Genomic DNA, 144179 nt, shown 5'->3' with positions numbered 1-144179 from the left:
TTACAAAGACCTTACTTTGAGCCACTTTCACGATGCTAGCCCATGCCTTCAGGCTCCACGTTTGACAGAGTAGCTCGCCAGCTCTGGGAGGGATGGTAAGCATGTGGCCAGCATACAGCCTCTGTCCACCCTTCCCAGGACGTGACTTCCAAAGGCTCGTCCACATCCTGTTCCAGGCAGCCACCATTAACTGGTCAGGACCGGCATCCAAATGGAACCTCCTTTGCCTTTGTTCATTTAGAACGTGATGGCCTTCGTAACTATAAAGTGAATTCTCTCCCTCCTTCCCATGTAGCTGTACGTTTGGCTCAAGTCCCCCGATCTGTCAACCAAGCATTTTGACTTGAATCAAAGTACCCTGCCCACGCACATCTTGAACATAGAGTCTCCTCTGACTCAGGTCAAATGTTAATCCATTGAGTGCCTTTCTTTTTATTGTGCTTTTCACATTTTTGAAAGCATTCTAAATTACATCACGATTTCATTCTCAGAAAACTCCCTGTGAGCTAGGTTAGCCAAGTAGTATTATAGCCAAGAGGACTAAGGCCCAGAGAGTTGAAATGAATCATAGAAAATCATCCAGAGAGTTAGAGGGAAAACTGGGTTGGACACTCAGGTTGCCTAGCTGCCACTTCACACCCTTCACACATCACCACACTTCTTATATTCGGCTACATCTCTCAGGGGTATGCTTCCTCCTCTCAGCTTACTCTTGTTCACTTGAACTCTACACACACACATACACACACACACACACACACTCATGCAGTCAGAGATACGTACATGCACACAGAGAAACCTGTGTACAAAAAGAGGTACGTGCACAGAGAGGTACCTCACACAGAAATACATACTTGCCCAGAGACAGACAGACAGACAGACAGACAGATACAGAGGCATACACTCAGAAAGACACACACAGGGACACAAAAAGATACAGACACGTGGACACACAAAGAGACACACACAGCGACCCACACACAGAGACAAACAGACATACAGAGGTAGACGTACACACACACTTTCTAACTTTCATTTCATCAGTCCGGGGTGAAAATCCCATTTTTCTGTGGGACTTTACCAATGTAAGTCGTGGAGAACATCCCAGCCCCCGACTTTGTTCCATAAAGAACAGGTCTCCCTCTGTGAGCTCAGTGATAAAAGCATGTTAGATGGGAGATTATGGTTCTTAGCAGAACGGGCATGTGGTGATCTGTACAGCCATCATCCACTTATTAATCAATCATTTATAACCTAGTTTGTGTTGAGATACTCTCAGAGGCTGTTATGCTTATTATAAGGAATCAGGGATTCATTGTAGCTGTCACATTGGGCTCTGATGACCCCATCTGGGGGCCGAATCCCTATTGTTAACTGTCACATTTGCTTTAAGAACGTGTTATTTCTTCCATTATCTGATTTCTCAAGAACAGAAGCACTTACTCTTGGTACTAAAATTGTAATGGATCTCTGTAGAGAGGTAAGAGGAGAGAAGGACCAAATATAAGAGTGAGAAAGTGTAAGAGTAATAAAGAATTCAAACTGGTCTTTTTTTAGGGTTTTAGGCTATGGAAATAATAAAAGCCATCATTATCTCCTTTCTTCAATACTTCCTAATTAGACCAGACTTTCCGTATGGAAAGTCCGTGCAGACACTGTTGGTCACCTACCCAAATCCATTCTCTCTTGAGGCTGTTTTGTGGTGGCCGAACCCCAAGTTGAAGAGCATTTGCCTATCTCTATGTGGCCTTGTGCTCAAGGAAAGTCATCCTATCTTCAGCCTGAGGCGGGTGTGTCTTGATTAAGCTAAGCTGAGAATTGCTAATTACATTCTTTTGCCAACGATTGTCTTGGAGAAGGGCATATGACCCAATTCTGGTCATGAGATGTGGAGAGAAGCCTGTTGGTACAGCTTCTGGGAAATGTTTTCTTTTTCTAATTCTGGACGTTGATGTGTGAGAGGAGGATTCAGAGCTGTTGCTCTCTTAACAGTCACAAAAAGAGCTAGCTCATGTGTTGAAAGTGGAGTGACAATTTTGTTTTCAATGGCTGACAATTCTTTGACACTCCTCCCACAAGAGATGGTACCTATGGCCTGCCCTGGAATATAGGAGGGCTTTTGAATATGTCAGCCAACATAATATGACAGAAGTGACACCAGGTCATAAACAGTCATGCACCTTCTGCCTGGTTCTCTTTGAACACTCACTCTTGGCATGCTCGTTCTGAGGAAAGCCATCCACCATGTAAGACTTCTGATTACTCTAAGATCACCATGCTGGAGTAGCCAAGGGTAGTTATTCTGGCTGACGGCCTCAGCGAAGCACAGCCCTCTAGCAACCCATGGTTCCAGACATGTGAGTGAAGAAGCCATCTCAGAAGTGGAACTTCCAGACATTGCTGTCCCAATTCCCAGCCATTTGAGTCATCTTCAGTCATTCAAGTCACCCCTGGCTTTTCAAGGCATCCCAGCTGAGGGCCCAGAATCATGAAGCAAAAACAAACCATCCCTGCTACGCCCTGTCAAAAGTCCTGACCCACAGAATCCATGGGTGAAACAAAATGGATTTACATGCCACTTGGTTTTGAAGTAGTTTGTTTAGGCAGCAAAAGTAACTGGAACAAATGGCAAAGTAAAAAGATGGGGAAACCTGGCTCCTTGATGGCAACACCGCGTGGTTAAAATCAACCAACCCAGGAGCTGCCTCATCTCTGGACTTCTGGTTATCGAGCTAATTAGTTCCCCTAGTGTTTATGCCCTTTGGAGACAGTGTACTAGTGTGCTGGGGCTGCCATAACAAAATACCACAGACGGGGTGTCATAAACAACAGGGGTTTATTTCCTCACAGTTCTGGAAGTCCAAGATTAAGGTGTCAGCAGGGTTGGTTTCTTCTGAGGCCTCTCTCCACAGCTCGCCGATGGCCGCCTTCTTGCTGTGTCCTCACAAAGTCCTTTCTCTGTACCCACACAAACCTGATGTTTCTCTGTATATCCAAATTTCCCCTTCTTATAAGTCCACCGGTCAGATTGGATTAGGGCCCACCCTGACGGTCTCATTTTAACTGAATCACCTCTTTAAATGCCCACTCTTCAAATAAAGTCACATTCTATGGTACTGAGGGTTAAGCTTTCAACATACGAATTGCAGGGTGGGGGTGGGGGAGAGACAATTCAGACCATAATAGATGGGTTCCTTGCTGCTGAAATCATGCTTAAAAATACAACGAAAGAAAAAAGAAGTCACGCTAATGTAAGCAAATGCTGGAATAGCTCAAGAATTAAAGAAAAACCAACGTGACAGAGCAACTCCAAGAATGTCAGTGACTCGAACTGAGAGTTCAATGACATAAAAACAAATGTTCACTTCTCTTTCTCACTCTGACATCTCTGATTCTCTCTGGGGTTTGCCTTTATTCTCTTGAGTCATCACAGTAAACATTATCTTGTCACTCTCATACTGAAAAACATCAATCTCTCAGTGAACTATGGGGCTGTTGAGGGAATGAAGCTACAATTGGCAGAGTTCCACACACCTGAGCAGGGAGAGCAGTAAGACTTTTAGTGCTACGTGAAAGGAGTAATCAGCCTTCTTGGCTTCCCAGAGCTGTCTGCCATATGCCTACCCACCTTTTGTCCCAGCCAAAGACGTGCTCTACTTTGTGATACCAAGAGAAAAATGAACCATGAAACTAATCTGGTGAGAGCAAAGGAAAAGGCACTTAAAGAAAAAAACAACAACAACAAAAAATTCCCAGACTGGATGAAACCCAGAGATCCAACAAATTCCATGAACCCCAAACAAGAACGCCAAGACACTTCATGATCAAACTGTCTAAAACCAATGAAAGCGAGAAAACCTTAAAAGAAGCCAGAAAGAAAAAGATAGATTAAGTACAAAAGAAGTAAAATAAGAATGACAGCAGACAGAAAGCCAGAAGACAGTAGAGCAACGTCTTTCAAGCACTGAAAGAAGAAAAGTCAGCCTAGAATTCTGGAGCCAGTGAAGATACCTTTTGAAAACAAAAGCAAAATAAAGATTTCTGGTTAAAAAAAAACTTCATCACGAGCAGTCATACACTACAAAAAATGTAAAAGGAAGTCCATCAGGCAGAAGGAAAATGGTACCAGATGGAAATCATGATGTACCCAAAGGAATGAAAAGACTTGGAAATGGTAAATCTGTGAGTAAACATATATTAATCGGTTCTTGTTTTTAAATCTCTTTAAAATGTTTCAATAATAAAAATAAAGTATGAGGATGCATTTTACTGTAAAAGTATTACATGAATTCCTATATGATGGCAATACAGAAATCCTTTAATGAACAACCAGTTGAAAAGGAATGCTAAAAATCAACTGAATTCAGTAATAGTTTTCAGTGGGTGTATTTTGAACTGTAACCATAATATCATCTACATACAGTTAAAAATAGTCATGCATTGATGTGTAAAGGTATAAATACACTTGTGCATGTTACTTACTCTTCGTGAACATAAGGATTTGTGAACTTCTGGCAACAACCCACTGCCAAGAGTGTTCTACAAGCCATAGACAGAGAATCATCGGACTAAAATTTTTTTTGTAAATCAGACAAGAACTCTATGGCAGTATAAACATTGACACTTTCCCTCTCATTATCACCTTGGTAATAGGCCATTTTACATATTTGGGTTTCCATTATTTTATATATAAAATCTACTTTGTCATCATATCTGCTCTACCATAAAGCAGAGCCACATAACAGGCACTCAGTAAACAGTTGTCCAATAATGCCTGGCCTCTCCAATATCACCAGTATACAGCAACAATTTTCTGATGGCTACCAAAGAAACATAAGTCCTGAGTCACAAGTGTCAGGATCAGTATCTAAACTTGAATTGCTCTTTTCAATTATTTCTGCCTTTCCCACTGCATATCTTCAAGCTCTTCACACCACGTCTCCAACAACTCCAGCCACATTCCCTGAGGATACACGGCATTGGCAGAACCCACCGCAGCAAATCAATCTGCAGAGGTAGACTCAAGGGGATATATTTAAATCACAGAAGAGTGCAGGTTGGAGTTGCAATCATGATCAGTGAAGCAGACCTCAGTATGTTGTGCACAGTTAAAAATGACTGTAGGACTGCTCTGTATATATCAGCTGGAAAAATGTCTCTTTCTATATGAACATTAAAATGAGACATGAGCAGCCTGTTGTGCCTAGGTGAAAATCTGACCTTGAAGTAACTTTACCATTCCCACACCCTGCTAATGAAGAGTACACCTACCTCCTGTTGTCTTTGGCCTTGATAATTTCAAGATGTTAGAAATACTATACTTGTAAACCGCTCAGAAGGGTCAAAGATTGAGGCCTGGTCAGAACTTGGATTGTCAGACCTCCTTAAAACACAAAGGGGATTAAAAAAGAAGATCTTGCTTTTCCTCTGGCACGTTCCCAATACTTACAACAATTTAGAACATACCTGCAATAAACAATGGATTCTTACCCAAGCTTTATCTCATTCACACCTATTTTACTTACTGCCTATCAATTTTCCTCGTCAGTGCCCCACTCATCCCCACCACATGGCTGGAACTGAAGAAATTCTTATATCATTTGCTCAGTCAGCTTCATGGGAACAAGGAAGTATTATCCATACTCTTCCTAAAACATTGGCTTAGGCAGAGTAAGAGCAGTCAGCGAGCCTCGTTTTTTTAATTTCATATTTGATAGAACAATATTAAAAGAATTGTTAAAGTTATGAAACTCCATGCTCATATTAGATTTAAGATGGGGTGGCTAAGTATACATATGAAAAGAGTTATTTCACTTCTTTTCTTAGGGATAACATTTAGCAATCATACTGCTTTTTATCTCCATCACTCTTTACAAACATTAACTGTAACATTTCACTACATTAACTGCAAAGAGGGAGTCAGTCAGAAGTGGTCTTATAGTTCTGTAGTCACTTTGGTAGCATTTCTCAAAATGATATATTACAGCCAAGAGTCTATGTTTTACGCTGGTGTAAGTAGGAAAGTCAGAAAGGAGGGAAGGAGAAAAAAGGTCATATTCTAAAATAACAGAGATCTCAGAAGCCTACCTAGGATTCTAGGGTTATATCCTGTAAATTTAGAACATGGAATTGGAATAGCTAGTGACATGAATGACATAACTAAATTTTGAATAATAGTATTACAATGAGCATATTATAATTTGTATTAAAAAAAAAACAGCAAACATTTCCAAATCCCTCCTGGCAGATAAAAGTTCCTCCAAAATAAAAAAAAAATAAAAAGTTGAATATAGTGAGTAAATGAATTTAACATAAAAGGCATACTATTACTGACATCATTGTTGGTAATAATCGTACAGCTCACTTATCCCTTGAATCATTTTTTTTAACGAAAGACCCTCCAAATAATAAAAATAGCTACCATTTGTTGAATATATACTATGTGCAAGGCACCATGCTAACTGCTTCTAATACACTGATTTGACTCAGTTTCCCCACATGCAAAATGAAGGAATTTGTCTAGAGCAGAGGTCAGCAAACTACAGCCTACAGGCTAAGTCCGAATACTATTTTGTAAATGAGGCTTTCCTGGAATGCAGCCATGTCTGTTCCTTTACACATCGTATTTGACTGCTTCCCCACCACCAGGGCAGAGTCAAGTATTTACAAAAAAACCATATGGCCTGCAAAGCTTAAATATTTACTATCTGTTCTTTTACAGAACAGTTGCCATCCTCTGATCTAGAAATGGCTTCAAAGAACCTTCGAATACTAACATTTTCTTCCTCTGACTTTGTGTTGAGAACTCGCTCCACTTTCTCCACTGTATCACTAGTATCACGAAACAACAAAAACAGTGTGTTGGCCACATATTGGCCCAGGTGCTGTTGTGTAAGCTTCTATATCAGTGTCAGTTCTTTAGGAAAATATTCTTTGTGTTTCTGATTCTGTAATAATTCACCTATTAGCCCCGTGTTGAGAGCTAACAACTTCAGGTAACCCAATCTGAAACTGTATGCTGTTGATAACACCCACATCTACTATCAGTAAGTATAATTATGGGACACTAATAGATTATACCAATTTTAAAAAAAGGAACATCAAATGCTGCCACTTCTTCCCTTACTCTCTCAAGTCATTGCTTCTTCTCCATTTCCTCTGTCATCATCATCGCCTGTTGCCACTTCACCTCACACTTGAATTATTACCTGAGCAACATTCAGCCCAATCATAGGTATGAAGTAGGGTTCTACATACCTGAAATTCAAGACTCACCTTTTGAGAGTATCAGAGCTAGGGATAAGAATTTTTCTTAAATGGTTTCATCTATTTCCACAACCAGAAACAATGAAGGCCTACCCCACTTTTTCACATCCTCTTAGATTCGTAATTTTCACATGAGGTCTAACAGGTGACAATTTGATAGGATGCATGATTGGGATGAGAATTTACAAAAGTTTAAGCATCCTTTCCACCATAGTTGTTGTTTTTAAAATGCCTGGGAATGCCACAAGTTCACAGATAATTTGATTTCCTATAGTAGCTTAGGTTCTACAAAGAAAGATCACGCTCACTAGCCAAAGCCATGGTGAAGAGAGGACATGAGCACACTGTTACAAAGGGCTGCCAAGTTAGTGTCATATTTTTAGCCTCCATAAATATCAGGTGCTGAATTTTTAGCATTATTCGTGTGAAATTCTTTTCCTATTCACCCTAAAATATTAATCATTTCTTCAATGGATTGAATCGCTAACTTTTCCATCCAATTTGTTAATAGCCTTCATTGGGGTCTTCTAAAATACTTTAGCACTGACCTAGTTATCATCTAGATTCAGTTATTCATTGCAGCTTAAGTGTTACAAGAAAAAGAAGTAGAAGTATTATCTTTATCTCCTTGAGTGTAAACTTTCATAGTATCATCAAAATATCAGTGAAATACCACTCTTACCCTCCAAGTAGAAGACTGAACATTAGAGACTATAAAAAATCCAAATTTAGCCCATCTTGAAATCTATACATGGAATTAAAATATTGTATCCTATACTCATTCTTATATTAATTCTATACTAATTATGCTCATGAGTCTCCAGAAGTAGGCAACTCATCTGAAACAGATTGTACTGTTTGTACTCTGTTGTACTGCTCATGCTTTTTTTTTTCTTTCTTGGGAGGTTTTTGATTGTTGATTCAAGCTCCTTACTCATTATTGGTCTATCCATACTTTCTGCTTCTACGTGATTCAGTCTTGGTAGATTGTAAGTTTCTAGAATTTATCCATTTCTTCTAAGTTATCCAATTTGTTGGTATATAATTACTCACAGTATTCTTTGGTCATCCTTGGTATGTCTGTGGTATCAGTTGTAATGTCTTCTGTTCCATTTATAATTTGTTTTTTAGCTTGTTTATTTGAATTTAGCTTGTTTATTTATTGTTTATTTGAAAGGTGGCTTAGCTACTGAGAGGCGTCAAGGATGAAGAGTAAATGGGTGCGTGAGAGATATCTGTCCAAAAGTCAACAGTAAAATCTGCTTTGCCCATTCCCACCTCAATTTCCCATAGTCTTACATATGTTTGATTCTCCCTCATAGCTCTCATAACTCGTCAGGTTTTCATTTCTTTTTGAAAACAATAATTGGGCTCGAGTTACAGAATACTGGAGCTACTTGACAAACAATCACTCAATATGATAGTTATCCTAAGAAAACCAGCAAAACATTTTAAGGATATGCCTGGAGAAGTTTATAGATATTTTCTGTTATAAAGAATGAAGTTTATCTTATGTCTAGGCACATAATATGTCCAGGAGGTAGCAAAGATGCTACTGAACAGTGAGAAAGAACATTATCTCATTTATAATTTTTTTACTTCAGTCCTCTACCTGTTTTTCTTGGTGAGTCTAGCTAAAGGATTGTCAATATTTTTATCTTTTTAAAAAACTAACTCTTAGTTTCACTGATCTTTTCTATTGTTTTTTCTATTCTCTAGTTCATTTATTTCTGTTCTAAGCTCTATAATGTCTTTCCTTATGTTAACTTTGTGCTTAGTTTATTCTTCTTTTCTAGTTTCTTGATATGTAAAGTTAGGTTGTTTATTTGAGATCTTTATTTTTTCTTAATGTAGGCATTTACCACCATAAAATTTCCTCTTAGAACTGTATCTTATACATTTGGGTATCTTGTGTTTCCATTTTCATTTTTACGAAGATACTTTTTGATATCCCTTTTTATTTCCTCTTTGACCAATTGGTTGTTCAGGAGTATGGTATTTAACTTTCACATTTGTGAATTTTTCCATTTTCTTCCTGTTACTGATTTTTAGTTTCAGACCATTTAGTAAGGAAAGATACTGGATATGAATTTTGTCTTCTTGAATTTGTTAACACTTGTTTTACACCTAAAATATGATCTATCCTAAAAGATATTCCATGTGCACTTGAGAAGAATGTGCATTCTGTTGCCATTGGACAAAATGTTCTGTATATGTCTATTAGATCCTTTGGTCTATAGTGTTGCTAAAGACCACTATTTCCTTATTAATGTTCTGTCTGGATGATCTCTCTATTATTAACAATAAGGTCTTAAATTCCCCTACTACAGTCATGTGCCACATAACATCTCAGACCGACTGAGTAGGTATTATAAGAACCTAATAAGAATTTAGGGTTCTTATGTTACTTCAGAACCCTAAAGCTCTCTATTTAAAATGGGTTCTGGAACTAGTGAATACACATATTTTACAAAAAGTAAGTAATCTAGTGATATTTGGCTTTTTTTAATTACCAAAGATCAGAGACAAGCATAGACTACATTTCCCTTGTCCCTTCCTGGTGTGTGTTAGATTTAGGTTCCAGACACTCCAATGACTTGTAACAGAACATATGTGCAGGCCAAACTCACACAGACTGCACCAGCCCACCTTCCTGACACAGGCATTGAGGGATGTGGCAGTGGGAGAAAGAGCACAGCTTCTGGGCCTTTGGTTATACAAAGGAAACTCAAAACCAAGTTTGGAAGCAGGAGCTAGAAAGAACCTAGCTGTTCTGCATAATGCAATGAAAGGAATTGTTTTACTTGCTGGAGAAGTAGTAAAGAAGAAGAGAAAGAGGGGGCTGGAACCACTGTGGACACATGTGGCTTAGGGAATACTCTTAAGGAATAGGAATGTTCAATGTTCACACATAAATCATATGTAATACTGCATCTGATCTGCAGTATTAAGTTTTCCTACCTCCCAATTCTTCAGTAAAGTTAGCTTGACCTCACTAAACCATGAAATCATTTTTCCTTCCTTAGATCTGACTTTCTGTAAGTGAAGAGAAGAGATTGGAAGAAAGGGCAGAAACCGCTTTCTTAATTCTTTCAAAATGGTAGAACTTCCTATTTTATAGGCTAGAAGAAATGCAGGAAGAGGATTAGGACGCTGTCACCTTAAAAGCAAGGAAAGCAAAAAACATTAGAGCACCCTGGCCACCAGTTAAGAAATCTTGCAAATCTATGCTGTTGTTTTTTCATTCCTAAATAAGACGTTACACCTATTTAAAAAAAAAAGAATTTTTTTTAAGTGAAGAAGTGTGTTCTTAGAACTTTCTAGAACCTGACCAGCCAATCCTCAGCTCTGACTCTATACTATCATCTATCTCCCTGAAAGGACTCAGAGAGCAGGGAGCTCAAGTAGTAGACACCAGAGTTAACCTCCAGTGGCCGAACTTTTCAGCCCCCATTTTCCACATGTCCACCCTCTTAATCTGATTCAGCCTCAGCATTCATGCAGAGCTCGATTCTTTTGAACTTATTTACAAGTTGTATCATTATACTTGCCCACATTATGCAAGCAGTTTGCAATCTCCCCTAATTCTCTGACTTTAATTATATAATTGAACAAGCCAAAAACTCATTTTTCCCAGGAAACATTAAACATTACCATCTTAATGAAATTCGTAATGAAAAGGTCCGCTATGCATGCAAATGACCCGTAGTGGCCGGGCCACTAGCTTATCACTGGGCAAGGCAATAAGACCAATGCTCTTTCTTGTGTCAGTCACTGGGAATGTCATTTCTCACCCACACTTTTGGCTGGAATGATAATCCCACAAGACCAGAAGATGCACCTCTGTGAGACACATGGATATAATTAAGATTGGATGAAAAGAGTTTAAATGAAGTAGGAACTGATCTTAACCTATAAAAATCAAATGTTTCAAAGCTGAAAGAACTCACTTAAAATTTTCTTGCCAATTAAAAATAAAAAAGGTACTAACTGTACTTCTTTTCTCCAGAGACTAGAGGTCAGAGAGATTAACAGTTCTCTTCTCAACTTACTTGCCAGGAGTGAACGCAGAAAATAGCCAAAATATAAGAAACTTGGGGGACTTCTAGAATATTCAGCATCATAAATGGATGACTCTTCAAATCTGCTCCTTCCAAACTGTATTTTTCAAGTACCCTTGTTGCATAAACCTCAAATCTTATATGCACTACACACTGTCCTCATGCCAAAGTCACTGCAAGCTAAGACGGAAGGAAAACAGACCTGTTCACACTTTTATCCAAATAGCATGGACAACAATGTCCTGTGCCAAGTAGACACCAAATTAAAGCACTTAATAATAGCTACTATTTATATAACAAACACCCAGTTCCCAAATCTTGCCAAATCTTTGCATTGCCATAAACATGTCAAGATGCCCAAAATATCCATCACAGTACCTTATCCTAAACATTTATAGTACTTTAGAGAAGAGAATGCAATAGCTGCACTTATCATTGTACCCAGCTGAGTAAATATTATTTCCCTTCCTCATAAGTTCCTCCATTTTTCCACAAGACTTACAAGCAAAGGAAATTCATGTTTGTAATTTTAAAGTAATTTAATTATTGGGATATAATTCACATATCATATAATTCACCCATTTCAAGTGCACAATTCAATGGATTAGGGTATATCACATTATTAATTTTTTAATTGTGGAAAAATACCTATATCACAAAATTTGACATTTTTAAGTGTATGGTCCAGTGGCACTAATTACATTCAAAATGTTGTGCAATCATCACTGTTACCTATTTTCCAAAAATTTTTCATCACTCCAAACAGAAACTCCAAAACCATTAAGTAGTAACTCTCCATTCCTCCTCCCCGCTACCCCTAGAAACCTCTAATCTGCTTTCTATCTCCATGAATTTGCCTATTCTAGATGTTTCATATAAAACATTTTATAAGACTTTTCCTTTTGTGTATGGCTCGTGTCAGTTAGAATATTGTCTTCAAGTTTCATCCATGCTGTAGTATGTATCAGGATTTCGTTTCTTTTTATGGCTGAGTAATATTGCATTACATGTATTTACCACATTTTATTTATCCACTCATCTGTTGATTATAGGTTTATTTTTAAAAATACTTTGCATGCAGAGAATTGAGAAATCTCATACCTTAATTCATAGCACACTCTTCATCAATTGCCCCAATAAACTTTTTTTAAAAAAAGACGTGCCCCTCTCTTGGTTTTAGATAATTTCCTCATCCCCAGAAGCCTCTCCTATTTCTCTCCTCCAATAGGCACACATGCTAATGTTTTTGGTGTAGATCCTTAAATATGCATGTAGGTTTGTAAAGTATATAACTGTGTGTTGCTTTAATTTACATAAATGCTTTTAATTTATATAAAGCTCATTCTGTTTCTTACTTTTCCACTCAACTCTATGTTTTTCAGATCTACACATATTACTAAATCTAGCTAACTGTTAATTGTTTAATGTTTAGTCTCTGAAATATGGCATAAAGGGATTAAATGGTCTCATGCTATTATATTTTCTCAACTGAGAAAGACAACTCCCAGAGTAATTTCTGTACTTCTCTGTGAGCAATGGACAAATCTCTTAATCTCTCTAAGTCCTAGTTTCTTCATCTGTATAATGAGGGGGTTACACCAGATCAGAGAGCCTTAATAGGCAGTATTCATTAAATGACCTGGGAAACTTCCAAAATAATGTGCCCAACCCAATAGCAAAATCCAAGGCAGTAAAACCCTGGCATAAATGGAGGGGGGAGGGGAGAGAAAGGGGAGACTTTCCAGATGATTCTGATGTGTATCCCTTGTTAAAACCTCTGCCAAACATGGATCCCTGAAGTCCGTTCACTTTAATATACTAAGATTCTGTGAGTATGGGGGAAGTGCCTTGGCAAAGATCCTATAGCAAACCAAAGGCTAGCACCTGGCAATAAAAACGATGCCTGTGTCCCAGCTCTCTGTTCTCTACATACAAAATCTATTTTTACAGCATTTATGCTCTTTTATTACTCCCTTCTATAAGTGTATTCCAAGGAGTAACTGCTCCCTGGTTAACACACTCATCCATAAACTCCTTGGGACTCAGTCCTCCCTTAGCTTGGATCATGCCCTCTGGTTTTTGTATTTGATAAAAGCTGAAAGAGGCTGGCAACATCTTTCATCTCTATTCCCATCAGAAATTTGTGCAGCTCAATAGGGTCACCTCTGAGTCTTCGCTTTTGCAAGGAATACAGATCTGGTTTCTATAGTCTGGTTTAAAAAGAAAATGCCTGTACCATTCTACACACACGCTGCTGCTTCTCCTTTACCCTCCAGGTCTTGTTCTGAATTTCATAATCAGAACTAACCTGCTGTCTTCTCTTTGCTGCCCCCAAGTCATATTGCTTAAAAACTTGGAAATACAGAAAATAGGAAGTAGAAAATAAAAAATCACTCTAATCCCATTGGGTGAGGTAATTATTTCTCACAAATATGCCCCCAACTTCACTGTCTCAGCCAGCACTGCTATACAAAAGTGCCATGCGCTGGTTGGCTTATTAACAGACACTTATTTTCTCATAGTTCTGGAGGCTGGAAGTCTGAGATCAGGACCCCAGCATGGTTGGGTTCTGGTGAGAGACCTTTTCTGGGCTGCAGACTACTGACTTCTTACTGTCTCCTCACCTGCCAGGGATCAGAGAGAGGAAGCAAGCTTTCTCGTGACTCATATGAAAGCATTAATCTCATCGTGAGGGTTCTACCCTCATGACCTCACCCAATCCAAATCACCTCCCATCACATTGGGGCGTTGGGTTTCAACATGTGAAGTTCAGGGGAAAAAACATTCAGTCCATAACATTCTTTCTGATTTCAGTTAGTGGTACTATATTGGTCCAGTTGCTCAGGCCCCAAACCCAGCAATTATCCTTGGTGCCTCTCTTTTCTTTACTACCTCCAACCCATCAGCCCAACCTCCAAATATAGCCTGAATCCATCCTTGTCTTTCTGTTTCCGTTCCTACCACCGTAGGCCAAACTGCCATCACCTCTCACCCGGGATGCTCGCTTTGCCTCCCTGGTATACTGCAGAAGGAATGAAAAAAGATTGACTTACAGAACAAGGAAACAAAAATATCCAGACGGTCTGGAAGAATCAGGTGAAAACTAAGGAGATTAAATTTAATACAAATAAATGTAAGCTTCTACTTTCCCAAATTCCATGGCACAAGTGAGAAGCTGTATAAATAACTTGGGTGATTTATTTGACTGCGAGCTCAATTAAGAAACAGTGCGATGTACCCAACCAAAGCAGAAGTTCCTACCACTTTGGCTGAGTGAATACAAATGCAGCATCCAGTACAAAGGGCATAGTATAGTCCCTTTGTGCTGGTTATACACAATGTTCCATTCTGGGAATCAGAATAAAATATAAATATATATACAGAGGATGCCAAAAAAATGTATACATATTTCAAGAAAGGAAACAACTGTATTAAAATTGTAATACAATGAATGGCGGTAGCATTCATTTGATTAATGTCATACTACACATTGTTACCGTAATTCAACTCAACTTTGAAAAGTAATACAGAGATAACATCTCTTAAAATGTGTACATTTTTTTGGCACCCCCAGTATATATAGATCCAGAATTGACTGAAAGGGATGCTGAGTGGAGCTAAATTGGGTCACATGAGAAACAGATGCAAGAAGTGGGGATGCGTGTCTGGAGAAAAGAAGACTGAGGGGCTAAAGGGCACACCCACACCTGGAACTCATTAACACTTGCCCATACCAGGAGGGGAAGTCTCCAACAAGGGAGCTCCAGAAAGAGGGGCAGACTTTGGTCCCAAAGAAACGCTCATGTCCTTTTCATTGCTCAGCTGAAATGCCTCCTCCTCAGAGAAGCCTGCCCGGATTACCCAGTCTAACTAAGCCCATCATTCTCCACAACATCACCCTGTTTCGTTTCCTTCCTTGCACTTATCGCCAGCTAGAGTTATACTGGGCTTTGCTTAAGCATATGCTGCTTCCCCAAATTTAGCGCACCACCTATGAGAGCTGGGATCTTGTTTAACCTGTTCATCATAATATTCTGGGACCGAAAAGTGTAAGGTACATAGAGGAAGCTCAATAAATATTCTCTGACTAAAGGAATAAAGGAATAAATGAATGCCTTCCTCCCACAGCAGCTTCCAGCATTAAAGGGTCACGAAGAGCCATTCTCAAGGAGACCTGGTAAAGCATTTGGGGTTCCTGCTGGGGAAAGACTTACAGAGAGTTAAATTCATTATCTCCCGCCTCCTGGGCTCTCCCTTACTCAATATTTTTCATTCTGTGAATCAGTCTGCAGATCCACAACTACAGATCCCTCGGATGTCCTCAGGTCTCAGGTTGCCCTTGAATTAGACCTGACTTCGGGCTCTCGCCAGAATGAGCTCCTGCTCTCCCTCCGGATTCAGCAGAGGCTTTCTAAAGTCCAGGACGTGGGACCTTTGGCCTTCTTCATCCTAGAGCCTAGATAGACCCAGGCTCCAGAGGAAACAAGAGAAGGCTCCCCGGAGCCTAGCACATTCCCTCTTAGAAGGTGAACTGAATCCAGCAAGCAGACTTTGTCTCTAGTCACACCTTCAGAAGGCTGCTTTAAATGGAAAGCCATTCAACTAACGATACATAATCTCTGCCTATAGACATGGAAAACTACCAATGGTATATTTTTTTAATTAAAAAGAAGATTAAAAAAATAATAGCTTGAATATAATCCCATGTTTGTTGGAAAATGAAATACACATAAAAAATCTGGCAGGAAGTACAACAAAAGGTCAGGTGTGTCATCACTGGGCAAGGCGAACACAGGTGTCTTTCCTTTCTTTTTTTAATATAACTTTTTAAAATCTTTTGCAATTATCCAAAAGCAACTTTTTATTTCCATACTTTTTTTTTTTTAATGGTAGTTTGTAGTTAAAAGGTGGTTTGTTTGCTAAAGACGGTTGTTTGACCTCACACTTGAGACTGATTGTGAAGTTGGGGAGAGGAGGGCGGCTGATGTCTGTGGACTGCACTTCTCCTGCTTTCTCTCCTTTAAACCTCACAATCCTCCCCTGAAGTCATAGTCCCATTTTATAGCTTGGGAAACTGAGACTCAAGGAAAGTTAGCAATTTGCTGAAGTCATACTATTTAGTAGCGATGAGATTTGAATCCAGCTGGTTCTTCAACAGTGAAGACACCCTTTCCCCCTAAGCTGGCCAGTCTGTGGGCGGGGGCAAGAGAAGCACCAATTCTTAGGTTTGGGTGGATTTCATGTTAATGAGTCTCAGAGTTTTAGATTCCTCTGTCCACAGTTGACTTTGTTATTCACATAATGGTGCATTGCAACACTGACACCACCTGGAAGGTCGTTAGAAATAAAAAATCGCAGGCACCATCTCAGACCAACTGAATCAGAATCTGCCTCTTAACAAGCAGCCCAGGTGATTCACCTGCACATCACAATTTGAGACGTGTTGCTTTAAAAATATATCCCCAGTCCCACTCCCTACCCAGGTTGCTATGGAAACTGCTATCCCTGGCCTCTGCTCCCAATGTCCGGACTCTTCCCTCACAACAAAGTGCTCTGTCAGACACTCACAGGTGCCTTGGGGCCCAAGAGGAGAAATGCTATCTCCAAAGACACTTAATTAATCAAAATAATGCCTGGCACTTCATAGTTTACATGTGTAAGTCTCAAGGCTAGCTGGACCCGGTCCCTCTACAACGGCCAGAGCAGTGGTGTGTTGGCAAGTGTTTAACAACCAGCTTGGGGTGGAGTCCTGATTTGCAGCACTTGCCAATTGCCATGGAGTAAATACTCCCACCAGGACCAATTCCAAGGCAGCAAGATGATGTCACTGAATGTGGAGCTGGGAAGGCATGCACACAATAGGCTCATAGGAGCAAGCCTGAGCAGGTACCAGCTCCAGCGCACCACTCAGCCAGAGCCTAATTTTTCTGAGTCAAGGTCCTTCGTGTGAGAGGGGAAGCCACAGCATTATTTCAGCTAATGAGGACATAATGTTTTATTGTTGGCTTTCACAGCCATTTAAATTTATCCATCTCTAATTAGTTTTGGAAAACAGAAAATGACTCGCCAAATATACTCTGCAACAGCCTGTCAGACCGTAAAATTGTCTGTGCTGGATTTTGTCTCAGAAAGCAGAGGGAGCCTTGGGTTTGCGGTGGAGAAGCGTTGGGAAGCCTGGGCTCAGCCTCATGAATAAAACATTTTCAGTAGCTTGTAGGTGGCAGGAGAAAGGGGTTCCGGCAAAGCCTGTGTCATGTATTTTCCCCTAACTCTTCCGTGTCTACACTTATCATTCATTTCTCAACAGGGACAAGGTATGGCAGCTGTGCACTTCTGAGTTAGGAAGATAGGAAGTCCAGTTGGGAATCTGAGGAGGTGTTGGATTGCCAAAGAGGAGAGGGGAAATCGCATGGGTGGTGGAAAACTGGGAACAAATCTATAGAGGAAGAAAACGAGAACTATTTGATAAACATTGAATAGGTCCGTTCATTATTGTCGTCATTATTGGCCACCACTTTCTGAGCATTTACCATGTTCCAGGCTCTATACTAAGCAACTTAAGTCAATTATTTCAATGACTCTTCACAGAAATCCTATATCATTATCATCTCCATTTTACGGGGGAGGCAAGTGTGGCTTAAAGTTTAAGATATTTGCTCAACGTTACACAGCTAGTAAGAGGGGGCTGAACTCCAACCCAGGTCTATCAGATCCTAAACACTGCAGTACATCACCTCTAAATGCGTGACAGTGGCAGGGGCATGGCTGGAAAGGGAGGCGTCCTTCCCTTAGACAGGTTCCTCCAAGAAGGTAGAGAGGAAGAAGAAATGGAGAGAAGAGGGACCACTGATTGTTCCCTAGGTTCCCTGAGGGCTGAAAGCAGAGCACTAAGTTCCAACAGTTGTGTCCAGTTCTGGCTACTCCTGAGTGCCATGCTCAGTTCTGGAAATGATATTTTCAGAGGAACACTGACAAGTTAATGCATAAGCAGGAGAGAGGACAAAATGGTAGGAAGATTCCAAAGCCACCCTTGTTGGAAAGGAATCAGGCCAGGAAGGATGAGGCGGAACCAACAAACACATCTATCAGACATTGCTGGCTGGTCACGAAACCTGGTTCCCCTTCTTCTGCGACACAACTGGACCCCATTTTTCTGGTTGTCTTCGCAGTTCACTGTGGCTGGATACTGAGTTCTAGCCAACAGAATATGATGGAGGTGATGTAACACACCTCCAGGAGTGGCCCCTGAAAATCTCCCACGTGTAATTCCTGTGCTTTTCCTCTTCCACAGTGACATGTGGAAGCCGCTTGTAGAAGAAGGAGGCAGAGCCAGAAGATGGAAGGAGCCCGGTGTCTGAATTATTGCTTGGAGAAGAGCCTCCCACCAATCAAAAACACTGAATTGAACTTGATGTGAGCAAGAAACAAACTTGTATGTATTAAGGTTCTCTTTTGAAAAGACACCCTTGCCGAAGCAACCAGCACCACTAGCCGGGAGAAAACTCAAAGGTGGAGAGTGATCGTGATATCCAATTTCCACTATCTGATGGGCCACCATAAGTTAAGAGATTTTTTGATGTTAGTCCAAGAGAACTCAGAGCAGGGGTGGTAACTATAAGGAGGCTGGTCGTGACACAGTGTAAGGAAAAAGATTCCTAAGAATCAGAGATGGCCGAAGATCTGGCTCCGGCCCACTCTGCAATCTCTTCTCCCTTCACTCCCTCCTGGGCTCCCCACCCTTCCTCTCTTCCTTCAGCATCATGAGCTCTTTCTTGCCTCTGGGCCAGGGTGCATGCAGATCCCTCTGCCTCAAACACTCTTCCTAACACTTCACAGTCCTGACTCACATATTCATTCAACAACTGCGTATTATAGCTCCACGCCACTCCATGCCAGGCACTGTTCTGGGGGCTTGGGATACAGCAGAGAACAAAACAGACAGAAATCATGGTCCTCATGGAACTTAAGTCCTAGCCAGAAACAAACACGGCAAGCAATGAACGTAACAAATGAATCAGTGAGGCAGTATGCTAAGTGATAAGTGCTTTGGAATAAAAAGAAAGGTATTCCAGGGCAGGAAGTGGGGGTGGTAATAGATCGGTTGCCATGTAAAATAGGGTGGGCACGGTGATGGTGGCCCCCTTTGATAAGCTGGGGCACGTGAGGAACTCAGTCAGGGAATATGTGGGGGAGAACATTCCAGGCAGAGGGAACAGCTAAAGTCCCTGAAGTGGGGGCCTCCCGGGTGTGTTCACACAACAGCACAAAGGCCATTGTACGGAGTGGAGTGAGCCAGAGGGGGTGCAGTAGGAGAGGGGATGAGACGACCAACGTGGGCACCTTGGGCTTCAGATTAAATGTCACCTCCTCAGGGAGGCCCTGGTGAACCCCCAAATCTGAACTACCTTTCCCTCCCTCAATCCCATTATTTGTCTTTTATGACACTGCATTCGTTCACTAGGGTTGTTACAACAAACTGGGTGGCCTGAACAACAGAAATGCATGAAATGCTTAAACAGTTCTAGAGGCCGGAAGTGTGAGATCAAGGTGTCAGCAGAGTAGGTTCCTTCTGAGGCTGCGAGGGAAGGATCTGCTCAGGGCTCTCTCCTCGGCTTGTAGATGGACACCCTCTCCCTGGGTCTCTTCACATCATCTTCCTTCTAAGCCTGTCTCTGTGTCCAAATGTCCTCTTTTTATAAGGACACCATTCGTAATGGACCAGGGCCCACCCTAAAGACCTCTCTTTAACCTGTTACTCTGCAAAGACCCTATTTCCAAAGCAGGTCACATTCTGAGGTCCTGGGGGTTGGAACCTCAACACAGAAATTTGGGGGGAAACAATTTAACCCATAATAGACATTTTAAGTTGTCATGATTTTACCCACGTAGCTAATTGTTCAGTGTCTATAACCTTCATTGGACTGAGGTGTCACCGAAGCAGCGCAATTCGATTTCAAACATCTCCCTGCACCCAGCACGGAGTTCAGTCCCTGGCAGCTGCTCAGTTGCTATTCAGTGCTTCAGTACTATTTGTTGGCCAAGTGAATGACTGTTGAAATCAGCTGCCTCCAGAGGGAGTGGCTGCCGACCCTGGAGTCACTGGGACAGAGGTCTGGTGGTCATTTGGGGGGGATTCAGGCATCATAGGGCATAGGCAGACAGAGCAACGTAGACACCCTGTTCCCACTCTGAGAGCCTGTGATCCCCGGGCCTTCTTGCAGTAAAGCCCGGCATTCATTTCGTCCTGCTGCAAACAGACAGAGCAGCCTCCTCTTGTCCTTCAGTCCTGAGTTCTTCCTTTCCATGTAAAGTCCTCATCCCTCAGAGCTATCCCTCAAGGCTATGCTGTGTTCTGTTGACAAATTAGAAATTCTACAGGTTTCCAGCTTGATACTGCCCATTGGCCTTTTCAAAGAACAACCAGGTAACAATTCCTGCAGTTCGAAGGAAGCAGGGTTTACGCAACTCTCTTCTCCCCTCCACCCCTCCTTACGATCTCCATAGCACAGACAGTTGGCTGTGAAAGGACACTGTGTAGTGTGTAAGAATAAACCTCTGGACAAAGACTAATAAAGCATCCAACGTTTCACTGGGAGAAACATGCAGCAAAATGGCAAAGAGCAAAGGTGCAGTGTAGACCTTGGTCTCTGTCTTTTATCCAGATGCTGATTTGTGATGGAACTTCAGAGACGTCATTGAACCTCTCCGGGCCTAGGTTTCCTCATCTATAGAATTAGAGAGAATACTAACAGGGTTCGCATCGCACTAGAAGGTTTCCAAGCATTATTCTAATGTGAAATATTTTATTATAACCTAATGATCACCTAGGGATCCAGATTTTTTGTCATCACCCCCAACGCCCTGTAAAATCTGGCCCCTGACTCTCAAAACTGACCTGGAGGTCCTCTCCAGCAAGTTATGGATTCATTCCTTAAACACACAAGTTCTTTGCTGCCCCAGGACCTCTTTCTTCTGCTTGGAGTAGTTTTTTCTCCCAACATTTACCATGATTACATGCTTCTTTCCCTTTAGTTCTCACTTGAAACATTGTTTTCTAAGAGAAGCTTTCCTTTTCTGTCCATGCTGCCTAAAATGGATGCCACCAACACCACCACCATCAGCCTACCAATTTTGCTCACTCCCAGCCTTATCTGATGTCATAGGACTCACTACGTCATTCCATTCATTCCAGTCACTTGCCTATCGGCCTTATCAGATCAAAGGACCATGTCTCCCTCACTTGCGACCCTCACTGCCCAGCACAGTGCGTGTGACCCACAACAGTGGTTCAACAAATATCTGTTGAGCACAGGTATAGATTCCTCTCTGACAGCAGACAATTGAAAACAATACAAAGTCCCAACAAAAGGGGAGGACTAAGGAACTTCTGGTACATTCATGTTAGAACAAAAACCGGTCTTCCCTCCTGAATTTCTGCTTCATTCTCACACTACTACCACGCTCACAACACTTCTGACGCCAGATATGTGAGAGGTTTCCCCACCAAGCAATAATCTGTGACACCCGCTGGGTGTCCTACAATGTACCTCAATTCTGCCACTATCTACCTGGAGCTAGCATCAGATCCCACAGGGTAAGGGCTCCGTCCCATGAGACTACCCCCCACTGCAGATGCCAATCCCAAGCAGTAGGTTCCAGGTTACTCACAACTTCTGTCCGACCTGGCTACAAACCAGAGGTTCCCTGACTCCCGCTTTGGATTTGACTATTTACTGGAGTGGTTCACAGACCTCAGGGAAACACTTAGTTATGTTTACCAGTTTTTTAAGGATCTGATCTTTCCACAGAAAAACAACCAGATAGAGAAACACATGGTGCGAGGTCCAGGAGGATCCCGAGAGCAGGAACTTCTGTCCCACACAGTTGGAAATGACACTTCCAGTATGTGGATGGGTCCGAACCCCATACTCGTGGGATTTTACGGAGGCTTCTTCATGTAGGCATGATCAAATATTTACTCCATTTTCAGCTCCTCTCCTTTCTCTAGAGAATGGGCAACGATGGCTGAAAAGTCCAAGCTTCTAATCATGGTTGGTCTTTCTGGCGACCAGCTCCCCTTCAGGAGCCATCCAGGAGCCCACCCAGAGTCACAGACCGTTCTAACACCCAGGAAAGTCCAAGCATTTAGGAACCCTGTGTCAGGAACTGGGCTGAGAGACCAAATGTAAAACCAAAGATGCTCCTAGTGTTTTTATCACTTAGGAAATGACAAGGGTTTCAGGGGCTGTACGTCAGGAACTAGGGGCAGAAACCTATATTTCTTTTTCTATTATCTCATATTGCACTTAATAAAATGCTTTGGAGCCATTCCAAATTATCACTGAGAAGACTACATAGTGGCATAGGGAAATAGTCGGGACGTATTATTAGGTTAAGAAAATGCTGTTTACACTTTCATTGCAACTATGCTAAAATACAATGCCATATGGTCAAAAACTCAAAGTAAACAAAGGAATGTGAAAACAGTCAAATGACTTGCTAAGGTGATAGTGCTGTCGGTGTTTTTTGGGCTTTTTCTCTTTTCTTTCTGCTTCGGTTGCCATAATGCTGTTTGTTCAACAATTGCAGTTTGCTTTTCATCACTAAACTAGGCACACGGTTGAACTGCCCCAAAAAGGGAGTCAAACATTTGCTCCCAGGTGTATGTGGAATGAACATCTTTTCAGGCATTTCTAGAGCCAGCTAGGAAATGATGGTGGTGGAACAGGATGCAGGAGGGCCTTCTGAGCCCCTGTGAACTTGCCTGGAAGTTATGCATCAGGAGAAAGGACGCACCCAAAATACCTGAAATGAGGAGGTTCCCCAGCGGGGAAGTCAGGGTGTGGCACCGATTAGGAAAGAGAATGCCTGCTGCCTGGCCAAAAATGACACCAAAAGCCACGACATCAGTCAAGATTTTTCAAAGCAACAGCTTAACATGCACACAGCGTCTCTGTTTTTAGGGCCATTTCACATACAGAATCTCATTCAACCCTCAAAACGTCTCTTGTGAGGTCACTGGTTATCACACTCATATTACAGAATACAAACTGACACTTGGAGAGATTACTGTCTTCACTCTTACCTTGCAGACTAGTGAGGCCTCAGTGAAGATGGTGGGATCTGAAGCATAGAACTGTGTTCCTGGGAAGAACACTGCACCAGGACTTGACTGAGCCAAGTCATTAGAGAGGAATTCCTAGGACTATGGAGCGACATGAAGGCTAAACTACTGGGGTACACAAACTGCCTGATCGTGATGTCCAACGCGCTGCTTCAAGAATTCTCAAGCTTGTCCCCATTGAGACACACGAGGGACGACACTCACACGTGTGCTGCACCGCCACGGAATCCTCAGGGTCACGCCCCATTCCCAGTCACTCACTGACATGGCTTTCTCACCTGGCCAGGAAAGCACCCTATGCCCCAAGGAAGCCAGAAGGTGAGCAAGTAAATCGTGAGACTACTTCGATACTTTCAGAATTATTAGCATGAGAAGTTGTGCACAGTGGCTAAGAGCACAGGCTTTAGTGACAGACAGAACATGGCTTCACATATTAGTTCTAATTCTTTCTAGCTATGTGACCCTGAGCAAGTTTATTTACCGCTCTGAGCCTCAGTTTTCGTGAACTGGGGATAATACCCATCTCATAGGGTCCCCGTAAGAATAAATAATACACACAAACCCTCTTTGCAACAGGGTTAGTACAGAGCATGCATTCAGTAAGTGTTGGCTAATTAGAACTTCAGTGGCGCTGCTACAAATTACTTGAAAACTCCTTCCAAAATGACCACAAGACACTAGACAAGCTTTGGCTCTGAGTGACCTTGATCCCAGAGTTTTGCCCACCAAGAGTTGAGAGTTGGACATTTGGTATGATGAAGTTCAGAATGAAGCTGGACCATTCCAGCGGAAATCCTGCCAATCTCTGTGGTGCTCCCTCATAGAAAATAAGACCCCGTGGAGGGTGTGGAAGGAGAAAAGGTCAGAGAACCCATAAAGAGAAACATTGATAAATTAGGGAGAAAAGTTTGGCACACCCAGCAGACATTTACAGGCACAACAACATTCACACAAATCTCTTTGCAAGGCTTCTGAAAGGAGGACAGAGTTGGCTTTGAAGTACAGGTAAGATGTGGGTGGGAGAGGAGAGGCAGGGCAGAGTCAGGTATGTGAGAGGAGGAGGGACGTGCTGCGACGCAGGGAGCTTGTGCCGGAGCTCTGAGCAGAAATCCCCTTGCCCTCTTCTCCTTGTCTCTTCTATCATCCTCTGCCCTTCCCAAAATAACTCAGCCCTTTAGCTAAGCTATCAGGATGTGCCACGTTCGTTCTGCTTGCACTGTTTCCCCAGCTAGCTAATTAAATATAGCACATTTAATTGAATCATAGCAAAGCCGATAGCTGATGTCTCTACACCAGGAGGGAAAACAGTAGAGTATGATGAAAACCAACTGCGTCTTACTAGTGTCAGCTAGAACTCTGCAGATATTTTCAAACCTCAGCATAAAAAGCATGCTATTTGAGGCAATATCATGTATAGATTAGAGTAATCTCCCAAACAAGAGAAGAGAAGATATTCCTTTTATACAACAACAGTTCAGTAAATTGTGTTTAGCTTGCGTAGGATACTGTTAATTACAGTAATTTATCAAAGTGGCATAAGGTGGTATTCACACACACAAAGCGTATTTTCCCACAGTTGAAAATCCTTAGTTTTATATAAGCTGAAGCTAGTACTAATTGAATTTTCACTTGGGTAGATAAAATCTCTAACAACTCCAGAATAACTAAATGCTCTTTGCTCAATGGTGTAGACTGGGATGATTTACAACACCTTTCACACAATCATGCTAATTTTGCTTTCATATGATTAATTAAAACAATATGTTCATTCTTCTTGAAGTGGAATTAGGGCACCCGAGGAGTTGGCTTTTATGACCCACATCCCTATCCAGCAATAAAAGCAACACTCACACATTGTCTTCAAGAAAGTGGTCTGCACATGGGGCCTTGACGGAGAGGCTTCGTCAAGGTCAGCTTTGCTCTCTGGATGGCAATGGAGATGAGTCTGATCGGCAGATAAAGGTTTCTGGAACTTCAGAGCTGAAAAGGACTTTAGAGGCAATCTTGTGAAAACCTCCCATTTCGCAGATGAGAAAAGTGAGGCTTGGCAAGGCCAACAAGTTGTTCCCAACTTATAAGGCTCCATTTGGGGCAGAACTGATATCAGTATCCAGCTACCTTAACACTGAACCCAGTCTTTCAGGGGAAGAGCACTGGATTGGGAGTCAGCAAACCTGGATTTAAGATCCAATTCTGCTGCTGACTCACTGCAGGACCTCATAAGCAGGGAATCAATCTCTCTCTCTCTCTCTCTCTCTCTCTCTCTCTCTCTTTCTCTCTCTCTCTCCCACTTCTCCCTTCAGTAGAATTGTGATGATAAAACTTGCATTGTCAGTCTTCCAAGACAAGATGGCTATGAGATAGGAGCACTTTGTTTGAGGCACTCCTCCACCCCAACCCCTATTTTCTCCTAAATTCCCCAGACCCCTGTCTCAGTGCCTTACACTCTCCGCTCCTTAGAATGCTCAAAAGGGACCTCTTGATTTTACCAGCTGGCGAAGCTGACAGGCTGGGAGACAGCAAGGCCCTCAGCTAACTAGTGGCAAAGTTGGTTTGGAGCCCGTGGTCATTGCCACCTCTCTATGCTCCATCCTCCTGTACCCACTCCCTCAGAGAACTGCCGTCTGCCTTGGGTGATGTGGATGGCAAATCTCTGGGCTGAGGATCCTTAACCCCGAGGGAGCCCGACTCACCCTGAGGCATTAGTGACCTAGCCAGTCCCAAAAAGGAGACCCTTTTGTACCAGGACCTCTGAGATCAGACTCAAATTCTTAAGCAGTTAAAGACAAAAGACTTCAACCACCTACGCTTTACAGACGGGAAAACTGAGGCCCAGGAGGAAAGAAAGTACCATTTACTAAACACCTCTGTTATGCTTTGTCAGGGCATCACACGCAAGGGCAGAAAGAACATAGGACTTGTCCCAGGTTGTCTGGCTGTGAAGGGTTTAATCAAGACTCGCTCAGGATTGTTCTGTTGCACATGAAAATGTCAGCCCTCCCCCCAGCTTCCTCCCAACCACTTACACGGAGCTTAAGTATCCAGGGCTAACTAAGTGCTTTACATGGACTAATTCAGTTTATGCTTCGAACAACCCTCTGGTGGGGGTACTACTCTCACCTCCACCTGAGAGATGAGGAAAAGGAAGCAGAGGTGAAGTCACCTGCCTGAACTCACATGACCAGTGAGACCAAAGGCTGACATTCCAGTCCAGACTGTGTGTCCCCGGAGCCCCCAGTCCAAAGTCTGTGCTCCGTCGACTGTCCCCTCCAACGTGCTGCCTCTCCTTAAACTTCCGTTACGTCTGCAAGGTCTTTGGACCTTAATGGAGCAATGCTCTCTATGCGAGAGTAAAATAAAATTAAGTAGGAGGTGCCAAGGACAGGTGTCACAAGCCTTCAAACTGATAGTGTAAAGGCTTCCAATGGACCTTCCAGAGTTCTTGCTTCTCCCAAGGAGTCACTGAACTCCCAAGTGACTTAGGAGTTATGCCATCGGCATAACAACAACCCTGTTCTCAGCCTCAGCCCCCACGTGGCTGGCACCTGAGTGAGTGGCTGCCTCTCTACCTCCCTCTGCTTCATGCTCCACTGGAAAGTACAGACAGCCAAGTTCATGGACTGTGGAATTCTTAAACACCCACTTGGCCCTTGCGGCCCATTCACCAGAAATACTCATTGATTTCTCTAAGCCGGCCTGACAGTCAAAAGGAGGGAAAGCAACAAAATAAAAATCATGGGCAATATGGGATAATACAGCAGAAAAATGGGTACTTTATCAGGATGAAAACATTCATTCATTCATGCATTAATTCATCATTCATATTATCACAACTTCTCACTTTCCCAAACTCAGTACTTCTATGCAAAGATTCTAGAATCACAGCAAATAATCAAATGTTTCTTCTAGGTCTTTTATAATGAAACAAAAAAAGACAAAGATTTGTATTTCACTTCTGCAAAAGAGAAGGAATCGTACATAGCTCTGAAAAACAGCCACAAATTATTTTGTCATCCTTCGAAGATAATTTCAGGTAGAGAAACAGAAAATGGTAAACACTTCCTGCAAACCGTGATATTAAGACTTGTTCTCATGTGGAGCAGTGCTCAGATTTTGAGGTTGGAGTTGGGCTACCTAAGTATAGGACTTAGTCCTCTCTTACCACTTACAAACTGTGTGACCTGGTTCAGTTACCCATCTCCGCCCAGCTCCTTTCTCTTCCTCTGTAAAGTGCAGATGATGCAATTAAGTATACCAACATGGTGGGGTTGCTACAAGGATTCAGTGAGATTGCACACGTAAAGCTTTCAGTAAATGCTGGTGATTATCAGCATGGGATATTTATTTTTGTTAATAAATATTTGTTACAGTAATGAGAATTCTTCCTATTGGAAGAGACAGAAACCAGCTGAAATTAAACAGCACAGGCGCTCTAAGAAGTATTTGTGGAGCGACCAATAACAGCTCTGGAATCAAATTATGTCACTGTACTATCAGTTGGGATTCATTGGGTTATGCTTCAATTAGAAAACAAATAACCCTCACCAGTGACTTAGCACAAGGTTCTTATGACCTCACACAAAGTGTACTGCGGCACAGACGACTCTCCAGGGCAGCTGTCCTCGGGAGAAACTCAGAGACCAGGTTGGGGGAGGCCCCCCCGCCCTGTAGGCCACCATCTATACCACCAAACCTCCTCAATCAACATGCAGAAGACAGCTCTAGGGGCGTCTTCTACTAGCAATGAAGTCCTTCCCTCCAGGAGGGACCTGTCATTCTGCTCACAGCCCATTGGCTAGACCCAGTGAGCAGCCCCACCTACTGCAAAGAATTGGAAAACGTCATCTTCCACATGCCTGGGAGGAGAGGAGAATCAGACATGTGTGAGCACTAACTGTCTCTACAAAATATACATTAAAATAAAATGACATTCTATAGAAATTATACCCCATTTTCAATTATTCAGATCTAAAGAAAAGAAAATAGCCTCAGACCTATGAATACGGCTTTCCTGCTACTCCATCGCTGAGCCTCAATCCCCACACTTCTGACTAAACCCGTATTACAGCCCAGCAGAGACTAATTCCATTTCCAAGTTCAAAGTTTATTTATTTTGCACACTCTGCTGTTAGACAGAAATGACCTTCAAAGTCCAATTGAGCATACAATCTTCCTAGCGGCAATTGACAGTTCTTTGCAAAAAGCCTTTTAATAAAAAAGTATGCCTACTCTTTGACTCCATAATTCCACTTCTATGGTTTAACCTGAGGAAATAAGCATGGATGTGCCCACAGATTTAGCTACAAGGAGGTTCCTCGAAGCCCATTTGTAACAGGGGAAAGGTAAGAATTAACCAAAATGCCAGCAAGAGGATGCTGATTAAATTAAAGTGTGTCCTCACACCAGAATAATACACAACCATCAGTAATCACACTGTGAAGGTGTATGTATTAAAGTGAAAAGACATTTTGGTACGTTAAGTAGGGGGGGACAGCAGGCTATAAAATGGTACGTACACCGCATACGCCTGGGAAAGAATCTGGAACACAATATATCAAGGAATTAATAATGTTTGTTCCTGCGTGGGTGGGATTATGGGTGTTTTTATTTTCTCTTTTTTTGCGAGATGATTATTTTCTACTATTATACACACTGCCATTGAAATAAGAAAAACAAGGTAGTTTGAATTATAAATAAATAATATCCATGGGCCTATCACACACCCACCGCTCATAACGAGGCTTTTATCTTAGAAATTGACTGGGTGATCAGGTTCTTCTTAGTCTTTACTACTCATAATTACTACTGATGACAATAATAGCAGGTGACAGCCCCAGTTCATAAGCCTTTTCCCGTTTACAAGCCTCCCAAGAACTGTAAGGGACGGTCACATAAGCCTTGCTAGCCCCACTTTACAACGAAGGCTCAAAGCCACCAACTGACTTTCCCACGGGTGGAGACGACATAAAAATCCCGGCCTCTTCCAGACCACTGTACTGTCCAACGCCAGGGAATAGCAGTGTGTTCTAGGGGTGCCATTCCCATAGAATATCATGGGAAAGTGCCCCCTGGAGTTGTGCCGTGTCTAGTCCTGCTCAAACCTTTACTGGCCTGTGTCAACAATGGATTATAGGTAAGGAAGCAAATTAGTACTCAACAGGCATTTACGGAGCATCCTTACAAGTTAGCATGGTTGGGGTACCTGAAACTAGTAAGTTTGGCCTTCGGGCAACAAGGAGAGATTTGAGGGTCCTTTGTATAGAATCATGTGATCGGAGCTGTGTTTTAGAAAGAAAATTCTGGCAGAAATAAGTTAAGAGTCAGTTGAGGTAAGGAAGACCAGAGGAAGTAGGGACACCAGTGAGTTAGAAGGCTGCTGCAATCGTCTGGGCAAGAGAAAATAAATGCCTAAACGAAGACAGAGTGCCTGCCTGATGGACAGCGTTACCATCATCATCGTTTTGATAATATCAGTAATTTACCGGGCACCTACTGTGTGCTATATGCCATGCTAGTGATTTATGTCATGACCCCATTCAATCTTCAAACTAACCCTCTTAGGTAAATACTATTATTGTCCCCATTTCTGAGGTCAGGGTTCAGAAGAGTTCGGTCACTTGCCCAAAGCCACACACTAGTATAAGGCAATGATTCCAAGTAACTGCAAAGCTTGTCCGCTGAGCCACCGTGCTAAGAACTAGTAAAAGACGGTGAATGGCTAAATGGAGGACATGATGAGAAGAGGAGATAATGAGTTCGCTTCCAGAAGTGTGGACTGCCATGGAATTTCCGGATGGACTAATGCAGTAGCCATGGAGAAAGGCTGGGGCTGAAGACGAATCTTTGGAAGTCATCAGCAAGCAGGTGAAAGCTGAAGCCACGAGAATGGACATGTAGAGAAGCTCATGAAGAGAATACACGGAGCAGAGAGCCTTCAATGGAAGCCTGGGAGTCGCCACCGTTCAAGGCTAGGGAAGCTTCTTTTAACAAGCAAGATACAATCGAGGCAGGAGGAAAACTGGGAAAGAATAGGGCCAAGGGAACGAGGAGTGAAAATGGTTCCAAAAAGCATAGGATAAACTTAGCAGTGTCCAATGCTACATGTCCACAGGGGCTAGTATTTTTGAGCGCTGATGAAATGCCAGGCACTATCCTAAGTGCTTTGTGTATATTACTTCATTTAACCCTCACAACAATCCCATGAGGTAGACACCAACGCGGTTGACAAATAAAACTACCCTGTCCTAGGTCCCATGGCTTATCACATCTCATGTTTTCTGAGCACTCAGCACATGCCAGGTGTTGTTCTACACACAGTCACTTAATCCTCGCAACAGCCTTGTTAAGCAGGGACCATTATTATCCCTATTGTACAGATGGGAAAACTGAATCCCAGAGCAGTTGCCCAGGATCACATGGCCAGTAGAACTATCCAGGTACAGTAGACCCACTCGTGAGGAAATTAAAGACTGATATATGAGTACTTGATGGATGAAGGGGAGGAACATGAATCTTAATCAAAGTGAAATGTGGAAATGGAAATGCAGAGTTCGAAGAAAACTAAAGAATGATACAGCTTTGGTATTGGAAGAGGCCGGAGGCGTGCATTAATGCTGTTCACGAAATGCCAAGCACATGGGACCACTGTACTTTCTGGCCATAGGACTGGGTCCATCCAGTGAATTATGAGAGGACATGAAGTAGGTCACTTCCCAGCCAACTGATTGCCAAGAGGAGGCGCTCCAGAGCACTCTTTCCTTCTGTCATAGCCGTCTGCAGCAGTGGAGATGGTAGCTGCTCCATCAACCTGAGACCTGGGCCAAGGGGACATAGAAACAAGCCCCCAGAGGACCCACAGTGGACATGGGGCATGAATGAGAAACCTGGCTGACAGGAAGCCTTAAATGCGATCTGGATGGGGAAACTGAGGAGCCAAAAGGAAAGAGATCTGCCCAACACCACAGAGCTGGCTACCTGGAGGCACCGAAGGGCAAGAATCCCGGTCTCTGGCATCCCAGCTCGTCCTTTCCTCTACAGCACTGTGCATTTCCCACATCTTGCAAGCCACCATGCCTTCTGACCCAAAGCATATTCTGCTTTTGTAAACTAATGCAAAGTCTGAATCACTGCCTAACTTTTACAAACTGATTCCTTGTGCAACACACTCGGAACTCAGTTTTCGCAAGAGGTAGAGGGAGAAGGCACAGGGGTTCGGAAGGGGCAAGGGAGGGTAAGCCTGCTCTATTATTTATAGAATCAGGGCTAATTTAATTAAGTTTTGACAGAAAGTGCTCAATTTCACAGACAGTTGCCACCCGTTCCTGCTGCAGCCTGGGTCTCCTCGTAGTAACTGACTCTGCTCCATCTTCCTTTTTGATGTATGAGGCTATAAAACAGGGAGTAAGCAAGTCACCTTCGAAGAGTCCTTTGTCACTGCAATAACTAGAAGTAATTTATGGGCACCTGGAATTGGGGCTCTCTGTCTCTGACTCAGCAATAGACTGAAACCCAAATCTGGATGCTGGCAGCCAATCCGAAGGTCAAAGTGACTCTGAAAGGTATCAGGGCCTCTACAGGCTAGGATAAGGAAACATGAGTCGCCACATTCAGCCATGAGACCATCAGCAAAGACTTTAGATCCAGGCTGCCTCTTCGTTATTTGGGATTTACCTCACCTTTGGGGTCCCCTGGGATGCCCTCCCCCTGCTCTGACCAGCATCCAAGTCCCTCCCATCCTTCAAGGCCCAGTTTACTTCCTGCCTCTTCTCAGAAGCCCTCCTTGACTGCCCTCACCCATGGTATGTATTGCATATTCTGACCTTACAATTCTTTTGGCACTTGTCACATTCTCCCTTGCTCTTTATGTGTGCACATCTAGACGCCGTAGATGTTTCTTACAGAAATAGATTTCACCTCATGTGCCAACTCTGATCAATTAGTAGTGGTTGCCTACAGTGCTATAGTCTCTGAGGTTGTATCTGGGCTCAGTGGTTAAGAGAGTAATGACTGACTAGCAACGTCTGCAATGGGTGTGGCCAGGTAAAAAAGGAAAATGTACGGTACCTTTTTGCCCTCTGTGCTGTATACAGTAAGTTCTTTAAAGACAGAGTCCATAATGTACACATACTTACTGTATTCCCAGGAACGTTTTGCATAGGCACACAGTGCATGCTCCCAAATTATGTGATACTGAATATTTCCCATTTTAACAATGACCTAACGCGACTGCATTAGTCATGTATTCTAATGATGCTTCTTTCAAACAGCTCTTAACACACATATCTGTATGCCCGACTCCCATCAGAGATTATCCCAAAGCTAGATTTTATATGAGGAATGGCTTTTGACACATCAGCCCCCTACTGTTTCTGTATCTGAAAATATTAACACTTTAATAACTCCTAGTGTCTGTGCAGTTATTAATGATTTTCAAAGTTTTTGTACCTAATCCCGCATTTGATTACCACATGGCTTTAATGAGGTAAAAGGTTATTCCCAGTTACAGGTTTGAAACTTCTTTAGTAGTGTAATGATTAGTCAGAACCAGAGAGGTAACCCAACAAACATTTATCAATCCCCCATCAAGTCAAATAAATACTGAAGATCTAGGCCAGTGTTTCCTATAATTATCTGCCCACAGAACATGAGAGTTTTTGTAGGGCCACTACATGTTTTTCTATGGTCAAATAAGTTTGGGAAACAACAAATTTCCCTTCGGTAGGACTTCTCAGAGCTTTTACTACATGAATGCACTAGGTGAATTGCACAGAGGACCCTCAACGTGAAATATTTCTCACCTTTTGGCCCCCAGAACCCCTTTTGACAAGAAGCACCTGAGTATTACAAAATCTTTCAGGAAATGCTTGCCTGGGCTCATCAAACTCCTGTTCTTACACTTATGTAAAGTTACCAGGAAGGACACGAGAAGAAGAGCAAAGTTAAGAGCCTGGGCTCTAGAACCCACCTGGGTTGAAGTTCTGGTTCCAGCACTTACTGGTTGTGACCTTCCATAAGCCATGGAATCCCTGCCCTCATTTCCCCTCTAGTAACAGGCAGATTCTAACCGGGCCTAACTCATGGGATTGTCATGAGGGCTCAGAGAAACAAGGCAGCTACAGTGCCTAGCTCATGTAAGGACTCAATACATGTTAGCTGATATTATTGCCAATGAGTAAGAAGTCAGAGTTGAATCTGTTTGAAAACAGAACAAAAGGCCACAGGTTGGGCTCCCTAGAAAGCAGACTGCAAGGTGAAATTTGGTGTGCAGGACGTTTCTTGAGGTCAACATTGGTGGAAGGGAAGGGAAGAAAGAAAGTTGAGCTGTGATGCAACCTAATGACAGCCAGCCCCATGGGGAGAGATCTAGAGCTAAAGCAACCCTTCGGGAATGACTCCAGTAGGGCTGAGAAGGCTGGACTCTATAGCCCCACCTGGAGGTCATTGGCTGCAAACCACCCAGGAAGGACTGGCCTTGGGTAAGAGCACTCTTTGCCGCTCAGGCAATCAGTCCCTCAAGGGGCCACCAGCACTGCCAGAAGCCAGGACAAGTCTTCCACCAGACGGGTGTCTGAGCAGTGGACACAATGTCCTGCACATAACGTTCACCATGAAAAAAAAAAAGACAAACAAAGCAAAAGCTTACTCTGACCTACTGGGAAGGAAAAAAGGCAGTCTGCAGACATCAACCAAATCTAGTCATTTATTCATTCATCATTTATTAATGCCTACCATATGCCAAGCCCCGGGGGTTCCAGGCTTATGAATCAGATACTGATTTTATAATAATGATAATAATAATAATAATAATGTTTTCTCTTGACTTCTTAAGGCATGAAAATAAAGTCGGGGAAACAGAGACAGAAGAGATATCAAATCACTTGAAGCCAGGATACATTCTCAGGTTATCAGTCACCTATCAGCCCAGTACGAAAAGGTGTTAATTTGAATGAAGAAAGGGACACAGCCATTTTTTTTCCCCCACAGCAATACATCAAGTTGTTCTCCAGGTGACTTAGCACTTGGCAAAGTGTGTGCACTGCACAAAATTGAATTCCCAGGTTTGGGGAAGCCTGGGCAGCCTTAAGGCACATGAGGATTTATTGCTTTAGGTGCTTAAACTGCCTCCCACTGCATTGGTTGTGACCTTCTCCCCCTGCCCATGGCCCCTGGTTAACCGCAGGGGGGACTGAGCACAGGTTAACAGCACACCTAATCAAACAAAAGCAGCCCCAAGGAGACAGGTCCCTGGTGGCGCGGGAGTAGAGCTAAGTCCTTCGTGTCCCTGGAGGGCATGGAGGGCTCCTCTCTGCCCTGGAGCAGTGCCTACCTCCCCCTCAGGACTCCTCTCATCCTCTGCATTTGGTCACTTAAGGTATTTTCCCTAGTGGCCCCTCAGGCATTGCTCTCCTTTAGCACAAAGTAGCTCCTGCTTTTCCCGCCGACCTTTGCACACAGCTGTTTTCCTCTTGTCTTCTCAAGAAGCCAGCAAGCTACCTTGCAACTAACATTTCACATCTGCAGCCGAGAGCCAGGCTCTGCAGCAACAATCACTGCTCTCCTGGAGATGAGGGTACTGAGGCCCAGACAGACAAAGTGACTTGCCCAAGGTCACAGAGCAAAAAGGCAGGACATGAGCCAAGCCCTCTGTACCGCAAACTAGTCGCACACGCCACCTCGCAGCCACAGGACCCGGCCACACACTGGCAGTGTGTCTTATACTCGGTAGGTACCGGATCCAGGTGATGGACTGGGGGGATTGCCTGGGAATCCACAGCGACAATGAGCAGCCTCCAAGAGGAGGCCCATGCCTACTACTTGTGTGCAGACATACGACCCAACTCGAGCACACCTGAGGAAACCAAAGGTGTTTTGTTTCCTCTTTGTAGTCCTATCAAGCCAAAGCAACAGATTAAAATTTTGGAATAAAATAACAAACTTGCTTCACCTTCACTGTCTTAAGTGAATTTAGGAAATTACAGTCCTTCAAGCTTGAATATTTTTTCTCGTGAGTTAAAGTTCTTGTTTTAAAATTTTCCCTGGCACCCTTCCCAGGTATTCATTCTACATCTTTTCTTTTACTCAACAAATACTCACTGAGCACCTACAGTGACCAGACGCAGTGCTGAGTGCTGGGGATTCAGGTGAGGACCAGGCAGGCGGGTTCCTGCCCTCAGGGGTCTTATAGTCTGCAGCTTAATACAGTTATTAAACAAGGAAGTACAATGCAGAATTTGGAAACTTCGCTCTTAGTCACTCTGTTGGTAGGAGTCTAAAATAGCACCACCTTTAGGAAGGACAATTCCGGCAGCAGCCATGAGAATGTTAAACGTGCATCACTTAGGACCCAGCAGATGCAAAAGGAAATCAAAACAAACTAAAACTTTAGGTGTTAAAGCAAGGGCATAAAGTGATAGGTATGAAAATATTTGTTTCAACATTGTTAATAATAGCAAAAAGAGAAAGAGAGAGAAGGGAGGGAGGGAGGAAGAAATGGAAGGAGGGAGAGAAGGAGGGAGGGAGGGAGGGGGAGCAGAGAGGAGGAGGGAGGAAGGAAAGGAAGGAAGGAAGAGAGAGAGGAGTATGGTTTTAAAAATTATGGTACACTCATACCAGAGAGTGCTATGAGGTCCATAAATACATGAGATAGAGCCTTCTGTACTGACTGGAGAAATATGCTAAGTGAAAACAGCACGTTGGAACACAACGTATGTCTTACACACTGTGTGAGGTTGTGGATATACCTGCATGGGCTCACATGGACATGTGTATCTGTACCCAGTTAAAATCAAAGGTAAAAATCAGAAAGGATACAGACCAAACTCTTACAGGGAATGTCTCAGAGGAATGGAATGGAAAATTGATAAACTTCAGAACTATTTGCAAGGTCACATTACTTCTGTAATTTTGAAAATCCGGTTAAGCAAAATAAGGAGCATCGAGTGCTCTGACGGGGAAAGGAGGGAGTGGTGCTTCTGGGAGCCACGCAGGAGGTAGCCACTCTTCACTTCCTGTCGTTTCAATCTTTATCCCACAAACTCCAACCTGTCCCAGCAAGAGCCCAAGTATCCTGCAATTTATAATCCCACCTTGTGGCCAACACAGGTGAATTTCAGACGCCCAACCTGGGAGTGGGGAAATACATTGTTGATGGATGTCATAGCTAAATGCTGCAAAACAAATGGTGACAAAAAGGGGTCCTTGGGAGCCTCACTTACTTCAGTTTTTTTGTGAGGAGAGAATCCGCCTACGATTCCCAGTTCACACACTTCTGTGCAAGAAGCACGATTTGTTTGTTTTTTTACAACTCAGTTAAACTTCTATTTTGAACTCTTATTCTGCAAGATGGCAGAAACTTATTTTCAGTCAATACAGTACCACCAGCTCTACTCCCACCTCCACTCCCCATACACATGTTTACACACATGTAACACCAGGATTGGGTCAAAGTTCCCGGGGGTGGGATCTCTGGGAGCCAGAGTGCTAGGAGTGGGGGTTTAGGTCCCCACAGGCTGCTATAAGATGCCCCTGGGCCTTCACACTGGGCTCTTTCAGACACAGCAACTCTCCCTGGCTTCTGAGTGGAGAACTCGCTGCACAGCCATCCATGCCTGCCTCCAAGACTGGCCACACCACCTTCGTCGCTTGCTTCTCCCTTCCTGGTGCTGAGCCAGGGGCAGGAAACAGGACATCTCTCTCCCAGGTCCACAGAGGGCACTGCTCTCATCACCCCAGCCTCAGTGCTCCTCTCCACACACAGGGGTCTGGGCCAAGTCTGCACAGGCCTCCAGGGAGTTGTAAACCCCTCTGTCTTCCAACACTCCCAAAGTCAGCTGATGGGAGCACAAAAAGCCCGGAAGCTCTGCACCACCTCACCTGAGGTGGGGAAGCGGGGAGCAGAGCCAAGTACACAGCAAAGCAGGGACAGGGAGAAGAGAAAATGTAGGGAGAAGAGAAATATAAGGGGAACCAAGAAGAGGCTAACGTACCATATGCAAACATTGTAGTATTATAGTTCAAATGTATGGTTATGGGCATGTAATTGCCTGGGCTTGGACCCCCACTCTACCTCTTACTATAACAGAGGTCAAACTATTTCACTTTTCTTCAAGGATAATAGTATCCACCTCAGGGATCATTGTAGGAATTAAGTGAGTTAAAAGGATGCAGACACTAAATCATTCTTGTTCCTTTCTATTCTAATCACAAACAAAGAATGAAATTTGGCATTCATTCATGTGGTTCGATTCAGAGCGCTTTACACAGTACCCTCTGCCTGAACGTGGGACATGTCAGTCGTCCAAGCACGAACCTTACACTGACGTCCCTTACTCTTCCGAGGGATAAAAGGAAAGAGCGCTGTGTCACCTACAACAGAGCCTCTGTAAGGCGTTTCCAGGCCAACATCTCTTCAGGAATTATAACCGTTCCCACGACTGAGAGAAGCCTTAGTGGGAGCCAATGGAAATATCTGCTCAAAGCCTCCTCAGGGCTTACTCTCAAAGCCCTTCCTCAAGAAAGCCTTCACACAACTGTATCCTATGGATCTTGAAGCAAGGGACCAGCCTCACCCTAAATGGATAAGAACAGTGTCTTCCTCAACTTTAACACGATCGGAATCATCATCATCATCATTGGAAAGGCTTCTTGAAACAACATTCTGTAGGTCTGGGGTAGGGACCATGAATTTGCATTTCTGACAAGTTCCCAGGTATTGCTGGTGTGGCTGGTGGGAGACAATTCTCTGAGACTCAGTGGATTAGGGGAAACCACAGCTCAATAGGAAGAGCTAAGAAGAACTCTAAATCAGAGATTTGCACATATAATTCGTTCTCCCTCGGGATAAGCCTACAGATAACTTACAGAGAAGAGTGCAGTGATCTTTGGCGTACCTTGCTCAAGAACGAGGGACTCACATTTATCAGCACTCATTTTTTCCATCAGAATGGAAAAATGTTACATGGCTGGGCTGGTACCTAGGAAATTTCAGACATTAAATAGAAGAGTTCCCCCAAAATGGCCCCAAATACCACTCCAATATAAGCCACCTGGACAGGACAAGTCCTGTAAATTCTACATACACATTTCCTCCCACTCATGCTGTAAAGATGAAGATGACGTCCCCAGCTCACTCTCACCCCTCCTGTGGACTGGCCCCTTCTTCCACAGGCTCAGGAAAGCAAGGCAGCCACTGAACCAGACGTCTGCCAGCTCACTTCTCTAGAAACTTCCCCCTGCCCCATGCGAGGGGATAGGAGCCATGTGACCCTACTCCCTGCCATTTCTGATTAAACCAGGAATGAACAGACTTGACCCAAGATCAGCCAATCAGATTCACTCCTGGTAATTTGAAATTAGGATTCAGAGACATCCAGTCAGTATCTGAAATTGGCAGGACTGATTGTAGAAAGGTGACCAGAATTCACCAGGTAGCCTGACCAGCAAAAGAAATTAATCTACAGAAAAAAAGAACCAAATACCTGAGCACAGGTAGAGAGATAAGAAGCACGTCCGTGTGGCCTTCCTGGGGCCTTCCTTGTCCTCCACTCCCTTGAGTTCCATATGACATTTTATGTCCTCGTCATTACCTTTTCCTTTTTCTACTTTAATTAGCTCTGGTCAGAATCTCTTGTTTCGTCATCGGCTGTTTGTCGAGCACCCACACTGAGCCGGGCACTGTCCTTGGTGCTGGAGAAACCCTGGTAAACCCAACAGACGCATTCAGGATCCTGTGGAGTTTACCTACATCCAGCTCTGTTACCTGCAACCCGGGACACTAGGGAAGGCCCTACCCCTGATACAATATAGACAAAGTCACACACAGAAAGGAAAGCTGTAGGAAAATATACAGTTCATTGAGCAGCTTACTATGTGCCAGGCACCCTGCTAAGTGTTTTACATTCACCTTCTCTCACAACAACCCTGTTATCATCCCCATTTGCTCAAGGACACACAGGATTCACACGTAGGTAGTCTGACTCTTCAGAACTGCTAAGGGACAAGAGAGGGAGAAAGGTCCAGAACAAAGCAGACACCAACGAGAGAGAAAGCGAGCGAGCGAGAGAATGAATGAATGAATGAATGAATGAATGAATGCAGGCCAGCTATATCACCGCAGACTTAGGCATCCTCTTGTTTTTCGTCAGGTGCTGGCCTCTCTGCTTCATCTCCATCGTATAAGGAGACAAGACTCATCCATCCCCTCCCTCTTCAGAAATAACCTTAAGGAGCAATTGGGCTCGGTAATACTTTAATTGGACAAGAGCCTTCCAAATGTGGCCTCCTGAGAACAGCAGGGTTGCATTTCCACCTGCCTTTTAGAGAATGTGCCCGCCTTGGATTGCATCTGAATGCTTTTAGGGAAATGCCAGAGAAGCACTTTAAATGCTTCCCACCTGTGGGTCAGCACTTACCCACTGCAGGCCTCCCCAGCAGCCCCATTCAGCTTCCCTTTCAGTTCCAACACTGTCTGCTCCCTGCCAGGCCCTGGAAAGCAGGCAGCAGCTCTGATCTAGGTGGACATAGGCGAGGATGGTCTCTGCCAACAGCCTCCCCCTCTCAGGGTGAGCAAGCAAAGCACTGGAAAAAAGGCTGGCCGAGGCTTCAAGCCTGCAGAGCATGAGTGGACATAGGATCCTAAGAAGTAATAGAGAATGGAGAAGCAGAGTACAGTCATGCCCTGTGCACCTCAGCTTCCTCTGCTCTAAAGCTGGGACTCTCACATCTGCCCTGCCTAGAAACACATACTCATACCATTTATGGAGCACAGGTACTGTGCTAACCATGTTTGCACATTATTTTAAAGAACCCTAGTAAGTAAAGATAACGGCCCCCATTTTATAAGTGACAAAACTGAGTTTCCAAAAGAGAAAGCTGGTCCACATAGCTAGTCCTGGCTCATGTAACTAGCAAATGGCAGAGTTGTCATTTTCCAAGTTCCATGCTCTTAGCCATTCGCTGTCTTCCCTTGACTCATGTTTGGGAGTACAGAACTGGCAATGAGAAGAGGGAAGGGCAGAGCAACCAGCATGTCTTCATAACTCGCCAGCTGACAGCCTACCCTAGCTGGAACGCTGCTTCCTCTTCTCCCTCACCCCACACCTTATTTATCTCCTAACCCTGCTGCAGACTTCTCAGAACCATTTTCAGGATCCTAAAACAGGAGGCTTAACCCCAGAAGGCCTCAGCTGCCACACAGCCCAGCAAGTTCACAGAGCTCTGAAACAAGCATGCTGACAAATCCATATCCCACCATCACGGCTAGAGATTTCTAAAAACAGAAATCTGAGAATCTGAGATATGCTGAGGGAATTGGGAAGTGGGAAGTGGTATCAGCATTTAGGCCTCAAATGCCTCTCTAAAGAACAATAGGAAATGTGTACCTTAAAGCCTCAGAGAGTGGAGCTTTGTGATAAACTTGGGGAAATCTCTTTGAAACCCTTTCTGTCTCCCCATCCTCTCTGCTGGTAAGGATCACTCACACATTCCATTTAGTATTTTCTGCTTTGCCCTCACACAACTTCAGGATGAGCTCTCTCTCCATTTGTCCTTCCTGAATTCTCAAGGTTCTCAGCAAAAGAAAACTAAAACAGCCAAATATCCAGGTGTCTATGGGAAAAGAAATCCTCATAGACACGTCTCAGAAATAGAAAGATATGTTTTTATCTTATATTAGATCCTGTATGTTTCCAGTTACACAGGAGAACAACGAATATCTCAGAGCTAATTGTGACTCCAATGTTAGCTGGGGTCTCTCTGTCCTTGTAATTGAGAAAAGATAGAATGTAAGCTCTATTGGGTAGGCATGTTTGCCCTTTTTTCCCTACTGTTGTATCTGCAGTGCCTAGAATATGGCATAACACATTATAAGTATTTAATAAATATTTTTTAACTCTTTCAGGCTCCACTCAGAGCTACGAATCAAAACCTCTCTATGTGTGCGTCATAACTAGCCTGCAAGATAATCCTGATGCACACGCAAATTTATAAACCACTGAGCTACGATATGCGTCTGCACTGGTGAATACGGAAACCATAGACACACGTAGCTATTGCTTTTTATTGAGATATAATTGATGTATAACATATTAGTTTCAGGTGTACAGCACATGATTTGATCTAGGTATACAAGTATACTGCAAAATGAGTTTTGCAGTATAAGTTTAGATAAAATTTATCACCACCCTAATAACAAAAATTTCGCACTTCCTAATGAATTATGGATCTGTGCAATAACCTTCTAAAAGGCTGCTAAAATAATTTTAAAAAGAGAGAGACCATACTTACATACCTCCCAACGGAAGAATCCAGTGCCTATGAAGTCATCTTGCAAAAATGAATCAAATATGAACATAATCATGCCTCTTATTCAAAATTCACAGGAAATACAGGGACAGAGGAACACATTAAATGATACCACAGGGAGCAATCAGCAAAATCCAGACTGGATACAGTAAATAATCTCATTTAATCAACAAAAATATTTCAAAGAAAAATCGTGATACTGGAAGAACCCATCAATGAAAAGAAAAGTCAGAAGGAGCTGATGTCAGTGAACACCAGAGTAAGGACCTCCGAAAATGTTCTCATCCATAAAAGCAATGAGAACATTGTCAAAATCAACAGCAAATTAGCCAAAGGCTCACAGCAATCTGGGGAGCATTTATTCAGGATAAATAATTGCCTCTCAGTAAGAACAGCGAGTTTTGTGGTACTTTAACTTGCCCTAGTCCTATCCCCTCTTCCCAGATCAGTGGTGCCTAAAAACCAAGAGCTGTAATTATGATGAAAAGCAGCAACCTAGGAGACACAGAAGAGGGCAGAAGGGGGTGGAGCTCCTTCAAAGGCCCATTCCCAGAGAATTATCATTACTTAACCTACCTTCTGGTCCCCTGGAAGACCCCACTTGAAAGTCTGTCTTTCTTTGACTTGACTTGAATCTTAACCAGTTTGAACAGATTTTTCCCCAAGAGCATCTGCTGAACACAATTGTTGTTTAACATCATAGATGTCTGGGGGGGGGGGGGGGGGAGGAGTAGATAATATTTGGGGTAAACCAAATGGCTGCATTGGTGACTTCTATTGAACATTTAAAGATTTCATGCCAATCCTCAAAATCTTCCTAAAAAACTGAAGAGGAGGGAACACTTCCAAACTCATTTCATGAGGCCAGCATTATCCTGATATCAAAGGCAGACAAAGATACCACAAAAAAAGAAGGAGAAGGAGAAGGAAGGAAGGAAGGAAGGAAGGAAGGAAGGGAGGGAGGGAGGGAGGGAGGGAGGGAGGGAGGGAGGGAGGGAGGGAGGGAGGGAGGGAGGGAGGAAGGAAGGAAAGAAGGAAGGAAGAAAAGAAAGGAAGAAAAAGAAAAAATTACAGGCCAATATCCCTGATGAACATAATACAAAACCCCTTAAAAAAAATACTAGTAAACCAAATCCAACAGCACATTAAAAGGATCATACATCATGACCAAGTGGGATTTATCCCTGGGATGCAAGAATGGTTCAACATACAAAAATCAATGTGATATACATTAACTGAATAAATGATTACAATCACATGATTCCCTCCATAAATGCATTAGAAAAGCATCTGACAAAATTCAACACTCTTTCATGATAAAACTCTCAACAAACTAGGAATAAAAGGACAGTACCTCAACATAATGAAGGCCATATATGATAAGCACCCCACGGCTAACATCACACTTAATGTTGAAAAACTGAAAGCTTTTCCTTAAAGACCAAGAACAAGGCAAGGATGCCCACTCTCACCACTCTTATCCAACTGTTCTTATTGAGAGTCCCAGCCAGTGCAGTTTTAGACAAGAAAATACATAAAGGACATCCAAATTGGAAAGGGAGAAGCAAAATTGTCCGTGTTTGCAGATGACATGATCCTACCCTGTTTCCCCAAAAATAAGACCTAGCTGGACAATCAGCTCTAATGCGTCTTTTGGAGCAAAAATTAACATAAGACCCGGCATTGTATTATATTATATTATATTATATATTTATTATATTTATTATATATATTATATTTATTATATTTATTATATTTATTATATCATATTATATTATATTATATTATATTATATTATACCTGGTCTTATGTCATAGTAAAATAAGACCGGGTCTTATATTAATTGTTGCTCCAAAAGACACATTAGAGCTGACTGTCCGGCTAGGTCTTACTTTCAGGGAAACAGTATATATAGGAAACCCTAAAGATGCCATTAAGAAAAAAAACTGTCACAACCAATAAACAAATTCAGTAAAGTTGTAGGATACAAAAAATAAAATTTGTTGTGTTTCTATATACTAACAAATTATATGAAGAGGAAATTAAGAACATAATCTCATTTACAACAACACCAAAAAGAATAAAATATATAGGAGAAATCTTAACTAAGATTGTAAAAACTTAAACACTAAAATCTACAAAATACTGATGAAAGAAATTAGACACAAACAAATGAAAAGATAGCCAGTATTCCTGAATTAGAAGACTTAATACTGTTAAAATGTCCATATCACCCAAGCAACCTACAGATTCAATGCAATCTCTAACAAAATCCCAATGGCATTCTTTACAGTAATAGAAAAGCAATTCTAAAATTTATATAAAACCACAAAAGCCAGGAATAGCCAAATCAACCTTGAGAAAGAAGAAAAAAGCTAGAGGCATCACAATTCCAGATCTCAAGCTACATTACAAAGCTACAGTAATCAAAAGAGTATGGTACTGGCATAAAGACAGACATATATGAGTAGATCAATAGACCAGAACAGTCAAACGTATAGAATCAAAGATTGAAACAGTGGTTGCCAGGGGCTGGGGAGAGGGAGAGTGGGAAGTTGCTAATCAATGGGCATACGTTTCAGTCAAGCAAGATAAATAACTTCTAGAAATCTGCTGTACAGATTTTGTATCTATAGTCAGCAATACCATATTGTATGCTTAAATTTTGGTAGGAGGGTAGATTCTTAAGTGTTCTTACCACAATAAAATTAAAATTTTTAAATAATTATTATTATTAATTCATAAAACTACGTTTTAAAAGAAAGGAACTTTGGAATCAGAGGTTTCAAATCCCACCCCTGTCACTTACTGGCTGAGGGACGCTGGGTGCGTTTCTTCATATATTTCTCCATCTTACAAACAGGAGAATAGTTCCTACCCCCAGGGAGGCTGGGAGGATTGAACAAGAAATTGCATGTAGAGGTCTCATGAAATGACCTTCAGGCCAACATCATCCTACCACACCCACAGAAATGGCAAAGGCTTCAAGAAGGAAGCATGACTTCTTCAAACCTCCTCCTAAGGTGCTGATGGACCTAAACAGGGGAGTTCTAAGACCCAGATGCTCACAGATGGGTCCCCATCTGGATGGAAGGCATGCATCATCCCATTCAGAGTTCCTACAGGCTTCTTCCCAGCCTCTGCTCAGTTCCAAGTCTGCTCCTTCATTCCCGCCGGTTCCTGCAGCTGCATTCCATTTGGGGCACTCTTTCCTGGTGGCTTGTGTATGAGAAATTTTAGATGCTGCTAATCCCCAGTTTGCATCTGAACAAAGCAAATGCTTTTTGTGCCGACTAAAACCTCTGAAGACACAAGCCAGGGGCAGATGTAGGAGAGCAGCGGGACAGTCAGCACGGGCCCAGTAAAGAGCCTAATCGTATTAGCAGGACTGTAAGAACAATGGGAGGTACCGTAACTCTCCACATGCCAAAAATAAAGCCCTAAACCAGGAGCCTAGATGACAGAAGGTTGGAAAATGCTATCTACAAATCAATCCCATCTTTGTTGTTTTCCAAATCATTTAGCACAGGGACATGTGCTTCCCTGGAACTTCTGATATGAAAGCCACAGCCAAATAGATTTGACAAACCACGAGTGCTATTTATTGTAGTTTATGACCTCAGCAAGGGAAAAGGTTGGAGCTGCTCTTTAAAATCCAATACTTTTTTAAACCTTCCTTCATTTAGCCAATATTTCCTGAACACTCACTGTGTGTCCCGCACTGAGCTACATCCTGCGGCTACAGCCGCAAACATAACAGACATGGTTCCTGTCCTCAGAGAGATTATGTTCTAGTGGCATAGACAGACAAAAGCAAGTAGATAAAGAAATAAAATAATTACTAATTGCAGTAAGTTCTACAAAGGAAACAAATGAGGAGCTGACATGGAAAATAATACTGACGTTTGAGGAAAGAAGAGGTTTAAACTTTAGCTGAGACTAAACAAAGAAGGAAAGCCATTAAGAGAGATGTGGCATTGTATAATCCCATTTATACAGAATGTCCAGAAAGACCAATCTATAGATACAGAAAGTAGATTAGTGGTTGCTTAGGGCTGGGGGTGGGAATGTGGAGTGAATGTAAATGAGCATAAGGTTTCTTTTTTGGGGTGACGGGAATGTCCTAAAATTAGATTGTGGTTGGTGGTTGCACAACACAGTAAATATATTAAAATCATTGAATAGTGTATTTAAAACAGGTGAATTTTATTATATAAAATTATCTCAATAAAGAGAGGGGGGAGGGAGCGAGGATGGGTGACAGACAGATGGACGGACAGACAATGGACAGGAAGGAGGGAAGGGAGAGGGCCAGAGAGGAGGAGGGGGAGACGGAGGGGGAAAGAAAAAGAGAGAGAGAGAGACCCAGGAACAGTCCTTTTTGAGAGTCCTTGACGCTCCCACCAGTTCTCACAGGGCTTCTGCTGGGTTGGAGATTCTTATCCCTGAATTACAGAGACCCTAGAGGAGTGGACAGAGGCTTTTTTTCCTACTTATCTTTGGGGCTGCTTTGATTCAAAACAAAGAACATATCATATATTAATACTAAAAGTGCTACCTCATCTGATCTTATTTGCATTATAACAAATTATAACAAATAACGAGAGAGAGAGAGAGAGAGAGAGAGAGAGAGAGAGAGAGAGAGAGAGAGAGAATCTTCCCCGGTGGCAGGAATAGCATATACAAGGGTTCTCCTGTGGGAAGGCACTTGGTATATGTGAGGAACTGAGAGAAACCACCATTCTGGATGCAGCGAGAGGCAGGAGAAAAGAGTCAGGAGCACGGAGATGAGATCACGTAAGCCCACTGTGTCCATGGTAAGGAGCAAGTGGTCTCCAACTCTACAAAACTGACTCACTCTATTAGTCCCTCCAGCTAGTAATGTTATGGGACAAAACAAAAGGCAGAATCCAGAGAAGTGGTACGTACTTGTTTTATAACGTGCTGCCTCACACTTTCTCCTATTTGCTCTGCCTACCAACGCACTCCGAGAAACTGGTTTCGTTAACCTAAGTCATCATTTGAGGAAACGGACACACAGGAAGTTAAAAGGACTTGTCCAGATTAGCACAGCTATTCACATGGGACCTAGGAATTACTTTTATTTTATGAACAAAGTCTCCCCACTTTTCAAACATCTGGTTTACCAAAATCCAGATGCCAGTCTCCCTGCATCAATTATCTACTGAAGCATAACAAACCTCCCTCAAACTTAGTAGCTTAAAACAACCCATGATATTGCTGAGGAATTGATGGGACAGTTGAGTGATTCTGTAAATCTGAGGATCAGACTCAGCTGATCCTCACCGGGCATGCTCAGGCACCTGCAGTCAGCTGGTTGGTCAGCTGGATCTGGACAACCAGCTCTAATGCGTCTTTTGGAGCAAAAATTAATGTAAGACCGATCTTATTTTACTATAATGTAAGACTAGGTCTAATAATATAAATAATATAACATAACATAACATAACATAATATAAATAATATAATATAATTTCAGGTCTTATATTAATTTTTGCTCCAAAAGACACATTAGAGCTGATTGTCCGGCTAGGTCTTATTTTTGGGGAAACAGGGTAGGATGACTTCACTAACATGTCAGGCAACTGGCTGACTGGTGGTTAGGACAAATGAAGTGGTTGGGCAACATATCCTTTATGCCATCGGTCAACTGAGGTTTTTCACACGGCATCAGTAAGTTTCCCAGAGAGAAAGTGGGAGCACGCAATGTTTCTTGAGGCCTAGGCTTAGAATTGGTACCCACCTCAAGTGACAAGGCCTGCCCAGAATCAAGGGGAAAGAAAACAGATTCTACCTCATGATGAGAAGAGGCACAAAGAACACATTGCAAGGCCATGAATACAGGAAGGAATAAAGGATCATTGCGATTAGTTGAGGTTAAATAGAGAGTGAAAACACTTTGTGTCTCCATCTCTTTGTTTCTTAGAAAATTAAAAACAAAACAAAGTGATTTGCTTCTTATTTCTCCAGCTTTGCTAATACTGCTACACCTACAGAGGGGAGACATACCTAATTGGGGCAGGTTCTAAAAGAGATTGTGTGGATATATTTGATTTATTTGCATGTGATTTTATACATTTACCTACTTATCTAGTTGCTCTGTAACTAAGTTTGCAGGCTAACAGCATAGTAAGATTAAAGAGGCATCAGTGGATAACTGATGTGAGAATATTTTTTAAAAAATATATCTACCCAATGCTCAGCAATCCCATCCTTGGATATTTTCCCATGAGAAATGAACACATATGTCCACAGAAAGACTTATACATATTCATGGCAGCCTTATTCGTAATAGTGTAAAATATAATCCAAGTACTCATCAATAGGAGAATGATAATCAAATTGTTATATATCCCTACACTTGAATACTATTCAGCATATAAAGGATTCAACTACTAGTACACAACAGCAAGGCTGAGTCTCCAAAACATTGTGGAGAGCAAATAACACTACACAAGAATGTAAAGACTGTATGAGTCCATTCATATGAAATTCTAAAACATGGAAAAATAATCTATGGTGCAAGAAATCATAAAATAGTTGCTGAGGGAAAGGGCAGGGGGAGATTAACTAAAAAAGGACACAGGGATACCATTCTGGAGTGATAAAAATGTTTTCTATCCCGTTTTGGGCTTCTAAGGACTTTTCAATTCCTCAAATCTCTGAATTCTAGGAAGAAAAACCAGCTCTGGAATCACAATGCAATCACAAAGTCAATGGGCAGAAATGAGTCTCCCAAGTTCCATTGATTCACATTTCACCTATAGCATAAATCATGAAACATTTGCACACAGCTTTCTTGGACGTTAACTGCAAAGGTCAATGTCTGTATTGTGGCCCCGCGGAGCAGAGGTGGAAGTCAGGGAACTCATTGTAAAGAACAACATGGACTGGAGATGGCTGCTAGCCAGAGGAGATGCGTCATGAGCCCTGCTTTGAAGCCTCAGCTTTATCACTAAGCAGCTGAAGGAACCTAGAAGGAATCCTGAAACCCATCAGGCCAACCTCCTCATTTCAAAGATTAGCACACTGAGTCTCAGATAAGGGGACTGACTGCCTCCAGTTCAAACAACAAGTACGCAGAGGCTGGATCATAACCACGGTTTAATAAACTGAATTGTTGTAAGCTCCGCTGTCTTGTTTCCCCAGGGCCTGTTTTCTACGAATTTCGTCTTCATCCCATTATGCACAGGGCTGTAGTAGGAGTGCTATGTTCCTTCAAAGTAACCCACACTACCCAGCCTAGAGTTCACACATCTAGATGTGAGCACCTGACTCAGGTTATGCCGGCCTGTCATTTCCAGAGAGAGAGAAAGAGAAAGAGGAAAGGGGGGGGCGGAGGGGGAAAGAAGACGAGGGACGGAGGGAGAGAGGAGGAAGAAGAGGAGGAGGGAAGAGCAAAAGATCCCACCTTCTATTAGATGCTATACATCTAAGTTTGTACTATGCATACAAACTGAGGAGCTATTGGCAATGGCCATTATCTGTCCCACCGTCTAGAAAATCCGTTAGTCCAAGGTGCCAAAGGTTAGGGCTGCTAATCATGAACTAACAGGAATTCCTACAAAAAGGAATACCTCTGAAGCTGAGACTCCTTATTCTAAGGAAAGAATGTGTGAGAAGATATGACTGTTCATCATGCAGTCATTTATATTAGCAGAAATTTGAAATCACCTAAATGCCCAAAACAGGAAAAGTGTTCCATTTTGACGTAGCCCTGTTTTAAAATGTTATATAGACATTAAATATCCTGTTTTAGAAGAATATTTAATGAGTTGACCATTGCTTTCAGTATAATGTTAAGTTTAAATAAAAGAATATAAAACTATCTAAAACATAACAATCCCAATTTTGTAAAAACATGGGTACCTATTTATATTTACAAGCATAGGAAAAAGACTGGATGGAGAAAATATGTTAACACATGGCATCTCTCTAGTTAGCCAGATTATGGTTTTATTCCAATCAATCGCTGGTTACCTAACAGAATTAGGGACAGGGAAAACAACTTTCCCCACTTCCATCCAATTCACCCAATTAAATTTAACACACTAAATGTCAGGTTTCTTAAAAATAAAATAGGACTTATTCATAGGTGCTACAGACAAATAAAGAATTGACATCATCCCTGTGTTTTTCCAAATGTTCTACTCTTGGTCCCAGCAGGATGTTTTCAAGATTCTAGCATCACCCTCAAGCTAGTGTAGTTGGGGAGGTAGTGGAAGCTGTTATAGCAACACTCATCATCCCTCCTGACTCCAGTCTGCCTCGCTGCCTGCCGGGTTCCTGCCAAGATGCTTGTTCTGCGAAAACCAAAGTGGTCAAGGTGCCCTCAATGTGCCTACTGATCAAATGGACGTGACTTATGACATCCTAGCCCATGACCTGGGCTTTGTTTTCTCACAGTAATCACCTTGCTCCTTTCATCACCCATCTCCCTCTCACAAAATTGTCTCTACAGAAACAAGAGCATAGTTTTCATTGGTTTTTACGCAGAAGCGGGAGTAATAGTCAAAATAGCTAAGAACCTGATTGGCACATTCGCCATCCAATCAGAAGAGGTGTGGGCAACAGCTTTAGAGGAAGATTCCGGAGGTTTTGCTGTGCTTGCCATTAATCTTGTAGTTGTAGATCAAGGGGAGGTCAGGGAACTTGTCCCTGAGGAGGGCCGGGGCAGTGGGAGCCCTGGGGTGGCATTGTCTGGGTCCCAGAACAGCATCTATTACCAACCGTATGGATGAAATTCAGTATTTTAATAACCAGTATGGTTATACCAGTGTACAGTACCACACACAGATCTGGGCAGGCGGCGGTCCCTGCTCTGGCCCCTACATTTCAGAAGGCCTCACATGTCACAAGAAAATACATACTTATTACAAGTATATTTAGTAAATAAAATATACTTAGTAAATACTAGGCACCTTTATCTGTCAATGTTCGACACTAGCACGCGTGGCCTATTCCCTAAACACCTGATCTCAAGACCAATACCACTCAGGGAAGCAGTTCTGCTCACCTCCTGCCCTGCGTCCTCAAACAAAAGAAGAGTCTGAACGTCACAAAGGTCTGGGGGTTGTACCTCTGCTGACATCAAAGACAGACAGTAATACAGAGTATGAGGTGGGAGTGCTTAGGTTAGAGAAAAGGACAAGTTTGTTAATTTGTCTAATCCTCTCACAAAAATAGCATAAATGTGATAGATTTTTGAATAATGAAGCATCATTTCCCAGGAGTGCTGAGTGTCCCATTTTGCTTCTCTTTGTCCAATATGTTATTCCAGAGGTATGCACAAAATTAACATGGTATTCAGAACTGCAGATGGTGACTAAAGAATAGCTGCCATATTAAACAGTGCGTCTGTATGTACTATCATGGAAAGATGGCCAAAATGTATTAGGTAAAAAAATGAGGTGCTGAACAATATGTACATTATGACCCCATTTTTTTAAGTTCACATAGAGATATACATTTGTACAGTCATGGTAAATTTCTGAAAATTTCTATCTTTCTGGGGATCAAGTGAGAAGGGATCTTACTCTATTTTATGCCCTTCTAAAGTGTTTTAATATTTTTTACTGTTATAGATTCCTTTCTCGATTAAAAAAACTGGCATTTAATTTTAAAAAATAACTTCCTTATACACTGAGTAAATTTCATTTTCTTTTTTATCTGTACTTTCTAACTTTCTATGTTGAACATGTATTACTTAGTAACTTCCAAACAATGCACTTCTAGTGAATTCATAACATTTACAGAAAGTAGTCACCAGTGACTTTCCCTTATTCATTAGCCCAATGTGCTTCTATAGGTTTTCTGTCTCTATAGCTCAGAATATGTGGTCTTCTAGTTATCATGCTGGGAAATGAAGCTACTGTGCAGGGTGTGTGTGTGTGTGTGTGTGTGTGTGTGTGTGTGTGTGTGTGTGAGAGAGAGAGAGAGAGAGAGAGAGAGAGAGAGACAGGCAGATACACAGAGCGACAGAGAATAATCACAACAGCTGCCACAGTCTGCCTGGATGAGTAAACCCAGGAAAGCAGCAAAGAAGACACCGTGAAAATAATGCTTCTTGCTAGGGGGTATCCGGACAACCTTCCAGGCATCACTCGCCCCTGGAAATCATAGGTCCAGGCCCACTTGGGTAGCGTGGAGATTGCTAGCAGGAGCTGAAGCAGAGAAAGAATGCCCCAGCCCTGATGTCAGGTTTGTACCAGCCCTATAGACTGCAAGGCCCCGGCTAATCTTCCCAACACCTAAGCTCCTGGGTTCCCCCATCATTCCAGCACACACTGCCAACCCTCTGGCTTTGCACACATGCTGTCAAAAACTCTGGAACAAAAAGAAATCTCCACAATTTTGAGCTTCATACCTCCAGCTCCAAATCCCTCAGCCTTCACTTTAAAAAATACTTATAAGCTTCATTTCATTTCATCCTAAAATCCACTAATTCATTTGGGGAAACAGGCCTCTTTTGATCTCTGATTGCCTGGCCATTCTTAATTGATAACCTGCCTTGAAAAAAAAGTCACCATTAGCTGTTCCATTTGAAATGTCCCAGAGCTTCAATTCTGGAAGCCCTACTAGTTGAACTGAAATGTATTCCAATGAGGCGAATCATTAAAGGATGGGCGGTAGAGGGGGTTGGGAAAAGCAGGAGAAAGAAAGAGAGAAAAAGATGGAAACAGAGACCAAGAGTCCGAGCAACAAACATGGAGAGGGAGGAGGTAGAGATACAGAGAAAGAATGAATTCTTCAAACCTCCAACAGCCAAGCATCAGCCAGGAATATTTTCAGCACAATTCTGCTTGTTTTCTAAATCCAGACTTGGTAAAATTCCCCAGCCACTTCCTACTGCCTTCACCACAGATAAAAATAGGAAGCGATGCTCCCTTTACCTGACAGTTCCAGACACTCTCAGCATCAGTGACCTTTCCAGCAGGCTTATCCATTATCTTAAAGGCCTCAGCATCCAGCAACCTTCAGAGTGAGCAAAAATGGGGAATCACTACGCCCTTAAGGATGCTTGTTATGAAGGTTTAAATGCAAAGCGGATGAGAATAGGGAAAAGGAAGCAGAGGGTCCGTGGAGTGTGGGGGAGAAACCTGGGAAGAAGCTCAAAGGAAATACACTTTACTACCAAGAACTTTGAAGTAATCAGCTCTTCTTAAAAGAATGCGGTTACTATGTCATTTATAGGTGTCTTGGGTGTAATTTCACGACTCAAGAAATATGGGTACAGTGCTTAATCATGTCAGTTCTGGCGGCAGTGGAACGCTTAAGATATCTGAGTACAAGGCTCTTTTCTGGAATATTCTATTGCAATGAAAAACATTACACACACACACACACACACACACGCTTAGTGACCTGACCCCAAGGTAGTTTCACGGGCACCCAAAAGCCCCAAGAAGGTGATTGGCCATACCAGATCTTATTTACAGAGGCTCAGTAGAGAAGAAAGTTATAATTCAAGTTCCACAAAAGACAGCTTGCAGATCACTGCTGCAGCTCCCAATTAATTCTTACCAATTTGCTTTGAAAAGCCTGACACAGGCATTTTTGAGCCCTAAACAGGAGTGACTGCAGCTCTTCTCAGAAAATTTGATCAGCAAGCTAGTTGCTGAATGCAAAGCCCACATCCCTGAACTCAGAGAAACACGTCTTCAAATGATGACACCACCTGGAAACTGTACAGCACATTCCAAACTCTAAGTGCTGTCACCAGCACAGTTTCATCCGATCTTCTCCCGGGTCTGGCACTGGAGGCAGTGCTACACCCAAGGCTGCACACATGGGAAGCGATAGCCCAACTCTACACTGTGGTTGAGTCAAGGACTAAACCCCGACCCCAGGGATCTTTCTGTGATGCCCAGGAAACTTTGCACGTTGACTGAGCCTCGTGTTGTAAATGTCATTACTCCACTAGCTCCTTAAGCATTCACTCTCATGATCTCCCCATCATGTCTTTACTCCTCCCTCATTCTGGAATGTTCTCCCCCCAGGAATAGCCACTTCTTTCTCATTATTCACATCTCGGCTCAAACGTCACCTCCTCAGAGAAGGTGTTCCCTAACTATGACATCTCTTGCTCTACTGTCCTCATAGACAACGTATAGACTACGTAGCACTCTCCGAAGTTATTTTCCATAGCAGTGATCTCGTTCTGTGCCTATTCCCCCACAAGAGCCATGAGGACAGGAAGCTCACCTAGCTTGTTCGCCACTGTATCACCCGTGCCTAGAACAGTGCCTGGTATACAGCTGGTGCCCCAAAATATTTCTGAACGACTAAACTATTTCATTAATGCTCATAAACAACCTTGTATAACAAACAGGAGAACATTATCATTCCCATTTTACAGATGAGGACACCGAGACCCAGAATGATTAAGTGACTTTCTCAAGATCACACAGCTAGCAAGTGACAGGTAGGAGAAGAACAGGGGTGTTTGACATCAAGTCCAATGGTACCTTCCATTATATAGCTGGTTTTATACCGAAAGTATGAAATATGAGCAAATATCATTAATCAAGAACTACTTTATGTACCAGTCATTCATTCATTCATTCATTCATTCAACAAAAAATTCTGAGCATTTACTAAGTTTAAGTAGTATATTAAACACTATGGTAGAAAAAAGGATATAAACAAGATATACTTCCTGCCTTCAAGAAGCTTACGGTCTCCTAAAGGAGTTAAAATAAGCACACAAATATCAATAAAATAAAATAGAAAGTTTTAAGTGCTATTACGAACTGAACGGTGCCTCCTCTACCAAATTTACATGTTGGGAGCCTGAACCCCCATCGCCTTGGAATGTAACGTTATTTGGAGACAGGGCCTTATAATTAAGATTCAGTGAGGTCGTATGAGTGGGCCCTCATTCACATGACAGTACTTGGAGATAGGGCCTTCAAAGAAAGGGTAAATTAAAAACAAGGCCCTTAGGGTACGGCCCTGATCCAATAGGACTGGTGTCTTTATAAGAGACACCAGTCTCTTTAGAAGAGACTAAGAAGAGACACCAGGGTGTGAGTAGAGAGAAAAAGCCATGTGAGGACACAGCAAGAAGGAGGCCGTCTGCAAGCCAAGGAGAGGTCTCAGGAGAAACCAGATGGGCTGACAGCCTGATCATGGACTTCCAGCCTCCAGAAATGTGAGAAAATACATTTCTGTGTTTGAGCCACCTGGTCTGTGGTGTGTTGTTATGGCAGCCCTAGCAAACTTATACAAACGCCTTGATGGAAATGGAGACAAAAGTTCAGAGGCCATTGAAAACTTCCCACTAAGAAGACATCTAGGAAATTCTTGAAGGAGACTGAATTTGATTTTGGTTTCAAATGGTAAGTCGAATTTCGCTGTATGTAGATGGAGGGCAGGTGGAAGCCAGACTGATCTGCCTTTCAAGGCCATTTTAAAGAACAGGGCCTTACTCTGCTGGCTTGGCTGGGGGGCAGGTAGAAGGGGGAGTTGAAGGATTTTTGCACTGGAGTGTGGCAAGATCAAAACCAAAATGCATAGCAGTAATCTGATGGCACCCAATATAAAATGGGATGGAAAGAGAAGAGGAAAACTTGAAGGGCAGCTAAGATACACCAGTAGTTCAGGCAAGAAGTGCCAGGGGCCTGAAGTGGGGCATTAAAGGTTAGAGTGGACACCGGCAGCCCTCAGCTCTGCAGTTTCCATTCCCCTTTTCTGGGAAATGCTCCTCAAGTTTCTTTTGGAAACCAGCATTGCCTCCCTCATAGCTGGGGCTGTTAGAGTGAAAATGACACATAAAATGGATGCATGCCTCAGGCCTGGCCAGTCACCTTATTCCATTCTCCTGACAAGTGTGGTATATTAGTTTCCTAGGACTGCTGTAAAAAAGGAACACAAACTGGGTGGCTTCAAACAACAGAAATTTATTTTCTCACAGTTCTGGAGACTTGAAGTCTGAAATCAAGGTGTTCACGAGCCACACTCCTTCAGAAGTCTCTGGGGAGGATACGTACTTGCTTGCCTCTTCGGCCCGGGCATTCCTCAGCTTACGGCAACATAACTCCCATCTCTGCCTTGTGGCCATCTTCTCTCTGCACTTCTGTGTCTTCACATGGTGTTCTGCTCTCTGTGTCTCATCTCCTCCTCTTCTTATAAGGATACAGGTCACACTGAATTCATGGCCCACCCTATTCCAGTATGACCTCATCAAAACAACTGATTACAAATACAACACTATTTCCAAATGAGGTCACATTCTGAGATTCTAGAGGTTGGACTTCAACAATTCAACCCATAACAAGTGGCTGATTTAATTTTACCCAGAAAGACTCTTTCTAGAACTTTTTCTGGAAATAATGGGAAAGATAAACCTTATCCACACAAAGCTGGAGGTAAACATTATGTAAACATAGAGCTGCCAGGGCCCATCAGCTCACCATTAGAAAGGGATAGGCAAGAAGCAGAAGAAGAGATGGAACGAATACTGAATCCCTGGATCCAAGCATGCCTGATGCCAAGCTGTCCAGTTATGCCGATTATTACATTCTCTGTGTATTAATCCAATACAATTGGATCACTTAAAACCAATAGTCCTAACTAAGAAAACAGAATCAATACGATCTGACAAGTATATGACAGCAGTAAGAGGAAAGCCAGAACCAGCTCCAAACCTGAGATATTGGGAGGAAGTAGACACAGGAGTGGACAAAGGGAAACGTACAGGAAGAGTAAGTTTTAGAGAGAAAATAATGAGGTTAGTTTTGGATTTCTTGAGCTTAAGATTTTAGGATGACATGAATGGGGCTATACTCTATATGCAATAGGAAACATAAGATCATGGTCCAGGGGAGAAAGATTATGACTTATCATAAGTGTGATTCGTGCTAGCACAGAGCGATGTATGAGAGTTCAGTGCAGGAAGCAGAAGACACTCTAGGTATACCAAGCAGAAAGCGGTTTGATACGGACAATTAAGTACTCCAAAAAAATAGCATTCAAAGTTAGAAGGGGCAGAAGCCAGGGGACCTCCAAGGGACTGTGGAGCTGAAGGACAGGCTACCACAGACACAATCCCAAGGTCAGGCAGCTGCTGCCACCACTGTCCCTTAAAACCCTGGAGGCTGGTGGCTAGTCATTGGAATGCCGAGTCCAGTTTCTACAGCTGCCTCTTAACACATCTCCGCCACCTTGCCTCTCAACAGCACAGCCACAGAGAGATCTCATGCAAGGGCAACTAACTGGTGGAATTCCCCTTGCGTCTGGAATCCTAGCGCCAGGAAACATGGGTTAGCTTTCCAGTCTCTCCAGGCAGAAGGAAGAGGAAATGGTGGTTGGGAAAGGAGAAAACCAAGTCGTGGATTCTACCACAATGAATGTGATGAAAAACCACATAAAGGAGCAATTTGTTGTCAGCGTGATCCCTGTACAGCCTTCATCAAGTGCTTTCACTCGCTGAGCCTCAGTTTCCCCAACTCTAAAATGAGGCAACTGAACCATGTGATCTGTGAGGGACTCTGCAGCCCTGACCCAGAGTTAAACAACTTTCTTGTCAGGAGTAGTATCTTCCCAGCCAACCCCACACACTTGAACGTAATCATTAAACATCTGGCAAGAAATGCCACCCCACACACAGTTGAATCATTCACATTCTATCCAATTACTACAAGTTTCATAAACAAATGCTTATTAGACTACAGTGGTTTCCTCTGAGGGAGCAGCGTTTTCGGAATGGAAATTGCAATGATTATCTCCAAGATTCAGGAATGAATAACATAGTCATGGCTCCTCGCCCCTTGTTTCCCTTCCATGCTGCCTTAGAGGGGAGGCTTGTAGCCAGTAGCGACTAAATGCAGCCACCTCGTCTGGACCCTCTTTTCCCCTCCACCTAGGTCCTGTCTGTCCATCAAAAACGCATCTGTCCTGAGTCCTAGAGGAGCTTGGCGATTTGTTATTACTTATTCATCTCTGACTTACTGTTGCATGTGAAGGTGGAGGGAGTCTGCTGGGGCAACGAGCCGTGAGGTAACTACATGGCTTTGAGCATTTGTGACCTCTTTCAGCGTCTCTGAATCCCTATCTCTAAAACAAGAGGATTGGATTAGACCAGGAATTCTTAATCTTGGGTCCACAGGCAGGTTTTGGGGAATGTAACTCTGAGCCTAAATTACATGCAGTAAGTTGTGTGTGTAACGGACTCTCATGACCGCAGTTTTTATTTGGGGAATAATGTGGCCCCAAGAATATCAGTTCCAAGGCAGAGCAAGTGATCTAGCTCAGGCAATCGGTGCTATTTCCTGGCCGAGGTCTTGGTTCCCTCTGAACCAAGCACGTACCTAAAGCTTCCAATCAGATCAAATCTCACGACCTTTGCTGGGAATGCTGAAACAGAGACACTCTTTAATTCTGGATATAAACAAGTAAAAATGAAGTACCCAGAGCTTCCACCAGACGTCTTGGGAGCCACAGAGGGACAGCCTTGGGACCAAGCCGAGATTGTAGGGGGCAGAGCAGAGAGACAAAAGAAATGAGTGTCTTGGTGAAATTGTTACAGAGCTGGAGCAAGCGTCACCTGACTGACACCCCTGAAGATTGTAGTTGCATGAATCAGTAAATTTCCTCCACTACTTCAGCTGCTCTAAATAGGCCTTTCTGTAACTTGAAACAAACAGCAACTTAAATGATAGTATGTTTATCTGTAAAATGTCCTCAGGAGAGAAGGCATAGTTTCTGTGTTCTCTTCAAAGAGATCTGTGACCCAAAAAAAGATTGAAAATCTTAAAACTAGGAAGATCTCTGAGGTCCCTTGCAGCATTAGCATTCTGTAATCAGATGAATCTATGAAGTTCAAAATTGTTGGTTTGACTGATAATGTGTAACCCTCGCCATTTTAAAATAGTTTTATTTTTTTAATAAAGTTGAGTTTCCACTACAAACGGCGTACCTGCTCATTACAGAAAATTTGTAAACTATAAAACCTAAACAGAAAGACAACCACTGTTACTATTTTGGAAATTTCCTCTTACATTTTTCATTTTTCTATGAATAACCTTAGGGAGGCTTTAATACAGCTGAGTTCACGCTATGTGTGCAATTTTGTATGATGCTTTTTTCCATCTGACATCTTATAATTCCCACATCATTACAAGTCCTTTGTAAACAGCCTTTTACAATGGCTTAACATTCCACTGAATGGATATTCTATAATTTACCAGCCCCCAAATGTTGGATAAAATGAGGCTGTTTCCAGGTTTTGTTTTTGTTTGCTTGCTTAGTTGTTTTGCTGCTATCCTACGTCCTTTTGTAACAAAGGACTCCTTGCTGAACATAAAGGAAGGCAATCCCAGCCCTGGAGGGCCCGTCACCATGTCAGACTGCGTGGGGCAGCGGGTGGGAGCATGCCTGGACCTCAGGGAAGCCCCTCCTCGCCTGGAGACGACCCTTAGGGGCCTACAGGAGCCCGCGTTAAGCCACCCGGACCCTCTCATGGCCTCTTCCCCTTGGAAGGAGCGCCCCTTAGTGGGCTCCTGGCCTCTGTTCACTGGAGGTGGAGTGCCTGCCCTGATCGGTGGGCTCGGGAAGAAGCCCCTTCGCTGAAGGCCAGTGTGCCCCTCTCTGTTCCTTCATGCTGTAAATTTGGCAGGGGCAGGCCCCCATCTGGGCGGCTCTGTGGTGACCCAGCTTTGTCTGTGAAAGGGTGAAAAGTCTCATTGTGGGCTTCAGCGATAAGAAGTCCCATTAATCTTCAGAATCAGTTTGATCTGTATAAAGGTGATATTTTGTTCACCTGACTCCTTAGGTTTTGACTTATTTTTCCTCTGGTTCAGGGCTCAGGCAGGAAGACGGATGCTACTTATCCAACTCCTTCAAAACCACTACTAAGTCAATAATATTCTCTACTGCTGGTGACGCTCTTCTCTCCCTATCCCACACGTAGGCTGTTGGGGTGGGGATTGTTTAGAGGACTTACTGAAGGCAAAACTTCTTGATACCTCTGGGTCCTGGCTACCAGTACTATGCTCAGGCAGATGCCACAGATAACAGAATTATACGCATAACAGCCACTACCATTTACTGCGTGGTCGGTCATAATGTGCTAACCGCTTTAACACTTACTCCGTGCTAACAAAACCCCGATGAGGTAGATAATGTCATGTCCATTTTACCAGGGAGGAAACTGAGGCTCGGAGAGGTTCTATAACATGTGGATTCACACTGGCAGTAGTGGCCAGGTCAGGAGTCACGCTTAGATTAAGGTCCTGAAAGCCTATCCTCTTCTAAGGAGGGGTAAGGAGGGGTAGTCCAGAGGGAGTGAGGACCCCCACACTCCCACACAATGTGGTTTAAAGGGACCTGGGATGGGGCAGGGGCTTTTTTGGCTTCTGTTTTCTGAGGTAAAATTCACATAACATAAAATCGCCATTTTAAACCTTCCAGTCCAGTGGCATTTGGTACAGTCACAGTGTTGTGCAGCCACCACCTTTATCTAGTTCCAGAACATTTTTATCACCCCGAAGGGAAACTCCACTATCACCCCAAAGGGAAACTCCTCTGGCAATCACTAATCTGCTTTCTGTCTCTACAGATTTACCTAGTCTGAATATTGCGTATAAATGGATCACCTCTAGATTTCTCATAGGTGAAAGCAACTCTCACAACTCACTGATTTTGGAGATAAAGGAGTTCTCAAAGGCACAGAGTAAATCGCGTCTCCTCCCAAGCAGATGACCTCGGAAATCCAATATTTCAATCCCTTTTCTCATGGCTCAAGAGGGTCAAGACCAAAATGGCCCTGATTTTGATTAGAGTCCAGTAGTCCGAGTAGTGACTTTTAGCCTCGGCCCAGGGATTCTCGATCAATCACATCATGGAACTATATGTCGCCTCCACTCCCACACCCATTAGCTCCTACCCTGGCGTAGGAGCTCTGATAACTGAAGTGAATTCTAGTACTTGCACTATGGCAGTGAGCAGTGAGACTGCTTTCCCAGTCCTGTCTGGGAATGTTTTCCCTTCTGGTTGGAGATGGCAGAGGAGAATTTCAGAGCTGCTCCAAATGATACCGCCAGGGTGCAGAGTGGGAGAGGCAGAGTAGGCATGACCGACGGGGAGGGAGGGGATAGATGGCTTCGCTACTGAAAAAGGACTTGTACATCTCTTAGGACCATTCTCCAGAAACATGGATAAAGATAGAGACCACCTGGCTGCCTTTGAGAAGCTATACGGACACATGGCGCATCCCTACCAATACTCTCCTGGTTCTCAGCCCAACAAGAAAACTACCTATATTCACATGACAGGGAAGGGGAAAGGAGGGAGACTTAACAGGAAAACTGAGACAAATAAGACACAAGTCTTTGCCCTCTGTCCGACTGTGTCCCCTCCTGTTTTTTTCTGCGTGTACTCTTGGCATTCTGTCACCTTGAATATCCATTCACGATCATAAGGAATCCTGGCTCTCCTCAGTTGTGGTACTCGTGTCCACCACAATCTCCATCACCACACACACACCCTCCAGTATCACAAAGCCAGCAGGCAAATACTCAGGATCTCTTTGGGAGGTTATTACTCAGTGGTTCCAATCATAAATCAGGAAATGGAGGTTCCACAGCTCACAACCCTAACCTTAGATGCTTAACAGAGAGATCAGAACACCCCCCTCCACTGATACCCTCTGTGTTAGTTTCCTAGTTAGCTGCCATGACAAATTACCACAAACTGGCTGGCTTAAAACAACATAACCTTATCATCTCACAGTTCTGGAGGCTAAAATTCCAAAACCAAGGCATTGGCAAGGCCACGCTCCCACCAGGGAGCAGCCAGACATCTTACAGAGTGTGTTTATGCATGATTCCAATAAAGAGGACTTCCCATACCTTTCCCAAATCCTGATACTGGGCTCTGACAGCCTCATCAGGAGCAGTGATCATTTTTATCTGCATGTATGCTTTGGGGAGAACCTAACTGACCCACGGGGAAAGATCAGCTCCACCATCAACAAACATCTTTACAGCACTTGGGAAAAACACTTGCATTTCTCATTTGTTTCTTATCAGCAGTGTGTTACTGGAACTAAGCAAGAACAGCAAGTTTGCAATGTCTTTCATTTGACTTAAATGAATATTTCATAGTCCAATTCTCGAGAACAGGTTAATGGAGGGGCCTCCCATTTCCTGATTCCCTCCTCCTGGCATTTTTCCTCTACGGTCACATTATGTGGGACTCCAGACATCATGAAGCAAGAGAAGCAAGAGAAGGGGGTGGGGAAATGATGAAAAAATTAGCGTCAGTAAAGGAACTGGTGGAAAGATAAAAAACAGTACTAAGAGCAAGTTGGAGCCAAAATGATCCCCAAATCATAAAATGAACCACATTTGTTGGATGCTACTAGTTTCAGGCACATTTTCTCTTGTAATGCTCTCAGCAATTATGTGGAGTAGCTACATTAATGGTCCCACTTTGCAGATGCAAAAACCAAGGCTCAGCTGGTAAATGAGACTCAGGACCAGGTGTGGCTAATTTCAAAGCCGCTTTCCTCTACAACCCAGGGACCCGAGGATGATAAAGAGGATCATAAAAAATAAAACAGGAGGAAGGGGGAAAAGTGGCCTTTTTCATTCTTGATTTTCCTCCCTCTTGCTCCTGCTGCAATGTCAGAATCAAGGGCTGAGTCTCACAAAGATGCAAGACCTTCATCTCCCAAGCTTCACTCCCCACTTCCCCCCTAACAGACTACTCAAGTCAGACAGACCGAGCTTCCAGTCCTGGCTCTATGAGCCTCCCTCATCTGTAAGATGAGGATGACATTAGTACCAACTTCATCTACATCCGGAATCCCACCACTTCTCACTTCCTCCACCCTACGGCCCTCTCCAAGCCCAATCCCCTGCAATAGCCACTAATTCATCTCCCTTCTTCCATTCTTGCTCCCTCTAGTCACATCAGCTACCCAGCAGGCAATGTAATCTATTTAAAATGCAAATTAAGTCACATACCTGTCTTGCTCAAAACCCTTCAGTGGTCTCTCATCATTCCTAAAGTTTAAGAAAACTCTTTTAAAAAAAAAGAAAAAAGAAAACTCTTTGTTGTGGTCTTCAAGGCCCTCCTCTACCTGCTTCCCTTACACTCTCCCCATTGATTCCTCCATGCCAACCATGTCATTGATGTTTTTGCACTAGCTGGTCCTCTGTCTGGCATGGTCTTCCCCAGAGATTCCCTTCCTTCCTCCCTCACTTCATTCAGGTCTCTACTCAAATGTCCTTTCTCCAGAGAAGCATCCCCTAGACTCCCCATTTAAAAAGCATCATCCCTATCAAATTCTAGAGCTTATCGCTTCATTTTTCTTTAGAACATTTATTACTACTTGAAATTCGACATGTGTACAAATTGTTACTATCTATCTCTTCCCGCAAAATATAAGCCCTATAGGTGCAAGTTTTGTCTAACTTGTTTATCCAATACTTGTCATATGCATATAGTAGGTGATTAATAAATATTAGTAAAATGAATAAATGAGTGAATGAGACCATGTAAGTTTTGGCAAAGACTGTTAGTTGTTCTCCATATCCATTCTTCCCTCTTTCCATCCTTCCCTCTTTCATAATTAAAACCCAAGGTTATACTTGGACACATTATTACCCACCTAGTGGCTATGTTTTCCAGACTCTCTTGCAGCTAGATGTGCCCATGTGACTAGGTTCTAGCCAGTTAGGGTTGCCAGATAAAATACAGGCTGCCCAGTTGAATTTGAATGTCAGATCAGATAAACAACCAAACATTTTTTAGTACAAGTATATCCCAAATTAAAAGTCCAATAATTGTTTTAGCATAAGTATGCCCCGTTCAGAAAAAAAAAATTGTTGGATTTTTTAATATGCTCAAAGTGAGGCATATTCACAGCATAAAATTAAGCAAAAGGACCAATAAGATTTTTGATTCTGCCAACATTGATTCCTAGCTGCCTGGGGATGCTTCTATAGCTGCGTTCTATAACACATAGCTCTGAGCTCTTGAAACACTCACCTGTATGGAAATTCAGTGAAAAGAGAAGGAACCCAAAGTCCTGCACTGGGGCTACCCTTGGCTCAGCCACAGGGCAAGGAGGAGCCTCTGTGGTCTCTGTGGGAAGTTCTTCCTCCACACCTGCCTCTCCTACTGCCTGGAGCATGCTTCTCCACACCTTCAAGAGGCTGGCCCTTTCCCATTCTTTAGGGGGAACATCATCTCTTTATAGAGGCTCCAACATCATCTCTTTATAGAGGCTTTCCCTGACCACTCCATCTAAAAGAGAAAACCCTGTAACCTTCCATCTCCTGGCCTGGCATTGTTGTTTTTAACAGCACCTATTACTTCCTACTTGTTATTACACATGTACTGGTTTATTTTCTGCCTTCTCCACTGAAAGGCGAGCTCCAGGAGGGCAAGGAAATTTGTCTGTCTTATTCACTGCTGTATCCCCAGCATCTCAAACAGTGCCCAGCAATGAGAAGGAGCTGGATAAATATTTTTGAATAAACAAATAGTAGATATGGACATGGATATAGATATGGATATACAGATATATTGGTGTCACCAACGAGTCAGACAGACCTTACCAATGCCTTCCCTCCATAAAGTGACAAGAAAAGTGACAGAACATACATGTGCATGATGATGTTGTTTTGCTAGAGAAAACTCAGCTTTTTAGCAGAAGGCCTGCCTTCCTAATGACATGGAAACCTCTGCTAGGTAGAAGTATGTTTCCACAGAATGTTAGGACCAAAGGGATCTGAAATGCAAGCCCCTGATGGGAAAACAAAGCCCAGGGAGGAGATGGGGCCGTGCTAATAATAGGAACTGATAATTGCATAGCATGTTTTAGTGTAGGAAGCATCTTTTTCTCTCATTCTCTTTTCTCATTTGATTTTCACAACAATTTTACTGGACAAGTGGTGGTAATATCTGTAGAATTATATAAAAACATAATTTATTAGCCTCCTGAACTGTGCACTTAAAAATGGTTAAGATGGGGTGGCCTGATGGCTCAGTTGGTTAGAGTGCAAGATCTGAACAACAAGGTTGCCAGTTCAATTCTCACATGGGCCAGTGAGCTGCACCCTTCACAACTAGATTGGAGACAACGAACTGCTGCTGAGCTTCCAGAGGGGCGGACGGATGGCTCAGTTGGTTACAGCACGAGCTCTCAACAACAAGATTGCTGGTTCAATTCCTGTATGGGATGGTGGGCTGCACCCCCTGCAACTAAGATTGAAAACAGTGACTAGACTTGGAGCTGAGCTGCGCCCTCCACAACTAGACTAAAGGACAACAACTTGGAGCTGACAGGCCCTAGAGAAACATACTGTTCCCCCACATTCCCCAATAAAATCTTTAAAAAAAAATGGTTAAGATGGTAAATTTTATGTTATGTGTATTTTACTACAATTAAAAATTAAAATTTTATATATATGCATGTATATATACCTACATATAAATATTAGCCACAACTCTATTTTGCACATGAACCAAATAAAGCTCAGAGGGGCTATGACTTATAAAAGTCACATAGCTAGGGACTGGAGAAGCTAGCCTCAACAATGAGACTCCTGAGTCCAGCTCTGGACCTCCTCCACAAAGGAGAGGGGAAACTCCACTCCACAAACATGCCAAAAACCAACCTGAAGTTAGAGATCAGTGCTCGGAGTTTTCCAAGCAGCCTTGTAATATGTTTCATCCAGCACAGCTGCTCATGCAACTGTGCTGAAGGGGCCTGCCTCTTCCCTGATACCATGTGGACCCAACAGACAACAACTCAATATAGACCATGTGTCATTTACTCTCTTTTTGTGACAATTAATTTGCTTGGGGACCAAGAGTGTTCAGTGGTTAGATAAACATGCAAAGAAAAATTAAACATTTATGTGTCCTTTATCACTTCGTTTCTCGACAGATAAATCCTATCAGTCTCTCCTAAAGATATTGTTGACAGCGTTTAATCTGTTCCACTTGACTCCAAATTACACTTGAGAAACGAGAACACACCACAGCATTTTTATACAGAAGTGGTGACCACAGGGAGCCAGATATTAAAGAAAAAAATTCTAGCCTGAGATTCTAGTACATCAACTCAGTGCAATACGACAAAAAGAACGAGACCAAAACAGGTCAGAACTCCATACGGCCTTCATGGAAAAACCCATCTGGGGTCCCTGTTTAATAGGCGGCATTGTGCTAGGGATTGTGGACCCTGAGAAAGAAGATACGTACCAAGAAGGACTCCTCACTGGGCTAAATTTAAAAAATAGACCCTAGCGGCAGTTTCTACACAGGGACCTCTCTTACAAACTGCACTTCAGGGAGAAGGTTGCACTGAACTGCCAGCCTCCTGCATTGAACTGCCTGCCTACACTGTGTTCCTGCCATCAGAACCAGCTCTTATAGAGTTCCTGGAATTGTATTTCAACCAATAGGTCTGAGGCTTTCCCCCTCCAGTCAGTGCTGTGCAGCTATATCCCCATCAGCATCTTCATCAACCAATCAGAGTGGGTGCATTCTGACCAATCAGGACAGTCAGTGCTTTTTGGAACAAACAGACTAAGGATTTGGAATCCTTATTTGCATTAGGATGGGTCAATCAAGGACCACGGCAGGGACTACTCTCTATATAAGTCAGCTCCCTTGTATCTCTGGAGAGCATACTTTCCTTTTCCACTGAAGACTGTGTTTCCCCAGCTGGAGCTAAAGAACCAAAGATGAAACGCCAAAGACATCTCGCTGGATCAGAGCAAAGCAGAACAGGCAGAGCAGAGCTGTCTCGCCAGAGAGGGGACTCACCCCGGGGCCACTTCGCAGCCGTGCTGTTCCACAGCCATGCTCTATCACCATTGAGCTGTTTGCACCGAATAAACTTTCTCTCTTCACCACACTCCAAATCGTGGAGTCCTATTGGCACTGAATTGGTGCCAACGACCATCAGTTGACAGGAGGCAGAAATTTCATCTCATTAGCCCCATCATTTACCACTTGTATCATCTTGGGAAGTTACCTAATATCAACAATCTTGTTTCCTCATCTCAGAAAAAGGGGATAATAATATCACCCACCTCATAAGACTATTGTGTGAATTAAAGGAGATAATATGTTCAAAGCACCTAGTGTGGCAACTCGTTCCTGGTGGCAACGAGGGTTCATTAAATGCGCTATTAATAGATGTCCTACAATGCCTAGCACGGTGGTAGTCACACAGCACTCTCATAAGTATGAGGGGTTATCTCAGGGTGATGACAATGAGTGATCTTTTAGTTGTTTTTTTACTGTAGTTTATTAAATAGTAGGTAGTATTTATTGAGCACAAATTATGTGCTAGGCCCTGCTGCAAGTGTTTCATGTGTCTTAACTCATCTAATCCTTACAGTCCAATCATTCCATGGGTGGGGGAGCAGGAACGTGCTCCCCAGCAATCTGGCTCCAGCCCTGCCCACTTAACCACCATCCTCACTGCCTCTGCCAAGGAGCAGACGTTACTTTTTTATAATCAGAAAAACAAAATATTATTTTTAAAATGATTTAAGATGTTAAATACACATGTGTTGAATGACTGTCAACTCGCATCTGAATCTGTGAGAACCTAAGATTGACTGAAATCTCTTTTAATTCAGACTAAAATTTTTACTGGGCAGGGTATTAGGCACTGGGATAGACACTAAGGAAAACATAATAGAAGAAATGATGTCTTCCATTCAGCGTCTTGCAGATGTGGAAGGTGAATTACTATTGCTAATAGCTCACATTCATTTAGTGTGTATGTACCATGTGCCCACCCATTGTGCTAAAAGCTTCGTCTACATTATCCCACTTAATCCTCATAACCACTCGATGAGATAGGTGCAATTAATAACTCATTCTGCAAATGAGGAAACCAACATCTTCAAATGTTAATACCTTGCTCAGGGTTCCAAGAAGAAATACCCAGATAGGCTAACTGTCATGTGACCGTCATAGGCAATGATTTCTGTCCATTTTTCTTTGCCCCACCGTGTCTTCAAAAGCAGGCCACCTAACAAGTGCCTGAAACATTCCTGGCAAGGTGCATACCAACTTTTTAATACACTCCCATCACTAAATATCAGTGCATTTACCAGACATTAAACTTTACATGCACACACTTACAGAGCTGGTGAGTTCTAAAGAATTCCACTCTCTGAGTTTATGGACCTCTTCTAACATCCTCCCACCAGCACCTCTTCTCCCACCTTCAGCATTTGGAGATAGCCTGAAATAGAAAAGACATTGCTGTCTCCTGCTCTAGCTTACTAATTCTCAATTTCAAGGTGTTCTATTACACCTTATTTATGGCCTGACAGGGATCATTCTAGCCCACAACCTTGAGCTTCTAAAATGTACATGGGGCAATTTACTAACAACTGTGTTCAGCTTAATGCACTGTAGGGAATTTTTTAAGTAAAAAAGACCCAAGAAGCAGGGACATTTCAAACAACCAATTATGAATAACAATCAGTGGATGGCCGAATGCAGTTGATCTTCTAGCTCCTTTGCTTTTCATCTAATTAAATCTTTCATTTCCACAGGCAGCCTAATGCAAGCTTGTGTTTGCCTTTGTCAGCAGGAGATAATCAATAGGAGAAATGTGGATGCATTTATTAGCAGCTCAATTGGAAGTTGTTTTATTTTAATAACATCCTTGCCTTCATTCTGCTCAGGGTAAATCGACAGCTTTGATGAATAACAGACGACAGAAAACTGGTTTACATTATCCCATTAAGAGTAAAGAAATCAAAGAATGAAAGGGAGCTGAGAGAAATTGAAAAACACTTTAAAGTTTCATTTTCTTTGTTCCAAAAAAAAGAAAAACAAACAAAAATGCTTTCCTTTCACTCTGAAAGATCATCAAACCTATTTCATTTCAGCTAGATATGCCTTCCAAGACCATGACAATAAATTCCTTCTTTTGGAACCATTCCACACTTCTATTTGCAGCTCATATTTAGTTATTCTTGGTTAATTTCCACTGGAGCTGCAATATGGATTAGAAAGGAGAGAAACAGGTACCAAACGACATTTGTTCATTAGAAGTGAACTGAAATACCGAAATGCTCACATCCTCAAATAGCAGGTACATTGGCAGGAAGGAATAAGGCACTTTGAGAACAAACATGGAAGGTCCACAGTGATGAGGCATTTATAGGAACCCGCAGCGGGGTTCTTGGTCAATGGAATTTAAACGACCTGTGAGCCAGAAGGCCTCTCTTTGGAAATCCTGCCGATAAACTCATAGCCAAGCATTTACTTAACAGTGCCACGTGAATATCTCTCATCTAAAAACCTGAATGTTTTGCCACAGTGAGATACTACTTCACACCCATTAGATGGTAATTATGAAATAAATAAATAACAAGTCTTGGTGAGGATGTAGAAAAACTGGGACCCTTAAGCAGCGTGGGTAGAAATCTAAAATGGTGTCGCCACTGTGCAAAACAGTTTGGTATTTGGTGGTTCCTCAAAAATTAAACAGAAAAGTACCATATAATCCAGCAATTCCACTTCTGGGTATATAAGTGAAAGCAGGGACTCAAATGGATATTTGTACATCCGAGTTCCATAACCACCATTCACAATAGCCAAAAGGTAGAAGGGAAGCAACCCAAATGTCTATTAATGGATGAAAGAATAAATAAAATGTGGTATGTACTTACAATGAAATATTATTGAGCCTTAATGAGGAAATTCTGACACACGCTACAGCATGGGTGAACTTTGAAGATATTATGCTAAGTGAGATAAGCCAGTCAGAAACAAACCACCACGGTACTCTTACAGGAAGTACCGAGAGCAGTCAAATTCATAGAGACAGAGAGTAGAATGGTGGTGGCCAGAGCTGGGGTCGAGGGGAACATGAAGTTAGTGTTTAGTAGGTACGGAGTTTCAGATGGGAAAGATTAAAAAGCTCTGACAATGGATAGTGGTGATGGCGGGACAATAATATGAATGTACTTACTGCCACAGAAGTGTACGTTTTAGAATGGTTAAAATGGTAAATTTTGTTTTATACATACATACCTATATATATAGAGAGAGAGAGAGATTTTTTTTGCCACAATAAAAAAAGTCTGAGTATTTTAACCCCCAAACATAGTCATCCTCTGAAACATCCCACCTGAGCATACACCACAGCCATTCATCCAGTTGCTCAAGCCAGAGATGGGGGAACCAGCCCTGATACCTCCCCACTTCTGACCACCCTCAGTCAACTCCACTGCCTCAAAGAATGCCCAGTCTACTTCCTGTCACGCGCTGCCATCTGCTCTCTTACCCAAATTCTAAACGACCTCCTACCTGGTGCTCCAATATCAGCTCAGGCCCCGCCCCCTCCAGGCCATTCTCCACCAGCAATCCGACTGCGATTTACAGACATGCACTGGGTGGGTCCCGTCTCCTCAGCTCTGAAGCTTCCTGTTGCCCTTAGAATCCCCTCTGGACTCCTCTCCAAACCTACCTGTCCCTGAAGCCGCGCACCCTCTCCAACTGCTTGTGCCGCACTCTCCCTCACTCTGCACTTCCTCTTGTCCCTCAGACTAACTAGGTTCCAGCCTCATGCTGTGACTATGCCTGTGCCACCCCTCAGCCTGGAACATTCTCCCCTCACAGCACGCCTGGCAAACACACCTTTGACTTCAGGTGTCAGCATAAATGTCACTTCCTCAAGAGTCCGTCGCAGATGCCACATTGCAAAAAGCGTCTCTGCTCTCCTCTCAAGCACTCTCTTCTTGGCCTCCATGGCACTTTTTACACTTCTATCTTTGTGTGTTCCTCCCTCCCCAGGAGACTGTCAGATCCCTGAGGTCAGCACCCAAGTCTGCCTTGATCAATATTCTCAGCACTGGGATAGTGGATGGGGGGAGGGGGGTTCACAGTATGAGGGATATAAATGATGAACGTCTAAGTAAAAAAAAAAAAAAAAATATTCTCAGCACTGAGTACAATACCAGGCACAGAGCAGGTACTAAGTTCCAGACGAATGAATAAAGAAAGGAATGCATGTTCTTTTGAGTCACAACGATGAGAAGCCGAAGCCTCCACCTTTTACTTTCTTAGACACCAGGCAGATACGTCGCAGTGGCCTGAACGCTGCTCCACCCACTCTATCCCACAAACCCACTCCTAACCACTTGGCGTTGGACCTACACACTCAAAGGCCCTCTGATGAAGGGGCCTCGCTTTTCCCACAACGGGGATACCAGTGACATTTGTAGAAGACAACGTCCTGTAATTGCTTGAGTTGTTTCCTGAGATGATATCAACCCATTGACAAGTGCCACACAGCTGTTCCTGTTCCTACGTTTAATGGCATGCTGCCTGCTGTATTAGTGAACAAATTCCTTGAAACAACATGAGATCCACAACATAGATGGAATATAAAATTAGGTGTGTAGTTGCCAAGCACCCAGGAGCGGTCCCAGTTCCTTACCTCAGCAATAATAAAGCTGAGGCTCCTTCGCGGTTCTCCCTTCCTTTGGCAAACCACCTTCCCCTAGGTAACACTCCAACGAATAGTAACTTGGCTAATGACCGACGCTACAGTGATTACTATTGTTATTATGGGCTCTACTTTATTCTCACTTAATTAGTCATTGTTTTAAATTACATGGCTGAAGAGCTGCTATGATGGGTGCTTCCTGGCAGTCAGGGGCTACCTCTCCATCAATGCAGAAATATGGGCAATTTTGAGTTCAGCCCTTAGAAGCTGTAGTGATGAATGCCGCTCAGTGCCATATGGTGTAGTCTAAGCCCAGTATCTTTTCACGACAATAGCTTCACTTCCATCACCATTGAAGAGAAATAGGGAAAAACTGATTTCTTTCTCTTGACAGAGCTCCCATGCTGGCAGGCCCTTGAGTATCTGAGAGGAGGAAACCAAACATTATTGCAGCACCGCTGGATGCTAGTGCCTTTCTGTGCGCCCTCAGGGATGCTCAAGTTTCCAGTGAATATTTAATTGGCTATAAAATGCACACATCTTCTGTTGGGGTTGACACCTAAGAAAGCTGGCAACAAACCAGGGTGGAATCTTAAACCCACATGGTTAGCATGGTTAGTGGGTGCACATGAAGCAGCCTGGGTAACGCTTGTTTGTATTTTTAAATTTCCTAGGGGTAGCATTATTTAGGAGCAGTGCTATTTCTACATTTATGTGTAGCCTTAGTTCTACAAGTAAATATGGTCGCTTCAAATCACTGAATCCAGGGAGAAAATAAGATGAGCCTGGACCATCCTTTTGTGTCATAAAATAAGGAAGCGATCAAACAATGATGACGAAATGTCAAAAGGACACAGGAACCAATTTGAAGTGGCTCCCACTGGCCAAATCTGGGAAATTTTGAGCATTAAAATAAATAATGATAGTAACAGATTATAATCCACTGAATGAAGTACCCAGTATCAGGACCCATCCTGATAGAAATAAATGAATAAATAAATGAGAAGAGAAAACTCTCCTTTAGAGTAGAAAGAAAACTAGTAAATGCAGAAGGAATGATGATGGTATTAGAAAATCACCATTTGGTCACCATGATAGTAATAATTCAGTCAAGAAACATCAGTGGAGGTACAATTCTAGTGAACAGTTGATGAGGAAAGAGATATTTACATGGTCTTAAAGTATCCCCTCACAAGATTCTTATAAAGATTCTTACAAAGTCTCACAAAGAGACTTTATAGTAACTTTATAGTAGAGACACCTGGCATGCACCAACATAAGAGATCAAAATTAAAAACACCAGTAATCAAAATGACATCATGTGCCATCCCCTGGGATGTGATGGAGGGAAAAAAAAATTAGCATCTTTAACATTCCCGCCAAAACGAATAACCTCAGTCTAACCATGAGGAAACAGACCAAGACCAACCTGAGGTTCTACAAAATGACTGGCCTGCAATCTTCAACCATGGCCAAGCCACAGAACACAGACTTATCATAGGATCCAGCAGTTCCACTTGTGTGTCAACACTCAACAGAAGTGACTCGAAAAGATATCTGTACACTTGTGTTCATAGCAGCATTATTCACAGTAGCCAAAAAGTAGAAGCAACGCAAGTGTCCACTGATGGCTGAACAGATAAACAAAACGTGGTATTCATACAATGGACTATTTTCAGCCTTAAAAAGGACAAAATTCTGATGTATGCTGCAGCATGGATGAACCTTGAAGACGGTATGCTAAATTCAATAAGCCAGTCACAAAAAGACAAATACTGTGTGATTCTAATTGCATGAGGTACGTAGAATGGTCAAATTCATAAAGACAGAAAGTAGAATGGTGGTTGCCAGGCGCTGGAGAGAGGAAGAAATGGGAGTTAGTCTTTAATGGGGACAGAATTTCATTTGGGGAATATAAAAAGTTCTGGAGATGGATGGTGGTGATGGTTGCACAACAATGTAAATCTACCTGATGCCACTAAAGTACACACTTAAAAATGGTTAAAAAGGTAAATTTTATGGTGTATATATTTTAGCACAATTTTTTAAAAAAATGAATTCCAGCTTTAGAATGAAACCTGGGTCAAGAGGAAGGGGGTAATTTTAGGGGGTGATAATTTTATGGCATTGATAGTGATGATAGTTTCATAGGTGCATAATTATCTCCAAAGGCAAGTTGTATACATTAAATATTGACAGCTTTTTCTATGTCAATCATATCTCAATAAAGTGGTCTAAAAAGTAAACATGGGTTCAAATTCCGGCTCTGCCATTTAACTAGCTGTGCGACTCTTGGCAAATTATTTAAGTTCTTTGAACCTCAGGTTTCTCATTTATAACGTGGAGACAATATTCAAGCCTACAACATAGGATTGTCGTGAGGAAGACAATACATTTAGCAAAATACCTGGCACATAGTAGGCATCTGAAAATACTAGCAAGACTATCAATGCCTACAGATATAACATACCATATGTGTTTGGAAACCTAAAGAGAGTTTGGTATGGTTGGCGTGTGTGGTGATGAGCAATGACGCTAGAATGAAAATCAGGTCTATATACCAAGATGAAAAGTTTAAGATTTTGTCCTGATGCTTGTGGAGGAAAATATTAGAGGAGAGGGAAGAGATGGGGGGGAGTAAACACTAAGCTACAGTTTTAGGGACACAGACTTTCACTCAGTAATGGGCTTTCTCCTCTCCATTAACACAGATAATTAACACCATTGGCTTAAGGGTAAACAAATCATTAAAGGAAATGCCACATTTAACACTCTCTCTTTGCACCCAACACCTTATCAGAACAGGGAACTGGATATCAAGTCACTAGCCGCATACTACAGTCAAGTTAGAATTAAGCATAGACTCCAGAAAGACTGCTCTCTCCTGCTATCCCACCATATTCACTGAGTGGAGGGTACAGGGGCTTCCTGCACTTCTGTAACTTAACCAAAGCTGCCCACTGCGTTCTCCATTTGTCCCTTCCCTTGTGCCAAGCTTTCTTGGGACCCTTAATATCTGTGATATTAAGCAATGCTGGGTCAGTGGAGTTTTGCTCCGATTACAATCTGTACCTCAAGAATGGCCTGTGTCATGCAACCTCATCTCATTTCAACGTTCTAATGTTGGTGATTTTCACCACCGCCATTAAATGCCATTCTCAGCAGCTCCTCTCCACTGATTTTCTGTGCTTCTATAAAGCCTAACCTTTCATGTGAAAACTCAAGATAATGAAAGTAGCCAAAAGCACACATTGCTCCTGCAACAGCTGCATTCTTGATCTGGTTCTGTGCAGTCCTCTAAATGAGATTCATTTTCTTTTTTTTACTGTTTCTAATTACATAGGTAACACATGTTCCACCTACAAAATAGTCAAAGTATAGAAAAACACAAAAAGTAAAAATAAAAGTTGCCCATAATCTTATCAATAAAGGTCAATAATAACATATCCCCATTAACATATGGGTATAAATCCTTCTAGTCCTTTTTTTCCCCCTGGTTTTCTTTCTATGCATACATTACTTACTCTTTTTTAAATATGGCTCATGTTGTACCACTTAAAAAGTTACCTTTTAAAAAACAGCTGTTACTACATGCCAGAAAATATTCTTAGCACTCCAATGTCTTACGTGATTAATAGCATACCGTGTTTCCCTGAAAATAAGACCTAGCTGGACCATCAGCGCTACTGCGTCTTTTGGAGCAAAAATTAATATAAGACCCAGTGTTATTTTACTATAATGCAAGACCCGGTCTTATATAAGACCCAGTCTTATTTTACTATAATGTAAGACCCAGTATAATTCATATAATATAATATAATATAATATAATATAATATAATATAATATACATGTAATATTAATATAATATAACATAATATAAATACCGGGTCTTATATTGTTTTGCTCCGAAAGACACATTAGAATTGATTGTCTGGCTAGGTCTTATTTTCAGGGAAACACAGTACTGTGAACATATCCCTATGTCATTCAAAACTATGCAGATACGTGACTGAATGGCTACATAGTACAGCGTCACATTGTGTGTACCAGAACCATGGTGTCCCATGTGCATGTTGCTGCCGGCACAAGCCATGGGCCTGGCATAGGGTGGGGGGGTCTCCTGGAGTAAGAGAAGGCTTCCTTTCTAAGTCGCACAACGGTGCCATTCTGTCTGGAAAATGGCCAGGTATACAAAGGTAACATAACTTAGCTAGTTCCATGGCACTAGAATGTTTTAGGTCACAATTATCACTATTATAAATGTCTTTGTATCTTGTGAAATCAAAGAACACACAGTTTCTGAGGCTCTTGTTAAAATGTTCCTGAACTACTACTCTTCGACCAAGTGCTTCAGAGTGTTCTTTCCTCTACAACTTCCAAGTACTAGATGTTTTTAATCCGCACAATTGGATGTGTGACAAGTGTACACTTTTAATGTGCAACTATTTCATTACTAGAGAGAATGGCCATTTTTAAATGCTTATTAGCAGTATATATTTCTTCCATTAGAAATGACCTATGTGTATTCCTTGCCTGCTTTACCTTTGGGATACTGGTCTTATTGATTTTAAGGGCTCTGTAGTTTAAGGATGTTAACCCTTTATCTGCCACACAGGTTTAAAACATTTTCCCCAATTGCATACTGTCTTTCGCCTTTGCTTTGACATTTTAAAATCTGTACATCATTTTTAACTTGGGAGTAGTCAAATCTATCGATCTTTTCCTTTATGGCTTCTGCCTTTACTTTGAGGTTTGAAAAGTCTTTCTCCATTCCGTGTCACATAGTTTCACCCATATTTGTTCATTTTTCATTAAACATCTTCTATCTGCAATCTAGTTTCTTTTAAACTGGACTCGGTTTATAAGGCTCAGCATCTGTTCACTTGTGCTAAATCATGTGGCTGCTTTGGCTGGTAGGGCTTTGGGTAGGGAATGGAGAATTGGACTAGGAAATCAGAGAAATTAATCTTCATCCACAGACTGAGTCTTTCTGAGCCTAAATCCCGTGTATAAAACACAGGAAATTACATTTGGACCCCACATATACTTCATTTTCTATTATAAAATATGGTTCATATACAGCAGGCTGCACAGTATGATAATAATAAAACAAATGTCCATGTAACTATTATCCGTATTATTGAGATAAAAGAAAGAAAGAAGAACGGGGGATGGCAGGGAGGGCAAGAGAAGAGAGATTCCTGCAATGGGTCCTCTCTCAAGGACGGGCTCCTCTTATCTCTTGGTCACCACTGTCCTGATTGTAAGTCTTCGCTTCCTTGTTTTGCTTATGCTTTTATTTCCTATGTATTCATCATCTATATATTCTATATATTTCTAAGTTTTTAATGGTTTTTCTCTTCATATCTATAATCCATTTGGAATTTATCTTATATGATGTAAGGAATCAAAAAGTTATTTTTCCCCAATGGTTTACCAATTATTTCAGCACTGATTATAGAACTGTACTTTATTTCTGAACCATTTTTTGGGCAGGTTTCTGGAGATGTAACTCATCGTTTTTAAGAGTATAATTCTATGAATTTTGACAAACACATACAGTCGTGTGTAGTCACCACCATAATCAAGACATGTAGAGTATTTCCATCATCCCAAAAAAGTTCCATTGTGTCTTCTGGCAGTCGATTCCCCATGCCCACCACCTGGCCCCTGGCAACCACTGATCTGTTCTCGGTCCCTATACATGCTTTTGCCTTTTCCTGAATATCAATCTAATACGGTCATACAGTATCTAGCCTTTTGAGTCTGGCTTCTTTCACTTAGCACAATGCTTTTAAGATTCACCCATGTTGTTGCTTGTATCAGCCATTCATCCTTTTTATTGGTGAGTGGTATTCCATTGTGTGGATGCACCTCAATTTACAGATTCCATCTTTCACCATGAAGTATGACATTAGCTGTAGGTTTTGTAAATGTCCTTTATCAGACTGAGGATGTTTGCTCAATTTTTTTCCATAAATGGATGCTCAAGTTTATCAAATGCTTTTCATGCATCTACTGAGCAATGCATCGCTGTCTGCCTGCCCTCGGAGTTAAAAGATTGTGCCACCCCAGAGAGTTGAGGCTTTAGTCTACTGTCAAGGGGAAAGTGTCCAGGTACGTGGGCAGGACTTTGGTCCCCACACCCACTGATCACTTTCAGCCCTGTGGGCAACAGAGTTTGCTGCCCTACACCTAGTAGCTTAAGGCTTTTGATTTCTGAGAGAGAAGAATCCAGGGAATTACATGGCATTTTGTGTGCACCACAACTATTGATTGCCTCCCTCTTGCCTGCAACAGGAGTGGGCTACAGAGAGCCCAGTCTCCTGCCCTGCCCCCAATATTTCCTGCGAGCAGCTGGTAGAAGTGTAGGGAAGAGAGTTTGTACCTGAGTGTGAACTCCTCCACTACCCCAGCTGTTTCCGATTTACACAGTAGCCCACACATGGATTTTGATAGTGTGTTACAGTTCAGGTGATTTCTTCTTACCCACTTGGACAGTGGCGGTGCCTGTTTCCTGTGCTCTGCCAGAGCGGAGACAGTCTGTGTAGCCCATCTCTCCTCTAAGGGGCTTGTTTCTCTTTGGAATTAGATTACTTGGTTGCCTCACCAACTCGTCTTTCTCATAAGCTCAACAAAAGTAATGATTTTGTAGTTTATCTATCATTTTCTCATTGTTAGAGCTGGAATGGTGTGCTTAGCAGCTTTCCATTTCCTAAGAAGAAGCATAAGAGCATTTCAATTCCACCTTTATCTTATACCAAATGCATACTTGAGCCTTTATGAGGCTATTTTTATTCTTCCACAAGAATCATACTGCTTTGATAATAAATCTCTCTTTCTAGCAGTGTAAGTCACCCCTCAATTTTCCAAAAATTCTTCAGCCTTTTATTAAGCTTCCCAGGTGACCTTAGAATTATATTGTCTAGTTAAAAAAAAATACTTTTGACATTTTTATTAGGATTGAAATGACTGAATTATTGAGTTATGCCATCCAGGAATGTGGTATGCCCTACCATTTATTTAAATCTTCAAGTTCCCCAGTAAAGTTTTATAGTTTTATTTATATGGGTCCTGCATACTTTTCTTATGTCAAGTTTATTCCTAGATATTTTATATTTTAGTCTCTGTTTTAATGCCTTTTTAAAATTGTATTTTCTGATAGTTGACTTAAGGATAAGCATTGATTTTTGTATACTAATTTTGTAATGAACTGATTCATTGAACTCTCCTTCTAATAATTTTTCAGTTGATTTTCTTGGGTTCCTAGGTAAGCAATTATATGCAAGTAATAATTTGTCTCCTCTTTGCCCAAGATTTTTCTCTGCTTTAATTTTGTCTTACTGCTTTGACTAAATTTTCTGGAAATATTAAATGACCATGAACAGGGGGCATTCTTGACTTGTAGCTCACTTTGGTGGGAAACACCAGAGGTTTACCATTAAGTATGATGATACCTGAGGCAGATATAATAAATTCGCTTACTCAACACACTCCAATCCCTTTGTAGCTTGTACTTTAAAAAGAAATGAGCAGAAGCTGACATTCAGAAACTGGCCAGGTACTCATAACCAGGCCCCGTTGTTCTCCAGTTGGACATAAATCATCTCACAGAATACCAACTCAGACAAGGTCACTCTGAAACCATGATGAAATGAGATCAAGCACGTCCATACAAAAATTTTGTCTAAGCACAGACAAAAATAGGGTCACTGTGCTACCCACAAAATACCAAACATCTCCTCTCTTGGTTAAAATGAATGACTGTTAATTCTTTACTAATTACACTTTTTTTCTCAGTCTATTTTGCCCTCTCTACATTTAAAATTTATTGAAATAATCATAAAATTCCTACCCCATGCACACTTCTGACAGCATCTAATCTAGACTGAACTCTTGCTTCCTTTGCCCTCTATAAAGCACCCCACCAAAGCCCAAATCCTGTAATAGGTTCTAACACCCTCTTGTTGAGACAATCCATGGCTCCCCACGGTGTATGTTCCCCTTTCAGCAACAATAAACTGAACTTGTTCAACTACAGTCATGTTCAGGATAGTCTGGTTGGAGGACACTGACATGCTTTAGGAGTCTAAAAAACTAAAAAGTACATTTCTAGACTCCCTTATATGTTGTCCTATGATCTTTCCGCCAATCATTTATACCAATGCAAGATTTCAAATAAGAGAACAATGTGAGGAGGCAGTCACAGACTGGGAGAGCATGTATTCTAGCAAGTACAGCACACAGGGGTCTGGCCCTTTTGCAGCAGCTAAGGTGGAATCCTAGCATCAAGGCCAGAGCATCATGGGTGGCCTTTCCACTAGAACAGTTCTATTGTAGCACAAGTTTTTTTTCCGGCTGTCATCCTGGCTGCACTGTTCCTGGCTATGTTGCTTTAAAGTCTAGTTCTTGGGCCCACTTGGACATTCTTTGAGCTATCTAATATTCTTTTTTAATTACCTTTGGCTTAAATTAGTCTTACAAGATGTTGGAATGGGAAGCTTGCTGTGTTAGTGTGGGGTCTTAGACTGAGACATCACTGTGATAATTAATAGGATGCCCAAATGATTGCAAGAGCATCACTTCCAACTCCCAAATACTACTCAAGTTCATCTTTTGGCCAATTCTAATGCAGAACCATACAAAGACAGGGATTCTGGGAAATGTAGTTCCAGGTCAACCAAGTGGGCAATAGAATGATCCAGCACAGTCCTACATAGGATTCTTCATTTTCTCTCTGTGTTTTATGTCCTTTTCTCATACGTAATATTTTTCATTTGTCTTTCTTGATTGGACTTACAGGATCTGTCCATGCAATGATTTTTTTTTTTTTCAAAGAACCAAGAGTTAGGAGTGTTGTATTCTCAAGTATATGATGTAAATTTAAGAACAAATTTTTGGTTTTAGGGCAGTGTAATTTTAAAAAGTGGTCTGTATAATTCTAATTTGCGAGAATCTTACTGAGGTCTCTTTGATGAGCCTAGAATCAAGCTTACAGATTCTTACAGCCATTTGAAAAGGATAAATCTGTAAATTACAGTTTGAAATATTTATCACAGCTATTATGTCGAAAACCACCTCGAATCTCAGTGGCTTTAACAATAAGAACTTATTCTGCACGAGTCTATGAGGTCAGTTTGTGGTGGCTTGTACAATCTCAACGGAGCTCATTCATGCTTCTGTAGTCCGTTTTTGGTTGGGTAGGCAGCTGTGCTGCTGTAGGCTGGGCTTGCTCACATGTTCAGTGGTTGGCTGGCTGTAAGCTGGGGGCGCACAGCTCTCTTCCATATGGTCTCTCATCCTCCAGCATGTTAGCCTAGGCTATTTACATGGTAGAAGCAGAGGTCCAAGAGGAAGCAAGCATGGCCTAGCCTGAAAACCTGCGAACTGTCATTTCTGCCACATTCTGTAGACTAAAGAAGTCACAAAGTCAGCCCAAATTCAAGAAGTTGAAATGGACTCTACCCCTTAATAAGAGGAGCTTCAAAGTCATATTGCAAACAACATGGATACAGGGAGAGAGAGAAAACAGATAAATTTAAATCAGAATTTCTTACCCTGGGGTCAACTATGGATACTTGGAACTTATAGATGACCTTCAGCTTTAGAAATTTTCTCAAATTGACTGCAGAATGTGTTCCTCCATATGTGCACTTAACAACTCGTTTAAGGTCATTTAATGTCTTTTCCTTAAATTCCACTTTGTTTGATATTAATACTGTCATCCCTTACTTTCCAGAGTGGAATTTTTATGAGTCTCCTTGAACCATAAGTGAAAATAATTCATTCAAGTTTCTATTGGACAAACATAAAAAATATTTTCAGTGCACAGTATGATTCACTTACAATATTTCCTCTCTCTCATTTAACGTATTTGTGATACCATAGCAAATACACCCTAAGTTACGTATTAACAGAGTCCACAATATACTGGTATGACTTAAGAAGAAAGGTTAAACATCTCTCTCATATAGAGATGTGACCCTAGACAGCTACTTCAGAGACAGGGGCTTAAGAAAAGATGCCCATTCCTAGAAGTGTTAATAATATCACCTATGCAATTCTCTCCTGCTTTGGAATCTGTCTGGAAGTCCACCTATTCCAAAATCATTTCCCATTTTAAACCTACACGTGTGATGAGCCCAGCTTAATTAACTAAAATTGTTATTCCAACCTCTGTATTAAAATGAAATGCATGGCAAAAAATCTAATTTTTTTATCACTTACAGAAAAACACGTCCATTTTGTTTTAGGTTTTTGCAGTATACTTCACATGCCTTTCCCCTTGGGCTTAGCAGGAACCTTATAAAGTTCGGTAAATCAGAGTCAGCTCCAAAAACAGTACATCTCCCATCTGCATCACACATCCTACACACATCGTAACTTGTGGAAGGATGAAATGGTCCTAATGTTAAAAACAAAACCCAAGTTGGCATTCTGGTAACACAACTCTTTACTAATCCATATGACATTTGTCATTTTTACCCTTTCCCCTCATTCCATCTCTTTAAGGAAATAAACTTTCCCCCAAAAGAGCCATACTTACTTTTCAGGGCACCCTGATGTCTGCTCCCAGAGCCCTGGCCCACCACTTTCATAACATTCAGCACAGTAAACATTTGCAATTACTGATTTATCGTCTCTTCCCCATCAGTGTGTTAACTCCACGGGGCTGGGACAGTTTCCTCTTTCACTGCCTATAGCCTCAGCTCCAGGCATATAATGGTTGACAAATAAACTGAGTAGAAAAAAACAAAAGCTAACCATTTTTTCAAACAATCTATCATATGTTAAAAGTCAGGATAATGGTTGTTTGGGGTAAAGAGGTGGGCAGTGAGTGGGTGAGGGCATGAAGGGGACTTCAGGAGGTTGTCATGTTCTATTTCTGCAGCTGGCGACTTGGACATGTTCACCAGTTCATCCGTTATTGAGCCATATACTTGTGGTTGGTGTACTTTCTGAAGGTGCTTCACTCCAACAAAAAAAGTTTAAGTCAATCATAATTCTCTGACAAGCAAAGAAGGAATTACAAGCATTCAGAAATTGCCATTAAAGAATAAAGACATTAGTTTCTGAACACATAAAATTAAACTTCAAAAGTGGGAGCCAAAATGTTCGTGTGTGTCACCCAGCCATGGACACTAACCAGATATACTCTGCACCAGTCACAGTGGTAAAGATTCATTAATTGAGATAATGTAAATAAAGTGCTTAAAACAGTTATGGATATACTGCTACGTGTTAACTATTATTACACTTTTTAACACACCAGCAGTTCCAAAAGAGGGCTTAAGACAGATCCCAAGCAAAATTTCTTCATTAGAATCCAGGGTCTGTTTTGCCCCTAACTTTGTCAGAATAGCTTTACCAGCCTGATTGAAACTGTACCTTCAGTTACATAATTTATAGTTATGGAGTCCACATCACTACCTGGCTCATTTTAGTAACACCCAAGCAAGTCAAAACTCCAAGGCGAAGGTTCATGGACCATCTGCACCAAGAGAGCAGAGAGACTCACTAGACTGGTGATTCCCCAGCACACACAGGGCTGGGGCGTTTGTTAAAAGTGCAAGGCCTCTGGTCTCCCACACCGGATTCTGATTCACTTAGTCTGAGAGTAGGGCCCAGGAATTTGCATTTTTTAACAAGTTCTTCAAGTGATTCTGAAGAACACTGAGCCTCTTATTTTACACATGGATGAAATGGAGGAGAGGGAGGAAAAGGACCTGCTCGGTCTTCCTTCCGCTTACTGAGTACACCAGCACTAGAGCGCAGGTCGCCGTTACCACTCATGATCATAATTGGTCCATGATTCCATGCGACAACAGCTGAGGGCTGCAGCATGAGTCTGTCCTAAATGTCAGTGGCTTATTCCACTGAGCCCTTTGCCTTTTTATCTACACATTCAGTTCACTGGAGAGGCACAGAACCAGTACTTGAGAAACCTAGCTTAAATAATAGCTCCAATATTTAGAAGCTCTGTGATGCTGAGATAGTTATTCAAATTCTGTGTGCTTCAGTTTCTTCCTTTAGAAAGTGGCAAAATAACACCTACGTTTGTAGGATGTTGTGAAGAGTAATGTAAAATAATACTAGCACAGAGCTTGGCAAATAATGAGGTTCCAGTGAATAGTACCTATTGTTAATGCCGCCTTAAAACATGGCACTAAAACAACATTCTTCATTTGACTAGAAGACTGTTCTCGAAGTATGGTCCCCTACAACAGAATCATCTGGAAGTGCTTGCTTAAAACAGATTTCTGGAACAAGACCTAGTGAATCAGAATCACTGGGGCAAGACTCAGAAGTCTGCACTAACAAGCAAGCACCCAGATTCTCCCTCTGCATGTAAAAGTCTGAGAAACATTGGACTAGGGCCATGGACAGAGTGCTTCTTGTCAGTGAACACAAGTGTATCAGGCAGAGCCTGGTAGAGCTGAACACTAATTTAATACTAACAATTTTCTGCTAACAAGAGTGAGTGAGTGCCACCTACTGCCTCCTTTTAGAATGCAACGCTGAGACTGGTTCAATTCCTCTCTCCGCAACCGAATTCACTCTGAAAAACGAATCATCCTAAACAAAATATCCAAGCAACAGAAAGCATTGTTAGAAGGAGACATAGAAACAGTCTGCATTACAAGACTACAAGAAAACTTTGAGTCAAAGGGTTTTTGGAGTTTTAGATTAATATATCCAATAAACTCCTATAATTTCAAGTTACTGCTAAAACAGTAAAGGAAAATACAATCCCTCACCCTTGGCCTGTACCAACAGTAGAAGGGAAAACAGAATCACAGAATGCCCTAAAATATTGCAATGAAACAACATGCAGTTATGCTCACTTCCACCATCCCCTCCCCTATTCCCAACAGAAAATCAAGTGAAATAAGGACAAGCTTTCTTATCCTGTAACATTCTACTCAAGTCCAATATCAAAATTTCCACCAGCAGGAAAGTTAATATTTCCTTCAAAAGGTATTCAAAAAAGCCTTCTGAATTATAATCTGTTACTATGTTTAAAGCTGATTTTCCGTCCCAAGTTGCAAGTGCATAAAACATTCCCAGAAGCTCAAGAGAGAAGGACAACCTTATAAATACTCATACTCGTAAAACTAGCAGTTATACTTCGTCACTTCAATAACTCAATGACAAATCATAAAAAGCATCTGTCTTTAATTGCTATCTGTTTTTAGGACATAAATGGCAAACTATATACACTGTGGAGTCTGAATTCCCCATCATAGCGTGTGAATGATGGTCCGGTTTCGAAGCTCCTGGATATACTCTTTGGCATGGGTGACCGCTGTCTTTGGTGCCTCCTGTGGAGGTGGAGGGCCTTCCACCAACTTCACAAAATAATGGCAGTAAACCTTCTCCATGATCCCAAAGCGCCCTCTGCCGTGGTATCGAATGCGTTTCAGGTACTGGCCTCGCCCTGACGTAGACTCAGCTAGACAAGGAAGAAAAACAGAATTATAGGAAATGATTGTATCCACAAGACTGCAGCGCAATCAGTTGAGCAGTTTCTGCCCTTCCTTCAACTGGATCCTAAGCCTACATGAGCTTGCTGGTTGGCCAGAGCAGGTTTGTCTCAAAACAAGTACCTCCTGAGTACTTACTAAGGACCAGGCTCTCTTCTAGGAGTTGGAGACACCAGAGTGAACAGACTAGCAAGGGCCCTGTCTCTGCAGCGCACATTTTAGAGAAGACAGAAAATAAATATGATCATTTCAGTTAGTGACAGGAGCTATGAATGAAACATTGAAACGACAGAGATTGATGGGGTGTTGGAAGGCAACTTCAGATTGGGGGGTTGTCAGGAGGAAGAGACATTTGATCTAAGACCAGAATGAATCATCCACGCAAACATCTAGGGCCGAGGTGTTCCGGGCAGATGGAACAGCACATGAAAAGGCCCGATGGTGGGAATGTCCTTGGCTTGTGTTAGGAACAGAAAGAAGACCAGCCTGCTGAAACACGGTCAGTAAGGCCAAGAGTGGTACAAACATGGGAAAAAGATCAGAGATGAAGGCAAGATTATGTAGAGCCCTGCAGGTTGAGGCGAGGAGTTCTGATTTTATTCTAATTTGATGAGAAACCCCTGGAACCAATGGTTCCCAAATGCTGGTCCTGGGGAAAGCTACATCACACTAACCTAAAGGCTGCTGCTGAGACGCCATCTCTGGAGATTCCAATTTAGAATATTCGGGGTGGCCTTGGACATTACATCCTGACCAAATACCACCACCTCCGTGCCCCCCGAAATAATTCTGATTCAGTTTTAGAAACTCCCATATCACAACAGCCCCCTCCCCTCCCATCCCCCATTCTGCATGGCAAAGATGGACCCTGTAAACTTTGAAGAAATCTTTTAAATATTACATAAGTAATCTGTTCACCCACAGTAAATCAGAGTACTAACCACCTTCTACTATTTTCTGAATTTATTTCATCAGTTACTATTTTAGTCAATTTAATAGGCCTTTTAAAAAGGTAAAATCTATAGACAACAAATTAAGCCACTTCAATATTCAATATCACAGTATTTATATTCTTACTGTACATAACTTTAAAAATGTAGGAACAATATCAAAGTATGTGTTTGACAACGATCTAACTACAATCGTCTCATGAATGGGTTTGAGCAGGAGCATCCAAGCTTTGCCATAGAGAAAGCTAAGGATAAAGTGATTCAGAAAACTGCCTCGGGTCTCAGTGAGATAAGGAGAGAACTACTGCCCTCGCATCAACTTCATCTGCTGGGTGCTAAAGAAATGAGTGTAAGAATTTCCAAAAGTGGAGGGGTAGGGGGGCAAAATGGGTAAAGGTGGTCAAAAGGTACAAGCTTCCAGTTATAAAATAAATACGTCATGGGGATGTAATGGACAGCATGGCAAGGGCAGTTAGTAATACTGTATTGTATATTTGAAAGTTGCTAAGCAAGTAGATCTTAAAAGTTCTCATCACATGAAAAAACATTCTGTAAGTATGTGTAGTGATGGATGATAACTAGACTTAATTGTGAACATTTCACAATATATACAAATAATAAATCACGTTGTACCCCTGAAACTAATAGAATGTTGTATGTCAATTATACCTCAATAAAAAAAAATTTTTTTAAAAGAATTTCCAAAGAGAAAGCAGCATGACACAAATCACTTTATAATGAAGTGCCGCCCAGTTTCTGGATGAACTTGTCAGGAAGAACCCATCAAATAAGAACAGTGATGCTGGGAAGGGTTTAGAAAACTTCTAAAAAGCATTTTACAAACAGGATGGCTGCTCCTATCCACAACTGCTATTCTACCCACGCTGAGCACCGATTTCCAAATACTCTGAGGATGAGAAGCACTACTCCAGGGAAGGAAGCATCAACCATCAACACTATCTGTGCAGCACTACATAATCTGTCAACACACAGTGATCAGCACGATCAGGGTCTATGTTAACTACCATTTTCCTTCCATCTTCCCCAAAACACGTAAGAATAGATGCTCAATACCCGCTAAATGCCAGTCACCATTTCATCCTCAAGCCATAAAATATCATCTGCCAAGCTTTAGGGCACATAATGCCATCCTTTTTTCATGTCAAAACAAAAACATTAATCTTTCTGAAACACCAGGATTCTTTAACACACTATAGTGGGAATCGTAACTCAGCCACTCTGAGGTCTGAGTGAAGTCAGGACTTAGAGTATAGATTCCGCATTGATTTCTGGTCTCCCCTCTTCCGGTCTCTCTTCCATTATTAGGGTTTTCAAACTGCATTAGTATGGAACCATTTCAATTAAAACGAAACAATATGTGAAGCCCACTGTCATGTGGATCAGTTCCAATTGAAAAAGAGAGAGATTCCAAACTGTGCCCTTCATTCACCCAACAAATACTTCTGAGTTCTTACCAGGTACCAGGCCCTGTCCTGGGCTCCGAGGACACAGCAGTGACCAAGATCTCAAGGAGCCCTCCTGTTTGCCCCAGGCCCCACCCCTAGAGGCCCCATAGCACATTTCAAAACCAACACCCACAGTTAATAGTCTTAAATCATTGCCTTAATAACATAGAGCTCTTAACCAAAAACTTCCTGTGGTTCCTCTTTGATACAGTTATAACCAAATGCCACACACTGCCACGTTCAGCCCTCTGGAATTTAGACCCCAGCTACCCTCTCAATTCTACCTGTTGTAGGTCAACCTTCTACCTCCTTTACATTATTTTACTCATCGTATCACACAACTAGTGCTCAGTCTAAGCTACGTGCCGTTGCGTATGTGGTTACCTCACTTTGACAATCTTCGTTTCTCCCGAACACTCTCAGATCCCCAAAAGCCTATCTTCAAAAGTCGAATTTTTCTAAAAAATATCCATGACTATTATAACCCATACTGACTTCTTTTTCACTACTCCAACAATACCATTTATCTATTATTCTCTTTGGTCCCAAACCATATGCTTGCTACCTGGTGTATGTATTCATGTTTCTCCTGGAAAGTCACTTCCTCAACCAAACTTCTACTCTTTTTGTATTGCCACAGAAGTTCATGCTCCACAAGGAACAGAAATGATTTTGAAACACAGCCTCGGCTAATTAATATCATATTTGCAATGCAGACATCTCTGGTAAATATGCTCAAATTCTAAAATAAGTTTCAAAGTTTTCCAAGAACATATAATACTAATAGTGTCACATGGTTTTGTTTCAACTCAGAAGAATAATTTATGTATACTTCCAAAGGGCTATTTCTGCCAAAGAACAAAACTAAGTGTACTAAGTGTTTTAAATTGCGACAAAAGATACACCACCACCTGACTGTGTAGGCGGTATGCACAATGGAGGTACTCGAATACTTTTTGAATGAAAGAAAAAATATTAAGACATCTCAAAAAGGAACAACCTTCTAAAGACAGTGCCAAAGATAATGCTCTTCTAAAGATAATGCTCAATGGGTACCAGGTGTTTAAAACACTGTCAGTATTTCCTAGTACTAGCATTGAGGGAAATGAGAACCTTGACATTTCAACATTAGAAACCCCCCTCCCCACTTCGTCGCTGAGCCCAGAATACTTGATGTGCAGTTGATCACTTTCTCTGAAGTGAATCACTTTAGATGCCATGAATCACTAAGCAGTGACATTTTATTAGTCCGTGTCCACTTGTTAAGGCTACTCAGAGTGTCATTAGTCATCATTATAAGTTTGAAAAGGAAATGAATTTTCAAAGTCTGTAGTCATGCAACACCAGATATTAGCTTTAGACAGATGACAGCATTTGAAGGAATTACCATATAATGAGAACATATGCTACCAAAATGCACTTCCCTTAAAATGCCTTGACTTACTTATTTCAGGGGACTGAAAGAACCATTGCTGAGCTGAAATGGTAGCCAACAAGTAGCTAGTCTTTCAAAACTCCAAAAGAAGTCTATGGAATGAAATGTCTAGGCATTTTCTAAGAATACAGTAAGATAAATCAGTGTCCCACATTTTATAAGTAAGAATCACTTAGGGTACTTACCCAGGCCTCTCTCCTGGAGTTTCCAATCCAGTGAGTCTGTGGGGAGGCCTGGGAATCTGTATTTTTAATAAGAACCTCAGATGATTCTTATCTGGGAAGTTTGGCAAACACAAGGATAAAATGTCTGATGTGTCATGGTAAGATACTTCATCTTCCTGAGCTTACTCATCTCTTTTTTCATCCATAATGGAATCAGGCAACAAAATAGTTAACAACTGAGTTTTTTAAAATCTTAAGACAAATCTAACTATCAGCCCTATTTAAGAAAAGAGATTTGGCAGGGGTGGCTCTAGAAGAGGGTAAACGGGGTCTAATATATGGTGACGGAAACAGAATTGACTCTGGGTGGTGGACACACAATGTGAGATATACATAATGTATTACAGAATTGTACACCTGAAATCTATGTAACGTTACTAACAATTGTCACCCCAATAAACTTTAATTAAAAAAAAAAGATTTGTACACGGAACTAGATAAAAAGAGGGTGCAGGTGGGGCAGGTATTTTTCAGCAGAAACGTGCATAAAGAGACCAGTGAATTAAAGGCCCATTCACATACACGTAGGATTAGTTGAGTTTATTTTTCCTTAATGGCAACACTGGACTTTGCTCATTCATTTGGGAGGACAGGATTAAAGCTCCTCACTCTATCTCTCTCTACTATAATTACCAAAACGGATTTAAAGACAAATTCTATTTCATTGGTACCCGAATTCCATTACAAACTGTTGCCTATTAGCTAAGAAGCTCACACTCCTACGACACTGAATAAAATGAAACTTGATTTGATATTCAGTCACAGAGCAGGAAGGGTCACCAAGAAGTTTTAAGCAAATGTTCTTGATCTCCATCCATTTCACCTCTTCCAATGATTCTGGGCCTTCCCAGCATTATCTAGTCATGCTACTCCCAAAAGACAATACTCCTGATGAACTGTGGCCCTGCATCTTCTGAGTTGTCGTGGTGATTTCCCTCTACATCTTAGCATGTACCACAATATATTTAGTTATACATAATTCAGCTTTAAAATAAGATATTCCAATTGAAAATCTTAACTCCTTTGAATTTCAGAAGTAGGTATGGTCACAGCATCAATTCCAGGTGAGATTTTAACTTAACCAGACAGAATACATATATCCAGTAGGGCTCAGGTTATGTGACAAAGTGGAATTTAGATGATTTTTTTTCACTCTAATTGTGAAAAATTATAAGGCACAACTAATTTCCCCCATAATGATTCAGCCTGTTTTTCTCTATTTGGCGAGAAGCAGTTCTCCATTATCTTGAATTTAAAATATCTTTAGATAAAACAGTTCTTCTTATGTAGGTTTGGCAGAGGGAGAAATTTTTGCTTTGACAGCAACGTCTTTGTTGGATTACAAAACTGCTGAGGTTACGAGTAATTATTGCTGAAGTGAGAGGCAAACATTAACTCCAACTACTGCTCCACTTTACTGTGGGGTTGGGAGGGGGCGAGAGCTTTGTAATAAACGTCGGTCTCTTTCTGGAAAAAGAACTGTGTGAAGGTACGCTACACAAAAATCCCTTCCATTTTGTGCAAATGCTTCCCAAAGCATTTTCACTTATATTAGTTTAACTTGATGTGGAATAGGCAAACAAAACCCAAGGTAATGCTTCAGGGTCTAATACCAAAGGGATACAAATACATCTGGGTCATCTAAGCCCTCCAAACCCCCTTGGCATTTATAATTCAGCAGATTTTCCAATCTGGTAATTGGAAGATTAAATGATAGAACAGCTTTATGGATTAGGCACCTGGCTTGGCACATTATAAATAAAGATTTTTTTTAAGTCCACCCATGATCCTTTATTTACCTCCGTAGGGTTGACAAAGAATTCATTTATTTAAAAAAGTCAGTCATGGGCCGGCCCGGTGGCTCAGACGGTTAGAGCTCCATGCTCCTAACTCCGAAGGCTGCCGGTTGGATTCCCACATGGGCCAGTGAGCTCTCAACCACACGGATGCCAGTTCAATTTCTCGACTCCCGCAAGGGATGGTGGGTAGTGCCCCCTGCAACTAAAATTGAACACGGCACCTTGAGCTGAGCTGCCCTAAGCTCCTGGATGGCTCAGTTGGTTGGAATGCGTCCTTTCAACCACAAGGTTGCCGGTTCGACTCCCACAAGGGATGGTGGACTGTGCCCCCTGCAACTAGAAAAACGGCAACTGGATCTGCAGCTGAGCTGCGCCCTCCACAACTAAGACTGAAAGGACAACAACTTGAAGCTGAACAGCACCCTCCACAACTAAGATTGAAAGGACAACAACTTGACTTGGAAAAAAAGTCCTGGAAGTACACACTGTTCCCCAATAAAGTCCTGTTCCCCTTCCCCAATAAAAAAATCTTTAAAAAGAAAAAATCAGTCATATTAAAAACAAAAACGAAAACAAAAACAACAACAATGGGCGGCCGAATTGCTCAGTTGGTTAGAATGCAAGCTCTTAACAACAAGGTTGCCGGTTCAATTCCCACATGGGATGGTGGGCTGTACCCCCTCCAACTAAGACTAAAAATGGTGACTGGACTTGGAGCTGAGCTGCGCCCTCCACAACTAGATTGAAGGACAATGACTTGACTTGAAGCTGATGGGCCCTGAAAAAACACACTGTTCCCCAATATTCCCCAATTAAAAAAAAAAAAAGACAAAGATAGTTTAAAAAAAAACAAAACCAGTATGTTCTTTCTTAGTTTTATTATAATTAAAGGACCACTCTATGTACCATCTTGGTATCCATTATTCAAAAATTATTGCCAATAGGTTTCATGATCTCAGTCTCATTAGAGAACAGGTAACAGTAAAGCAGTCAAGTTATTACCATTTACACAGATTAACATTAGTATGCTGAAGGCTAAGGAATAAGCTATTACTAGCAATTTTCACTGGCAAACCCAGTCCTAAGTAATCAGATATCAACGCTGTTAGATAAAGAACTTCACATCACTATTAGAAGACATTTTCCAATGCTAAAAATATAAAAGATCTTACCTACATATAAATTGGATCTAAATTCCACATTGTGGTCTCTCACTGCCATATCTTGTGCTTCTAAAAGAATCTTAAACAAGGAAAAGAAAGGCATTCATTCAGATGGCTGACTCTGAACTAAAATGAAATTAAATTTCTCATCTATTGTTGTTATCTCTATAATGACTGTTAATCACATCTCCATTTTATAGTCAATTTTAAAAAGAAAACATCAAATGATAACAGTACTAAGGAAAAGGGGTACTTCCTTCCTCAGACTGCAAATGCTAGGAACACAGTCCATTCTGCTGTTTTAAATGGAAGGTGTGAGCTGTGAAGGGGGAGATAGCAGCCCTTGTAGCAGTACCCTTGGTAATGAGTATTGTGTCTTTGAGTCTGAGACTCGCCAAAAGTTCAAGAAGCTCAAGAGTTAAATCTTATTGAAAATTCTTAAACCTTCGATCCAAAGTAACCATTAACAACATCAGACAAGTAGAGAAAAATCATACTTGAAAATTTCCTTTAGAATTATTAAATTTGAACTCCATAGACCTTTTGAATTAGGTTAACTTCCTCCAGAACACAATTTTTAAAACAGGACAATTGTCAGAAATAAGAGAAACCAGATCTTTCACTCTTTTAAAGATAAAGAAGACAGTACAAGGCCGGTACACACAGATGCTTAGTAAATGCATTCTGAACTGAATTAAATACAGGCATTACAATGGACCCTCTTAGGAGTCTGAATCCATCAATCTCAACTATTCAACTACTAAACTGAAAAGAACAGATCTGACCTTAGGTGAGAGAGTTAACTGAAGTCCAGGAAATAATGCTGATACCCCTAGATGTTCTCAATCTGGCTTTCTGTAACCAGAATCAGTGCGGTTATCATTAGCACATTTGCACTCAGTGAATCAGCTACATTTACAGCTGGGCCGTTAAGGAGAATCTAATCCAAATCCCACCTGGTTTACAGATAAGAAAAATGAGACCAGACTGATTAAGTGTCTTGCCAAAAGTCACGATAGAAACTTTTGAGTTTCTATCAGAGACGGGACTAGATTCCAAGTCTCCTGAGTCCCAGCCCAATGCTCTTTCCACTCAATTAGTTGTAAAATCATAAGCTCTCAAGACCTAATCATTAAAAATAGATTTATCACTTCACAGACAGTAAAATAAAAATGTCTAATGCAAATAAAAGCATCTCAGGGGAAAAAAATGTTTAAAACACACAACATTCCTAACATACAAGCGCACTAATGAAACTGAGTGTCCTAAGTCTGTATTACAAAAGCTATGAATTTACATCAGAAAATTCAGGATTTACGCTGAGCTTACTAACACCTGCAAGATAGTTATGCACCTCTCCCCAAAAATCTCAGTTTACCTCTTTAATTATCTGGGCCCCTTTTTTGTCACTGAATTCCAACTGAGCCAAAGCCTGGTCAATAGACATTCCTCGTATCTAGAATTAAAGGGTGACAAACAAGAGAAAATAAACAAGTTAGTTACAAAGTCAATGATTCCTTTTAAATGAAAAGCAAAAGTCTTACATAATCCAAGTAACTTCTAAAAGTAGCTAATTATATGTCAATTATATCTCAACAAAACTAGGAAAAGTTTTTCAATAATTAAAAATTAAAACAGCTCACGAAAGGCAGGCAAAAGAAAACAAGTTTGAGAAAGGACGCCACCCTCTTTAAGCCAAATCTTAAACATGTTAATCATAAAGCCTCAGCTGCTGATATGTTCTTTAATATTAAAAGAGAGAGCAGACATGACAGAAAGAGGTCATGAGTTGGCAAGGACCACATGAGGCGCTAAAAGCATCCCTTTCTCCTACAGGGTAAGGGCATCACATGTATACTTGCTGCTTTGATCTCCTCTCATACCTAAATTTCATTTTCCACAGAAAAACTTAGAAAGCAACAGTTCGGAAACGGGTTGAATCAACTTTTACAGGTGAGTAAGCTTGTTTTCTGGATTCTCTGGTTATAGCCAGATTCCTGGTGCCTTTGTTCTAAAATCTATGAATCCAATGTGACTTTGTTTCTCAGAAGAAAAGTAAAAAAATGAAGCAAAGTCACCCATCTCTTAGCAATCATTTTTGGATTACCTATCAATTGTCTGAATATGTAATTATATTCCTCACATTTTAGAGAAATCGGGGCAAATTTTTTTTTATTTTTCAAATCCTGGGCGGAAATTCATGGCTTCCTTTCCTAAGTATTATATGGTAGTAGTCTTTTTAGCTTACCAATTTTGCCAAATACCACATTTTGTCCTTGCTATACTTAATTTGTCTTCGACAATGGTAGATTTCCTTAAAAATAGAAAAAAAAAAGTAAGTTTATGTCAAAATGACAGTCACATACTGTTAATAAAAAGTTTTTAGTTGCTATTCCTAATGAAAATGCTGCTGTAAGAAATAAAAACATTATTTAAAATTTGGACATATTTCTTCCCTACACAAAGTTGTTGTTTTCCCAAGTTTCATCATGTTAAAAAGATTACTAAGAGAGGAATAGAAACTATAAACTGCCTAGTTTGTGCCAATATGTACAACATTTCTATCCAGAGGAACAGTAAAAGATTTACATGAAAGTATTTTAAAAACATTTAGCTGGCTAAAAAAAAAACAAACAAACAAAAAATAAGGTACAACAAGAAAAATAGTTTCCTGTTAGTGAAAAAACAATGGCAAAATGGACAAAATAACTATTTTCATAGGAAAGCCAATACTCTAAGTGTTTGGTCAAGAGCATAGATTCTAGAATCAGACTGCCAGAGTTGAAGTTCTAGCTCTACCGCTTACTAGCTACAGAACCCAAGCTATTTAACCTCTCTCTGCCTAAATTTCTCCTTCTTTAAAATGAAGATAATAGTACCTACCTCCTAAAACTACAATAAGGATTAAATAAAAATAACCTATGTAAAGAAAGCACTTTACAGTGCCTAGCACATAGAAAGATCTTAGTAAATGTTAGCTTTTATCATCTTCCATTTATTGTGGTAGGTATATCCTATTTAAGCTGTAACTCAATCATCCATTAAACAATTTATGGTTCACAAAGAATTTTCAAGCCCATTATTTCATTTGATCTAACTTTGAGTTGGGAGAGAAAACATTTTACAAAGTGAAAAATCAGAGAAATCAAGTGACTTGTCCAAGACCACAAAGCTTGTGAGAGACAAAGCTAGAAGGCAAAATGTCATACAGGAAGTATGTGAAGTGCCTCATACGATCTCTGGGTGTATCTTCAAAGTTCCACTTAAGACTCTAAAACTCACATTCTTTCCACTACTATATGCTATTAACTAACCTATGCTATAAATGAGGTAAAGTTAAGTTAGAATGTAATGCACAAAATAGTTATTTAAATGAAGTAAAAATAAGTCTAAATTATGAAACATCTAAAGCTTATAGTTAAGTACATACTGCCACTTTAAAAAAATTTAAAAAGCACTTGTCAAAGCAAACGACATCAAGGAGACCACAGAATTTTCTAACATTCTGACTCCTGCAGGAAATTTTCAAATGCCTTAGAAATAACAGTTTTCTCAAGTGGCCATCTGTTAATATGTAGCAGATTTCATTTCAGTTGCAATAGAAGCTGACAGACTGAAAACTGTAGCAACAGTCTAATAACATTTTCAGCATAAAGTGTCCTAGGGAGCACAGGAGAGGAAAGAGGAACTGCCATGACTGATAACATTAATCTGCAAAAATCAATATACTCAGAAAAATATTTTATATAGAAAACTTTCAATTTTTGGTATCCCATGGTAGGCTACCTTTAAACCTGAATTGTATTATTATCTTCAAATTTTGTTAAAAAAAAATCATCCTCTTCTAAAACTAAAAAGTTCAAGTTTGACTTTAGGCAGGTGCAATGTTTAAAGGCACTTTCTGAAGATAAACCAGACAAAGTTTTAGTAAATAAGCCTATCATAACAAATAACATGGTAACGTTGTAGATCAGAAGAAGACCTGGGTTAAATGTCACTGCTATTAACTAACCTATAGATCTTAAATGAGGTAAAGTTAGGACATGAGGCACAAAATAGTTATTCAAATGAAGTCTAAATTATGAAACATCTAAACCAGTAACTTTTAAAGAAGTTAATTTATTTTTCAATGCATATAATAAATCAAACGATGAAATAGTGTCACCGAATAAAAGTCCTTATTAGAGCTTTATGGGAATTAGAGCCTTATGTATAAGCATGACTTTTTATCAATGCTTCAATTAATCCATAAGTTTAAAATATGCCTCTTATAGAAATGGTTATTCCAACAGTTTTGATATAGTCTCACTACACTTTTATTTGAAATAGCTTTCTTCAAAGATATTGCAAAAAGTAAACTCAAGCCCAAATTAACAAAGCATCACTACTATGAAGAAAAACTATTAATTTCTCTCTGGCTTATTTTCTTTACCATGACGAAGCCTCAGGTAAGATCAAGTCTACATAAGAATCTGTATTGATCAAATACATGGTGATGAAAGGAGAACTGACTCTGGGTGGTGAACACACAATGGGATTTATACATGATGTAATACAGAATTGTACACCTGAAATCTATGTAACTTTACTAACAATTGTCACCCCAATAAACTTTAATTAAAAAAGAAAAAGAAGTGGTATTGTTTGGAAATTTGTGCTAGCTAAATTAGGCAGGTAGTCTTAAAAATCACAGGCCTAAAACATGCCTAAATTGGTGACACTCATTTTAACTTACTGCTGTAAGATTCACTCACTACTCCATTCACTATTATTTGTTTAACTACATATTCCAATGTTGAAAGATCAGAATGAAAGAATGGTAAATATTATCTGGCCCACTTTTGAATTAGACATAAAAGTAATTTCTAAAATGCTGGCAGCTAGCAGATTGGCAAGTGTAAGGGACACTGCACACAATGGCACAGTGTATGAACTATATGCTCAGGTGAGCAAATCATTCCTTGTTAATAAGGTAGGTATTTAGGAAGGGCATTAATAGTCCAGTCATAATAGTATAAGTGCTACACCAAAGTCAATTTACCAAATACTGTTTAGGTATTTTCCAAAAGTCATAATTTGTGCCCAAAAGGATTACTCACTCAAACAAAATCTGTGCCAAATAAAAAATTAAATTATATTTTGCCAAAGTGCCTAAAAGTCAAACCAAATGTCTTCACACAGGTGTTTGTATAATAATGAGTATTAATGATTCAAAACAGTTAATCAAAATAGTTTCAGGAAACACAATATTAATACATAACAAACGATTGTACTGGCATTATTCTTCCTTTGCTGAAGTTAACTGATGACCAACTGTTAACTATTTTAATTTTAACATTTAGGATGTATCTCGCGTACATTTGTTTTAATATCCAAAAAAGACTAGTACTACAAAATAAAAAATTTGCTCTTAGATTCTGGACTGATTTCATGATTTCATTGTTATGATTTCATTTCCAATTAATATCTAAGTTCAAAGAGCTCAAGTAAGAAATAAAGAAAGCTCATTGGGGGCGGCTGGTTAGCTCAGTTGGTTAGAGAGCAGTGCTCTTAACAACAAGGTTGCCGGTTCGATCCCCACATGGGCCACTGTGAGCTGCACCCTACTCAACTAGATTGAAACAACTACTTGACTTGGAGCTGATGGCTCCTGGAAAAACACTTAAAATAAATAAAAGTAAAAAAAAAAAAAAAGAAAGCTCATTCATTATAGAAATATTTTATTTATGATAATTTTACAAATGTGTAAGTTTTTCTAAATTTTAGTTAATTACAACATGGAGTCAATAGCATAGATTCTGTTACAAATCTAACTTAAGTTCTGATGGCATGATAAAATATGAAAGTGAAAAATGTGTTTGTTTACACTATTAGCATCTTTCTCCTCGTATTTCCCAATCAGGTGTGAACTCTTCAAATCAATAAATTAACTCCCCCAAACTAAAAAAACAAAACTATACTAATTCAGACCAATACTTAGACAGCACTTGAATCTTAATGAAATGTATGCTGTCAAGTTCATACAAAAACTAAGCAAGTGACAATACTTGGATGGTATTGATTACCTAGTCGCCTTAAATCCCAAAAGTCTTTAAACGATGTTTGCTGAACGGAATGATTTATAATTAACACAGTAATTCCATTTCTAAAGTACTTACCACAGTTTATTTTCTTAAGCATTCAAATGTCTCCATCTTGTTCATGCTATTACTACTTGCTTAAACTTTTTAACAGATGTAAATGTATTCCACAGCACATTCACATTTAGCTGGAAATGAGTCTTATATCTCAGACTAGAGAGAGCAGTCTCTAGCAGTATGAAGAGGGCAAAATAATTCTGAGCAACTAGAGATAAAACCCAGTACATATATCTGATTAAATTCAAACCTTAGGTTCAAAGGTTTGTGAATTACAAAACAACCAAGTATCTATATTTAAATATAAAACATTGGAAAACCATATACCATTTAAATATTGGCCAATGATTTAAGTCACTCTTGCCAACTCCTCATTCTCCATTATCAAGAATCATTATCAAACCTCCTGGAATCAGAAATCAGGAAGTCTCGAAGTGTTACAGGAAGCTGAGTTGGGAGTTAAGACCCCCATCCCAGGAGGTTAAGGCAAACAAATAGGTACAAAATTTGGGGACACAAAAAACCGAGAGTTGTTAGATGGGCGGGGGGGAGGGGGTTGGGGATGGGGGGGAAGGGTGAAGGGATTGGGGAGCGGCTGGTGACCACAGGATGGCCTCAGGGTTTTTTGAGAATTACTTTGGGGAACTTATTCAATAGTGTTTGGGGATTTTGTTGGGTGTCCGATGGACATGTGTCCTGTTTGGGAGACCACCTCAGGGATGCTGTGGATGCCTGGTCATGGCATTGTACACCAGAGGCTGGACATTAATGAATGCCAACCATAATTTTATGTGTATAATGTGATGGCTCGGTGTGAGGTCGGGGTGGTGGTGGATGGGGGGAGGGGGGTTCACGGTGTGAGGGATGTAAAAATAAAATTAAAAAATAAATAAATAAATAAATAAATAAATGACCTTAAAAACTGAAAAAAAAAAAAAAAAAACCAAATAGGTACAAAAAATACAATCTTTTTAAACAGCCAAAAAGATAAATCTAGTACATTTTCTTTATCAATTAAAGGATCATGCAAATTGCTATATAACTTTTCTTTTCTTAACATGGATAGTAAATCATTGCTAGTCACAAAAGAGTGAGAGTACATTAGCAAAAGTAGTTCTACCACCAACTTACTGCTGGTCTCCGAGGTTCCCCAGGCAGCTGTGGAGGATAAACAATTTTATTCTTCTTCTCCCATTTTCGAAAAATGTCAAGAGAAGCACTGGTGTGGATGTGTGACTGGGGTAAAACACCGTGAGATGAAAGAAGCCTGTAAAACAACAGACACTTAGAATCTTTTTGCAGAATCTTTATGTATCTTCTGAACCACATCAGCTCCATTTTGACAGAAACTATTTAAGGATCACAAGTGTAAACATTCTAGACATATTCATTAATACATACTGCTTTTACATAAAATACCACAAAGGGCTAGTTACCGAAGGCTAAGAAGAGTAAAAGTTAATAACCCATATAAGTCAAATAATAAACAGATATTCACCCAAGATCTCTTGCTCTGACTGGCCAATAAATAATGACTTTGTAATATAAGTCAGGCCAGTCCTAAAACAGATTTCAAGAGGACATAATGGATACCTGACCTGAGCTGTGGAATTCCTCAAAGTTGTTGAGTAGGCAAGACAAATAGCATCATTTTATAATCCCTAAGAAATTAATGGATAAAGTTGGCATGATGTACCTCCTGATCATAGAACGTACCACTCACCATCCATGAAGCTGTCTTTCCACAAAAACTAAACCTGAATCAATTAAGCCTCTAAGATTAAATACAGGAAATACAGACACGGGGGAACATACTAAGCACATCAGGAGGATGTACTCTGCAAAACCCAAGCTGTACAAAACTCTACAAGATAAACAAGCCATTTTCTTCAACAAATAAACTACAAGGGGCAAAAAAGAGAGCTGAATAAAGAACCTAAAGATTAAAGAGACTTAAGACAAATAACTAATTACAATGTGCGGACTATTATTTCAAAAGTATGACAGCTACTTAACTACTGGAAATTTGAACATTAACTGGATATTTGATACTTTTCAATGAGATACGTAGTGATGAAATAACATAGTATCTGGGATTTGTTTCAAAATATGATGGGGGGAGAGTAGGGGCTATTGATAAAACAGGATTGGCCATGTGTTAATAATTGTTGAGGTTGGGTGATGTGTTCATAAGGGTTCATCCTATTGTCTACTTTTGTATACGTCTCAAAATATCCAAATAACACAACTAACTTTGGTGTTCTCTACTGCCTGAAATACAGAGTCTGAGCTCCTTGGCAAGACACAGAAGGCCTTTCATAATCTAAGCCCAACCAGGCCTTTCAGCTTACTTATGGCCACCATCTTCTTTGTTCCCTAAATAAGGCACATGCTTTCATACTGTCACATGTTTCCTAACATTGTTTTCTCCTCCCTCATGATTTCCTGAATGAACTATTCTTCTCCTAGTGGCTCATTTCTCCTACTCTATCTCAAGTAACCATTACATCATATTATGAAGATCAGGGCCCGATAACGTCTGTACCTTTGTCATCCACATTCGGTTCCAATGTTTTAAATGCAAAGCACAAAACTAGGATACATAATATTAGAGGGCAAGATTTCCTAATAAAACTATAAGCCAGGAGATGAGGGAAGAGACTATGGAGTCAAGCAGACCTGGCTCTAAATCCTAATTCTAATTTACTAAGTGAGGGCCTTGCTAAGTCACATAACTTTCCAGATCTGTTTTCTCATCAATAAATGGAGTGATAATAGTAAATACCTCACAGGCGTCTTCAGAAGCTCTAATGAGATACTGGAAGTAAAATACCTGACACTTAATAGGGCTTAATATGTTTTACATATTATTACTATTAGAATAAGGAGAATAATACCTACTTCATTCTGCTGTTGGTAGATCAATAATTAATGTGCCATACCTTACAGTGTCTAAATGATAAACATGTAGGAGATGAAAAATGGCTAGTACTAATTTTAAATTAGGCCCTCTGCACAGTTAATATCTTCTGTTCTCCAAAAAAATAAAACCTGTGAACTGTAAACTTTATATTACACAATGTCAAACCTTTTCATGTTTCTAGTCATGATCATCTGTTTCTACAAAGTTGTACTTAACTTTGGGTACACCATTGGTCACCTCTTGGGACCTCAGTTTCTTTATCTAGGAAAAGAAGAACTGGACTATGTCATCTCTAATCTCTATGGTCTCTCCAAACTTTAATTCTGTCTGCAATCTCATCGCTGACAGCATGGTTACAGAATCACAAACCCCTTGGCTTCTATCTTAATCCTTCTTCAGTGAAACCATTCCTATACGAACTGGTCTGAAAGATGGCTTAAGGGTGAGGCCCATGCCTTCTATAGCCCTCTTTTGGGTTCCTGGGCCCAGTTTCAATGTGTGGAGAGGAGAGGGGTTTCCCACACAACACCAAGCAATTTGGGTACTCTATCCAGAAATAGCATCAGAACCCAAAGACTCTAAGGGTTCAGACTTACAAGACTGCCCCACACACACACCGCACTTAGGGACCAGTCACAAGCCCACATTGTTATCTGTACTTCTGACCAACTGGCTGTAAATCAGATTCTCAATATCCCCTCCTCAGACTCGATTAATCTGCTAGAGTACTCACAAAACTCAGAAACATTTTACTAGGTCACCGGTTTGTTATAAAAGGAGAAAACTCTGGAACAGCCAAACGGAAGAGATGCACAGCGCAAAGTACGGGGAAAAGGCACAAGATTCCATGCCCTCTCGGAGAGTGCCATTCTCCCCAAATCTCCACATGTCCACCAACCTGGCAGCTCTCCAAACCCTGTCCTTTTGGGTTTTTAATGGAGGCTTCATTACACAGGCAAAAAGGATTAAATCAGTGGCCACTGGAGACTGATTCAATCGCCAAGCCTCTCTCCCCTTCCAGGGCAGGGAAGAGGGACCAAACTTCCAATCCTCTAATCACAGGGTTGGTTCCATTGGCCACCATAGATGGATGCTTTCCAAAAGTAACCTCATTAACATAACAAAAGACACCTTTGTCACTCTCAACACAGGAAATACTAGGATTTGGGGAGCTGGGAACTATAGCTGAAGATCAAATATACATGAGAAACATATATTTGGTCACGACATATAAATCACAATATCATAATCGGCCATATATAGCACAGTGTCTTGCACTCAAATCCTCAATACACATTCGATGAATTAAGTATGATGCTTAACAAATTAAATGCATTATGAATTAATAATGACAAAGCTTTCTGAATACCTACAGAACTTTCAGGGCTCAAATGGTTCATAAATGAATTATCAAGTAAATACTAAATTACTGTAATCAAATTCAATTAATGTAATACTCCAAAGAGGGTACTTAATTCAGTATATTAAATCCAAAGTTCCTATACGCCCTCTCCTGGCCAGTTGTTGGACTAAATTAAAGAAGATAAAAATGAAGCAATCGTAAGGTAAAACTGAAAATAAAACTATTTCAAAACTTGAGGCTTTTATGACACCTTTCTATGTGAGAAAGCCTATGAAGGGTCATTGAGAAAACAAACTCCAGAAAAGGAAGTTGGTGCAATCAAAAAGTGATGGCAGGGGCGACCGGTGACCGGATGGCTCAGTAGATTAGAGAGCGAGCTCTTACAAACAAGGGTGCTGATTCGATTCCCACATGGTCCACTGAGAAGCAATGGCTTGAGCTTGGAGCTGAGCCGCAGGTGGGCAGCCAGTTTGCTCAGTGGTTAGAGCGCACTGCTCAAACACCAAGGTCACTGGTTCAATTCCCACATGGGCCAGTGAGCTGCACCCTTCACAACTAGATTGAAAACAATGACCTGACTTGGAGCTGAGCTGTGACCCCCACCACCCCACAACTAGATTGAGAACAATAACTTGACATCCTGGAAAAACAGTTTCCCAATATTCCCCAATAATTAAAAAAAGAAAAAATGATGGCATGGGTTATTGCTGTTGTTTTCCAAACATTAAATTTTAAGGTTGCCTAGAGCTCTAGTTTACTGTTAACATTCTAAAGAATCAATATAAGTTAAAAAAAAAAAAAAAAGAAGCACTGAAAGATATCTAGGATCAAACTTAACATTCTGAAATTCAAATGTCACCACTGATAACAGCCTTTCATTTACTAGGAATCCCAAATCCCTTTAGCTTCACTGTATCTCTGTAAATTGAGTGAAGGTAGCTGTGAACCAACTCAACAACGTGCTTGTACACATAACACACACACTGGGGGGGGCAGGGGAGGGCCCACAGTAAAGTGAGGCTACCAGAGCTCACGCCAAAAGCGGATGGTACACTGGAACTAGCATATGAACAATTCCCTTACTCTCATTATTCTGGTGTTCCTATCTACCAATACTTGAGAATTAAGTTTAAGCATTATGTTTTAAATTCTACCCACAGTCATAGACATTAAAGAGTATAGATACATGCTAAATTTTAAGATTAAGAGTTAATTCAGATAAAACAGAGTCTGAAACTTTCTAAAGTCACAATTTGAAAGACAAAGTTCTCTCTTCCTAATAAACACTTCCTATTATTACTCAAAGTTCATTTTGAAATTCACTACAAGGTATACCCAAGTCCTGAGTGAAGATAATACTGGCCTCAGGCTCAACCTTGAGAGTATCATTCTATTATATGCGTGAAGGTAAAAAGAATTCTTTATTTCAAATCTACTTCTGATAACATCTTAAAGATACAAGAACATCCTCTCGTCTCAATTAAAATCTAAAATAAAGGTTTGAATTGATACGTATATTCTCATAACTCAATATAATCTTACTTTGTGAAAGCCAACGACAATCAAACAAGAGAACAAGAGTTTAGCAAACAAAGAAAGTGAAATTCCAGCAACTCTGGACCGCAATATGCTCAGAATTTCTCAACCTCTGCACTACTAACATTCGTTGTTGTAGAAGTTTGTCCTGTGCCTTGTGAGACACTGTAATATTTTTTCAGCTTTCCTATAAGATTGAAATTTTTCAAAATAAATTGAGGGAAATATCATTTCACCCATTAATACAAGAGCCACGGCCCAACATGCTTTCCAACGTACTTACGTTGGAAATCGTTACTGTGTACTCATTGCATGGCTACCATTACAGGTGCTTATATTTAGTTGTAATGTCCCAGTGCAGAGATTCCTAGACTGAGGATTATAAAATTACAAGCAAAGCTATGACTGCGATATGCATTCTTCTGCGAAAATGTTTTGTGGCTTTCCTCATACTCTCAAAGGGGTTTGTGACACACATTTAAGAACCACTGTCCTAAAAGGCAAGGAATCACAACCCTTCCGATGACAGGGTCAGCATCAATTAAGAGCACAAAATCAATGTGGTTGTCAAATCTCGCTAGTCATAGTCATGTGTGTGTAGATGAATCAAAATTAGAGATAATTTCTACCCTTTACTTTGGAAAAGTCTCTTAAGAGTGACTTAACTAAATAGAAAAGGAGGCTGATTTATGTTTCAGTTTCTTATCTTCTGGCCAAGTGTTCTAGAAAAGTAGGGCTGACAGATGAAATATGCAATCTCATTTAAGAGTATTGAGTGGTTACTGATTGGTTCCAGCATAAAATCTGATTCCTTGGAAAGAACGTCATGACGCTATCATCCCCATCACTACACCTATACAGTACCAGGCACTACAACAGACGTTTTACTATTGATTCTTTCAATTCTCACAACCACCCTCGAACGTAAATATTATCCTCATTTTTTTGAAATGAGGAAACTGAACCTCAGAGAAGTTAAGCAAAATGTTAAGGGACAATATCTGTCCCTGGCAGAGACCAGCTCTATCTTCTGTAGCCCACCGTCTATTCAAATACATCACACTGCAGGAGTCATTTTTCCACCAAACTGCTAATGCATGACATTTTCAACTTTTTCTTGTGGGGAATTTTAATCTATGTACATCTCAGTCACTAGTACCTTCAAACTTTTACACTAGCCCTTCTATTTCTAAACCACCAAAATGTATTCTTCACTCGAAACTTAAATCACCTCTTCCCAAAAAAACTCCCCAGACAAATCTCTTCTGAGCCCATTACTCTGTCTCTCACATGGTGTGAGAGAACACTAGTGAAAGCCAGAGAATTTTTTTTGTTTATTCCTAGGTTTGCCATGTATTAATTCTGTAACCTTTAGTAAGTCACAAAACTTCTCAAATGCATCCATCAGTAAAATGGGAGACTTAGAATTCAATAGTTGGAAAACTGCCAGCCTGCTACCAAATACAGCCTGCAGAAAAGTTTTGTTTGGTCAGCAGCATTGTTTCCTTAACCCAATTAAAAGCCTTCATATGAGGACTGCACTCTACAGATGGCCGTAGGCCCTACCACTCTCTCATTTTACATGGACCGCTTCTCCTAGTTCATTTATTTCTATTATGTGTCTGGCAGCTGTACGAGTATGTAATTAAAGTTTCCAATCTCTGAATTAGATGATCTCTAAGATTTTACAGTTATCATGAGCATTATTTATACCTTTTCTACTTAGTTTTAATATGATCATTTCCAATTAGAAAATCCAGAATAGGGATTCTTATCATTATATAACTTCAGAACTAGAAAGAGCCTTAGAGATTATCTAGAAAAAATCAAACCCTCTTGTATGATAAAGATGAAAAGACTGAAGCCAAACTGCTTAAGTTACTTGCTCAGAGCTTCCCAGTATAAATCAGTGCAGGACTTTAAATCAACAAACATTAACAAAATACTCACTTTGTGCAAGACTCTATGTTGGAGCTCAAAAAAAACCAAGAACTGACCCTACCTGTCCAAGGGACATAAGCTAGTAAAAGCTCACAGACACATATACGTGAAGCCACCATTCAAGGCAAACATGCAAAAAAAGGAGAAATTTATTTCATTTTTAGTGAGAGCTGAGAAAACCTCCTGAAGGGGAAACATCTGAACAGGATTTTAAATAATCAGTAGGACTGCTGTGATAGACAGCAAGTGAGGGTCAAGCATGAAAAAGCCAAGTGTCAAGTAAACGCACAACATATTCAGAAAAAATAAGTAAAGCAGCATGGCTGGGAGGAGTGATAGAAGATAATCTAAGAAAGCAAAGTGCAGACAAATTCTAAGGGCCAGTGTCCACTATTTTCTTCTTTAGCCCGCCTCATCATCCCCCTGACCCAAGAACCCAGGACAGCGCTAAAAGTAATGGCAACTCAATAATTTATAACAAAACAGCAAGAGCAGCTAAAATTTAGGGTGGGATTATTACATGCCATACACTGTATTACATACTTCATATTATCTCATTTAATCCTCATTTTAAAAAATCTCAGGTAGGTAATAATACTTCCATGTCATATGGGAACTGAAACTTAGAGGTAAGTAACTTTCTCCAAATCACACAGTTAAAAAGTAGATCCACACATGACTTAGCTGTCTCTAAAACCTGTATAAACCAAATAAAGGCTAACAAATGCACTGATCAGCAAATTTACAATCAAATTACCAATCCCCAAATATCGATCACTGTACTGCAAAAGAGGGACAATGAAAAGGAGAAGGGGAAAGGCTTCCTGCGAGTCCTGACTCAACTGCATTCCTTAACCTTAAAGAACAGTTTTGCCCTGCGGACAAAGAACGCTCTGAGAGGAGTATAAAGCTTCCAACTTCCTATAACTGGGGGACCTTAGGCAAGTTATTTTACTTTTTGGAGCTCCAATTTCCTTGTCTGAAAGGAAAGGGTATAGCAGTATATATACTGCACAGGATGTTACGAGAATGATATAACGCATATAAAGCACGTGATACAAGGCCCGATGTAAGCCGCGCCGTCTATAACAGTCCCGGCTCGAGTAAACAAATAACTAGAGAGGTAACTAGGAAAGTTGGACGTTCCAATATGGCTGGGAGCATCTAACCACGTTCCGAAAGATCCGAAGAGACTGTTCAGAAAAGACATTTACAATCTCCCTTGGGTAACAGGTAATCCCGATCCCTTGAGGGCTATGCTATACGGCGGCAGAATGACAAGGTGACAAAGCAAAGACGCTGGCTGGCACCTCCATAGCCCCAGAGCCTAAAGCAGAGCCTGGCACACAGGCTCTTGGCGACTGACAGACTGGTAAGGCGGCCTTGGGCCCTTCTCTAACGCCGAGGCGACTTACCCCAAGGCCAGCTTCCCCCTCAGATTCTGCATCCATAACGTACCTGCAATATAACACAAGCCGTCAACTCAGAGTCCCACTTCCACTCCCTTCTACCGCCCTTTAATCATTAAGAAACTCTTACCCAAACGTTCCACTATTCCTGCCGCCATCTTCCTCCCACCCTCTACGGAAGCCTCCGAGGTCAAGCACCGTCCGGACAAGACGCATGCGCAATTCCCCGCATTTCCTCCCCAGCTGAAAACCCAGCAGTACCCGCGGTGTTGTCATGGAGACCACAAACACGCTGCCGGCGCTTAAAGTGTGATCAGCCTAACCTTGCTTGGGAATGAATGATTTAACGAAGGCCGAAAATTAGTGAGTTTCCGGAAATTCACCGGAAAAAATGCGAAACCTCACCTCACAACTGGTCTGAAAAGATTACGAAAACAGACCGTGAATAAGCCATCTAACCTGGGTGGGCCTCAGGTTTACTAGCCAGCAAAGTAGTCAGAAATAATTATCCCTACAGCACAGTTTTGTTGTAAGATCACTAGAGATCATGTGAAAAGCTCTTTTGGAAAAAAAAAAAAGCAGTTCAAATACAAAGTATGATGTCTTAATCCCTATTAATTTCCAGGTTGACCTACAAGAGATAAAAGTTAATCATTGGGCACTTGCTACCATATATGTCCAGCAAGCATTTCACTAAATCTCAAGTATTCCTCACAGCAGTCCAACAAGTCATGGATTATCATCCTCTTCAAATGAAAAAACAGATTTAGAATAGATTAAAGTCTCCTAGATAACAACTGGCAAAACTACGTAGTAGTCACTCTAGATTGGAAGGCTCCAAAATTAGCGGCCCTACCCACATCCAAATATATGTCTGACCTTTCTATTATATATCAGATCTCTCAGGTTTCGTTTGCTACATGTGTGGGAGTGCCAGATACCCAATGCAAACAAGCAATACAGGCGTAAGACAGCGTAAGTGCAGAAGTCTGAGCATTTGGGCATGTTTGAGTGGGAAGGACACCCACTCTTTTGCGTCCACAGCACTTACGTAGGCATCTAGTAAATCAAGAGTCACTCTATTCTGCAAAAGAACCCAGAGCCTGAATTTCCACCCGGTTGCACAAACTCTTTCCTTTTTGATTTCTGATTCGAACTTTTACATTTTTGTTAATTGGCTTCTTGTAGGTATCTTTAAAGCATCTCCAGAACTAGCAGTGCCCGAGCACAAAGTGTTCAACTACTGATGAGACAGTAGTTGAATAGGTCCAAAGAAAACCCCGCGGTGCGAGGTGATTCCATCAGCCTAACCCCTTAATTCTGTACCTTGGCTGTAGGAGGGGAGAATGCCTAAGCCCAGGGCTAGGCTCAGGCGGCATCAGAGCATCCCGCCGCGGGCGAGGCAGACTGGGAGGCAAAACGCCCAGAACGCGCCCCGCCCTTTCAAGCTGCGCGGCGGCGGGAGGGGAGCGCGTGGTGCGGCCTGGGCCTCTGTGCGCGCCGTAGCGGCGGGCCCGCGGAGGCGGGGCTCCAAGCTGACCCCGCCCCCGTCCCAGTTACGGCGTGGGGCGGTGAACGGTCTGTCCTAGCGGCTCTTCCCCTCATCATCCCTGGTGGCCCGTGATCATGGGGCAGGAGCCGCGCACGCTGCCTCCCTCCCCTAACTGGTACTGCGCCCGATGCAGCGATGCTGTTCCCGGGGGCCTTTTCGGGTTCGCGGCGCGGACCTCAGTCTTCCTTGTCCGCGTGGGCCCGGGCGCAGGCGCGATCCCTGGGACGCCCTCGTTTCGAGGTAACTCACTACCCCTGTTCCCCGCCTTTCCTGCACTTCTTGTGTTCCCCTGAGGCGCCGATGGGTGTCTTCAGCCATACCTCCGTACAGATGGGGAAACTGAGGCCCAAGCAGGGAGAAAGGTTTGCTCACAATCCCTGAGCTGAGTCCTGCCCTGATCTCCCAGTGTTGAGCTCCACCACGCTGTGGATGAGCGGTCCCACCTCCCGGCGCTCTCACGTGGGACCGCTCGCTTACTGAGAAGTTACCCGGGTCGAGAGCCAGGCACTTACAGCATTTGTAGCCTCCGTCTCCCGCCCAGTGCGGGCAGACCCCCTAGGAGCCTTCCTGGGGTTAGGAGCTGCTTACGCTCCAAGCCCCAAGCAAGATCCTGCAAATATTTGATACTTGTTTCTTTTAGATGAATGAGTTGAACCAGATGCTTTCAGGCTCCAAACTAGATTGTGGTTATTCCTTGGGATATGGCAGGCCAGATAGTTGTTCCATTCCAAACCACCTCGGCCAGATCTAAGTAAGAATCACATTCTTCATTTGAGCTGCTCCTCAGCCTGTGAACTAGGCACATCAAGGGGGATCAACATTTTACAGTTGAGAAGACAGGCTCGAGGGGATAAAATGACTCCGCTGAAGTCATGTGGCAGAGCCAGCACCAGTACTTAAGGTTTCTGGATGTTTTTGTTACACCAGGGGACAAGTGAGATCCCACGTACCATCTAACAACAGTGTGGTTCTGCCGGAAATCGAAGGTAGCACTTTAATCTGAAGTCTGATTTTGCTTGAAGTCATAGGGGAGTTGGTGGGACACACCGAAAGGGTCTCTGGCTTCACGTTTTCTCTTCACCCGGGTCAACACAACCTCTGTGCCAGCAGCTCCGATGATGGGACTGTGAAAATCTGGGATGTCGAGACAAAAACAGTGGTGACAGAACATGCACTCCATCAGGTACCATGGCTTACTGTTATTACATTATCTGTGCTGAGGGTTCTTTTGCTTCAAGTATAGTTTTGCTAGCTCACCTGTGCAAGATAACTTCTGCAATTGAGTTCATTAATTAGATAGGAAGCTCTACGTTATAAGAAACTTTTTAGGAAGGAGATACATATAAACCAAAGGTCAGCGAACTAACTGCACTGCTGCCTGTTTTTTCGGAAATTGTTTTGCTGTAATACAGCCACAGTCATCCATTTAAGTATTGTTCACACTTTAAGTATTGACTATATATCCACAGAGTTGAGTTGTAACAGAGGTGGCCCACAGGTCTAAAATACGAAAAATACTCCTGATATAAACTATAAATGAGTGAATGAAACTTGTTTCTAAACCAGATGATTACTTTGTATACCTGCCTTTTGAGAGAATGTGGGAAAGGAAAAGAGTCACTTAATCTTAGTAAGAACCTTGCATTAAGCTATTAAAGGAAGAAATTATTTTAAATGACTCTATGTTGGTTTTGTTTTGAAGCATACAATATCAGCATTGCATTGGTCTCCTCGAGTAAAGGACTTAATAATATCTGGAGATGAAAAAGGAGTCGTTTTCTGTTACTGGTTTAACAGAAATGACAGCCAGTACCTCTTTATAGAACCCAGAACAATTTTCTGTCTTACTTGCTCACCTCATCATGAAGATTTAGTAGCTATTGGGTAAGTACTATACCATCTGTATTGATAACTTATTTTTGCTTCTGATTGTATTTTGCATTTGCTTTACCTTCCCCTGTCCCTTTATTCCTCAAAGGAAACCATTTACAGGTGTTAACCACAACCCCTGAGCCCTTGGTATCATTTATTTATTCCTGTGACCTCCTAGTCACCTTACCACCTCTCCCAGTCTCAGTTTTTGTTTCCTTGGTCTCCACAATACTGTAGTTTTCTCATTCTTCACATTTGATTTCTCCAGTCAATCTCCAAATGTAGAAATTATCCTCTTTTAACTTTTTCTCCCTCTGTACTTGCCTTTGGATGTCACATTTACTACCAGAGAGTCAAATGACTCAGCTCTGTCCCTCTGTTTCTCGGCTCTCCCTCTAGATTGGGAAAGTGATCTGGCATTGGGATTTGACTCCTCATTGGTCACCAAGGTTATTTCACACAAACTGCCTGAGTGGGCCTCCCACTTTCTCTCACCACTCCATTTACTTCTCTCCCAAAGACGTCCATTTCATCTGGTTTGAAAACTGTATAAACACTAGAGTGTTAGAAGAGAAAGTCTGACTGGAGTGGATTCAAGAGACTGGGGGGTACGGTAGTAAAGATACACATGGACACCACACTTTCACACGGTAGTAAAAATATGCATTGACATGAAACCAGAGGAAGTAATGGGGATCAAGGGAGTAGTAAACAGAAGATAACAAGGGCATGTTTTTATACTGATGGAAATGAGACAGAAGGGGGAGATCTTGATGCAGGGACAAATCGTGATAAATGTAGGAGCAATGTTGAGAAGTCAAGAAGGGACTGGATCCAGATCACAAGTAGAACAGCTGAGACTATGGGAATGGGTACAGGTATGTGTGTAGTTCTAGTTGGAAGAGGAGGGTGCTTCATTCTGATGGCTTCTGAGTTTCTCAGTGAGGCATTAAGTCAGAGAGGAGGAGTCAAGTTCAGGGTGGGAATGGAACTGGTTGCAGGAATAAGGTATGAAAACAGTCATTTCAGAGAATAGGACGGTGAACTTACAGAGGGAAATGCTAGGCCCAGTGGTCCCTGTTGAGCGTCACTCTAAGGATTATGGTCATGACTTGAAACTATTCAAGCTGGTTGAGAAAGGAAATGGTTGGATTCAACCAGGTTTGGAGTTTTGTGAAGTAAATACCCCTAAGAGAGAAGGGACAAAGGAGATAAGGGTACTTTTAAAGGAGCGATTATAATGATGGATCATGAAATCTGTGCTGCACGAGGGGGTAGGATAGGTAGACAGATATGTGTAATAGTAAAAATGGAAAGGGGCTGTGGATCGGCAGTCTCTGTGAAGTGGGAGCATTGTTGCAGTTGGGATACTGGAGAGGAAGCAGAAAGGGTGGTAGGCAGGGGTCAGAGAAGGTTAAATCAAACTGACCTTAAAAGACAAGCAGGAATTCACAAGAAGAGTCTTCCAGGTAGAGGGAACAGCACAGTCAGACGTGAGGTTGAATCAGAATGATTTGTTTTCCAAGGATCTTCAAAATGGTGATTATTCCCTGAAGACTTGATCACATGATTATGAGGTTACATAACTCGGTGGTTTTCAAAGTCCATGTCTTCAAAGATGGATAAATTCTGTGATTGCATTTTTTAAATAAAGCTGTAATGAGAAAAAAAAATTTTAAGGAGAAAAATAAAACTGTAATGGTATTTTTCCCTGTAAAATTATCTAGTATGTAGGAAATATAAATAGGTACACCCACGTCGGAGAGCACTTTTGCACTTTTTTTTTAATTTATTGGGGTGACAATTGTTAATGAAATTACATGATTTCAGGTGTACAATTCTGTATTACATCATCTATAAATCCCATTGTGTGTTCACCACCCAGAGTCAGTTCTCCTTCCATCACCATATATTTGATCCCCCTTACCCTCATCACCCACCCCCCACTTTTGCACTTTTTAGTGAAGCAAAGATATGTGTATCTTACGTACTGGCAGTTCCATTACTGGGCATCAAATCTGAAATTGTCTTAGATGTGTAGAAGAACATTAATAGCAGCATTTTTGTTTGTACTAGCTGAAAAATGGAAGTCCTTTGAAAAGAAAAGGAATGAAGAAACTTGAGGTATTCATACAATGGAGTACTATACAACAGTAAAAATGGCTGACCCAGAACTAGAGTTAGTTACGTGAGTGAAGAAAGCAAGATGCAGAAAAAAGGACTGGAGGATATCATTTATATGAAGTTTAAAATATACAAAATAATTATGTATCTCCTTTAGGAATATATATTGAAAAGGCTAGGAATGATGGAATACAAAATTCTCAAATAGCAGTTTCCCTCTGGGGATGAGAGGGACAGAGGTTTGGTTAGGGTGGGCTGTATATACAGAGGAGTTCAACTGTATTGATAATTATTTTTTTCGTAGGCTGGGTAGTCTGAAATATTTCATCACTTTTTAAAAAAAAAAGCTAGTCGAATTTCTCAGTTTCTTCTGAATTCAAAAAATGACAGCCTTGGAATACCCAGATCTAGAATTGAGAGTTCTGCAGCTTTTGTGAAGTTTACAGTTAAAAAAGTAGGATCCCTTATAAAAAGGAGTTTTCTGGGTGTATTAGGATTATTCATCTCTAATTAGAGGAATTGTTAGGCCCCTGTAAAAATGGAGAACTCAAGCATACATGCTCCACTGTTTTTGAGTTTTGTGCCAGGCAACATGTTCAGTATGACTATTACAAGAATTGATTGTGAAGGAGAGGGTTTTTAAAAAACCAGGAAGCATGAAATGAACACTTTAGAAAAAGGACAAAATTATTTCTTCTTCCCTTCTTCCCAACCCCCAGTGCACTTAACTTTCAGAAATGCACAATAATATTCCCAAGCCAAAATGTTTAGTAGAAAACAAAATGTTTTCTAACTCTTGTTTTTCAGCTACAAGGATGGCATAGTGGTTATAATTGACATCAGTAAGAAAGGAGAAGTTATTCACAGGCTTCGAGGCCACGATGATGAGATCCACTCCATAGCCTGGTGTCCTCTGCCTGGTGAAGATTGTTTATCCATAAATCAAGAGGAAAATTCAGGTATAGATCATTTAAGGGAGAGTTCTGTACTCTTTATAGCTAAAGAACACATGGGTAAAATTGTATAATTTGAATTATATTTAAAATTTCAGGTTTTACAGATCAGATCTATGAAAGTGATAGCTAAGTTTCGGGAACCCTTGCAAACTAATTTTTCTTTGATACCTGCCTGTTTTCATGCAAATTAAAAAACAAAATTCCATCTCTATCCTAGAAGAACCTGAAATTCCCAATGGGAAAGTTATAGCACAAAGTCCAGTAACAAAAGGCTGCTACTTAGCCACAGGAAGCAAAGATCAGACCATTCGAATTTGGAGCTGCTCTCGAGGCAGAGGTAAGATTGAGGTTTGATATTTCTTTTGCAATATAACCTATATGGATCTGGTAGAGGCAGAAGGTTTTTCATTCTGTCTTGTACTGAGAGTGTATCATCTGTCAGAAAGCAGTTCTTTACTTTTCTATCCAGAAACCTGTTTCCCCAGCTTTGCCTGGGCTAGAACTCTCTGTGCTCTTAACATCTGTCTTTTGGGTTGGAGATGAGGGTTTCCGATACATTCACAGAAGGATCACTGTTTGGCATGGAGGATAAGACGTTTGTCGTGAGACTGGAAATACTGGAACTTGGCAAGGCCTGGATCAGAGGAATGGAAAAGATCACTCGAGCTAGAGCTTTTAATGCACAAATGCAGAATAAATAATATACACCCAATATAGAAGTTCATGTTTAAATCTAAAAGCTCGGTTTATCCAAATTGCAGAGACTCTCAGTCATTCAGCTTTCCGAAGCATCTCTCTGGGCAGAATTTTTACCTTAAGAGAAAGAAACTAGGCAGAGTGGATGTGACCTGTATAGTAAAAATCAAGCCTTTCTCTCATAGCAGTCTTCCTTCTCCACTTTATTTAAAACCACAAAAGTTTTGTCATCTTTGTCCAAATGCATTGGTGCATGTTAAAGCAAGTTAGGGCTTAGTCATTGGTAACTAGTAGTATAATTTGGGAAAACAGAATTTTTTTTTTTAAGGTTTGTAGGTGGCTTTTGGACATACTTTGGCTGATACACCCAAGTGGGAACACCACCAGACTAAGAATCCCTCCAGAAGAATAACCTCTAAACTGATGGACCATGGTCTTCAGATTTACTGAAGCAGAATCTCTGGGAGTTGGGCCCTGGCATATGTATTTTTCAAAGTTCCACGAGTGGTTCTGATACACAATAGGGTTTAAGAACCACTTGTTAGTTGTGTGTCAGGGGTGGAGGGACTTACCTCCCATCACAGGTTGACTGCCTCTGTTAGATTTCTTGCCAAATAGAAGAAGGAATTCCACCCTCTGTCCTTCCAACTTTAGAGAATCTTGGGTTGTGTTACCATCTGGGTACTCAATTCTAGTTGGAAACTCATTTTCCCAAACTATATTCTTACTGTGTTTAAGTTGCCAAGAGAGCCTGTAAAAGCTTGTTTAACTTAAATTAGCTAGACTAGTATAACTACTATGCATAATAATGTACCATGAGAAAACGAGGTCTGAATTCTAAGTAATCATAACTAACAAACTTTTAAACCACAACTGTACAGTAGTCCCTGCTTGACCGAGGGGAATATGGATATGTTCCAAGAGCCCCAGTGGATGCTTGAAAGAGCAGATAGTACCAAACCCTATATATGATACTATGTTTTTTCCTATACATACACAACTATGGTAAGTTTAATTTATAAATTAGGCACAGTAAGAGATTAACAACAATAATAGAACAATTATAACAATATACTATAATATAAATTATATGAATGGCTTTGGAGCCATTATTAAGTAAAATCGGGATCACTTGAACAAAAGCACTGGGAGACCACGAGAGTCTATCTGATAACGTAGATGGCTACTAAGTGACTAACGGGCCTTTAACATGAACAGCATAGATACATTCGATAACGGGATGATTCATGTCCCGGATGGATGGGGCAGAGCAGGACAGCGCAAGATTTCATCATAATACTCAGAATAGTGCACAGTTTAAAATGTATGAATTATTTACTTCTGGAATTTTCCATGTAATATTTTTGGACCGTGGTTGACTGGATAAGGGGGACTACTTACTCTATTGTGAACTGCTAATGACGTCATGCATGTAGTTTCACTATCTTGAGTGCCCATGGACTGTCTTTTAATCTGCAGGGGTGATGATTTTGAAATTGCCCTTTCTGAAGAGAAGAGGAGGGGGTATAGATCCAACTGTTAAAGAACGCCTCTGGTTGACACTCCACTGGCCCAAGGATCAGCCAACACAGCTGGTATCTAGCTCTTTTGGGTAAGTTTTTTTTTTTTTTTTGGTCATGCTCTCTGACATATTTTATTTTCCCCTCTAGCCTCAGAATTAATTCCTAGGCTTCTTTTTGTAGACACAAAAAATGGAGAAAGTGATGGCTGGGGCTTACATTATGATGGACCATTTGTAATGGAAAAGTCATGGGACAAATACCTGTGCTATCTAATAAACAGAAAGATGGGATAAGCTTCAGTTACTTCCCATGTAAAAAGGGGAGGTTACAGTATTTCCTGTTTCTTAGGATGAATAGAGTCATTCATGAAACAAAATTGATTGAGCACCAGCTTCTAGTTAGTTGAGATAAGTGAATTTAACAGACAAGGCCTCTGCTTTTAAATGAGGTAATAACAGGTAAAGCAGAAAATCCCACCAAAACGTGGGTCATGGTCCTAACTCCCCCCGCTGCCCTCCCAAAAGATGATATTATGTCTTAAAGCCTTTAGGGCTACACAAATGTGTTGGCATTTTCTAATAAAAGCTGTTAGGAAAATCTGTTCGAAAGGTAGTGCAGCACAATTACCTGGTCCAAAAAAATGAAAGATATAATAAAGTGCCCTTCTGATTCCTCGAGTTACTTCCGTCTCTTCCCCATGGGCAGTGACTCCTTGTTTTTTGTGTGAGCTTCCAGTTATTTTGTGCACATTTCAGAATATACATTTTTTCTTTCCTTAAAGGAACAATGAACAGAAAGTACTTTGCAACAGAGAGCCCATATTCTCTGGCCCAGAATCACTTGTTTTCAGGTTGCCTATGAAAGAGAACTAATGCCTTTTTCTCCTTCACAGAGGTGAATTGCTGCTGTGGGATCTAACTCAGTCTTGGAGACGGAAGTATACCCTCTTTGGTGCTTCATCAGAAGGGCAAAATCATTCAAGAATTGTATTTAATTTATGTCCGTTGCAAACTGAGGATGACAAACAGCTGCTGCTTTCCACCTCAATGGACAGAGATGTAAGGGCTTGTTTTGCATTCAGCTTTGAAGAGCAGTGATTTAGGACTTACATGAATTAGAGGGCTTTTTCAAACCAGCCGTCAGTTTTCACAACCTACCTTGCTCCCAGTTCCAATTTCAGAGTTCCTGTTACTGATTGGCACTAAATACATTAACAGCAGAGGGGTAGGGGAAAAGTGAGGAACCACCACGATGGCTTTTTATTAAAGCAGGTATGATACAGAAGACTAGATGTGTCCATGGGAAAGCATCATGCTTTGCCATTAAAATGTCCTTGTCTATAGTTTAGGTAGCAAAATCATCTGCTCTTGGTGAAATCTCTCCAAGAGAGAATTGGCTTTATTTAAGTCTATGACCTGTTTTGCAGTTAAGCTAGGCTCATTTGATAGGCATTTTCTCCCAAGTCCTTCTGTTAAACAAGTGACGATTAAAAACTTAGCACTCCTCTTCCCCTTGGTGTAAGGTATTTTGCATTTTGAAATAGCAGCTCTGATTTTTCCACTGTCCTGAGGCCATCTTCATTTTTACTTCTAGTTTGCTTAATGAGGCAGTCACCAGTGCTCTAAATACAACAGAGTGGAAAGGCCACTGAAGTTGTGAATAGAAGGCCTGGGTTCTGGTTTAGTGACAGAACTTGACATCTCTGGGAATAAATGTATTCTAGGATCCCTTGGAGCTCTACAATTTATGACTGATTTTTTTCTTTCTTTCTGAGAGATGCTTTTTCTAATTCCTACTAGAAAAGTTAAATTACATTATCCTTACTCTTTGAACCCATCCTATTTGAAATGTTCTTTTTCCTGTTTCTCTGATCTTTTTTATATTTAGGCCCTAATCCTTCATCTTTTCAGGTAAAATGTTGGGACATGGCCAGCCTGGAGTGCTGCTGGACCCTGCCTTCCCTTGGCGGCTTCGCCTATAGTCTGGCTTTCTCTCCTGTGGACACAGGCTGTTTGGCCATAGGTGCTGGGGATGGCATGATCCGCGTGTGGAATACAATCTCTATAAAGAACAGCTATGATGTGAAAAATTTTTGGCAGGGTGTCAAGTCCAAGGTTACAGCGGTAAGAGAGCTTTGTTTGCGCCTGCTATGAACTTTTTTTTAAATGAGTCATTCTCTTTTGGAGAATACCTTTTCACTTAAATGAATTGTATTGGGAATCAAAGATTATTCAAGAATATTCTTGAAAGAATTTGACACAGGAAAACAGAAGGACCCTCTTTAATCAAACCCAATATCTCTAAATTCAGAATTTAAAATTAAACCTTCATTTAAGTCATCATGTTTTCTAATAGTAAGAAATTATTATAGAAATAATCCGGATGGCATTCATGAAAGATACATTATGTTATAACATAACATATTGGAATGATATCAAACTATTAAAAATGACAATGCAGATCTTTACTTGATGTGGAAAGATGTTAATGATTCATGAAGAATGCAAATTATAAAATACGGAATGCAGATTACAAAACAATATGAATAACTTTTTTTTGTTTTTCTCTAAAGTGAGACCTCTGTGTAGTCATTAAGTATAAAAACAATAAATGTTTGTGCTTTATAAACTAAATAGTACATAATTGTAGAAAGCAAAAAAAGACTTTTTCCTACTATATCCTGCACTCTATTCCCCCACTTCCGTAATCCAGAGAACCACTGATGATAATTTGTGGTGTATCTTTCCAAATTTTGTTAATTATCATTAGAGTCATATTTTCTAAGTTGTTCTGGAATCTTCTATCCCCACTCAACGGTATATCATGCACACTTGAATGTTAGAACCTATTTTTGTTTTTTTCAATGAAATATTTTTGTTTATTCACAAAACATGTCTGAAAGGTACAATATTGGCATTGGGGTGTTTTAGATGGTGAGACTCCAGGTAACTTTTATGTTGTTTCTAATACTTCTTTAAAATTCTTAATGAGAATGTGTTACTTTTAAAATTAGAAGACACCAAGAAAGTTTTCCATGTGAACCTGAGGATTCCCTTAACAATCTGTCCCTTTCCTCGTATTTTCTGTAGCTGTGCTGGCACCCAACCAAGGAAGGCTGCTTGGCTTTTGGAACTGATGACGGAAAAGTGGGATTGTATGACACGTACTCCAGCAAGTAAGAGAAACAGTGACTTGTTTACACTACTGACCATAATGTCAGTGATGGAGTTAATTTTGAGTCCATGAACCTGGATTTGCATCAGAACTGGCCTGGGAAACATCTTTAAGATTCTGGCTCTGAGACTGAGGCTTAGAACTCCGAATTTTATTTTCAAAAAAGTTTTTCGGGTCATGGTGGTTCAGCCCATCTGACCTATGGGAAGCACTAAAATTAATATCTTCTGGTTATTATACGCTGAATAGTCAGACTAACACTAGAAAAGGTATGTAGTAGAAGGAAGTATGTTGCTGTATACATTGTTGAGCATTTAGTCTAAACTGCTTATTCGGTTTCTTTTAGCCAAAGGAATTTGGGGTTACTGTCTAGAATGGTAGCAATAAATACGTCAGACGTGGAAGTAAGTCAACAGCTAGTTCAGTCATAGGTTCTGGAATCCTGGGATTCTAAAGTCATACAAAGAACATAGTATACACTAAAGGTAATAACCACGCTGCCTTTTACTAACACATCACATATCACTAATCACCACAACCACCTTAAAAAGTACCGGAGACCAAGGTTTCTTTAAAAAGAAAAAGAAGAATCAAAAACTTTAAAATCGATTTACTCTAAAATTTCGTCTTAGTTTAAGAATGTGATGTTAATGACAGGGTAAACCTAAAAGCACTTCTTGTCTTTTACTTGAGTATGAGGTAGATCCATTTGCATGATGATAATACGTGCTTAGCAGTAACCTTAGTTCGGAGCTGAACCGTTGGCATCTTCTGTGTTCTGTTTTTCTCTAGGTGGGATAGCCTTTACCCTGCTATAGAACTACAGTAATATTAGAATATTTGACATTTAAGTAAAGTATAAGCAATTCAGGGAGAGATGGGGGAAATGATGCCTAACTGGCCAGAGGAGTGAGTGGGGGAGAGGAGGGTAAAGTGTGTTTGGGGCTTATTCAGTTTGTTAGTAGATATCCTTCTATGTTATGTTATTTAAGTGTTTACTTCATTATACTCAGCTATTTGGAGAAAGTTACTATTAAGTTGTTTTTCTCTAGTATCAGCAACTAACTTTATAATAGAGACCTTTTAGAAAATGCTCTGTTTTCCACTGTGCCTTTTTTTTAAATCTGTTTGTAATCCCCCTTCCCCCAAGACCTCCACAGATTTCCAGCACGTATCATAAGAAGACTGTGTACAGTTTAGCCTGGGGGCCACCAATACCCCCCATGTCACTTGGTAAGTGTCTGAGCCATTCTCAAACAAATGTGAGAGAATTCTTTCTTTCAGTTTAATCCTAGGATATTCAAGAGTCATAAATATTCTAGTGCAGTGACTGTTTATGCAGGCTGCTATGTCCCCTGGGGTGCATGAGGGCAATCGTGGTGAGTGATAAGTCGGAAACCATTCACCCATAATAAGCCTCCCTAAACTCTAAAACTAAGAATTTCTCAAATGATATCTTTTTGCCTTTGATTGTAGTCTGGACCCTATCCCTCTTCTAGCTCCTCAGCCTTATCTTTCCCTTACTCCTAAAGTGATAGCTCAGAATATGTTTTACAACGAGTGTGTTTAGCAAAAATCTTTGGTAAACGTTTCTTACCCTTCTATACTGAAACATCTTTAAATTTCCATAGTAATTGCATTACATAGAGAGGACGGTGTAAATTGTAAGAACTCAAGCAGCACTGCAATTATAGTTCGTTCATTCAACAAATGTTTGTCCTTGATTTGTGCCAGCTCTAGTTCTAACAGTGGTGAAAGATAAAACTTGCCTTTACAGAGAACCACCAGAACCACTGTTTGCTTCTTAAAAATCAACAAGAGAATTGCTGTAACACTAAAGAAATCACTGCTTTGAGGACAACTCTTTATATTTAGTCAAAGGAAGTCATGCAGCTCTGTATATTTAAATGCTCAAAGAATATAAAATACTTATTTCTGGAGGGAAAGGTAACTTCTCAAAAACTTTGAGAACATGTTTTGATTCCAGCTTCGGCACTCTTACTGTTTTCAATGGCAGAAGAATGTTTAAAACAAATATGTTGCGTTATAAATAGTCATGTAGAATTAGCATACCGTTTTTTACTTCTTCCAACAACTGTGTTCAGATGCAAAGAATGGTGACTTTATTCCAATGTATTAATATAATTCTTTCAAAACAACTGACAGTATGATATGGTCATACTGTAGCAACAAATAGTTAAGCTGGTGAAGTGCAACACATTCATCTTTCTCCTTTTTAAATCTGAAAAATGTTATCCTTAATTGATGTAAACTTAACATATTAGCAAAATTTGTCCACATGTGAGAACATACTTTGGTCAGTAGATTGCTCTAATAAACCAATTGCCATTTGCTAAAAACGAAAAACTGATAAGCTTTCTTTTCTTGTCTCACATAGGAGAGGGAGACAGACCTTCCCTCACTTTATACAGCTGTGGAGGGGAAGGGACTGTCTTACAGCATAACCCCTGGAAGCTGAGCGGAGAGGCCTTTGACATCAACAAACTCATCAGGGACACCAATTCCATCAGAGTGAGTTATTGTGGTCTGTAGTCTCCCGGATCTCTGGATCGTCTTCATTTCCCATCTTGCATCATAAATGCTGTTATTAGACATATCCGTTGTGCTCAGTCAGATTTCTTAGATGTTCTTTAAAAACTCAGTGAATTTGTAAGTTATAACACATATCTTAGAAGTCTTTATCCTTGAGTAAAGCAAGGAACTTAACCAAAAAAGAAAATGTTCTGTCTCAATTGCAATGCTGATTTATTATAAATTTCCAGCTCTTGGATATAAAGCATCGTATTCAGGCCGGCCAGTGAGGCCTTGGTTAAAAATAACATTATATGGTGTCCAAGTGCAGCTGAAAGGTATTTTGCTCAAAACAGAAGTGTCATTTTTAAATAAAAAAAAATTTAGTGAAATAATTACAGATTTCCACAAAAGCTGCAAAAAATAATACAAATAATTCCTTGGCCTAGATGCCTACATTTAATCACATTTGCTTTACCCTCCTATCAATATATCTGTATGCTGGAACTGTTTTCTGAAGTACAACCATAAATGTTGAAATGTCCTTACTCTTTAGAATGAGCATTTTTTATTATTGTTCATAATTTTTGTCTGGCTAGCCTGAAAATAATATTTAGCTATAAATTGAATTATTTTTATTGACTATTGTACTTCATTGTCTTAAATGTTACCTGGACATTAACATTCAGCAGTGAATAAAAGATACGAAATTCCTGTTTCTAATAAGCTTTTAGTTTTTATGGCAGTTAAATGTATAGATCAGAAGTTCCCACAAGGAGTTTGGGCTGGAAATATAAATTTGGAACCCTTCACATGAATGGTTGCTGAAGAAGCTGTGGGCATGTATAAGGTAGTTTAAAGAGACAAGCAAAGAAGAGGGCTCAGGAGGCAGCCTTGGAGAACACCACTACCTAGAGTTAGGGGGGAAAAAGAATCTGGAAATGAAACAGAAGGGATAGGAAGAAAACGAGGGCTGAGTGTGTGGTTTTTGCTAAGGAGACCATGACCCTATGTTGTCAAAGCCAACAGATATGTTTCATTCTTTATTGTGGGATACAAATCTTTTTAATGCAGTTCATTTACACAAGGTTAGTTAGACACTGTAGACATTTAGTATTTACTGGCCTGTCTTTGTCCCAATTAGGAAATTATAATTAGAATACCTGCTCTTAGTAACTCTTTGGTTAATTATATGTATTATTTACGAGAATGGCTATTGTATAATTAGAACATTTTTAAACTCCAGGGATTTTTTTTTCTCACGCTGTCATTGATTTGTAATGTAACATACGTACAGAGAGAAACCATGTTTTTAGTCAAGATTGGTTTGTTTTGCTTTCTAGTACAAATTGCCTGTACACACAGAGATCAGCTGGAAAGCAGATGGCAAAATCATAGCTCTTGGCAATGAAGATGGGTATGTGTTTCTTTAAAAAAACAACTTTGTAATTGCACATCTATTTGATCACAAGCTGCCTAATGCCATCTGTAATGTTAGTTGGGGAAGCCTAGTTGTCTTTGATATTCTGATTTATCCTTGATTATCTGTAAATGATTCAGGAGCTCTCTGCGTCTAACAACTACAAAAGAAGTTGGATGTTTTCATTCCAAAGAAAGTATTTGCCTACTGTTTTATGCTCGGTAATGCTCATGTCCTGCACTGAACTGCCTAAGTCTCCCTATAATTTTTTAAAGTAAGCCTAGGGAGAAGTCCTCTTTATTCCTCACCGTGCCCTCTTCCAATGCTGATCACACTAGCATAGTCTACATTCAGCCATTGGTTCACTAATTCTTTTAGCTTCTCCTCAGTACCATCTATTACAAGAGCCCAATGAACACAACTTTCCAGAGATGGTTGTGATTTTTTTTTTTTTTAAAGCTGAATATACTCATTTGAGAGAGAACCTTTTGTACCTGGTTCTTTATAAGAAAGTAGCCTTTGCAGTGATAGATAGGGTTATCCTATTCCATTTCACCTTTCCTTGACGGATGGAAGGAAGAAGATACCTGTTTGCATTGGACTGTAAATTGATGGTCCATCTTTCTTGTCTTTGTGTGTTTCTTATTCCAGATCAATAGAAATACTTCAGGTTCCCAACTTGAAACTGATCTGTACCATCCAGCAGCATCACAAGCTTGTGAATGCCATTAGCTGGCATCATGAGCATGGCAGCCAGCCAGAGCTGAGTTATCTGATGGCCTCTGGGTCCAACAATGCAGTCATTTATGTGCACAACCTAAAGACTGTCATAGGTAACTTTGGTTTCTTCCATACTGGGGGACTATCACTTGTTCAGTTACTTTCCATTCCAATCTTTGTCCCTTTTTACTTTCTTTTTGGTATTAAAATGTTATTTTTCCTGCTTTCAAAAGTAAAGTAATATATTCCTCTTATTGAAAATAAGACAGATATTTCAAACATGACAAAAAATGTTAAGTTAGAAAGTGAAGTTCTTCCTATATCTCATCCCTCAGTAATAACCAGTGTTACTAGTTTGCTGCATGTTTTTTTAGAATGGTTATTGCTAAGTGGCTCTCCAAAAAGGTTGTTCCAGTTTATATCCCCTTCCCACCGTGTTTGAGTATTTTCCACACACAACATACATCTTACTCCCATGTTTGACTGCATCCAGTTCTTACAGTCCTGTGAGTAGGTTCTGTTGTCCACATTCTCCCCTTGTCTTTTAGAGAGCAACCCTGAATCCCCAGTGACCATCACAGAGCCCTATCGGACCCTCTCAGGGCACACAGCCAAGATCACCAGTCTGGCGTGGAGCCCACATCATGATGGAAGGCTGGTCTCTGCTTCCTATGATGGCACAGCTCAGGTACGACGACATCTGATTCTGAGGGTTCTTCACTATGTACTCTAACTCCTCTTTTCCCCCAGTTGTATACTTACCTTCTACAAAAAGGGATTTTCTAAGCTCTAGAAGGCATTTTAGTTTTATTCCACATATCTGGGCCCTTGGCAGGCTAAGATTGGGGTTTTTCATTTAGATGAAAAGGAAACTATTACCGTATTTTGCCGTGTATAATGTGTACTTTTTTGCCCAAATTTGTGAAGGAAAAATATGGATGCGCATTATACATGAGTGGTACTAATTCCGTATCTATATAAATGTTTTTAATTCTTGTATTTATGCTTATGAGTTAAAAACTTAATTCTAAACTCAGTAACGATATCCATATGCAAAATAATACCCTGGAATACGATACTCGGTTTTGTTGAATTTACAACAAACTTATAATGACTAAGAGTTCTTGGCCTTCTATGATGCATAAATATTGTAAATTTGTTACCGCTACACAAAAGTTCTTGTACCGTCTCTCTTCTTGTGTTTGTAATTATTTATTACATAAAATTTCTTGTATTATAATGTTAAAAATAAATGCTAAAATTCCTTTACAACACACAAAACAAGTATCTAAATGTAAACAAATAAAACTTTGAATTAAAAAATTAAAACAAAAGATTTTTTTCACCTGAACGTTTGGGCCAAAAACACGGGAGCACATTAAACATGGCAAAATACGGTAATAGGAACTAGCTAAATTCTAATACTTTTTAAGATTTCATTCTGACTTACTGTCAGTCTGATTGACTTACAAATTGATGTGAAAAGTACTCATTCCTCTTCAAACACAGAAATGGGAGTCTAATAAATCATAGAAACAATTTTTTAACAGTAGGTAAGTCAGAAATCTCCAAGTTCTAAAAAATAAAGATGAGATGCCAAGCCAGAACTATGAGGTAGGAGTTTTTGGTATCACAACAAGAATAGACCTTAGGAACTGGAGGACTAACATCTCTGCTGGATGTCTGTCTCAAATGATGAGTTGTAATTAAGCTACCTGCACAAAGCTAAGAGTCAACAAGGGCTGACTTCTGTGAAATGGGGACTGGTATAATTCGGGAAACAGCAAGGAAATTGGTCACTTGCCCAGGTACTTGGGAACAAAAGTCTCACCTGTGAGAAGTTAGAACCCCAAGTCCGCACCACACATGCAGGGGTGGGCTGAGTTAGAATTCTCTTCATGGTATCAGAATCCCCAGCAAAAGATTAACCTACGGCCCTGGTTTAGGACAGTGAAACCCACAGGGCACCACTAGTTCCCTCCAAATCAACCCCAGAGAAAATAGCATTCTCTGAAATAGAACTCCTGAGAAAAAACTATAAATCACAAGAGGCAATAAGTACACAACCATTTAAAAAAAAAAACAAAAGTTTAACTTGTACCCCCTACACAGTAGAATAACCAGAAATTGTCTATTCTGTCACGTGACTTTTGGTTTTAGGTGTGGGATACTCTCCGGGAAGAGCCTCTATGCAATTTCCGAGGACATCGAGGTCGACTGCTTTGTGTGGTGTGGTCCCCTCTGGATCCAGATTGCATCTACTCAGGGGCAGATGACTTCTGTGTGTACAGATGGCTCACTTCCATGCAGGAACATTCTCGGCCTCCTCAAGGTCAATGCTTGCCTACTTCCCTTTCTCCCTTCCACAGTAACAGTGTCAAGCAAAGAAGACATTCCTGCAGGGTGGCCGCGACCCTGTGGCAAGGGTTTGGAGCCTCCCCAAGGAAGGCGGCCATGTGGGGCCTGAAGACAACACCCAATTAGTAACAAGTATATTGGCCCCCAGATCTTGATTTCCAAATACCATTTTCTGTTAAAAGGGACCAACCAGGCTTCTTGGGAAAATGGCTAATTCTAGGTTGGGACAGGAAAATTACAAGATGAGCCTAGAACATCATACCATAAAGAAAGGAAGTGTTCAAGACTGAGCTACATCAAAGGGACAAAAAAGCTTGTTTGAAGGGGCTCCACTAACCTAATCTAGGACAATTTGTACTTGAAAATAATTAACCGGAGAATTCTGTTTCTGGCTACGAAAGACTAACAGGTACCAGACTTGCCCACCACCATAAACAGCTAGATAACTAGACAATATATTAAACAACTAGAAATGTACCCAAAGAGATGAAAGGATATATTCATATAAATACTTGTAAAAGAATGCTCATAGCAGCTTTATCTGGAATTTGCCACAAACTGGAAACAACCCAAATATCTGTCAGCTGGTAAATAAACTGTGGTATACAGTAGAATTGTACTCAGCAATAAAAAGAAAGTATCTACTGATAAACACAAAATGTGCTGAGCAAAAGAATACAGCACAAAAGACTACGTACTGTATAATTCTAATATACAGTATGAAATATACATATGAATTCTAAAACAGGCAAAACTAAACTATAGTGACAGCAAAGCCGTGATTGCCTGGGGGAGGGGGCACATCTTATTACAGAGGCATGAAGGTATTTTGATAATGGAAATAGTTTCTATTTTTATCTGTGGTGGTGGGTTATGTGACTACACATCTGTCAAAATTCAGCAAAGTATTAAAAAGTAGGTATATTTTATTGTATTAAATTATACCTCAATAAAGGTGACTTTAAAAAGCAAAGGATAAAGACTTTTAAAAAGTAACAGTAATGGAATAAAACATAAAATACGAATTCATGAGTCCATAATGATAAAAATAAATGAATGTCTAAATAAGTGGGGAGAAGCAAAAGCTCTTTACAACAGAATGACAAATAATAAGTGTAGAATGATGGAATTTGAAAATTACCACTCAGCAATCATCACGGTTACAACTTTTAGTCAAGAAACATCAATGGACACTAAAACTAATGGATGCAAATACTTAATAATTACAAAGGGAAAAACAGTTTTTCAGGGAGAAACCTGCAAGATACCCCTTTAATCAAGTGATCAAAGTAAACAACCAAATGAAAAAAACAAATTATGTGCTGCCTCAGAGGTTGCACTGAAATGAACACAGCATCACTTCTGTGAATTCCAGCTAAAAATGCATAATCTTAATCTAATCTAGAGAACATCAGGCAGGCCCAGTTGAGGAAATTTGGCAAAACTGTCCTGTAATCTTTAAAAGTTTCAAGTCATGAACGCAAAGGAAAATGGAGCCTGTTGCAGGCTGAAGGAAACTAGAAAGACAATCAGCAAGTATCATGTGTGATGCCTTTCGCTAAGAGACATTCTTGGTAAAAATGACAGAACTTAAATGAAGCATGTGGAGTACATATGGTGATGTATCTCTTAATTTCCTCATGTTAATGGTTATACTGTGATGATGTAGGAGAATGTCCTTGTTTGTAGGATATACACTAAAGTATTCAGGGGTAACTGGGCATGGTATTTATGATTTAATGAAATCCCAAAAGGGCTTGGTTCTGTTTGGTTAACATTTTGATAACTACAAATACATTATGAAGGGAGGGAAAAGGTAAGAAGCTATCTAAAAAGAGAGTAATGAGGGTTTGGAGATTATCTTCTAGAGTGCTTTTAACCAAGAATGTATATTTTAGTCTATCCTTTTTTTTAATTGCTATTCCTATAGGCAAGAAAAGTATTGAATTAGAGAAAAAAAGGCTGTCTCAGCCTAAGCCAAAACTCAAAAAGAAGAAAAAGCCCACCTCGAGAGTTCCCATAAAGCAGGAATTGTATGATGGGAACGAAGAAGACAGTATGAGAGAGAGCACAGGACCTGTTGAGAATGGCAGCGTGTCCGACCAAGAGGGCGAGGAGGAAGCCCAGGGGCCAGAGTTAGCCTGTGGTGTCGCCTCAGCAGGTATGTGCCCGAGTCCTGTGTCACTAACTCTCTAGGACTACATAGGCATGATCAGAAAACTAAGGCAGGTTCTTATTCAATGAGAAAATGCTGTCTCTGACTTACCTGGTGGCCCAACTCCTGAACTTACTTACGCATGGTGGTATTTTGGGAACGACCTTGGAAACGACAAGGTTTTGGTTTTTTTTAAGGGTTCTTTAAGCCTCTAAACACTTTGAAGTATTAAAGAGTATCTAGTGGATGATTTGGATGGAAATAGTGAAGTTCTGTGAGAAAACTTCTTATCAACTTGGGCAGGGTAAGCCTGTGGGACAAAGCAAAGCTAGGGAATATGTACATAGAAACTTACATGGGGAAAGTTTTAACAACTTGACATTACCATCCATGTACATGGAAAGAAACCACTGTCCCTTACAAATGTCTGACCTAGTAGAATCTACCACCACTCTGGAAACTTGCGAGTTTTCACCCTTCCTACTTAGGTTTGTACCTGTTTTTTTTCTATGGAAAACATTTATGAATGATGATTAGGTTCTTCCAGTCTGTTAAGCTATAGTGGCAGTTCTCAGATTTCTCACAAAACTGGTTTTCAAGCTTCCGTCACTAATTTCTAATAACGCAGTCTATTTCTAGTTTGAAGAGAAAAAAAATGTCACTATAAAGTAAGCACTTTAATTCTTTTATATATTTACCTTAAAGCTCTGATGCGTGTTACTTGTTAAAGTGAATGACTTAATAGCAAACGATATAAATAGAAGCAGTGACTCATGTCTAATTCTAAAACAGTATTTTGTGACAGAATTAAAGTGACCAAAATACGCGGTACAGAGTCACCCCTGTCCCTCTCCATCTCAAGGGGTGGCTGTTGGACCTATAGTTTAGGTAAAGACATAAAAGCCTAATGGATTTCTTTTCTTTTTTTTTTTAATTTATTTATTTAAGAGTGTTTTTCCAGGACCCATCAGTTCCAAGTCAAGCAGTTGTTTCAATTTAGTTGTGGAGGGTGCAGCTCACAGTGGCCCATGTGGGGATTGAACCGGCAACCTTGGGGTTGTGAGCATCGCTCTCTAACCAACTGAGCTAACTGGCCTCCCCTTAATGGATTTCTTTAGGCTTATCAAAATACCTTATCATAAAACGGCTGCACAAAATATCCTTTACCCCTATATATCAACAGCTTGTTTTTGAGGGTTTTTTTTAAGTTCATGGCTGTATATGCTCAGGTTTGTGACTCCATATCACATACCCTCAATCTTTACTATTAGTAAAGTTGTTCCTTGTTTAATTAAACATGCAACTAGTACTTTGTCATAGAAATATGTAGAAAGTCCTTGTCACCTGAGCAAAGTTTGGGAACTCCTGGAACTATGTTATAAAGTTATGGAGGCGAGAAGCTTGTAACTTTTCCTTAGATCAATTAGGCAATGTTATAAACGATAAACTTACAGAATCCTGGAACATAGTTTGTGAGGTAAGAAGAGGAGACAGGGTGGACGAGTGGCTCAGTTGGTTAGAGCATGAACTCTGGGCAACAGGACTGCCGGTGCAATTCCCACATGGGCCAGCAAGCTGCGCCCTCCACAACTAGAATGAAGATAACAAGCTGCCGCTGAGCTCCAGGGCGGCTGGATGGCTCAGTAGGTTGGAGCGTGTGCTCTCAATCACAAGGTTGTCAGTTTGACTCCCGCAAGGCATGGTGGGCTGCACCCCCTGCAAGTAAGATTGAACAATGGCAAGTAACTGGACTTGGAGCTGAGCTGCGCCCTCTACAACTAGATTGAAGGACAACTTAACTTGGAACTGATGGGTCCTGGGAAAAACACTGTTCCCCAAATAAATAAACAAACAAATAAATAAATAAATAAATAAACAAACAAATAAATAAATAAAGACGACCCATGCTTCCTTTCCAAAGGATTTTATCTCATGGTTTGGGTAATACATAAAAATTGCATCATTAAAACTGGTATAGTTCTTAATTTTTTAAATGAACGATATTCTACATTGTTCTTATCCAAACTTTTTTCTTTTTCCCCTATGATGTAGTTTCTAGAGAATCAGTTATCTGCCCTCCGGTCTCTTTAGGCTTTGAACAGCCAAAAGTCACCATTAATAATAAAGTCACGTTACTGAAAAAGGAGCCACCTAAAGAAAAGCCAGGTCGGTATCTAATAATTAAAACATTATGTTAAACAATCCTCAATTGTTACATGCAACTGAAAACTCAGAAGTGTGTGTGTGTTTTAAGTTTTAAATATTTGTATTTTGGTTACATCTCAATTTGGGGTCATGCTTTTTTAAACATTTTTTAGTACTTGATGAAGTATTGTTTTGCAGTTGATACTGCTTTACAAGTGCTCACAGGGATAGGTGTGTGTATTGTGAACACTGCCCCCAGTTAGTTTAATTTGAAAGCTTCTTTGTAAGAGTGAGAACTTTCTATGCCCAGCAGTGTCCCTCCAGTAGGGCACATTCACATCGTGGGCATTCAGTTTTGTGTTCCTGATTAGCTGTTCTTCAGTTTGTACTTATTGCTTTTCAGAAGCCTTACTCAAGAAGCGAAAAGCCCGTTCCATACTTCCACTGATAACGAGCCTGGACCACAGGTCCAAAGAAGAGCTTCATCAGGACTGTCTGGTACTAGCAACTGCGAAACACTCCAAAGGTACAAAACTATACTTCCCTGGCCCATCCATAGTCTTCTGGCAACTGGCACACAAGAAGGGCTTGTTTATTTGTTGAACACATGAGCAAACAAATGTCCAAAATTGTTTGTATTCTACATTCTTTGCCAGCCTTCCCTCTCCCAACTCTGCTGCCAAGCTTCCCATCCTGACCCACTGTCAACACCTCAGTGCCTCTGAGATGTAATGCTCTGCTTTTATAAATTGAGTTGTTCCAGCTGTCTTTGTGCTAGAATTGGTATGATGGTTTAAATACTTCAGCATGAATCAACAGTATCTTCATGTAGAAAAAAAATTATTTGCTTATTGAAAACACACTATGTCAATTCTTTCAAAAAAATGAATGGAAGTTTTTGTTTATAGAAGATTTTTTTGGTTTTAATCTTTCAGAGCCCTCATATAATGCCCGTTATTTTGATACTGGAGCAACTATATTTTTTTTTATTTTGAATTTTACATGTTAAAAAGGGATGCACATGATAAAATGAAATTCAAACAGTATAAAAAGAAAGTAAATCTCTCTCCCACCTGACACCCACTCCTCCATTTCTGCCCCAAGGCCACACTATTATTACCAGTTTCTTGTCTCTCTCCAGAGATATTTTATCCACATAGCCCTCTTTTTTGGAACTTTGTAATGACTCCTTATACCTTATACAACTAACCATATAGTTTTATACTATTTCCCTTGTTAGAAAATTACTCAGTTGACTTTTTTTTAAAAAAGAGCATGAAAATTGAATCCCTTTGATATAAATCCTAATGAACATTAAAGGACATTTCATGATAGTTTTGTTTTGCTTTTTACTGCATTTAAGTACATGTTACATTTTGGGTTGGCTTTTACATTACTTCTTTTTCCCCGCCCAAATCTTTCTTTGAGCAAACTATAAACTTAATTGTCTCATTGGATTGGCCAAGTCTAAGCTTACCAGACTGGAAGTATTTTCCTAGTTTTGCTGCCTTTGTTACCTGCATGGTCTCTATTCAGGGTAAATGAGGACAGGACTCTTCTCGGTGTCTGAACTTGGTGTTCTGGGCTTAACATTCGGAAGTAATTGGGCAGAAAACTAACCTGTGTAAGCATTTCACCTGATTTTTTGTTTTTGAATTAGCAGAACTAAATGAGGACGTGTCTGCTGCTCTTGAGGAAAGAATTCACCTGGGGCTTTTCACAGACAGGGCCACCCTGTACAGAATGATCGAGGTTGAAGGTGAGGCAAGTCCAGTCAACACAACCCACTCCATCCTTCCGCTTCCCTAAGACTTTGTACCTAAGGCTTTGTACGTACCTCTTTTATGGCTGCCATCCTGTGGCATCTAAATGGTTAGTTTTACATGACAACTAACTAGGTTTTGAGCTCCCCAATGTGCATATTCACACATACCTCTTGCACTGTCACAGGACCCTAAACATACAGTGTTCCCTCTGAGTGAGTGGCTGAGTGAAAGTGAGTGAGTGGACAAGTGTCTGAGTGGGCTTCTCGCCCCATAACACTCTGGAAGGTAATTTGCCCATCAGCGGGTGACTACATATTCTAGGAGTTCCTCTCTTTCCTCCTGCCTTTCTTTTTCTAGAAGTCAGTGCAGACAGATGTTTCTGAAACATCTTCCAAACATTCTCTCTCCTCCATACAGGAAAAGGTCACTTGGAAAATGGCCACCCTGAGTTATTTCAGCAGCTTATGCTTTGGAAAGGAGATCTAAAAGGTGTTCTCCAGTCTGCAGCAGAAAGAGGGGAGCTGACAGATAATCTCGTGGCTATGGCTCCAGTTGGTATGTTCTTTTCAACCAAAGCTCTGTTATCTCCAGGATATGCCCACTAAAGATGGACATCGTCGTGAAGGATAATTGGGCCATGTCTGTTAACTAAATTTGAAATGCATATCCTCTCTGACTCAGCCATTCTAATTGTAGGAATTTAACTACTCACACATGCAACATGACAGATATACATGGGTTATCAGTACAGCAGGATTTATAATAGCAAAAGATCACAACAACCTCTATGTCCATCGATAAGAGACTGGTTGAATCTTGTGTATCTATACAGTAGAGACTCCTACACATACCAAAAGAGTGAGGCAGCTCTGTGCATTCTGATATGGAAAAGAACTCCATAGTATATAAGAAGTGAAAAGAATCAAGGTGTAGATGTACAACAAAATATCTGATACTGTGTCATTTATGTTTACACGTTTGGTTGTGTATTCATAGGCTATTTCCAAAGATTTCAAAAGAAACTAGTAATAATGATTATCTCCAGGGAAAAGAATTTGGACAAATTTGGGTGGGAGGATTCCAGGATAACAAGGAAACCTTTTATGCCATGCCCTGTTTTTCAGCTTTTTATTCAAGTAATATACACACACACACACGTGTATATATAATATATGTTATATATATACATATATAAATATATAAAAAAAATATATTATATTATATAAATATATATATAAAACATATATGAGATAGATATATAGAGAGATATGAGATGGATAGATAGATATGAGATAGACATGAATATATATAAGAGCGACAGCAAGAGAAGTACACAGGTCATGAGTATACCACGAATTTCACAAACTGAACACCCCTTTGTAACCAGCACCCATGTCAAACAACATCCCTGGCACCGGGAGCTTATCTCGTGCTCCGTTTCAGTCATTACCCACTCACTCCAACAAGGGTGACCACTTTCCTGACTTCCATACTGTTTTGTATCTTTTTAAATTTTGCATTTATTATATAATCAAAGAAACAATTTGTTTTCAAAATGTGGGTGTGCAGAGGTAGGTGAAGCAGATGATCTAAATGGCACTTGAGTTAGTATCTAAAGTTCCTGCTTAATATTGTGACTAAAAAAGCATTTTCAACACAAATGTACATATGTGGGTACTTTTTTTCCCTTAAGCCTACTTCGTATGTAACCACCATCTATCTTTTCCTTCCTTCCTTCCTCCCTCCCTCCCTCCCTTCCTTTCTCTCTCTCTCTCTTTTTGTTCTTTTAGCTGGCTACCATGTGTGGCTGTGGGCTGTAGAAGCTTTTGCCAAGCAGCTGTGTTTTCAGGAGCAGTATGTCAAAGCCGCCTCTCACCTGCTGTCTATCCACAAAGTGTATGAAGCCATAGAGCTGCTCAAGTCACACCATTTCTACAGGTCTGTAGACCCAACCACTGAACCAGTAGTCAATCTACCTAACAGCTCTGCTTCCTGATGACTAGTGTAAAGCCTTTATTCTAATTAAACATGTGAAACATACAGAAATAGATGTTAGTATACTGGCTTACCAGGGCACCCACCACCTATACTTAACATGTTAACTTTTATCAATATATGCCTCTGATCTTTTTTTAAACTTGATACTTTTGTAAGCTTCTTTACTATTTGTGTTACTTTAACACAAATAGAGAATTCTGCATAAAAACAAATGAACAGCTTAATGAATTAACAAAAGAACTCCCTTTTTAAGCCCCATGTATGAAGAGACAGAATCTTGCCAGCCACCCAAAAGCTCGCTATGCGGCCCCATTTTTTCTGTTGTTTGCTCTAAGTATAACATTCCAGATTTATTTGAATTGCCTTTCCCCAATTCTCTCCTCATCCCTTCTCTAGAAGTAAACACTCTCCTGAGATTGGTATGAGTCCTTCCTGTCCTAGTTAATTATTCTTTCACTACAATACAGTCATGTGCTGCTGAACGACAGCCATATGCATATTTTGTCCAGTTTTTTAGTTTCATGGCAGGAGGGTAAGTCCGGTCCCTGTCACTCCATCGTGGCTAAAAGCTGAGGTCTCAAAATACTTCTTAAATATTGCTCTGTCTAGATCACCTTTAATCTAAAACACCATCAGCTCTGAAGTTTTATGTCATTTAGAAACTATTAGTTCACTGACTTATACAATCCTCCAAATGTTAACGTCTGATGATAAAACATCTAAAAAGATCACATTACTTAATATTACCATCAATCTCATCAGAAAAGTCTTTAACTTTTGGGAAGCTGTCAAGCCCACAGTGGCTGGCACAAGTTTTCTAAAATTCTCATTTTCACTTGAGAACTCCAATTTTATCATTGGCAACAATAAGGTTGGTTGTTTTCTGTGAAGTAACAGGCTTTTACTTTGTTCATTTTTGAGAAAACATCTGCCAAATACCCAATGCTGAATACCTGTCGTTTGTTTGATAGTCATTCTTTCAAGAAATAATGAGGTTCCATGAAAAAAGAGCAGCCAGTTCAGCTTACAGTTTGTTCATACAAGTTTTACCTTGAGTCACCCATTATTCTTTGGAATGCAGCAAAGAATACAAAATCCCGTTCCCATTTTGTCACAGACAATATTAAAAAGGCATGGACTTGCGGTACTAATAAAATTAATCATTTTACTGCTTCATCAAGAACATTTTTTTTATAAACTACAAGGGCCACTACCTTGATTCTTGCTCAGATGCCACCCACCATTGCTTTTGCACAATCAGTGCAAAAGTCACCACAGTGAGAAAAGGCAAATAACTTCTTAGCATTATTATAAAAATAGTTTCCACCTCATGAACCCCCTGAAAGGGCCTTGGGGCCCCCTGGGAATCCAGAGACCACACTTTAAGAACCGCTGGCCTGGGTGAAGAATTGAGCACAGCATGTGGTTTTAACTTCCAGTGTATGCAGGAATACAGTAAGAAGTTGAGACAACACAAGACGGACAGTTTGTCCTATCTTGCAGCCCCTCCTAGGGCCCCTTATAGAGAAGCCTTTTCAAATTGGCTACGTATCTGTTCTTGCCTCTAGGGAGGCTATTGCGGTTGCCAAGGCCCGGCTGCGCCCAGAGGACCCGATCCTGAAGGACCTGTACCTCAGCTGGGGAGCCATCCTTGAAAAAGATGGCCATTATGCCGTAGCTGCTAAATGGTAAGCCTAAGGGAGACAGGAGTGCACCCAGAATGTAAGAGCTCTGACGCAGAAGAGCAGGGTGAGAATAAAAGCGATCAGCTTAGAGGGGGAGGTAAAGTGATTAGAAAATAGAAAAGCACGTGTGTATTAAGTCCAGCTTTGTCAGGTTCATGGAAACCTACCTTCTTGGGTACACCTGGAACTAGTATTATATTTTATGTCTACTACAGTTGAAAAATAAAAAATATGATTACCAAAAAAAAAAAAATCTACTTCCTTGGTATGTACATAAATCACCATCACTATTCAAGAATCTTCAGTAAGAAATGACACCTTTTTCTAAGGATGTCTTGTACCATGAGATAAGGAAAATGAGAGAAAATGACTCCTTTACTTGGATTCAGTTCAGCAAGTGTTGAGGTTACTTTGTGTCCTAACCCATGTGGTGCCATTTCCTGTCCCAGGCTGCACTGGCCTCAGCCTTCAGAGGGATGGTGGAGGCAGTGACATGCCTGGGACCACAGGAAGGCATACAAGGCAAGGCAAAGCTGACAGATGGGACCCCCTGGGGAGCAGGAGTGAGCTGTATATGACACTTTGAGTTTTCTTTTGTATTGTAGCTATTTAGGGGCCGGTTCCGCTTATGATGCAGCCAAAGTTTTGGCCAAAAAAGGTGATGCCGCATCACTGAAAACAGCTGCAGAGTTGGCTTCAATCGTGGGAGAGGATGAGTTATCTGCTTCCCTGGCTCTCAGATGTGCCCAAGAGCTGCTTCTGGCCAGGAACTGGGTGGGAGCCCAGGAAGCCCTGCAGCTCCATGAAAGTCTGAAGGTCAGTCTGTTCTTGTATCTCCTGATATTAAAGACGGAAGGACCCCAAATCCTTTTCTCGTCGAACTCCAGTGAATAACCCAGTTGCACAAGCTGTATTTTGGCCGGTATCCTTAGATGTGTCCAGCAAGCCCTGGCCGTCCTATCCCACTGAAGTACCATGGCTTATCAGTGCCATATGCGGAGTAAGAGAGAATGTGGCCAGTCATGTTAATTCCCATTGCTTATCGGTTTGTGTACAACACCCATGAATAGACTTTAGTCAACTCAGCCCCTAGGCTGGCAGCCTAGTGTTTCTTCATTAATGTCATCAGCACATCAATGAAGTGGGGGAATGGCCTCTAGCAGAAATCATGGTGCTCTACCTGTAGCACCCCTGTTCAGATGTATGCCATAAAGAAGTATGACCACCTCAAAATGTTTTCTTGTCTTCCCTTCTGGTTAAAAATGAGTAACTTACCACTACCTTTTTTGACACATCAAAATGGAGATTACTTTAAAAGCATCAGCACTCTCCCCTAGTTTGGTCCATTTTAAATGACTTTGCTTTGTCAAATAGTAACGTGAACTTTGTCAGTTCCTCTTTCCGTCATAGAGTAACTGGGCCTAAAGATAGTCCCTAGCTGAATATTCAAAGCCCAAGAAAAATGCTAGGTCTAGATGAGAAGGTAGCTTTCTGGGAACTACAAAATTGTCTATTAGATCACCTCTTTTCCCCTCACACATGACTCACATTGGGCAGGCCGCCTACTAAGGGGGTAGATGCAAAGGGGGATACGGTGAGAAACGGGGTAAGCAATCTAGCTAATCCAGCACTTTCCCTGCATAACAGTTCCTCTCCTTTGTTGTTGGGTTCCAGGGTCAGAGACTGGTGTTTTGCCTTCTGGAGCTACTGTCCAAGCACCTGGAGGAAAGGCAGCCAGCAGAGGGCAAAAGCTCCTCCTCTTCTTATAACGCCTGGTCCACAGACACCGAAGGGCCCCTCGTGGAGAGAATAACGGCAGTGTGGAAGAGCGCCTTCAACCTGGACACCCCAGAGCAGTATCAGGCTGCATTTCAGCAGCTGCAAAATATCAAGTACCCATCTGTTACGAATAACACTCCTTCCAAACAGGTACCCCGTCTGCATGAGCTTTGATTTTAATCACTCAGCTGTAAGACTTCCTTAATCCATGTCTAGTATAATAAGAAACAAGTCCAATGCCAGTTTGCATTTCAGAAAAGACCTGGAAAAATCCCTTTAGACTAACTAAATCCCTTGAGACTTCAAAGCCAAAGGCTTTGAAGTTAGATTTAGGTCGGCATTCCCTTTTAAAAGAAAAAATAAAAGTCGAAAAATATAGAAAAGCAGAGAATAATATAATAAGTAGCTAATATAGTAAGTAGCTATCAGCCAGAATTAACAGATGTTCACATTTTGTCATTTTTGCTTCATAGAATTATTTTGGGTTTGTTTTGTATTTTCCTCTTTTTCGATAAAAGAAATACAATCCACTTGAAGTCCCTTGTGTTTCCTTCCTCGGTCCCATCCCCCTTCCCTAGCATAGCCCTTATGTCAGACCATGTTTATTACCTTAGGCCGTGCTTATTTCAGTTACCATTGTAAAATCCATCCATGTTGACGCAAAGACATCATATTGATTCATTATGACTGCTCTATCCATCCTATGAACACACCTCAATTTGCCTACTGTCTCTTTTGATAAGGAGGGAATATTATATTAATAAGGAATGAGACTTCCTCAAGGGTATAACAGTTTGGCAGTTTCTTGTAAAGTTCAACATTCACGTGCCCAGAGACCCAGCAATCCCATTGCCTGGATATTTCACTAAAAGAAACGAAATCAGGTGTCCACACTGACTTTTACACAAATGTTGACTGTCGCTTAGTTCAAAATAGCCAAAAATTAGAAACCACCCAAATGTCTGGATTTTAGTGGTAGTTACAGCATATATAGCTACAGCGATATTTCTCAAAACTCATAAATTGTTCACTTAAAATTGGTCAGTTTTCTTAATTATACTCCAGGCTTGCCTGTTTGTTTTCTTTTTTTTTTTTTAATTACAGCTTTTAGTTCCGGAAACTTTTTGTTTTAATTAAATGCAAATGTCAAGACATTTTCTTAGCATGAGCAGACTTTTAACACCAGACAATGTATGTTGCTGTGCAACTAGATACGCAAGTCTCTGGCGAGGAAGCAAAAATGGGTGGTGGAAAGAGGACCTTTCTTAAAGGTAGACTGTGTACTTCTAAGTGCAGTTAATAGGAAAACATGTGGTGTCATCCGAGCGCCGTCTGTGGGAGGATGTTTAACTGAGACTCTGGCTTCTCCCTCCAGCTCTTGCTTCACATTTGCCATGACCTGACCTTGGCAGTGCTGAGCCAGCAGGTGGCCTCCTGGGACAAGAGTGTGGAAGCACTGCTTCGGGCTGTGGTCCGGAGCTATGACTCGGGGAACTTCACCATCATGCAGGAAGTGTACTCAGCCTTTCTTCCTGACGGTAAATGACCCGCACCACTGATGGTGTGACACCAGGTGCACAGGTTATTGAAAGACAGATTGGCCAGTTGTGTCATTTGGTAGAAACTTTCAATTCTCTTACCCAAGCTCCTGAAAGGTAGCCGGAATGACTCAGCTGTTTTCCTGGCTCTGCCTACCTTTCTGCCTCCTACTTCCTTTCCTACACACAGTGTAAGGGAGCGAGAACTAGCATTGTACTCACAGGTTAGTAAGAATGGAGAAGCATAGCAAATACATTCCTTGAGCTGCATAATTAGTCACTGAACTAAATCACTGTGATTTTTCACATGCAGTAGGATCCCCAGAGCCTTCAGCAGGGCACGTTGAATACTTTTTCTATCATGCTTTGAACAATGTGTAGCCTATAGCAACAAGAACATTGTCCTAAGCCAGGAAATGTTTAGTTGTTAGTTGACTTTCGGTGGCAGGCATGTGGTCCCATGGAGCACTGCTGTCCTTGTTTCTGGAATCTTGCCTCTTAAGTGACAGCAGACAACACACAGGCAGGAAGACAGACTTCTGGCAGATACCGAAATGTACAACCCTAAATTCTTTGCTTCTTCTCCTAGGCTGTGACCACCTGAGAGACAAACTGGGGGAACTTCAATCCCCTGCCACACCAGCTTTCAAAAGTTTGGAGGCCTTTTTTATTTATGGACGTCTGTATGAATTCTGGTGGTCTCTCTCCAGGCCTTGCCCTGAATCCAGTGTCTGGGTAAGGATTGCTCACACAACGACCACCTCGGTGGAGCAAAGCCAGCAGTTGGACGATGCCAGCCCTGAAGAAGGGGACCCCCAATCTTCTCAGCCAGAGCCAAGCAGGCCGCCAGAACCAGACAGGAGACTCACAGAAGGAAGTGAGCAAATACTGAACGCTTGTAAGGAGCTCTTTTCAGAAAAGCACGCCTGTCTCCAAAACTCACAGCGAACCGTTGCTGAAGTTCAGGAGACCTTGGCAGAAATGATCCGCCAACACCAGAAAAGTCAACTTTGTAAATCCACAGTGAATGGTCCTGACAAGGATGGCCCAGAACAGGAGGCAGGACAGTCCCTCTCTAGTTCTCGGAGCCCATGGTAAGTACAGAGGCAGTACAAGATGGACTTTTAAATACCTTGCTGGAGTTTCACATAGTCAGATAAAAATCAGTGTGTGATGAGATGTATCAGGACACCTGGACGCCTTGTCATGTAGTAATCAGCGCATGCGCGTTGGAGTCAAGTGCGGGCCCCAGTCCTGGCCCTGCCGAGTGACTTCAGGCAAGATTCTTCATGGGCTGAGCTCGGACTCCCTCATTTGTAAGTGGGAGTGCCAACTCCTACCTTGCTTGTGTTTAGAATTAAATGAAGTCACAAATATTGTTAATAACAAAAGTACAGTAAAGTCCTACCTTTGTGTAATAGATTCTCCCAAAAAATCAATCATGTAAAATCACATCATTAATGAAAACCATTGTTCAGTTGTTCTGTACTATCACAAAAGATACACAGAGGGTAGTATACAAAACTGCACAGTGAACTGAGAAAATCTCAAAGGATCAGAATGCTGTAGCATCCCAATCATTTCCGGAGAAAACGGGCCAGGTAGGTGACGGGAGCCCATCACCAGTCACTCCAGAGCTCGCATTGTTACGGGGCGCTTTGCTATGAGCATTTGTAGTGATTTACAATTACTGATTGGTTAGTATGTGAGTGCCTTTTACCCTGGTTATGCCCTCAGCACAGGGCCTAAAACACAGTAATCAGAACAGTTAATAAACTTATAGCTATTATTGTTAACTGTAGAAAAATAAAAATAAAAGCTTTGGAGCCCTTATATTTATTGCTCTAAAAAAACTCCCACTGAAATCTTCAGTGAGAGTTTTGAGTCACTTCTCCAAGAAGAGGCTTTAGGTTTAGTTTTAATAACAAGGGGAACACTGGAAAGTTCTCTAATCCAGCAGCTCTTAACCTTTGGATCATAGGACCCCTATGAGAAGCTTAACACACTCTTCCCAGAAAAATGTGCATCCACATACCCCAGTTAGGAGCCCCGGCTCTACCTAACCATTCCCCCAGATAAACCCAGGCCCTCTGCCCTTGGCTGCAGGTTGAATCCCCTAACGGCCCCAATTTTGGCGATTTGGAAAATGGGAAATAATACTGCATTTAGAAAACTGCATCACATCGCATTAAACTGCCTTCTCTTAACCTTTGTATTGAAAGATGGGAGATAAAAATCCAGGTGACAAAGGAATTTTATTTACAAATGATAGTTAGAAGTTACCCAGGGCAAGACATATGACTTATACCTTTTAAAATTATTATTACTAGTAAAGAAGAGAAAAACGAGCCAGTTTCTCTGCCTGAATTAACCAAACGGCTTACAGAAGCGAATGAGAGAATAGCTAACTTTCCTGAGAATGTTAAGGTAAGATTTATAGCAGGTCATTTGGTAAAACATTACTTTTTGTATTGCCAGTTGACTATACCAAATACTTGAAGGTCATCTACTTTTCTGTTCAGTTTCTAAAATCTATGCGTTTGTATGTGCTTAAAAAATCAGGATCCAGTTACCTTTGCTTAGCTAAAGTGTTTTTGTGAGTACAATTATTGACAACACAAGCAATTTTCTACCTGTCTTTAGAGAAATCAAATAAATTTTGTAATTGGGAGGTTAAGTAAAAATGAAAGTTGGCGCCATGTATTGGATAGCTTACAGACGGATAGGTGTATTTGGATGTGGCCCTAGTAGTGATAGCAGCACATTTTAAGTTCAGTGGAGTAGAGCTCCCGAAAAAGATTGATTTTGTTTGAGGACATCCCAGTTTTAAGGACTGTCTCTCCTTAGAGTAACTTATGAACAGTAAGACACTGTCTCGGGAGAAATGGCCCGACTGCCTGAGAAGTGTCAGGAGATGAGACTTGGAGTTACTGATGCTTTCTGTGCGATGTTTGTGGCTCTTTTACAAATGCTTCCTTGTTCATTCTCATGTCATCTTTCAGACCTGGCCATTCCCAGATGTGCTGGAGTGCTGCCTCGTCCTGCTTCACATCGGGTCCCAGTGGCCTACCCGCGTGACCCAGGAAATGCAGCAACAGGCCCAAGAGCTCCTTCAGAAATACGGCAACACTCAAGTTTACACAAGACACTGCCAGACCTTCTGTATGTGAACTTTCAAGGACCTTTAAAAAACTGTGTCAAATTCGAAACGTTTGAAACCTTTCACCTCTGCCAGACATTAGCTCTGGTCCCTATATGTTTTTGCAGGGATCCAAATAATACAAAATGTGGGTCAAGTCTGAATGAACTCTACCCTTAGACACAGTAGAATCTGACTTTGGACTCAATTTTAGTCTCCTACTGAAGGATCATCAAAAGCCAGCGGTAGTTATTAGAACTAACACCCGCAAGAGTGATTGTTGGTCATCTCTAGAGCCTTACAAAAGTTTCATCCAAAGAGGAGAAACTTTTTTCATCACCCAAAGGGTTATGTTCTTAAACAAGCTACCTTTATAAATGCTTCGCCTAATCATAAACATGTCATTCTTGTTCGAGATAGAATTGTTGCATTTAATGACTATTGGCAAATTTTTTAAGTTGTTTTTGTTAACTTGGGCTCTCCCCTTGTACTCTATTACTACAACGTCTACTGAATGTGAACTAGGTCTTACCCATCATGTTGACTGTTTACCCTATGTCTGAACTTTATTTTAGGTCAAAATTTTGGTTTTGTTGTTTATTGTAATTGCTTATTTGGACAAATCACTTATAAAGCTTTGGAAGAACAAATAACCAACTCAAATGTGTCTTAGCCCTTCAATTTTATAAGAAATGATTTGTGGCGATCAAATAGCTCAGGAAGAAATTACTGTTTTGGTGGTTCTTAATTTTTTTTTTGGATCACAGGACCCTTTCAGAATTATTAGGTTGATGCGCTAGTAATTGTGGTGTTTGCAATTATTTTTAACCTTTTAAACCACAATTACTTTTGCATCAATCCTAATAGATTGAAGCCACAGGTGGTCTTTGAGCATAAATGCATATTCCTAATTTTGCAGATACAAATTTTTGGATCATTGGCCTCCACCTTTGTGATCACTGCATAATGGGACCCTACATACTATTGAACTATAAATCTTTGTTCTTTTTTTTCTTTCTTCTTTTTTTGACTAATGAGCATTCTCTTGGAAGTCCTTCTCTTTGATTTTTTTAAATAATTGAACAGTTTCTATAATATCTGAGTTGCTAGGACATAAAAATTAGACAGACTGGGATGGGATTGAGAAGGAGCACTCTTTCCCAATAATTGAAAGATTTTCTTTTGGGATTCACTGTGAAGACTTTTCTACTTGAGTGTCCAGTTTATTTTTCAGGTGTTTTTTTTTTTTTTTTCTGGGATTGCTGTTGGCAGAAATGATGAAATTCATTAACAGGAACTCTCTAAGAAAAAAGTTTAAGAAGCAGTTTTCAAAGATATGACTTAACTGGGGTCTTTCTTTTTCTTTTTTTTTTAGACCTAGCTTTAGAATTTAAAAATGTCAAACCCAAAGAAGGAAATACTGATCTTCCTAGTTCTCTGCACAGTTGGGTGAACTCTAAGAAGATGCATTGTTACTAGGGGTTGGAGAATCTTCTTGGTTGCAAAGATATAAATAAGCATGACTAAGTGGAGAACTAGATACCAATTCCACAATCTGCTAAAATGAACCAATGCTTCGCTTGCAGAGATGGAAGAATATTTACTCCCTTCCACTTTAGTAAACAGCAATATGTATTATTACATTAGAAATTATAAACTCCTTCGTGATTTACCAAAAACCATCACCTATGGAGGAATCCTGTACACTCCTTCATTACTGTTTCGTAAGAACAAGAATTATTACTTGACAACTAAGCAATAAAACTACCCAATAGCAGAAGATAATAGAAATGACACAACTCCATTTCCTTTCAACTCCTCTCTTTCCAATACTATGTATTCAACCAATAAATGGTTTTCATTTCTATCTCCCTAATTATGAGAACCACAAAGAGCCAAATCGCTGAGGAATTGACTCAAGTTTTCTGAATGGATAAGATATACCACTAAGCAACTAAAGAATTAGTTTTGGTCCTTTACCCCATCCAAAGTAACTT

At 40.9% G+C, this 144179-nt stretch overlaps 2 protein-coding genes across 5 annotated transcripts; one reads left to right on the top strand and one right to left on the bottom strand.

The window, feature by feature from the left end:
• Positions 1-79994: 79994 nt before the first annotated feature.
• Positions 79995-107243, bottom strand: MRPL22 (mitochondrial ribosomal protein L22). 3 transcript variants are annotated; one of them, XM_081035949.1, is made up of 7 exons: positions 107181-107243; positions 107057-107099; positions 99010-99145; positions 93990-94055; positions 93120-93197; positions 91751-91820; positions 79995-84673 (listed from the first exon to the last, which is right to left on the bottom strand). In XM_081035949.1, the coding sequence occupies exons 1-7, from the start codon at positions 107206-107208 to the stop codon at positions 84462-84464; spliced, it is 633 nt and encodes a 210-aa protein (XP_080892075.1). In that variant the 5' UTR covers positions 107209-107243; the 3' UTR covers positions 79995-84461. The 3 variants fall into 3 exon arrangements, with proteins under 3 accessions (XP_080892075.1, XP_080892077.1, XP_080892076.1); XM_081035951.1 differs by lacking the exon at positions 107057-107099 and having other exon boundaries at positions 81658-84673; positions 107100-107224; XM_081035950.1 differs by lacking the exon at positions 107057-107099 and having other exon boundaries at positions 81658-84673; positions 107181-107220.
• Positions 107244-108599: 1356 nt separating this feature from the next.
• On the top strand, positions 108600-143829 carry GEMIN5 (gem nuclear organelle associated protein 5). Of its 2 annotated transcripts, none has more exons than XM_081035225.1 (28): positions 108600-108842; positions 109625-109785; positions 110305-110486; positions 113406-113557; positions 113772-113891; positions 115730-115862; positions 116666-116831; positions 117684-117896; positions 118863-118948; positions 120098-120180; positions 121346-121479; positions 122823-122896; positions 123551-123732; positions 124168-124307; positions 125780-125951; positions 127908-128138; positions 130185-130298; positions 130681-130803; positions 131941-132036; positions 132461-132598; positions 133834-133981; positions 135610-135729; positions 136332-136542; positions 137401-137655; positions 138881-139043; positions 139633-140137; positions 141374-141470; positions 142046-143829. In XM_081035225.1, the coding sequence occupies exons 1-28, from the start codon at positions 108677-108679 to the stop codon at positions 142211-142213; spliced, it is 4533 nt and encodes a 1510-aa protein (XP_080891351.1). In that variant the 5' UTR covers positions 108600-108676; the 3' UTR covers positions 142214-143829. The 2 variants fall into 2 exon arrangements, with proteins under 2 accessions (XP_080891351.1, XP_080891350.1); XM_081035224.1 differs by having other exon boundaries at positions 131938-132036.
• Positions 143830-144179: the final 350 nt, after the last annotated feature.

Source organism: Rhinolophus hipposideros (genome assembly GCF_964194185.1).
Source record: "Rhinolophus hipposideros genome assembly, chromosome: 23".
Lineage (NCBI taxonomy): Eukaryota > Metazoa > Chordata > Mammalia > Chiroptera > Rhinolophidae > Rhinolophus > Rhinolophus hipposideros.
Note: the sequence above shows the minus strand (reverse complement) of the source record. Positions and strands in the feature narration are given on the sequence as shown.

Excerpts from the sequence above, each read along its gene's own strand:
- MRPL22 (XM_081035949.1), bottom strand. The coding sequence starts at position 107,208 with ATGGCGGCAGGAATAGTGGAACGTTTGG. Across the intron at positions 93,198-93,989 it reads TGTGGTATTTGGCAAAATTG|ATACGAGGAATGTCTATTGA; the intron begins GTAAGCTAAAAA and ends CTTTAATTCTAG. Across the intron at positions 84,674-91,750 it reads TAGATCCAATTTATATGTAG|CTGAGTCTACGTCAGGGCGA; the intron begins GTAAGATCTTTT and ends TTCCTTGTCTAG.
- GEMIN5 (XM_081035224.1), top strand. The coding sequence starts at position 108,677 with ATGGGGCAGGAGCCGCGCACGCTGCCTCCCTCCCCTAACTGGTACTGC. Across the intron at positions 118,949-120,097 it reads TATGACACGTACTCCAGCAA|ACCTCCACAGATTTCCAGCA; the intron begins GTAAGAGAAACA and ends CCTTCCCCCAAG. Across the intron at positions 135,730-136,331 it reads TATGCCGTAGCTGCTAAATG|CTATTTAGGGGCCGGTTCCG; the intron begins GTAAGCCTAAGG and ends TTTGTATTGTAG.